The 142,512-nt window shown below is 45.8% G+C and overlaps 1 protein-coding gene across 1 annotated transcript; it reads left to right on the top strand.

The window, feature by feature from the left end:
* Positions 1-44,112: 44,112 nt before the first annotated feature.
* Positions 44,113-133,934, top strand: RCOR1 (REST corepressor 1). Its single transcript, XM_055715943.1, has 12 exons — positions 44,113-44,350; positions 44,443-44,502; positions 86,816-86,899; positions 108,725-108,777; positions 112,770-112,931; positions 115,544-115,662; positions 119,281-119,359; positions 124,070-124,264; positions 125,242-125,319; positions 126,043-126,100; positions 126,641-126,870; positions 129,517-133,934. The coding sequence occupies exons 1-12, from the start codon at positions 44,164-44,166 to the stop codon at positions 129,556-129,558; spliced, it is 1,347 nt and encodes a 448-aa protein (XP_055571918.1). The 5' UTR covers positions 44,113-44,163; the 3' UTR covers positions 129,559-133,934.
* Positions 133,935-142,512: the final 8,578 nt, after the last annotated feature.

Here is a 142,512-nt window from a genome sequence, read left to right as displayed (position 1 = left end):
CTTTTGGCTTGCTGGGTACTCAATCCATCCTGGTCACAGAGACCTGGTTTGTGCAAATTTGTGTCTGGACCTCTGCAGTGTTTGACTGTGGGTGGCCCGTAAATGAGTTTTCTTTGCTGTCTGAAGACTTGAATATCTGATTTACAGAAGTGCCAGGTGCCTGCAGCTTTGGCAGACATCAGTAGGATTGATGCTTTAAACATACAGAGTCAGTCGCTGGTGTCACACACCCCGATGACTTGGGTCTTGAGGCTTTCTGCTTGGGCCTCTGCAATTAATGGCTGTTTGCAGCCTCTCCTTTACATGCCCCAGTCCCTAAGGTGGGGATAGCAACAGCTCTCCACTCCTTGGGCTGCGGTTAAAGCACTGGGCTGCATTGGTGGGTGTGCTGCAGAAAAGCCTGTGAGAAAAAAATACAGGTCTCCATGCCTGAGTCCAGCCCTGAGAAAAAAATGATGCTGAGGTCAGGCTGAGCAAGTACAGCCAATGTGTTTTTATTTCTACCTTTGTCTGAAACTGTTGGCTAAGATGTGAATAAAAAGCATTGGGTTTTTTTTTTTCTTTTCTTTTCTTTTCTTTTCTTCAGCCTGGCTATTCAAACTGCCATGAAAAATATGCCTGTTCTTTTCTTTTATAACCTCTTAAAAGCTCTCAATTTTAGCCTCCACTCCCCAGAGCCCATAAAATAAATGGGTAGAAACACCATAAAAATGAACAAAATCCCCAAACATAGCCAGTTCATATTCTGAGTGTCTTATTAAATGTGTATTTTTTCAAAATCCCTTTCCTTACATAAATATGTGATCGTTTATAAATCTGTAACTAAGGTTATGCTATTGGAAACAACCTTATAGCAGAATTGCCTTCTAGAAATAGAGCTTTATGATGGGTTGCCAGATGACCACACTAAAGGACAGGAACACAACAGATGTGAAATAACCTGTGTTTTAATATATTCAGAAAAGTTTTGCCTAGAAAACTTATAGGTTTCTAAGAAAAAAAAAAAAGGGTAAAATTGTTCATTTATTTCATGGATTTGTCTTTAAATAATATATTCCCCATATTCCCCCTAGCTGTTCAGCACCCTGCTATACCCAGGAACCCTGAGCACTCAAACCAGGCATCAGCTGGCTACACCACCTTCCTCTCCAGCCTGCCAGCCTCCCACAGCAGGGACGCAGCCGGCTGCCTGCCAGCACCTCCACCCTCACACAGCAACAGCGGAGACCTGGGACGGGCTGCTGGAAAAGGACAGTATCCTCTGGTACTGCCCCGTCTGTTTGCAATCTCACAGCTGGAAAGCAAAGTCTTTCGTGCCAGCAGTTTCAAGGGGAATTCATGGCAGGGGGAACAGAGGAGTGGACATAAAAACAAATGGACAGGCACGTTGCATTTCTGTTCCTTGTGCTGAAGTGATGCACAGCGTGTGAAAACCCAGCCTGTGAGGCCAAGTCCTACCTGACCCTCTGGCCCTGCTGGATGTGGGAGGTGCGACGTGCTTCCCAGCCTCCTGGTTTGCATGCTGACAGGGTCTAGCTGTGAAGTTGAAACTGATCCAGCCGTTACCCAGCCCCAGCCAGGCCCTATTCCAAGGTAAGAAGAGCAAGGTTAAGTATTGGATGCTCCTTCATCGTTGCCACCAGGAAGGGAGCATCCTTCACTGGTGCCCTCCTGCTCCCAAGTGCACCTTTGCCATTGCTCCAGGCTTTCCCTCAGCCTGCCTGGGAAAGAGGGGAAAAGGGACCTTGTCTCCCAAGGGAAGGCGGAAGAAGCTGAGGTGGTGGTGAAAGGCAAATTCATCCCTGTCCTTGCTGTGCCCAGGCTCTGGCCCCCATTCCCCCTGCAAGTGCCTTGGATGGGGGGGGGGCGGATAAAATGTTGCTGCCCCTTTGGTGGAGCCTGAGCTGCCCCGGCGCGGGGTGGGCTCCCACTGCTGCTGGCCATGGGCGCTGAATAGTGAATGCTGTACCACTTATCTAAAGGATGACGCACCTATGTTTAGTTAAAGTCGGGAGATGTCCAAAGACCCTTATTGCAACATGACGGATGCACAGACTGCTAAGTCCTTGGGTCGGTTATCTTTAAAAGGGACATTTTGTCTTAGATTCCTGTTGTACATGCAACCTGGCGAAGATGGAGGCTTTAAACATGACCTCTAAGGAATAGAGTCTGCATAGAGACAACTCCTCAAGGACATTGTCCAGGCATAAGATATGTTAATGTTGTTAACTTGAAGATATACTAGGTCCTTGAATGGAATGTGCTAATTGTCCAGGTGTGAGATATGTTAATGAGTTCCCGGAAAGTTAATGAGTAGACATGAGTGACTTGTATAAAGAGGGAGCTGAAAGGTTCCCTCGGTGTGCATGACTTTGGTGGAGTGATCCCCCATGCACCCAGCGCTGCCGAATAAAGATAACCTCTGAATAAAGATAACCTCCGCTCACTCGAATATTGGTAACTGATTCTTCAAATCAGCGCACAGCGACAACCTACACGGTGACGTTCCCAGCAGCGCGTATAGCAAAGTGCTGCCAGACACCTCACACAGTCTCAGGGATGCTTTTAGATTAATCTATTAATAACCCCCTATGTTTTCCTCTCTGGGAACATAAATATGTATCCCCAAATGCTCCTGATTGTCACAGACCTCATGAGGCTGGGAGTCGGTACCCCCGGTGGCTGATTGCAATTCCGTCCAACGTAAAGCTTCGTGACTGATGGGGTGCGTGCGCTGGGACACTGGGACAGGCTGGGAACAAAGCTCAGGAGAAAAGCTGCGGGAGCTGGGCTAGTCCTGGAGCAGGCTGGCCAGCTTCAGCTGATTTGAATGGGAATGACACCCGTTTAGGCCAGGCCTGGAATTTGCCCCCTGGCATGGGCTGCCTCTCTGCAGCTTCACTGAAGTGGATCATTTGTGCCCCAAAATGCTGCTTATGGAAAAAGTGCTGAGCAAAAGCTGATGCCAGCCAGCCTGAGCTGTGGTTTTGCCTATGAAAAATGTGACTAATATAAGCAATTCTTTTTTTCTTGTGATCTTAGATTCTAACTTTTGTTAAAAATCAGAGTAGTTAAATGAGTGCGTACAAATGTGTGTGCATGGGATGCAAACACATAAACTCCCACCCATGAACATACTCTCTAAATACTGACTGATTCTAGTATAAGTGGTTTGTTTCTGGATTTAAACTTCCTCCAGATTTAGGACTTTCGGAGTTGGGATTTTGTCACGCTGTATGCAGGCCTGCCAAGATGCTCAGTGCAAATATTGGATTTGATCTGGTTGCTGCCAGTTTCTTGGGGGATTTGGGACCCGAGCTTTGTCACGCAGTCATCTCTCTCTCCCCAAAAGTCTCCTTGTGCTCTGGACTACCTGAGCTCTGGGTTTTGGAATACATGTGTGTGTTGCTAGGAGTCCCCCAGACTGGAAATTGGCATTTCCACATCTCCTAAGGGTCTTTTTATCTATTGGTGTTCAACCTAGTGGCAGCATAGGAGGGACATCAGTGACCCCACTGATGGGAACCTGTGTGCACATGTGCGTGTAAGACTGAATACAGTGTAATGTATCAAGAAGATATTTGCAGGTGAAAAATTAGATCTGCTGCAACAAAATCTGTCCCAGTCCCCCTGCAGCTGACAGGACCATGTCCCTGTGCCCAGCACTGCCTCCCCATCCTCCAGAAACACGAAAATCACCCAAGGTGAGCTGCTGCCTCTCCGCCGGCTCAGCATGGGTCTATCGGTTTGTAGTATCACCCTGAGCCATCGTCTGTTACAAATGCAGCTCTTCCTGAGATCAAAGAGAGCAACTGGCATTGAAAAACACCTATCAGAGCTTTGACTCTGTCCGCCCTGCTCGCGGCAGGACGGCCACCCCCAGGAGCGGCAGAGGACACAGCCGTGCCCTGTGGGGTCGTGTGTCACTCCAGCAGCACACGGCACTTCTGGGCACTCTCTGGCCACTTTTAAAAGTCTTAATAATTTTAAGTCCCACATTTGGGCTAAGGTAAAACAAATCGCAGTTTAGGGACGATTCTGTATTCTAGTCACCCACACGAGAATTATTGTAAGACAAAGACCAGTGGCATTTGCAGTCTAGTGCGACGCTCTTTGCAAGTATTAATTTGATCTTGTTGCTGGGGGAACATATCAGAACTTGTTTCTGGAGAAAGGAATGGTAAGAAGAGAAACAAAGTAAAGAAAGCAGAGAAGGAAACTGGAAAGAGAAGGTCTTGTCTCCCCTGGTGTGTTAGAACAAGTGTCCTGTCTGGAGATGATCTTCACCAACAGTGGTGAAATGTCCTTGTCTAGATCTCTGTGTCTGAGAACAGAGGGGGAGAGAAGAGCAGTTTTGGCCCCAAAAATGCAGAAAGAGGAGGGTGAAATTATGCTTTCCTGCTGCAAAATGCATCAGCCACCTGGCCTCACATGGAGTCACCCAACAGCCTACTGCAGTGAAAAGCAAAATGTGGCCGTAGCTAACCAACTGCTCATGGAGCTGGGGGGGAAGCTGGAGGCAACTAATTTGGTAACAGCACGTTTGTGTAATGTAATCCTGCATGAGTCTTTAAAATACTACCTCAGGAGTGAAATCTAAATTTTTCTCACTGCTAGATTTAGTTCAGCCTTTCCAAATGGTATAACACAACGTAGTGCTGCATTCATTGGAGTTATTACATTTCATCCCATTTGATTTCCTAGCTCATCTTGAACAGCCAAGGACTTTCCAATAAAAAGTTTTGTGCTCTGCAGGCTGCTCAGAGCAGGTCGTCTTAACTAACCATAGACAATGCTTCAGAGAGCATCTCAGAAGCGAGAGGGTGTACCTCAAACCCAGGCTGCAAGCTACTGAACATCAAGCTTCCTATTCTAGCACTGGTTTTCCCCAGCAGGACCAAGACTGTAGGAAACAAGCTATCGGTGAGATTACTGCATGGCTGGGCTCTGCTTCTAGGAGCCAAGAAACTTAATAAAAGAACAGTACCAGTTGCAGGGCAGAACGTACACTGTGCTGAACCGGGTGGCACTGGTTTGGAGGCTCCTGGTACATGGGGAGCAGTGGGAGATGGTGTTTCCTAATGTTTAGTCCCTCGGCAAAGGCTGTCACAGGATGCATGGCTTGTACTTAATGGGCCTTCAATGTTTTTGTTAATGTTGCTGTCCCAAATGGCCTGGGAAAGGCTTGTCTGGAGGGATCCCACGGTGGGCAGTCCATGCCCAGCACCCTGGGAGTGGAGGTGGAGGCAGGCAAGGGTGGAGGGGGGGCGGCTCCTGGGGGCCCCCTCCACCCTTGCCTGCCTCGGTCCCAGAGGCATCCTTTCCCCAGGGTGGGAGAAAGGCACGTGTGCATTGGGAGAGCGTTTTTGGGAATCCTTTGCCACTGGGGAGATCCCACTGGTTTCTGCCAGCTGGGTGTGGGATAGGCTTGATCAGAGGCTTTCCCAGCCTGTTCCTTGGGATGGGTCGGATGGAGGCATCCTGTGTGCAGTGTTGTGAAATCGGATCTGTTTTTTTTTCTGTGACACAGACCTCATTTTACCTGCCCATTGCCTACCCACCCACAGCTTAAGGAGCCACCTGTGCCTTACACTGAGCCCTTGCTTGAAGTCAGCAGTGTTCACACAGCTCTGTCACAAATCTGAGTGCACTGATGACTAACAGCTTCCAAGGACCCCTCCATGCCTGCTGCCTTCTCTGTCTCTTGTGAAACAGAGAGGTATGAACAGAGAAGGAAATCAAGTGACAGCCATGACAGAGTCTGCCACAAATGGAATGAATCAGCAGACACCCTACTTTCAGTTATTTACGTTTCAATAAACCAGATCTTCAGGGCTGAATTTTTTCTCTTTCAGTTCCCATCAGGTACTCAAATCACACGCAATACTTTGCAAATACAGATTTCCACCTCATGTGTAAAAACAATAAGAAGAATAGTTTTATCACAGCTGGTTCTTGTAATACTGTTCTGGTTTCAAATATTCGAGGATCCTTTTAGAGCCCCAGGTCCTCATTCCTGGTATTAGAATCAAACCTTAGCTTTTATTTTATTTTAAATTCTATTCCAGCTCTTAACTTCTAGCTTACAATTTTGCCCTAGAATGGCTTAGGAAAATGAAGACATTAAAAGATATTCTCAAATGGATTGTTTTTAAGATTACTGATTATTTTTACATTATTTTACATTAGATAGTTTGAGCCTGGTGTTATCTTTAAATGCTGGAATCAGCTGATAGTGTCAAAAATAGAGTATTCAAGATACGTCCCCTTTTAAACAAGTAGTACATAAGGACCTGATCAATATTAAAACCTCTTGAAAAAAAGCATGTGACACAAAGAAAAATAGGTGGTGTTAGCACAACCCCACATGGTTTCTGCAGGATGCTGGCTGGGCGCAGACCAGAGCAGGCCAAGCACAGCTTGCTTGCCTCTGGCACCTTGTACACCATCAATGCCCAAACACCCACAGAAACCACCTGGACTCTGCACCCCCCCACCAGCTGAGTGGTTCAAGCTTTCATTAAGACATAAAAAAACCCTCAACAAGCCACAGCTCCTACAGATTGGCCTTCAGGTGATTGGTATTAGCTGTTCATGCTGGATATAGAAAGCACCTAGAAGCTGGGGGAGCTGGTTTGGGAATCCCAGAGAGGAGGTGCTGCCTTGGAGTGTTGGGGTTTTTTTTGTATGTGGCGCTGCACGTTCAGTAGCGGTGTGGCAGTACTGAGGTGTGGGCTGGGGAGAAGCTTGTTTTGCTAAGCTTTCTGCTGGGGGCTGAGCAGTGCCTGCAGGGAACCTTCCTCTGCCTCAGGAGATGAAGGTGGGTTCCTGGCTCCCTGGAGGGTATAAAAGCTGGGTTGGGGCTAGTGAGGCTTTTGTGTGCTTTGGAGGATGGAGGAGCAGAGCCTGTGCAACGTTTGAGAGTTGGAGAGCTCTGTATGCCTTAATGATATGTTCTGTGGGGGCTGCTCCCTGATATGGGAAAACTTGCCCGTGTGAGTTATTCAGGGCAGGGACCAGGATCAGGAGAGTCCTGGGAACTCTGTGTGTGTGTGCAGTTTGCAGTGGGAGGCTGGAGGAAGGCACTTCTGCCGGCAGCTGGACTCGGGGGACATCTTCCAAAGGTCCCCCACGATAACTAGTCAGTGCTTTCAGAGTGTTGGTGATGTATGCGGGAGCAGTGGTCACTGTGTTGGCTCTGAGTCTGTCTGGCCAAAGTAATTATTTCTCTTGGAAGTATCATCTTGCCACTTCAGTTGTGTTGCTTTTAGGCTGCTTTGTGGCTGGGTCCAGCCCTTCCAACAGTGCCTGAACGTTAACAGCTGAAGGCTTAACAGTAATATGCTTAGTATAATAAGATCTATTATTTTAAATGCCTGATTAAGAGCCCTAGGGACCCGAATCCTCCCTCTTACAGGGGTGCCAGCAAGCGCCCTCGCACTGGTGGGTGAGGTTCCCCTCCTCCAGCAGCTACTGGTGTTGTACATCTCACCCCCACGTCCAGCTTGCTTTTAGCTGTAAAAAGGCATTTTGTTCTGTTCCTACCACTCCTTGCTCCTGGTGCTGGTTGCATCAGGGATTCCTCTAACGTGGCTTTCTGCCCTTTAGGGCTGGATGGCCACTGATGAATTGCTTTGTCCTGGCTGGGAAACGGGCTGTATGTCAGGGCACTTGTAATGGGGTGCTTGGGGGCACTGCTCTCAAAAGCAGATCTTTGCATCACGAGCAGCTGAGCTCGTGCTGGGGGTGGTGCTACAAGGCACCTGTGCATTGCAAAATTAGCCTTTCATGTAATGGTGCCGTGTGTGATACGCCCTGGATGGAGGGAATGGGCTCACAGCAGCGTGGGGAGGAAAACGTTTCTGCTTCTAGCAGCTCAGCCTTCAGGTTCCCAGATGAGATGTAAATATCACCTTGATGATGAAGTATATTCCACTAAATATCTTCAACTGTGTATTCAAACTGTAATAGAGAGTCAGACCAGAAATTTAAGAGAATTGAATCTGAATATTAAACGAGCAATTCCCTGGAGTGAAATTTTCTCAACTTCTCTGATTCTTCAAGGAGACAGTACTCCCAAAGAACTAATTTTGTAACTAGTGATCAGATAAAATAGATCTGATCTAAACATCTACTGATACTTTGGAAGACCTAACTTGGCACTAGTTGAATGAATATGGAATTTGTCATTAGTAATAATGAAAAAATTGCTTGAAACTTTTTTCATTGAATGTCTATTTTTTCAGTTGTAACTAAATCCACTTTTTCCTTTCAGTCTGAGGCAGGTGAAGGATGATTATGCCCTCTGTAACCTCCACCTTTCTATAGCATTTCCCTTTTACTTGAAGACCCTTTTACAGAAGCTGATGGAAGTTGTCACCACGTGAGCAAGAGACAGAAAAGTTGCCAAATGTCTTGGAAACACAGGCAGTACTTCTGGGAAAGCGGATGGCTGAGGGCTAACAGGAAGGCAACTGCTTGATTCCAAATTTAGCCTCAGTGTCCCAAATAGCATAAATCTGAATTCCTCTCTGTCTGTTCAGGCCTTTAAAAATCTTGTGCTTGGGATGCTGTGTCTCAGGACATTTGAAGCGAAATGCTGTCCCCATTTGGTGCTAGCAGAACCACTGAACAGATAAGGGATTCTTTATTTTTTGTTATTAGCATGTGTTGGAAATTATACTTATTTTTCAATGTGCTCTGCCCTGGGCAGAGGAGGAACACACAGAGCACAGCAACTTTGGGCCGGGGTGGGTGGAGGAGTTGGGGAGAGAGGGCTGAGGGAGGAGCAGGGGTGCTGCCAGGGGAGAAGTTGTTGCTGTTCCTCCCATGGATGGACTTCTCTGGGGGAGGAAAAGGGGCTCTGCCTCCTTCCATGCCTCCGCCATCACCCAGCAGGAGTAGATGTGCTGGTCCAGTAGTATGGACCACCAGATGCCTGTGATGGACCTGCCATGTGTGTGGCTGTCCCCAGAGGGGCATGGTGTCTGTTAAGGGACAACAGTAAATGAGGAACCAGAGGGTCAAATGCTGCTGCTTTTCCGTCAGCCCTTGACAATGAGGTGTGATGCCATTCTCAGAAAGAAAGAGGAGTCCTGGGCCAGCCAAAGGACTGACATTCAGTTCCCGACACAGCAAGAGAGCTGTCAGAAGTGGAGAGATGCTTGAAATGAGCCATTGACAGGTGGGTGTGTGTTTGGCTGATGACTGGGAGGACCTGGGTGGATATATGAGAAATACATAGAAGTAAAACTGGAAAAAGAGAGTGGGAAAGAAAAGGATCTGACCAATGGGCCTGTGTCTGAGGGGCATGTGAAACGTGCTGTAGAGTCCGACAATATATCCTTACCAAAGCTGGCTGATCAGCTGCATCCCATTGCCTAGCAGAAGGGAATTGTGCACTTCAGTCCAGTGTCCTACACAACACCTGCTCCCCTTTGAAATAAAGAGATGGCTTAGGTCAACAAGACATACTATAGATGGTTTATTTATAATATATCCCTGCTGAGCAAAGATTGCTTAGCCTTGTGAACCATGCAGGCGTGCACAGGTACTTGGGAGAAATTATGGGAACGTTGAATGTTGGCAAAGCAATGTGAGCAGAAATATTGGAGAAAACTGAGTGCTGTTTGCCTCCACAGTCCCCTCAGCCAGGACAGCCTGGCTGTTATCCGCTGATCCAGGCATGGAGGAAGAAGCACCTCTTGTGCACTGATCTCCTTTCCCATTCCGTTCCTGCGCAGACTTGGATGGTTTCAGTGCTGCTCTGGGCACGTCCTGCAAGAGCTGGGTGCACCTTTGGTGGCAGGACCTCACTAGGTCATGGTTGTAAGGAGTACAAAAAGAGACACTGCACCCAAAAAGAAGCTATGGACACCACATGCCCAGCCCTCATTGACAGTTGGTGGCATGGGGACACCTGAAACTCCTGCATAGAGGGATGTTGGCTGACTGGGAGGGTGTGAACCTTTCTGGCTGGGGTAGATCAAGGGAGGGAGAAGACTTCCACTGCCCTCTGCACTTGGGTCCCTGCCTCCATGTCCTGCTGGGGTGCAGTGATCTGCCCTGTATCCTGGCCAGGAGATGTGAGGATTCGCATGCTTCAACCCACAAACCTGCCCTGCCCAGTGGTTGGTGATGCCCGCAGTCACCTCAGGAAGAGCATGGGGGATGTCCTTATGGGGAGGTGACATGGTGAGTGCCCAAGGGGGACATCAGCACTGGGAGGCTCAGGTCAGCATCTGAGCTTCCCCTCAGCAAATGCTCATGCTGGATAATGCAGTCATGTGGTGGCAGCCGTCCAGCCAAGCAAACCACAAAGCAACAGAAACTTTAAACAGAAGTTGCTGAATGGCACCTAGGGGGAGGTCTGCAGAAGGCCCAAAGTGCTCTTGTTGGGACCACCTTTCCCAGGCTGAGTGGGACCATGCCCCAACCTAGTGTAGCCCTGAGCTCCTGGTGTGGCTGGTGGCATCCTGGGGTGGGTGAAACCTGCTAGAGGAACACAGGGTGAGGCTGGTCTGTGCTGACCTGGAAGGCAAAAATAGCCATGTTTTAACTTTTAACGGTGTTTAGGTGGAGTGGCATGAAAACCCAATTCTCCTGTTATATGTGCTGGTTTTCTGCCAGGCCTTGGCAAGAGTTTGGTTTGTGCTGGTGTGGTGGATGAGCTGTCTTGATGCTGGCCTGACCTGCAGTGCCGAAGCCCTCAGAGTTATTGCAATGAGCATACCAGGTTTTGCACTGATCCTGTCTCCCTTAATGGATTTGGAGTCAAGTTGCCAAAGAAAATCAACCCCTTGGGAAGGTGGGCAGCTTCTTCAGCAGTTGGTGGTATCTCTTGGTTTCTCGTGGCTCCCCTTGAAGCTTCTCCCGTGGCTCTACCCTGTGGGAGCTGGCAAATTCACCCTGAAACCACTGCTGGGAAAAGGGGCTGCTGCAGCCTTCCCTGAGCTTTGGTGGGGGGTATGTCTGCTGTGTCTCCAGACTGAACTGCAGCTTAAGGGCTTGGCCCCAGCCTTGGGGCATAGGGTGTCCTGTTTGTCACCAGCAAGGCCAGCAGCTGCCAGCTGTGCTGCCCTTCCTTCAGGAGTGACGGGCTGCTGTTAGGATGGTTCATGGGTCCTGCAAGATGCTTTGAAATCTTGTTGTAAATGGGGATATTTGATCTCGCTGTTCTCATCGGATGCCCATGCGGGAGCGATACAATGAGCCCGCTGGCAGGCTGGAGCAGCTCGCAGGGATTGCTTCGTTCCCAGCCTGCCACCCTGACCAAACAGTTTGAGTGTTTCCCTCTCAAAGGCACCTTCATTTTAGAGACTGGTAACTAAATGCTTGCTTAAATTCCTCCCTCCCAAGGGAGGGATGTTTCTTAAAGGCGTTGCTTGTTGGTATGAGACACAGCAGTCTGTGGATAACACAGGCTTCGGTCCTGGGTGCAAAGAGGAACCACATGACATGTAAAACACCCTGGCCTTGTTTTGTGGAATGGCTGCTCAGTGCTTTGCTTTTCGTGGGACCAAGCAGCCCAGAGGGGCAGGCACTTGGCTCTGGTATTAGGCAGCCAGAGGCTCCCTGTGTCTGGGGGGCTTTGGTACCAGCCACAGCTTGGCATTGGGTGCTCTGGGGTGCCTGTTAGATCCTGTCATCTTCAGAGAGCAGCTCCTCACGCATGGGAGGAGCTTGGCTGGGAACTGCCTGGGTTCGGATTTATTTTTTTTCTTTCCCCCCCCCCCTCCTTAATTTCCCCAGTCATTGTCACTGCTGGCTGATGGCTCTGTGTGGATTCAGCTCCGCTAGAGGGCAGTGTGGTATGGCGCGGGAAGGGAGCGAGCTGGCGAGGAGACGGGGCAAGGAGCAGGGGTGTGATGGTGGTGGGTGACCACGGGCACTGGCCTGGCACGGCAAAGGGCTTGGCTCGTCCCTGAGTCAGACCCCGGTGCTGGGGTGAAAGCACTTCCCGTGTTGCTGCTAACCCACCCGGTGTGAGGCTCGCTGGTCGGTGCAGAGATGGGAAAGGACTTGACAGTCAATGAGTGTAATGGAGAAGCGTGGAGGGGGAAGCCCGAAGTAACGCTGAGCACTTCTGAAATGGCAAAGTGAACGAGTGGGTGGGGGAATGACACATGGAAGTACATGTTCCTGCTGCGAGCAGAAGAGCCTGCTCTGGGCACACCTTCCTCTTTCCTGGAGATGTCAAGGATGGTTGCTGTGTGCCTTGAGCACTGTCCAGCATGGTGGGAGGTGACGGTGCCTGTCATGAGTTGTCTGTTCTCTTGCCCTCCCCTGGACTGGGGGCAGGTGGGTGTAGGGGGCACTGTTTTCATAGGGTCTGGGAGGTTGTAGTTTACTCAGTATATTGAATATAAAAGAAAGGGTCAGCTTTCTTCCCTGGTCTGGGTGGGTAAGGTTTGTTATAACATCACACCATTTGGTTTTTAGAATGTGTGTGATGCAGCGTGTCTTCTGCTGGGGGTCCAGAAAGCTATGAAAATTGGGTTTCATTGTGGGCTTTTTTTTTCTTGCTTTTTGAGGGTTTGGAGGTTAGTTGATGATCTTTGCTTTGTTACACACCATCAGGCACAACAAAACCTGCAGGAATGGGCCCAGGAGGGAGATGGAGGCAGGGGGATGCTCCAGATTGCTGACCAGCCCCACTATGGGGTGGAGGACTGAGGGAGCACAGGGCTGGCTGGGCAGAGGGCTGAGGGTGATTGGGTGCTTTCATTGAAGAAAAGCTCTGGGCTTTGCCAACCTCAAGAGCAGGCTTGGTAAGTGGCTGTGGCAGCTGGCCAGCAGCTGTGCGGTGTGGCTGTAAAGCCGTATTTGAAGATATATGCACTTGTTGGCTGCAAGCTGGTTGCTCCTGTGCCCCTTCCTCTGCAGAGGGTCCTCTTCTTCCAGGGCCCTGGAAGCTCTTCCAAACATGCTTCATGCCCGTGTCCCCAAACACTGTGGTGGCTGAGCAATACTTCCCTTGTCCATAGGGAAAACGTGAGGAGGAAGATGACCCAAGGGAATCTTGATCTGCTCTAAATGTGGTTTTGAGGTTCAAGGCCAACTCTCCATACAATTTTTTTGAGGGGTGTGTGTGCTTTGGCAGTAGACAGCGACTCCTGGCTTTGGCGTTCTTGCTGTTCTGCCAAAAGCCCCTGCTGCGGCTGTCCATGCTGGGCTGACTGCTGTTCCTAGGGAAGGCTGTGGTGCCATGTCAGTGGTGCTGTGGGGCCTGTGGGACCCTACCCCCCTCCACAGCTCTTGGTGGCCAAATACCTCTCTAGCCCAGGGTCACCCTGGCTCTGCCCAGGCTGGTGCCTGGGGTAGCCAGGGCCAAGGGTTCCCATGCAGGAGGTGACACCACAACAGCTGCCTGCCCCGCTGGAAATTGCACCCACTAAATTTAACGTGGAACCTGCTGCAAGGTGGCACACCAATAAAAAAATGTGAACTGCTGACTTTGATGTTCTCTTGCAGGAAAACTGACCTTGAGAGATGATAAAATGCAGCTGTACTGAGAAGTTAACTAATGAAATTTGACTTTAGTTATTCCAGGTTTTCAGATTTTGATAGATGGTCTTCATTGTATTAACACCATAGTAGCTCTCTCCTCCAGCCCAAAACCTTGGGCAGAGGTCTATGGCACTTGGTGGCTCCTTCCAGAAGGCTGGCAAGAAAGCAAAATTAATTCTGGTTCAGTATATTATGTCATTTTGGTTTTCTTCTGTGGTTTATTTTTCTTTAATTTCATCTGCTCCAAATTTGGATATGCAGAAATTTCTACTTCAACCCAACCTGTGAACTTTTAACAGGCAGGCTTATTTAAGACCTACAGCTGGAAGAAGTAATTAAGGTTCCACTGAAAATGCAGCCTCTCCAACTAAGGCAAAAGTACTAAGTTTCAGCTTAGTCTTACTTCATAATATTGGGTTCAGCTTCATAGGAACATAATGCTTCACTGCTGATGGTGGAAATAGGACTTGAATCCCCCTTTCCTTTCTGTGGTGGAAGCTCACAAAGGCATAAAAACCCCACTGAAAATGCATTTCCTTCCCTTCACAAACCAAAGCCTGTGACAGTGGCAGGGGAACGTTGGGGTTGTTGCTGTCTACTAATGTTAATATTGGAGATTCTGGGCAGGGCAGGATAGTAATCAGCCAAAAAGCGATAAACAAAGGGTAAGTGAAGGAACATGGGCAGCAGAAGGTGCGGTGAGTGCCTGCCATACCCACAGCCCTGCGGTCGTTGCACGCTCCAAGCCTGTGGGTGGCAGGGGAAGCCAGCCCCATGGGTGATGTTGCAGTGGGGGTTCAGTGTGTAGCATATTGATGGCAAGTGATGGGTGTGCAGGTGCTGAAGGGGATGAACGACGAACAAATTTTTGGCTTCCCTACTAGGAGCCGGCTCCAGGCTGGGTTTGCACCAGTCATGTGGAGCGCTGGAGGGGATGCAATGAAGCAAACCCACCATGGGAAGCCTGATCATTTCCCCAAGTGCATTTCCACCTCCAGCTTTGACTCCTTGCTCTCCTGTTGCTATCTCCGTGGGGCTGCCTGTGTAACTTGGGGAGCATTTGGGCATCTGTCCTCCTCAGCAGCCCCTTGGGACAGAGCTGTTCCCAGGGGCCACAGGGAACGTGTCGGGAAGCAGGAGGGGCTGGCAGCAATGGAACTGTGGGGACCATCTGGTTACAAATATGCCCAGCACCTTTGCAGAGCAGCGCCAGGAGGCAAGGAGATAGCCCCCAGGCTGACAGGTGCTTTATCGAAGCTGGCATGGGGTGCTCACCCTCTATCCAGGCATGGACATGGCTGGGAGTCAGCAGCAGTGACTCTTAACGCCACATCTGTCCTGTTCCTTGGTCCAGAGTCAGGGGTCAGGCAGCACTTGGCAAAGCACAGCAGGGAGAAAATTTTTCAAAACTTTTGGGCAATATATATATATTTTTTTCTTCTTAGGGTGTAACAAAGAAAGCAAGCACTTTTAGAAGTTTACCTTCATTGCAGGGCTCATGTTGTGGGAGCCAGGGGTTATCCTTGTTTCACCAGGACTGGGATGAGTTACCTTCCCTTACCCAGTTCTTGCACTACTGACCTCAGCTTTGGAGCTTCCAGCCCTGGGACCCTTCTGGGTGATACCAGCTATGGCCCTTGGAGACCTACATGTGCTATCAACCCCTTTCCTCCCATCCCCATGGCCAGCGTCAGGTGAAGTGGTGCCCTGCACCACCCCAAGAGCAATATCCATGCCAGAGGGGGGGGGAAGTTTAGGCCTGGTTCAGGGAGAAAGCGTGTAAAACTAATACTACAGCTGCCTGGAAATATGCTCAAATAGAAATATACAGAATTTTCTTAAAAAATCAGGAAAGCAAAAAAGTAGTATGGAATCCTTACAAATTCAAATGATAAAATTTATGTTACAGAGCAGCACTCCATGCTGATTTTTGCTTATTTACTTGCAGACATCCTTGAGCGGCCTTTTCCTGTAATCCCTCCTCCTTCCCCCTCAACGTTTCTAAAGATTTTCCCAGGAAGAGTGGCCAAGGGAGCAGCTAATGCTCGATGGAAAATTTAGAAACAATTCTTTTTGAATGAAGACATTTTTTTTATAATTGCTGGGAAAAACCTGTTTTCCAGAAAAAAAACTTCACTTAGTCAACCTTCTTTGATGAATCACTGCTGTTAAGAGGGAAGTACTGCTGGTCTTGTCCCTAGTATGCTTCCTCTTACACCGGTGCCTCATCTCCAGAGTATGTGCCGTTAATCCTGTCTGAAGCCAGCTGCGGCCTTAAAACTGTCCCTTTTTTGGCTGGCCGGGGCTGTTGCTACTGTTTATCAACAAGCCCAGTTAAAATGTGCTGCTACTCTTATCTTTGTGCCACGATGGAGATTTGTCCAACTTCAACATGAGGAGCTGGACAAGGGGAGATCTGTGAGCCTGGTTTGCTGGTGCAGTGAATACCTGCTCCTGGAGGCTGGGTGGCTGCTGTCCTAACCCCCTTGCTGCAGAGCCCTGTGGCACTAGCTCCTGCTGCGTGTCCGGACAGGCTTAAAACATTCTGACAAGTAAACTGTATCAGCTGGCTTGGTGCACGATCTGACAGCATGTGTCAGGGCTGCATGGTTCATTGGCAATTACCCGTCCTCCCGCAGCTGGCACGGCCCTGGCACGTAGCACCCAGCTGACCGCAGCGCTCGGGTTCAGTCAGTCTCCCTGTGCTTGTGCCGGACCAGCACCGATTTTGCACTGTGGGTGACCTGCTGGTGTTCACACCTGGCAAGGGTGAGGGTGTAGCCATGGCTGGAGATGGGCGTGCTCGTTCCACCCTGCAGCTGGTGGATACTGGTGAAGGAACAACCAGGGACACAGACCCCAGGGGACTGCCGGTGTGCTTGGGTAACCCAGCCCCGGTAAAGTTCTGCTGCAGTGCGGACCACTGGCCCTGATCTGGGGTGGTCCTTGGCCTCTGTGAACCCAGGGGCAGCAGAAGGGTTGCAGCCTGAGCCTAGAAGGTTTATGGCTGCTGCATACAGACCTGTGGTGTTTGTGGAAGAGGAGATGGACTGTGTTTGCTCAGTGGACCCAGGCGAAGCTGCCTGGGGTGGGATGGGGGAAGAGAGTGGGAGGTGAAGGGAAAAGCAGACAGCAATTTAAAAGGAGTCCTCTAGTATTCGTTTGCCTGCCTGGGCTGCGTGGTTAATGATGAGGCTGTTTGGGAGCCTACAGCATTGCTGCTGCATTGTGGTGTTTGCTAGCACAGCTTTTAAATCAAAGGGGGTGAGAGAGAGAAAAACAGACCGGAACTTTTTTCAAAATTTAAAATAAAATCCTTTAGTTGTGGTGATGCAAAAAACCATGGTTAACTTCACCCCTATCAAAATATTTTTTGAGACACTTTTGTGTGCAAACTGCTTCCTTTCCATCAATTTTGCAATGAAAAACACACCTGACTTCTCACTGGGGTTGGCTCTGGCAATGTCCCTGAGTGACGCATTTGCAGCGGGCGGGGGGGGGGGGGGGGGGGGGGAGGGAGAAGGTTCACATGGGGTCAAACACATCCCAAGCGGGTGTTCTTCCACGTGGGGAGAGCTGCAGCGCAGAGATGCATCTGTGGTGGCTTGCTGTCCTCAGAAAGGCCCTGCAGGGCTGGGGAGGGACAGTAGTGTCCCTGTGCCAGCTCTCATCTATGTTCAGCAGAGCCCTTCTCTGGTCCTTGGTTCCACGTGGGCTCCTCACGGTTTGAGGAAGGGCTGTGATGAGCTGGGGCAAAGTGTCTATGCAGCCTGGTGCTCGCAGCAGTGAGCCTCTGAAGGTGTGAGTCTGCCAGGGCTGTTCTCAGCAAAACCCTGCTTTGGGTGTCACTTTGGTGTACTGACCATGCGTTTGCATGTCTCGGCACCCAGTTTCTCAGTTACCTCCTGTAAGAGGTGTACCTACTGTCCCCTCATAGCCTTTATGGGCAGCCTGGAAAGAAGCAAATTCTGGGTGTTACAGGCAGTGCTGGCCAAAACCCAGCTTTGCTGCAAGTGCCTGCATTCACCTCCTGCATCATCGGGTGGATCCTGCATGGGAGCAACATGGCTGGAGAAGTCCTGCAACCGGTAGATAAGTCACGTTTTCAAAGTTTTAAAAAAAATCTACTTTTCTTGTTCCAAATGATTTTTAAAAGTGGGATAATTGTCTAGATGATTACCCTTGTGCCAGAGAATATATCTTCCTGTGTTTGGCACAGTCAGGGTCTAGCCCAGTAATGGGGCTTTGGCTGCTCTGGTGGTACAGACAAATAGTGATGATCAGGAGGAAAAATGACAGTGACATTGAAACAAAATATACTGAGCTGTACCAGTTTTCCTTGCAAGCGTTTTGTTTTCTGATGGTTGCAGAAATCTTTGCCTGGGGATCCCATGCTGGGACAGGACAAATACGCCTGGAACAAGCAGCTCGAAGGCATTTTTGGGAGAGGAAACTTCCTTCCAGGTCAGCTTTGGCAAATGCACTCACAAGGGTAGGAGTACAGAGCAGAAACCTGACCTCTTCCTCCATCTCCTCTCCCAGTAATGGGCTGGGTTCCTCAGGAGCCGCAAGCCCTCTCCTCCCTCCTTGACTAGAGCCATCCCAGCTACAGGGGCTGTGTCATCTGAATCATACACTTTGTTGGCAATCTGAGCTGTCTGGAGACTTGAGACCTTGCCACCAGGATGCAGAGCAAGACTGTTTATAAGTTACACTGCTGCTGTAACATACGTCCTTGAGAGCAAGCGGCATGAACAGCAGGTGTGACGCGACATACTCCTGTGTGTGGCTCCGTTCCCCTCTGCTGTGGAGAGCTGTGCCCTCCCGGCAGCCGGCATTTCGAGTGCGCTCTGGCTGCACGTGTCCGACCCTGCTCCTGATTTGGGACACTGCAGTGGAGGAGTTTGCACGCAGAGCTGGCGATGCTGGGGGAGGAAGGCAACTGGCATGGCGGTGCTTGCTGAGCTGGCGTTGGCAGGCTGACCTGCTGGTAATGATTTGACCTCTTTCTCTTAATTGGTGGGCCCCGGTTGGGGTGATCGTAATTATGGTGGCTCCTTGATGATGCTGAGCTGCACAGAATGGCAGATGTGCGTGTAGCGTGGGGATGGGTCAGCTTCCTGAGCAAGGGTGTTTTTGCATGAGTTGCCAGAGCCCACGCAGACCTCTGGAAGCTCTGGGTGGCCTCTTTATCCAAGGAGGGTATTAAATGCAAGCCTGGAAGGGAAAATGCCAGGACAGAGGGAGTTAGGAAGTCATCAAAAGGGAGCAAGTGGGAAGGGAGGCAGAGGAGATGTTTGCCAAGGGCCTAATTAGCATGAGTGAAAAAATGATGATAGGGTGAGGAGAGGCTGGGAAGGAAGGGAGAGCTGTGTGTATGGAGAGACCAGCTGGTGGAGACAAATCAGATGAAAGGGAAGAAACCAGAAGCAGGAAAGGAGCAGGGATGGGGAAATGGGAGGTGGGAAGGAGGGCAGGAGGATTAGTTGTTCTGAGGGACTTTTTCAGTGGAAGAAAATTAGGGTTAGAGGAAATGGAAATCCATGGAAAGCAGAGAGGAGAGATGAACGGAGCGAAGAAAATCTCTGCTTTAATATTTTCGCCTCCTGGCAGAGAAGAAATTGGTTTCAGAATAGCTGTGCACTTGGTATGGACAGTCAAAGCAAGAAAAAGAGGACCAAAGTCTATAAGGAGTGGAAAAAGAGGGAATGAACAGAAACAAACTGTAGAGCCATTTATGGCAGAGAGACTGCAGCTGGATTTTCTTTTCCCTACTAAGCAGGGTAAAAGTGGGTTCAGCTCCCCTTCTCTCTCTGGAACAACTCCAGGGCAACTGTTTTCCTGTTTCTCCGTTGGTTATGCTGCTGTTGGGTCACATCTGTGGTGCGCACATGTGAGCAGAGCTTGTCCAGGGAGCAATTTTTCATGCCCAGTCCTGCTCCGGGAGCTTCCCCTGCAGTGCTGGGTACGGGCACTGGCTGTGCCTGGGTCTGCAGCCCTGATGATGGGCACCGGGCTCCGAAAGCTGCGTGATGGTGGGGGTGCTCTCCCTCGTGAGCTGCACCCCAGGGAAGCTAAACCTCTGCAGCAGCCTCCCCTGCTCCATCTCCTAGCTGTGTGCAGGTGAGAGCTCAGTTTTAATTACTGAGCAATAAACCTTTTCACATCCCCTTTGGAGCCACCGCTGATGAGCTCTGCTGCCGTGCCATGCTCAGGATGCTGAGCCCCTGCAGACATCTGCAATGCTCGGATCACACAGCTGGGAAAGAAACTCAGACCAGGGAGAAGCCCAAACCATGGTGCCGATGGTGACTTTTGGAGGTGGCTGTGGTGGGACCATCTCTGCCATTGGACAGAGGTAAGACCAGGGTACGTGTCGGTCTCTCCTTTTCTTGGTTTCTTTCTGCGATATCCACCTTCTATAATTCTGATTACATGAGCGTAATCATGTATAGAGGTCTCAGTTACTGTTCTTCCCCAGCCCGTACAGCAATACCGGTGTGCTGCCTATAGGCTGTAGGCAGAGGGAACTCAGATCTGATTCAAGAGAAAGTTGTTATTGCCTGGATGGTGCAGACTCTGCCCATACCTGATGGCTGGGCACATGCAAAACAGCACTGGTAGCCTGGAAACTGGACTGTAAGAATCCTTTTTTGTGTGTGTATATGTGTGGGGTTGTTTTTTGCAACTTAATTTTACGTATGTGAATTGTTGACAGACCTGGTGAAAACGTTTACCAGCTTCCACATCACTTAAAACGTCCCCCTGACCTCTTTTCCCTTACCATAATGGGGCCTTTGGTGAAATAGGCTACATGGGCTGTTCTCATTCTATCAAAGGTGCTCATGGAAAGGGTCCTTCTGCGAAGTATAAATAGTTTTGCATTTAATGCACGTCTGGATAGCTTTTGGTTCAAGGTGAGGCTTGCACTCAGCAGAGAGGAAAAAAATGTCTGTTGAGCAGAAGTCCTTATCAAAACGATAACACTATAATACAGGCCCAAGTCCTGCTCCTTGTCACCACCCAAGCAGTTGTGCTAGATCAAATGCGACCAGGAGTAAAGTGCCATTCCTATAGAAATCTCTAAATTGGCTGTAGTGGTGGCATAAATCAGGAGCGGCTCCAAAAAAGCCGCCAGCGTCACCCTTCCGCACTTGCCCTTCAGTGGGTGTTTCTGAAAAGAGGGAAAGCACACCGTGAGCTGTGGAGTCAAGGACGTGAGTGCGGTGTGGTCCTCCAGAGGCCAGTGCCCTGGGCAGGACTCCGGCAGCGAAGGGGGAATCACTCCTGGGCAGTGTTTGTCCCTGGTGAGGAGCGGGGTGGGGGGTCCCCGTGCCTTCGCAGCTAGCCTCCTGCAAAGGATGCTGTTTTGCCTCCCTCAATGCAGAATGCATGCCACTGTGCAAACGTGGGTTTGCCTTTGATGGGGCAAGGAATAATCCAGGACTGGGCAAAACAGAAAGCAAGGTGATCCCGGATGAGTAAAGTGAATCCTGTCTGAGGACTTAAGTGATGGCGATGTCCATGGGTGTTACGAAAAAACCCTTCTTACATGGGCATCTCTGCTGTAATATAGCTGTGCTTCAGGCAAAAAGTACAGTCTGATTTGATAACAGATGAAGGCTAAGTAAGACTTTTCTTGTTTATTTTTCTTAGCTTTACTTTTCATAACTGGAGTGGTAGGGTTTCTTCCACAAAAATTGCCAAAATTCAATGACATTGGAACAGCTGAAAGCTAAAGAAAATTAAAGGTGAACAGCCTCCTGCTTTTCTAAAAATTCCAAACAATGCTTTGCTTCAAACTTTTCTTCTATTTTTATTCAGATTAAATTAATTTTAATGAAAAACCTTAACACTGTGGTTCAGTACCAAACCAGGTATTTAATTTCACATCAGATTGAAGTGCCAGCAGCAATAATAATCATATTAATAGCCATTTTCATAATACAGAGGAAAGGATGTGCTGAGGCTGGAGATCTTGTTTGGAATGGGAGACTCAATGGGCACTGGAGACAGCAGCAAGAACACAAGTGCATGCAGTGGTCCATCCCTTTCGTTGACAGAGCAAGATCATACAGTCAAGTCATACAACCACTCACCTTACAGACAGCTTGGCGCTTCTGGGATGGAATAAGGAAACTACGGTCCCTCTTTTTCTGCCTTTAACAGCCATTCAAGATTCTGGATCATGCTGGTCCCCTCCCTTCTCTCCTTCCAATTACTGGAGGCTGAAGTGACTTTGCTAGGTTTAAAAAAACAACCCCCAAACCCCAGAAAAAAATAGCAAACTCGGTCCCCCAGCCAAGCTAGGTGTTTCTTATGGGGCGACATTTTGAGGAAAGCAAACATCATCAGAGCGAGCGAGCACCGAGAGGGCTGTACGTGAGACATGACAAACTGAACCCATGCCGGGCTGGGTGGTTTAACTGTCCTAGCAGCCAGCAGGCGGATGCGGAGGGGTGGAAGGGTGTGGGGATGCACATGTAGCCCTGCTGCCCATAAGGGCTGAGCCAGTGGGTCCCTGACCTCTGCTACACGGGGCACGAGCAGGGAGCAGCGACCGGCGGTCTGGCCCTCGGCTCTGCCTGCTGGCCTCACTTCTAAAGTTTTTGTTTCCTGTGTTGCGGTGGTTGGGCTCGCAGGCAGCGCTTCCCGTCAGACACCAGGCGAGGACCACAAAGCAGGCAGGATCAATAGTTCTCTGCTGTGATGCCCTTTTGATTAGTGCCGTGTCCCAGTGGCCAGGTCCCGGTGTCCTGTCAGCTGCCCTTGGCTGGAGGTATCGGACTGAGTCGGGCTCAGCCTGCCTCAGAAGTGACAAGGTTTTCTATAACATCCTGTTATTGGCAACTTCTATTTTGTGTCAGACACAGACAATAGGCTTGTCGTTTTTTATCTGCCGGAGGAGAAGCGGCTATAGATATCTCCCCAATGCAAATGTGGGCAGCCAGGCAAGGAGCACAGCCACTTGGGGGTGTGTGGCTGTGTGTGAGGGTCCCCTCCTGTGTGCCCAAAGACCTCTCCAGCTTTCTGGTTATAAATCTTTGTAAACAAACCCACACTTGCTTCACTCTTCCACTCTATCTTCAGAGTGAAAAGAATGTGTAATGGCCTAAACACACTTCCAGGTCCTCTTCTGCACATCCTGGGTTTGAACTCCAAGGTTACACTTGGGTTGTTCTCTGGCTTTTCCTGGGAGCACGATATTTATGGAAAGCTTGGTTATCACATGTGCATTTGGGAGATGAGACCTGCAGAAAAAAATACCCAGCACTGCAAAATGTATGAAGAAGCTACAGGAATTACCTGCCTGGCCCTGTGCCTTGCTGGCACGGGAGCGGGGGCAGAGCCCACCGCAGGGGCGCCCACGCTGCCCTGGGCCCAGCCCCTCCTGTGCAGAGACAGTGCTTCCCCACCCATTTTATATCCGAAGGCTGAAGGGTTGTGTTCAGCCTTTGACCACCCAGCTCCTTTCCCTGCTCCTTCAGGCAGCATTGCTCCAGGCGGGAGGTGGCTGGGGTGGTTTCCTTGGTGGCCAGCAGCAGGCCCACCTCGCCCTTCTGGCCGGGCATGGTACCTCTCAAACACCAGGTGAATGCAAATGGATATATAGACTGTTCATGGCCTTATGAGGGGGAAAAAAGGATTTTCACTGCGCTGCTTATTTTTATTTTTGTTGTTACCTTTGCCAGCACACATGGCCACGGGCAGTATGACAGGCCACAGGCTGTGCCGTGTGGCATGGCTGCTAAACTGCTCAGAATAGTGAATCTTTCACCGTTCTGTTGAAAAGCGTTCTTCAAGCGAGGAAAACCTTAGCAATGCCTTGAAGCACAGAGCATTTTGCATTTGGGTTTGCCCCTGAGGCCCCCCACAGCAGGAGCGTGCCCGGGCTGCCCAGTGCTGGCAAAGCCGAGACCCCCGCAGGGCTGATGGCAGGAGCCACCAGCCCCACCGTCGCGCTGCCCCTGCCCACGACCAGAAGATGCTGGCGTGTCCTGGTAATCCTGCCTGTTAAAAATGCTTGCTGTAATTGAGGAAAAATGCTGTATTTATCTTTTGCTTGTCTTAACTCAATTTGAAGAAAAGGCTCTGCTCTCGTTGCTTGGGGAAGATGTTGTCCAGAAAGGTTAATGATAGAGGATGTTTATATGGGAGCAGAGTTTCCCAAGGAGGGAGCTGGGTGGAGGAGATGTCTCCTCCAGTTGTCATTTTAATTTCCTGTTTTTAAATCTCAGCCTTTTAGAGGGAATACAGGGGCAAGCTGTGTTGGATGTGTGCTTTGCCATCGTGGTGGTGTCGAGTGAATAGACTGATGCCTCTGGCCCCACTCATGGAGGCCCTCACGGCTCAGATGCCTGGCATCTGCCATGGGTTGGGTGGTCCTGTCTTTGGAAAAGAGCCACCTGCCAGAAGGCCCCTTCAGTTTAACAACAGGAGGCCTGTATCAGCAATGCAAGAGATTTCTTCCACCTTTAGTGCTGTCTAGTATGATACGTACCCCATAAGAGCTATAGGGCAGTCGATGTGGTTATTCCACAGGCCCCTGGACCTTATTCCCCACTCAAAGACATACAGCAGTTGCATCCAGCCTTGTAGCAGCACCAAAACCTCTTACGGGTCTCCAGTGGTGTCATGTCAACCTGCTAACCAGGAACTTGGATTGACAAAGACATGCTGGCCATCTTGCTGGTGGTAGGGGGTGGAATAATGCTGTTTTGCCTCCAGATGCCCAGCCAAATTTATGCATCAGCACAGCCTCCTTCCCCATCCTGAAAGCCTGAGAGAAATTGCTCCATGGGTCTTCTGCAGAAGGCACTGTGGAGAGGTGGGGACCTAAGCAGTATTTGGGGCACAATTCCCCGTGTGAAGACCCCAGCAATGGTTTGGAAGATAGGTGTGAGCCAGCAGACTGGAAGGGTCATTCCTGCTGCCCACAGTAGCAGACTAAGGTTGGACATATTGGTGGACCAGTGTTGTTGGTACCAGCAAGGGATGCGCTCTAAAGGGGCTAGCAGATGGATGCTTAACACAAAGGACTGAGTTCAGTGCTGACCTGCACTGTGTGCAGCCCTTCAGTGTGGGCCGGCGTGGGGTGCCCATCACCTCCCAGTTTATCCCCAGTGAAGCTGTTATTCTAGTTGGACTCTTATTACAAGGCATGGGGTTTGCTGCATTAGTGGGAATGGGATGAGAAACACCTATACAGGAGACACTGCACACAAACAAAAGTAATTTTTCAGTCTTTCACAATTTGACCAGTATTTCTAGGGAAAAAAAGGTTCCTGGTGGTGATCCATATCTAAACTTTTGCCTATCTAGGTGCATCCTGCCATGTCCTGCCCTGACCCTACATTGTTTTCATTTTTCGCCAGCCGTCCCTTACTTTTGCTTTGTGATCTATTCAAAGCAAAACAAGAACAAGCACAGCATGAAAGTGTGAATGGCCTGTGCTGCAGACCTCCCTCGGGCTCTCCCCAAAAACACAGGCCCGCAGCCAGTGGCTCTGGGGATATGCTCTCAGCAAGCTCCAGGAGAAGACAACTTGCTCCACATGCCAGCAAACAGCCTCTCACCAGCATGGTTGAGGGGCACCTAGCTCCTGGTGCTCACTAAAGCAGCCAGAATGGGGTTGGGGCACAGAAAGGCAAAGCCTGAAGGTCTCTTTGTGGTTTCCAAAAGGATGTGCTGGACTTGTTGGCAAGCAGCACTTCTGTTGCTCCCGCCCACTGAGCACCGTGCCTTCCTCTTCCCAGCGCAGCACAGGGCTGGGGAAGCTCCTCCTTAACTTTCTCATGTAATGCATCAGAAAGTCTGTTTTTTCTGCTCAGCCTGGACCTCAGACAAGCTACGCAAATTCTGGGTCTGGCTGGCTGCAAAAAGTGTTACCCAGCTTTTGTTTGCTTGGCTTTTTTTTCCCCTTTTTTTTTCCCCTCTTATTTTTTTTCCGTACTGGGTAGGAGGAACATTTGAATCCCCAGCAAATTAATGCAAGATAGATTTTTAGCAACACTGACCATATCTGCTGCTCTCCTGCAGTCAGAAGATGCCTGCAGAAGAACTGTGCTGAACTGCAGTGACTTGGGGTGCTTTTATCGTCTGTGTACACCGCGGTTGGAGTGGGCAGCCTGCAGGCAGCGAGAGCAGCCGCTTGTCCTCCCGCCTGCTGCAGCCGATGCATGCACCCTCTGCTTGTGGTCCCTCTGCCTTTTCCTCACTGACAGAGACCTGGGTTTCTGTCCACAGAGATATATATATACACACACATGCATACTTAACGCGTGGCAGAAGCAACATTAGGCTTACCGTTGGGTGTTTGTGGTTTTTTTGGCTTGGTGATCATTTGACCTCTCTCTTTGCTCTGCAACGGAGAGGAAGTTGACTGAATGTTTATTATATTTTGTAGATTACATATGCCCATCTACAGCATATGTTTACAACGTATTTATAACCCCTTATAAAGGGGCTTACAGGCATTATATTTAATTAATGTGGCAGAAATTATATCATTGTAATAACTGCCTGGCCTTTAGAGGTAAAACTCAGTGCCAAGGATTCCCAGATGAATCATCTCTGATAAGAACCAGAAATGACACAGGCCATATATTGTAAGGTGAATTTGTTTGGATTGGTACCTTTAGGGTATTCAGCCTTGCCAAGTCTCTGTGGTGCTGACACAGTTTATTACACATTTTCATTTATTAAGAGATTATTTGACTGCAGTTTGTTGTTTTATTGTACAGCAGGTGATAATTTTACACTAAATTAACTGTAACATCTCTGCTAGGAACGGGCCGAAGAGGCTTCTTGCTATGATGCTAAATACTAAGTGATGGCTTTTATCCACCAAGGGAGTAATTTACTCTCACGTGCAGGGCTTGAATAAGACTTTCCACCAACCTGTTATTAGTCTGTGCATGTATGTGGTTCAGGCTAGGGTTAATGGGTCTTGCTCCAATGCCCGCGGCCCCTTCAAAAGAGTTATCTGTGCTAGAATGCATGTGGGTCAGTACTTTGAGGCTACCAAATCTGCACAGAGGCAGACAAATGGCTACCGAAGTCTGGAGGTGGGTGATGCTCGTTGTGTCAGTCCAGGAGGTTGGCTTTTAGCATCAGAAGAGGCTACAGCTGGGCAGGCAAAAAAGTGAAAGCTAGCACAGTCTGACTCTTCAGTAAGATAAAAAGGTGCTGTTTCCATTCCTGGCTTAAATATTTGTTATTTCAATCAAAGAAATAATTCAACCAGAAAATAATTTTCAAACCTGTTATAAAAACAAAGGAAAAAATGAGCAACAACAACCATCCCCTTTTTCCTACAGAAATTAATAACTTTTGAAGGAAAAATATTTATTCAAAAGCCCTTTTTTTCCCATTAAAAATAGATTACAGATGAAAATAATTTGCCTATCCCTTAATGAAGTCCATTATACCAGACTAGTTTCATAGTCTGTCTCACACAGATACTGTTGAGTTAAGCTTTGTGTTGGGAGATGGGAACTCCACACCAAATTGAATTGGAGACTGAAGCAAGAACAATTATGGCTGCAAATTATTAAAGCTTTGCTATATTGGAAATTCACAGCATGCTTATAGTGGGAACTTACTATTAAGAAGAACCATACTACAAAGCTAAAAATAGAGGAAAAAATCAGAACCATATTGCTTTGATCACAATTCCATGTTTAAAGAAAGTAATCATTGGCGAAATAATCCCCTTCCCAACTGCACCATGGATTAGCTTTAGTTAATGCTAACATTGCCTCTATATGAAGCACATCGAGGGAAAAATTATCAATTAAAATCTAGGGCTGCATAAGTAGTTCATAGTAAATAATTTACTCGAGGGAACCCTCTGACACATACACGTTCTTTTTCACTTAGAACTTTTCTGCAAGCAAACTCTGACTTTCAGTACATGATACTGGTGAGCAATAACTTACCGAGCTGTGAGTTACACACATTTGTTCTGACTGGACAAGCAGATTAAGTGTTATATTTCTAGCTGCTGAAAGGATGATCAGAGCTCCTAAATTAGGTGCCCGGTGTGGGGTTTTTTTTATGATTAGTTGTTCCAAACTGTCTTCTGGGGAATATTTTCTGGGCCTGCTTTTAAAATTTGCTGCTCAAAGATCATTCTGCAGCACGCTTGTTAGCTGGAGCACTCATGGAAAGCTGCTAGGACAGCAGCGTGCGTCAGGCAGTGCGTGGCACCCCATGGGCACCCAAGGCGCACCTGCACAGAGGGCACACTTGAGAACGAATCCTTTGCCGGATAGCTTAAAAAAGCTGCTGCTCTGAAAGCCACCAACAAAAAACTGATGAGCAAATTCAGGAATAAACTGAGATTCAAACAAATCCTCTCTGTGTATTCAACATATCTTTTGTGCATAATTGAGAATTTAAATGCATTTGATCCTTTGAAAGGAAGTCACAGTTGGTTTGTTTTCAGACAGATGTGGTCTTGTGCCTGGATTGTAACCTGCAGGTCCCTTCTGCCCTTGCCTCTGTAGCAGCCCAGTGATGTACATCTCTGTGTTTTTTAGCTGGTACACAACATAACGTGAGCTTGCAAAGTCCCCAGAGGTCTCTAAATGAGGGCCGTTCTACAAGGGCCCACCAAAATTACCAAGTCCTGTTGTGTTCAGACAAGATTGTAAACAGTGAGGTGAGCTGGCATGAGTGAAATGAACATCAACAGGATCATATCTATTTTTAACACCCAGCAAAACTATTAAAACCACTACTGTGGTTTATCATCAGCAAGGATTAAAAAAAACCCTAAAAGGATAGGGCTACTGTGGACGTCCCATACAGAACGATGCTTGGAGGTTGCACCACAGTATTATGTTACATTTCTACCCATCTAGCATCCCTGTAGCCTGTTCAAAGAACTGTAAGTGAAACCTGAGCTGCTGGTAACCACTTTACAAATGAAAATCCTGATTTTATTTGATAGTGTAAGGGTTGAGAAGAAATTGGGAGGGAGGGGGGAGGAACACAGAGCAGAATAGATTTTATTAGTAGAGTAGATGTGGCAGAATAATTACAATTTCTGGAAAAGTGTTGGGAACAGTATAAGAAGGCTGGAAAAGAAACAGCAGCTTAAATTTTAATTGTCTCTTTGGGGTGATAGTAAAGTCAAGAGTGCCATTTCCAGCCTAAAATCCCTATATCCAATACTAAAGAGCATTAGAGCCTAAATAAGGATTTGAATACAAATGTCTTCAACTCCGGCTCACCACAAAATTAAAGGATCTTTTCCAGGAAATACAGTATCTGCATGAAGAGTCTCTGCTAGATCTATGCCTTTGAAGCTTAAGTTTTGATTTGGGATTAAAAAAAAAAAAAAAAAAAGTTGCACAAAGCACTGCAGAAGTCTGACACGGCATCCTGGAAGAGGTCCTGTGCTGCTGCTGGCTCGAGCAGAGCTGGGTTGGAGGTCTCAACACTTGCCCGCCCTAGAGAGGGAACGCTGCCCACAGTGATGCTGCTAATGCGAGGGTGATGCTGCTGATGCGAGAGTGATTCAGCTGCAACTGTGGAGAGAGGCGCTGAATCTGGGAGAGGAGCACTGGATCCAGGACAGGCAGGATGGCACACAGGCTGGCTGAGCCCTCAGTGATGCTGGTTTTAAAGCCAAATACACATGGTTTGCATCAAGGCTGGACTCCCTCTGTCCAAATGTGTTGCAGATTATAGATGATGTGGGCTTTGTGTGGGTAATTTTTTTCTTTTTTGTTTTGGTATAAGGCAGCTCAGGAGATGCTATCAAGTATGATGTGTACATTTTTCCTGTGCTCTGTGTTTCATTTAATCAAAAGAACTTTCTTAGCAGCCCATATACACTGGGTGACCACTTGGAAGCAGCAGGCACAGCTCACTCATTTAGGGACATCTGAACTGGGATAAAATAAGATAGTGGCTAGCTTCTACCATCATGCCTTTATTTCTTAGTGCTGACAGAGCTGGCAGTAGGGTCATCTTCAACAGGTGCCCGTGGGTGGCCCTATCAAATGAGATGCCTCAGCACTGGAAGTGCTGTGTCCCAGCAGCAGCGGTGTCAGGGTCCTGGGATGCAGGGGATGCTGTTAGCTTAGCTGCTTTGGAGCTGGGCCAGCTGCCTTCAGGGTTTGTGGCCTGTGTGGTGTTTTCCCTGGGTAGGTGTCACAGACCCGGCAGCACCAGGAGGCTCTGCCTTGGGGCGACAATGGGGGAGTCACTGACTGGTGCTCCGCCAGCTGCCCGGTGGCTCTGTAACTCTGTAAGCAGTTCTGAGGCTGGGTTTCATTTTTATTTATTCTATTACATAAAATACTCGAATTTGGAAGAAAAAACCTCCAAACAACAAAACCCCACAACACCCAAAGATAATTCCAGAGAACGATACTTTCCCTTTGCTCCTGCCAGGCAGGGTCCCTGGCCCTTGGGCCAGTGGTGCAGCAGTTTCCATTTTGAGCTCTGATGTTCTTGGGTGGGACCTGGGACAGGAGCCCGTGCAGAACAGGGGCCTCCTAAGCCCGGTTCACAGCCCACTTGGCCAGCTCCACTCGCAAGCTCCACTCCAAGGTGAGTGGGTGCAAGTTCACTGGCTGCATTCCCTGTCTTTCCAGAGCTCGTTGTGCAACTAAAGATTGGTTTCTGAGTGATCCCACTGTGCATCCCAAATCCTGCAGGGAGACGTGCCAACACGAGCCGTAGTAGTAAAAAGATGTGGTAAAAGGGTAGATGACTTCATTTTGGCCAGCGAGAATACGTGCACTGCAGCTCAGCTGCGGGCGCGGAGGGCAAGGAAACCTTTGGTGAGGGGCTGCTGCTTGGCAGACAAGGGTTATAATTTTTTCACCTGGAAGAGCCGCATCTTCATCAAGAGGGAAGATCCTCCAAATCCCTCCGGTGAGCTCTGGAAAATATTTTGAAAATTTTTCCCTTCTTCAAATAAAGAACTCATTAAGTTTTCTGTTCCTCTGAGTCCCTGTGCTTCCCATTCCCAGAGGCATAACATTGAGCCTAATCACCAACTAGAACAACTGAGGCCTTTATTTTGGTGTAAAGCTGCATGCATAAAGAAAGTCCCCTGTGTATACAGCTGTAACACTTGCATGATTGTAAGAAAAATGGAGGAACCCACAAATGATTTCCAAATCTGCATCTTCCTTTTTCCTATAATGAGTGTGAAGCATAATTTACGCAGATGAGAAAACATATGAAGCTGATTATTTTTTTATTTCTATTTGTTTTCATTCAGCTGCAAAAGGGCTGGAACTCCAGAAAGCTGAGATAAGAGCCCTACCCTTCCCGTGGTGCAGCGGGCACAGTCTGGAGGATGGAGAGGAACCCAAGGTACAGCCATGAGGACATAGCTGGGTCTTGTCAGCAGCTATCAAAAAACAGCCGGTCTCGTCTCTTTCCTGTTTTGAAAAGGAGGAGCATGAGAGCCACGGTGTGAAACGCTCAGCAGTGCTGGGGGCAATCGCAGCCTCAGTCACCCAGGTACTGCCCACACCCAGGACTACGGCAATAAACTGCTGACTGCAGCCAATGTTGTAAAAATTCCTCCCTGGATGTCACAGACATGTCAATGGTTCTGTGCATGTCAAAGACTCACTGGGTGATGACATATTTCCTTTTGGGGTTGACTCATGAGCTGCTCCTCCTGGTTGCTAAGATAGGTGGAAGCACTTTCATGCTGCCTGCTGCAAATACATTTCAGGAAAAGAGAGAAAAATCTCAATAATATTTCTGGATTCACTGATGTGACCCTTTTATTTTTGCAGTTGGTGAGCTTTGACAGTTTAACATTTATTAAATAACTTCTTAGTGGCAGAGGCACAATAAAATTGGTGTGTATAATTTAAAGCAAACTATCTCTGCTGTTAATCTGGCCTTCAAGGATTGTAGTAACAATCTGAAGTAAACAACTGCATTTCAAGTGAATGCTGCTAAGGAAAGAAAAGTCTGTCAGGTGCTACTCTTTTTTAAATGATGAGACAGAATGTTTAACAGTCTAAAAGCTCTAAGCCCTGAGTTGTTACGGGGAGATAACAGCTCCACTAATCAGATAATCAAATATTATTTTATTAGTAAATTCTTGCATTGCTCTGGCATTGTGGCTTGTGCTTGTTTAGGAGACATGTGACCCTCTTCTTTTCAGCTTTTGTAACATTCCAGTACGTTATTTAATATAATTGCCATAATTCTCTATTCCGTGTATTTGCATCAGTGTTGTGTGTTGATTATGACCTGGTTCATGGTATTTATCTGTGCTGATTTTCAGCAGCTCTCAGGAAAAAAAGTAAAGGTCTTTTCACATGTGCAAGTTTGCCACCATTTCAGACCTTGTTTTCTGTCACTCACTGAGGCTGGCAGATCTGTGTACTCGAGCTCCTTCTGAGTTAGCACCACGCCAGCACGTGGGCAGGGGCGAAAGTGAGAGGGGACAGGCTGCATAAAGCCATTAGGGTAGCTGGCAGGGAGACCAGGAGCTGACCTAGCCCCCCTGCCCCTCTGCAGGGACAGTTTATATAGGGGTGGGCAACACCTCCTGCCATGCCTGCTTAATACGGTTCATACGGTTCAATTGCCTGCTTTAAGCGCGCTGCTGATGGCCAGAGCTTACAGCCTGGTGTTTCAAGGGAAACTAAAATCATCGCTGATGCACCTTGAAACAGGGGGCTGCAGGCAGAGTGCTCAGGGGTGCAGCAAGAGCTGGCGTGGGGAGCTGGAGGGATGGAAGCAGAGCTCTGCCAGCAGAAGCCACCTTGCCCTCAAGTCAGCACCAGGCCGTCTTGCAGGGACTTGGGCTGCCCAGATTGAAATTGCTGGTGGATTTAAATCAGACCTAGCAATCTGCAATGCAATCTCTCCCTGAAGTTCCCTACACAGGGCCCATGTACATTTGTACGTTGTAAGCTCCTTCACAGCCTACAGTACTTATAACAAGTAATATGCATGTTTATCTCAAGACAGGATAGTCACCAATTAACACTGCTCATTAATGAGGGCACAATCAACTTGCATAACCCTGAACCGCAGAGTGCACACAGTGATGTATGAATGAGAGGTTAACTGCAGATGACAGCTCATTTCTTTTTGTTCTTCTGCCCAGAACATCCTGCCAATACACACATTATAAATAATGTGTTCTTGTGATGGTGAAGGGGCCGGGGGGGGGGGGGGGGGGTGCATTTCAGGAGTGTTGCTTCTTTGTTTTAGGAGTGATTACATGACATTTGGGCTTTCAGCCTTAATACCATTTATTGCCTTGGCTGCTGGGATCAGCTCTTTTCCCCCTGGATCTCCACTGCTGGTACCCTCGACTGTAACCCGGTTCTGCTTTCTGAATTAGAAAGTTGAATATGAAACAGATTAACTTAAAAACCTACAGAAAGGGTCAAGTGGCATTCTTGATGTGCCTGAGACACCCATGCCCATCTGACTCACAGTTCATGACTTGTGGAGCAGTGTCATTTGTAATTTGTGTAAATGCTCACTTGCTCACCCACCCACAACCGTATTATATACTGCTTTTCCATGCAAAACGCTCAGCTAGCAATAAAGCCCAGTTAGCGTCACACTCTCTCTGCTCTCGCACAGATTACGCCACATCAGTGTTCTTTCTGTGGGGAATATATTTACTTGCTGTAAGGAGCCACCTAGTGAGGGTTTACTGCACATAAAATCAAAGTAACTGTTTCTTTACTGTTTCCAGGTAATACCAAAAGAAAAAGTGCTATTCTTTTTCCTTTTCCTTCCTTCCCCGTGCTCCTGCTGCACTTGAGTCACAGCTAAAGCAAACAGCTTGAGCAGGTGAGGTTGTGCAGGACTCAATGCTCATCCCTCTTACCATGCCTTTACAAAAGACAGGGAGCACACGTGCTCGCCATCGCTCAGTTCCACTCTTCGGGTACACACACAGAGCAAGAGGAGTCCTGAAGGACCTGCGCTCTGCACTGGCAAGAGCGAAAGCAAAGCGAGTGGGTGGAGAATACAGGGAAGGGCCGCGCAAGGCAGAAGTGAAAGGCCTTAAAGCTGGCCCTGGTTTGGTGTATGGGGCTCAGCAGAACAGAGCCAGCCAGCAAAGTGCCCCTCGTCACGCAGGCAGTGGTGGCCGGGAGCTTAATTCGATTTACAGAAGCTAAGCCAGAGCCTCGGTCAGCAGGCAAATACAGAGAGCAGCGTTTGAATGGTGGGCACTTCTGTGCTAGTTTGCTGCTTGCCTTGGTTTGTTTTGTTCTTTAAAGAACAATGAACTTCAGCAGATGAAAATGTGAGTGTAGAGCTGAGAGTGTGTGTGCACCACTGAAATCTGAAGTTACTGTTCCTGGAGCATCAAAAGCACAGCTACACTGAAAATCTATATTGTTATGAATTTTACAGTCTGCAGCAGGTACTGAACACATCAAGTTAAATATTAAGCACTCATTCAGGGAAATGACAGCAGCTTTTCTACAGGTTAGAAGTAAGATTTTATGTTGTGCATTGGAACTATATCCAGTGAGCGTGGCTGGGTGGAGAGAGGGGGTGGGGGGGCCAGCATCATTCCGTTTGGGTGCACTGAAGCGGTCTCCAGGCTAAATTCGAGTGGTCACAAGCAGCCAGGGTCTCTGTCGGGGTGTGCCTGGGATGCTCCACAGCAGGCAACATGTCGGAGTTTCCACCGTGACATTCACTGTGCAGCCTCCTCCAGCCCCTTCAAGCCTCTTGGGGTGGGAGTTTGCAAGCAAGCAAGCAGCTGCGCATTACTTTGAGCAGCCTTATGCTGTGCTGGCACTGGATAATCCTCCCCATCATCTGCCTGCATCTTTCCAGTGCTGGTGCTCAGTAGGCAGCTTTTCTGTCCCTCGGTAGCACAGCTCTGTCCCTCCCACGTTGTCCTCCTCGCAGTTCCCCCAGGCACAACCAGCCATCCCTCGATGGGAGGGTGCTGAGCGCCAGCTCCTCTGTGCAGCTGAAAAAAATGGCTGGCACACTGGAGGAAAGAGGCTCTGAGACGTCTGACATTGTAATACACAATAAACAGGATGGTAATTTTTCATAGTTACAATGCATATCAGGGTAGGGAAAATAATCCAACTTTTATAAACAAGCCTTTATTGTACAAAACCCAGACACTTTCTCATGCACAAGAAAATACTCTGAACTATGAATGCCTGTCATTTTACAATAACTATTCCTTGCTTTTTGGTGGTGTTTTCTTTTTTTAAAAAAATGCAAAAAATAATTTATTTGTTTTTACTGTGAGAAAATCCTCATTTTTAGTTAGTGGAAAGTATTCGACTACCTCAATGATTAATAGGTTTAATGTAATAGCTGCAACTGAAATTTAAAAAGCAAACAAGCCAAACACAGCCAAATGGATTCATTACAATGATTTCATTAGGGATTTTCAAAAGTTTGCTTTATACTTGCAGTTTGTTGTCAGAAAGAATTGGCTGAATTCAGTCAAAATGGTTTGTTCTTTGTCTGTCTGTGGTCACCATAGCTACCATTTCAATCTGTTAACATATGTGGTATTATTTTGTTCCTTTCTCTTAAACTCTGTTCACAGATGCCGTCAAGACTTTCCTTTGTACATATCTATCGGTTGGTGCCAGGTTTGGCTTCATGCCTTCTCAAACGAGAGCCTCTGTGATGAAGACAAGGTAGTTAGGTACTCGGTGCAGCAATGGAGACAGAAGGAAAAGCTGGGGAAGGGATGGCTCCTACTCCACTACAGCATGGGACCTATGAGAAATACCTTGGGAAGACATTGTCAGAGGCGTGTCTTTTTTTCTGGAGGGGTAGGTATTCCCTGTATGTGCTGTGGCGACTCCTTAGCTGCCAGAAATCAGTATAAATGCATTCATTTTAGTGGAGCTGTCGTGCCTGCTGATGCTTAGGTCCTGTGATGTTGCTCATTACACAGGTTTTGGGTAAGGAGCCAAGAGGGCTTGAAGGGAGGCATGGCTAGAACATTTTAAATAAATAAGTAATAAGATTGTATAGCCTCTATTCTTTTGGTTTTTTTCCAGTCTTAGAAAAGGTTCAGGTTACCACCGAGTATGGAAGTGTATCCACTCTGTACAATGGAGGTGACCGGAATATTTAGTGGAGATCAGGTTATCCACATTGCACATTTTAATTGGCATTGAGTGGGGAAAAAAGTCAGTTTTCTCTACTGCTGAATGTGAAGAAGATTGAGATGGCTTCATTTTCTTTCCAGCTGTGAAGCAGGCAGGTAAATGTATTGATGTGAGTATGTATGCAGTACAGTTTATAGTGGGGAGACCATAAGAGAAATCAGAAAATGCACCATTTTCTTTCACAACAAAGCTCTCACAGTAAAAAGTGAAGTTCAGGTGAGTCTGTCTGGTTTTTTTTTTCTTCTTCTTTTTTTTAATAGTATAAAAGCCTTTGTTTAAAGCTCTGTGGGTCTGATTTTCAGAGCTGCTGAGCACCTGGCTCTGATTTCTTTTAACTGGAGATGTAGGTGTTCAGCATTTCTGGCAGCCGGGGCCCCTGTACTAATGCCTGCAGAGAGTAGCTGGGGAAAGTGTGAGAAACATTATTGTAATGAGGGGCTAATTCTGCCCCTCCTTTCTGCCTCTCAGTGCAGATGAAAGAGTGCCTGCAAGTCATGTTATGTGCACGGAGAAAGGGAATTCTGATTTACTGGCTCTGGCTCCCCAGGGGCAGGGATGCTCTCCTAGCACAACTCACAGTAAGTCACATCTGCATTTCCAGTATAAGGCCCATTTTTAAGGACTCCTAGTTCAGCTATAAAAATTCACTTAGCGTGCATGAATAGAAACCAAATTGACAAGATAGACCATAACTGCTCTAAAAGGGCTATTAGTTCCTGTCGTATGAAAAATCCACGTTTTAAAAAAGCGAGTATTGTTCACATTTGCACAACAGGCTGTAACTGTTCCTTCTAAGTCATTATAGCCCATACAGAAATAATAATTTTCAAAATCACTATTGATACCACAGGCACAGAAACTGCAGGAGGCAGATGCCCGTGCTTGATATTAATCCAGAGTCTTCCAGTGCCTCTGAGCAGGTCTGGCTCAGTATAAACTCTAGATTTCCACTGATGTAAGCGAGAAGAGGAAGACCACCACAGCATAAAGATTTGGTCTAATGACAGAGAGTTTGGTGCAGGGTTCCTGGTGTCCTCAGCTGAATCCCAATGGTGGGAATGAATCTGTATTTGGTACTTTTGGAGTTTAGTAAAGGGTAGATAGGGATGTAGCTTTTTTTAAGTTGTGATTTTAAGAGGTACTAGGTCACGACATTTTCTAAAATTGTTTCTTTTAGTTGGTGATTAGTCCTTCACTTGATGCCAAACTGAGGTTTCATTGATTTTTTTCTTTTTTCCCTGGGTTTTCATGTGTTGCAGTTTTTCTTTAGACAGATAGCAATGAGGAACTAACTTTGATCTCTCTCTCCACCCCCTGAGATTGCTAGCATCTGAGATTTCCAGATTATATTTGGAATGCCAATTAAAGGTTGGCACTAAAGTCCTGATGAGCTGTGCTACGGCTTAGAGGTGTGTTCATGGAAACACTGGGCCTGAGCCTTCTTGTACTGGTTTTGCAACAAAGGGAATTTCCAGGGATTTCAGCAGAGCGATCCCCATGTACGTCAGAAGGATGCGAGTGAGCTGATTTTCTCCACTCCCACATGTGTGTATGGACATACCAAGATATGCATTTTGACTCTGATATAAAAGTTTGCTTGGATCTACAACTACGTGTTTTGAGGGAAATTTCAGATGATTTTCTAACAGTTCCCTTTCCTGTGAGAATGCCAGTGGTCAGAGGCCCTGTAGGATACCTCTGGCTGAAGTTCCCTGAGATCATCCTGTGTCATGGGATGAGACTGGGCTGCATGGTGGAGTAAAGGGGGCTGTGTCAGCAGAAAATCAGATGGGGGAATTTTTGGTGGGATTTCAGGAGCAAGCAGCTGCCTCTCAGCTGGACGTCTCTGCCCCATTGCTGGGATTACCACAGTAGCATCAAGGCAAGTGAAGAGGACCCCCAGGGAGGCAGGAGACCACCTGGGTGAGGGACTTTGCTGCAGGGTTTCTGTTGGGGGCTGGGACACCAGCATGCCTCCATGGGAGGGTGCAGGCAGGGGGCTGTCTGCCACGTTGCAAAGGTGGGACACCTCCCTCTGGGCTGCCTTTTCTGCTCCCACCAGTGGACTGCAGCAACACGGGCCACTGGAAAGCTGCGGAGGGTCTCGAATGGAGGAGTTGTCCTGCTGGATCTAGCTGATGCTTCTCATAGTCTGTTAGTCTTGCTGCTAGCAGCATCCTTCAAAGGTAATGACACAGTGCTGCGTGAGTAGGGGAAAGCTTCTTCCCTCACTCAAAAAATAAGAGATTGATTTAAACGCTGAAGTGCGAGGGGTTGTATGCCTTGCAGAGCTCTTCAAACTAATATCTACTGTTAACCCCCTGCATCTCTTAATGTACAGCATCCAATCTTTGTCCCATTAGGTTTTGTGACAAACCCCAAAGGGATTGTATGTATTTCTTGTTCAAAAATCTCCTGTGAGAAAAATTAAGTTTTTGGACTCCCAGTTGCCCTGAAAACAATGGCAGGTGTCTGCTGCGTCTCCAGCTCTCCTCACAGACTTTAGCATTGTGTGCTGATGGTGGAGAGAAGTGAAACAAAACAAGTTTATAAAAAGAGAATCGTTATCTTCCCAGGTAAGTGCTGTGCTAGCTGCAATCATCCCTACAATGAAGTGGCTCCCCAAAATGGCAATCTTTTTAACCCATCTGTTTTTTTGAGGAGCGATGAATCTCTGCACTTTGTGTTTCTTTTCTGATATGGAGATTTTCTACTTAAACACAGAACTGAGTGGAGCAAACCCATCGGTTATCCGAGGCTTTCTACTCTGATTTTGCTGCGTGCCTCTTCCTCATCCCCAGGAAGGAAAAGGTGCCTGACCCACCTCATACTGCTCACAGTGGTGTGTGCAGATGGGTGACTCCTGTCCCCTTCAGCTTCACGAGCTGTGAAATAGCTCCTGGCATGGATGCTGAAATAAACCCACTGGGGTCTGCGTTTGCACTTTGCTGGGATAGACAGGGTGTTCTCTGCAGCTCTGCCTGCGCTAAGACATTGTCTATTTGTCCCGATGCTCTCCCTGGCATCGCCAGCCTCTGCCTGTGCAGGGTTTCACTCCCACCCTCTCCTTCCCCCCAGGGCCAGCTCTTAGTGCCTCTCTGGGCCAGCCAGGAGCCCTGCTCCAGGGCAAGGTTGGGTTTCCTCTGCTGCTGTGGCTCCCCTGGTCCTGCCAGGCTCACCCCAGAGCTGCCAGCAGCCCTTCTCCTGCCTCTAGCCGCTGGTCCAGCCCCAGCTGCTTCCCTGCACCCTCTCACTCCCACCACTGTCCTCCCCATATTTTTTCCGCTGGCCTCCCACTCACTACAGGATATGAGCCATTCTCTCCAGTGGGAAATAAAAGTTTGGACTAAAATTTGCCATATTATTCCTTCTCTAAAAGCAGCTTTCAGGTTGAAAGGCTCCAAGGACAAGTTTCCAAAGGAGAGCAGAAGAGTTAGGGACAGATTTTTAAAGTCTTTCAGTTACATTAAAATGAAATTAGATGCCCCTTAGGACTTTTTCAGCAGAAGGGGGTGTTTTTGAAATTTGCATATGATGTCTGTTTACGTCTTCTAGGTATCCAAATGCTTCCAGAGACTTGAGGTTTGAACACCTAAGTCCCCTTGAAACCAAAGACAGCCAGGCATCAACTCCTTCCAAACTCCTGCCAAAATTTTGTCAAACTTGGAGCACAAAGTTCTAATGGAAGAGATTATAAACCCGATTTCTGCTCTGCTTTAGCAGGCAGCTTAGCACCAGGGAAAAAAACCACACCCATAGTGTTGACTGTATAAACATTTTGTTCAAAGGGTAACATTTTCCTGATTAATAGCCTTTCAGTATTAAGAACAATCAGTCTAGAGCATTATTAATTGTCCCTTCTACTACTCGTAACCAAATATATGTGTGTGCATATACATACATACATATATATATATACACTCATGTAAACACACAGGCACATTCTCACTGGGGTAAGCATTTCCAGTGTGTCTGATTTCAAGTAAAATACAATACACAGGGGGTGAGAGCTGCTTTTTACAACTCTGGCATATGGAAGGGGTGTTAGCTCTTGTAACCCTTTGTTGCAAGAACTGGCAGCCCCAGGGATGTGTGGCAAGCATTACTGCCCTGGTGAAAGGCACAAAATGCTCACCTGGGCAGGAAGGAGACCAAGAAAGAGGCAGAAGATGCTTTGCTTTTTGTCCAGGGAATGAAGGCTGCTCAGTTGTTGGGCGTCCCAGCTGCATTTCTATTTCATCTGTATTTTACTTGTGGGACTAACAGGGTTAATGACAACAGAAAGTTTTCATGTAAAAGTTGTAAAAAAGTTGCTTTTCCCTTGACAAGGATCACAAAATTTCAAGAAATTATTTAAAAAGACAATCTTGCCCGGTCCAACCTGTTAGGCTACAGCGAACACACAACAGTGACACCACCTTCATAAGGAAAAGACTTCCCTCCCCCCGCTTTTGCTCTCATGTCTAAACAGCTGAACAGGTTAACTATTACATCTACAGTAATGTCCAGAGGTTGTCCAGAGGTTGCAGTCAAGCTCAGGGGCCCTACCCATCCTTGCTTTATGTGACTCAGTCAGCTACAGATTGTCTATGAAGCTCCTCCTGATGCTACACACGGCTTGATGGGCCTGGGCAGGACATACAGGTGTGCGCAGTCACGTGCAGGATCACAGCTTAATGTGTCTAAATGAAGTATTGATCCAGGTAAACAAGAGCCTGTACCCAGCAGAGTCTTAGTGTTCATGGGCTTTCCCCTTCATCTGTCCCACCTTAAAAACAATGAAATTTTAACATTGGGTTTCTCCAGGGTGAGTGGCATGAGCCGGAGGAGTAGAATTTGTTGCTCTCTTGGCATTTGCCGTAGTCAGAGGCTGCAAAAAGTGCATTCACTGTTGCTGCCGAAAAAGAAAACACAATTCTGTATTTTGTGTATGATCTCTGTGTACACACTCGCCTACACTCTGCCAAGAGTTTTCTTTACGGCCAGAAAAGAATTTTTCCAAGTTTCCTCCAAAATCTGTAGTGCTGTGTCGGGACACTTTCAAAACTTCAGGCTTTTAGCCTAAGTGGAAAGAAACCAAACGCCACTGTTAAGGAAGGAAAAACAAACACAAAACCTTTTCTCAGTGGTTAGAAACAAAAAGCTCCATCGGCGTCAAAGTGTTACACAGTCCAGCCTCATGAGTTTCTGCAGGGAAATCCTGAAAAGAAACAGCCGTGCTGGGGGTGAAAGGGGCGTTGTTAGCCTGGGACAACAGCTGTGACAGGTGCAAACTGGCTGTGACAGTGACAGCCCCGAGACTTCCTGCTCTGGGGACACGCATGCATGACCAGCGCACACGCATGCACCTCTCGGCACCCAGGGGAGAAGGGACCGATCTGCTCCTGTTCCTGAGCATCTCCCCATCTTCTGTCGGGGAAAAGGAGCAGCCAGGTGAGCGGACGGGAGCGGCCACACGTGGCTCACTGTCCCACGGGTGTTCTGTGGTGACGCTGCCAAGCAAAGGTGGGGTGGCAAGGGGATGCCATCCTCTTAGGTGCCTCCAGCCCCCTCCTCACCCCTGCTCCTGGGAGGGCAGGGCTGGGGCCACAGCTTTAGGAAAGGCCAACAGTTGTGAAGTGTCGGCAGTAAATGTCATTTTCAAGTTTAAAAGCGTGAAATCGTGTTATAAATATTTTAGATGATTGACTTAGGCCCCGGGATTAAAACCTGAGTGGGTAATGGCTATGAAGAGAGGAGGAGGGAGGAGTGGAAGTGAAAGAGGACCAGAATTAGGCCCCAGTTTGCAAAGCCGTACACGTGTCTCAGTGTAAGCACATCCGTGGTCTCAGGTTCAAGTTGGATACTCAGGTGTGCATCAGCCTTACCCTTGGGTGAGAGTTTCTCCCATGTCATCACCCCCTTGCCCCCACAGGTCTGGGACCTGCAAAGCAGACGGTAAAACCTTTTGAATTTCACTCAAGTTCATTTCTAAATGAAAAATTGGCTGTTTCCTTCCTGCCCTTGCATTTCTGGAGTAGAAATATTGGAGTATAGTGAAGTTTGGTAAAGAGCACCCTGCCACATTTGCATTCCTGTCTCTCATGAAAATGTGTTTGTTTTATGCTGAAGAACCAATACACTTCTTGCTGGGAAATACTTGTGGCTGTCAGTACAGTACCGGGGTTTAAAAGCATCGCTACTTATTCCCCTGATTTAGAACTAATATTTTTTTAGAACTAATATTTTTAAAGAGCACGGGATCAAAAGTCACTGTCATAACACGTATTTTGTGAGCTAGAAGAAGTTATTTTTATATAGTGTAAATAAACCTTTTTTTTTATTTATTTGGTACTTTAAATAAATAACTGTGGCAAGTAAATGTTCACAGGTACATGCAGGTGCACATGAAGAAAACTGCTTATGCATCTGTCAGTACATAAACACAACACATATACCCAGTACAGAGGAGAAAATAAAAATTGCAAAGAGGTCAGTATACTGAAAGAAATTTCAGAAAGGTATTTCTTCCCCTAATTTAACGGGGTAAATGGTGCACGAAAATTAAGGAGGAGCCTTTCCAAACTACCACCTAAAAGTGGAATAATCTTGATAATCTTAAAAGTACAATATAGAGAGGGAGCGGTGAGGCCAGCGCCAGAGCCCGCAGCGTCTCCCTCGGCAGCTCTTCCCCCTCGCCCTGTGCAAATTCTCCTGGATTAAAATGGCAGAGGGAGGAGGGGAGTGGCCGGGGACAGTTCGTCTGATATGAGATAACCGCTGCTAGTCAAATTGCACTTTTAATTGCACGGGCCAATAAAAAAGAAAAACTTGCTACAGAAGTTCATTTGAATGAAAATGGAAGACACACCCCACGAGCTGCTTGCCATGGCTGTGCATTGTTTGCCCTCACCCTGCCGTACAGCCCGAGTGGCGAATAAAAGCGAACAGTTCGTACACTTTTGTTGCCCGTTTCTGTCAGGCCGGCTCAGGACACCCCCCCGCCCCCGTTTTCGCCCCAAAGCACACAGGGGTTGCCGACCGGAGCCTCGTGTGACGACGAAAGGAAAAGTGGTCTCGCTTCCCCTTTTGTTTCCTTCCCTCGCCCCCCGCCCCGGCTCCGTCCCCGTTTCTGGGAGCGCTGCGGGGGGCGGCCCGGGGAAGGCACCGAGGCGCGGGGCGATGCCGCCCCCGCCGCCACAGCCCGGCCGTCGGACGGCGCCATGCGGGGAGGGGTCCCGTGCCCCGCCGGGCTGCGCAGGCTGAGGGGGCTCCCCGCGGCCCGAGCCCCCCGCCGCCGAGGTGGCAGGGCGGCCAGGCGCCCGGCTGGCGAGGCGTGAGCCGGGAAGCTCGGGGGCGCCGCGCACGCCGGGCCCCAGCAGCGGATCTCGGCTCGGCAGAAGAGCCCCGGGGAGCGGCGGGGCGCTCGGGAGTTACGGAGCGGACCCCTGGCGCCCACCGCCGCGGCCGGGGCAGCAGTGGCGCCCTGTGACGGTGACGAGACGCCCCGGCGGGCGGCTCCGCCGCTGGGGGAAAGCCGGCAGCACCCTGCTGATGGGCCTGATCCTGCTCCGGGGTGCGGGGGGGCTGCTCCCCGGCTGGCTGCCCTCGTCCCTTCAGGGCTCCGCTCCCCCAGAGGGGGAGTCCCCCGGCCCCGACACCGTCCCATACCCGCAGCGCCGCTTCCGGCCGGGCCGACCCCGCTCTACCTCAGGCCACCCCTGTTCGCTGCGTGTATCTGTGTCCGTGTCCCCGTCCCCCTCCACCCCCGGGAGAGACTCTTCCCCTCCGCGCCGCTGCTGCAGGCGGCCGTTCCGACTGAACCGGGCACAGACACCGAGCACCCCCGACCCGGCCCAGCTCAACGGCCCACGGGCAACGGGGGCTTTGTATGGAATCCCATTCAAACCACGCCGTAACCTTCCGCCTCGGGGGGAGAAGGAGGGGGGAAAAGTAGTCCCTCGCCACCCTCCTCCCGTTGCTGAGTTCACAGTGGGGCGGAGGACCCCACTGCCGCCCCCGCCGCGGGCCGGGCCGAGCCAGGGGGCGCCGCTCCGGCGGGGGTGAGCGAACCCGCCTCTCCCCCTCTCCGCCCCGGCGCAGCCCTCCGAGGAGAGGTATCGCTGGGCGGAGAGATCGCGGAGCCCTCACACGTACGGCCCGGCGATACGCCTCCACCTAACCCAGCAAACGGAAGCGCCGGGCCGCCACGATGGACAGGAAACGCCGTCCAATGGGCAGGCGGCCTGGCCTCCCAAAATGTAGGTTTAGCCAATGCGGAGGGGTAGGAGCTGGGGGAGGCGGGGCCTACCGCAGGCAGCAGCGCAGGTTGAACGGAGTCCCAGCGCAGGGCTGGGATGAGCCTCAAAGTTAGGGGCGATCGTGGTGGGGGATGTAGCAGCGCCGCTGCCGCCGCGCACCGGCCCGGCCCGCCCCGGCTCCCGCCCGCCCTCGGCGCCTCCCCCAGCCCCCCCCCCCCGCAGTTTTTAAACTCTGACCCCCCCCCCCCCCCCCCTCCTTTCCTTCTTCTCCACACCCCCCCTTCCTCCCCTAAATGCCAGCCATGATCGAGAAGGGCCCGGAGGTCTCGGGGAAACGGCGGGGCAGGAACCACAACGCCGCCGGCGCGAATAATAACAACAACGGCGGTAGCAAAAGTTTATCCGCCGCCCCCAACGGCAACAGCAGCGGCAACTCCTGGGAGGAGGGTAGCTCGGGGTCCTCCAGCGATGAGGAGCACGGTGAGGAGCGGGGGGGCGGCGTGTGTGGGAGCTGGGGGGGCAGGGGCCGGGCGGGCCCACGCGGGTAACGCTTCTCCCTCTGCCTCCCTCAGCTGGCGGCGGCATGAGGGTCGGGCCGCAGTACCAGGCGGTGGTCCCCGATTTCGACCCCGGTAAGTCTTTATTTATTTCTTTTTTAGGGGGCACGAATACATCTCCCCCCCCCCACCCCTTTGGACTTCCCACCGATGAGCGGAGCCGGGGGGGGTACTCTGCTCATGGGGGGTGGGTGTGGGTGTGTGCCCGAAAATAATCCCCCCTAATTCCGGCCCCAAACACCCGGAGCGGGAGCAAGGACCCCCTCTTCCCCCCACCCCCCGGCTGATAAAAGAAGTCTCGATGCTTTCCAGAGGGCGCTTTGCAGGCAGGGAGGAACAGGGAAGCTGGCAGGGCTAGAGGAGGCAGGAGATGGCAGTTGGGTGGTTTTTTTTTCTTTCTTTCTTTTTTTTACCCCCCTCCTGGACTTGTCTGTCTGTGGGCTTGGTGGCAGCGGTGGAACTAGAAGATATCAAGTTGTAAATATAATTTTTTCGAAGGTATTTAGAAGGGGCTTGGGTTTGTATTTTAATTTTCTCTCTTCCTAAGAAGCTACTCACTTCCCCCCTCAAAAAAAAAATAAATGTTTCACATTCCAGCTATTCTGCTGCGGTTCTTTGTAAGCTAATTTAAAGTGGTATGGAAGCAAATTTTGAGCAAACAAAGGAATTGGGGCTGTGCTGAAAGGCAGGTGCTGGAAGCACGTTAGTACTGATGTATCTCTGTGTATAGAAAGACAGGCTGTTGACCTCCTTAGTTTGAAATCTAAGCATTTCTATTTTTTTTTGTTTTGTTCCTTTGTAAGTGGAGGGTGAAGCTAGCAAAAACCCTCCTCTTGTCTGGAGAGCCTAGCGTTTGGAGTTGTCCCTTTGCCCAGCCCAAACTTAATTGAATCCTCCGCACCTCTTGCCTTAAAACAAAAAGAATGGTGTGGAAAGCCACAGTGTCTCCTTATTGAATCATCCTGAGAGTTACTATTGTGTGGATTTACGAAAAAGGCTTCTCATGGATCATCTTCAGGCTGTGCACTAATGTGTTGGATGCTTTTTTTTAATTATTAAATACATATGTTTGTTAACTGTTAAGGTGTCGAGCACGAGGGTGAAGAGGATATTTTTTTTTCCCTTAAGTTCATTATTACTTGTAGGTATTTACGGATTCATTTTCCTCCACTCCTCCCCCCCCCTTCATTTTGTGACAAAATAAGATACAAGGTCTTGGCACATAGGAACTCCATTTCTTGGTTGACCAGGAGGAAGGGAGGGGGGTGAGGGGAGGAGGTGGAGAAGAAGAAAAAGGCAAGGGGGAGAGCTGTTAGTTAGGCAGCAGTTGACACTATTTTTCAATCTGTAGGTCAAATGCAACATTTCTGTAACACAATGTGCATCACACTGGCTATTAGCCAGGTATCACAACAATACTTGGGCTTTTCGGTCACCCCTGTGAATTACCTCTTTTGTGCAATTCATTTCTCTAACATAATAGATGGAGGGGAAAAAATACTATATGCCCCTTCCTCACTATTATGTGCTTAGTTATACATTGTTCTGGTTTTAACTTATAGATGCACAGTGACCTATACAAAGGTTATTGCTTTTTGTACTGTGTGGAATGGAAGGGGTGGGGGGAAGTATGTGATGTAGGGAAGATTTTTTTTCTGAGTAACATATACCCTAACACGGCATCAGCAAGCACCCTTGAGTACACGGTGTAATACAGCTTTTGATAAATTCACTTGAAGTATATGATCAGTCTTCTGATGACCTGAATGGGCATTGGATCCTCATTTACTGATCTATTATTTTCTCCCCACCTCCCCCCCCCCCAAAAAAAAAAAAAAAACCCCAAACAAACAAAAACTTTATAGTTAACAAGTTTGAGGTGAACTTTGTCTGCTTGTGTATTGAAGAGTTGGTTTCCTAGCCTCTGGAATTACTCGGGAATGGTTTTGCAATGCAACGTTGTTTCCTGAATTTTGTGATCTTTTCTCAGTCCTAAAGGCTAAATAACCATGTTGTGTTTATTTGTTATGCTTCTTTTGTTCCCTTCTTTAAGAAAGAAAACCCTAAATAAGCCTAACACCCTGCACTAAGACCTTTTGACCGAAACTGTTATATTACCAGTGAGACAGGACAATTTCAAAGTTGAATTGATGAAATAGTGTTATCAGAGCGCACAGATGCTGTGTCTGTTTCTCACTAGAAATTTTAGGGATGGTTGACCAAAGGGTCCTAAAGCTTGAAGGTTGCTTGGTGTCGAGTTGCAGAGGCTTTCACCTTCAGATTAGCTGGCTGGTAAAATGTAAAGGGCTCACGCTGCTCTAGCTGTGTCTAAGGGGAAAATGGCACAGACTAGGCCTTGTATGTCTTACCTCTTTTTTTTTAGCTTAATGTTCAGTTATACCTTGAGTTTAGCGGAGATATCTGTAACTGCTGATTCTTACATCAGCGTTCTTGTGTGGGTGTTCTTCTGTCCCTATGCATAGGGCAGAGAAAACATTTCATTTTGTTTCACTTCTCAGCCACATGCAGTCTGTAGCAAAGAGCAATAAAATCAGGAAAGCTTTTCTGAAATCCTTTTCTGTGAGACTACGGGACAAAGGAGAGGTAGAGCAAGGCAGTGGTGTGATGCTATTCTAGGTTTCATGAATTAAATAGCCGGAGAAGAGCAAAAAAAGTACCATATGGTACGGCCTGAAAGTGAAGAGAGTGTCTTCTCAAGATCTCATAGGTTTGGGGAGGGAAGGGACCTCAGCGCCTTTCTGTTTGCATGGAAGGGGGATAGGGAGTGAGAGAGTGCTCGTGTCTCCCTTGTTTGAATAGAGCGTGAGGAAAATGGTTAAAGGTTGTGCTTTGGTTTTGCTTCATCCTTATAACCAGAAAATAACAAGTTCTCATTCTGGATTAAAATACCTTGGTGCAAGTTTTTGATACTCCTTGTGGCTAAAACTTGCTGTGATGGTGACCGAGGAAGGGCATGATGTGATTTGGACTGTAAAAATGCTTGTGGCTGGAAAGCTCTGTAGGAAGTAGTCCTTACTTGCAGTTCCTTTAGTGAATCTCTCTATGGTGGCAAGGCCTATTCCATGGGCTGGCAGAGCCTATAGGTTCTTTGCCAAAGTTAATGTTCCTGTCTTGCTTGCCTATCCCAGTCTCCCCTTACTTTGGGAAAGATTTTGCTGCATTGATCCCACTTATTTTATCCTCTCAAAAACTTATATTATTGGTATAGTACTTACACCTCTATTATTTGTATAATAAGAATATTTGTACAGTAAAGGCAAGGCTTTTGCAGAGGCAGTGTGTTTATTAAATAAGCCAAAACTTTTTTGGGCTGAAAATCCCATGCCAGAGCTCACTAGAATCAGTAAAACTTGCACTTCAGCTGTGTTTCACTGTTTGGCCTTTATTTCACAGATGTGATGTGAAAAATTGCTATTGTCTCTCCTATTTTTCTCTTATTAGAGCTCAGAGTCAAATATTTGCCAGCTGAAAATTCTGTGTGTTAAACTAAAGGCTGGTATTGGTAGGTCAGCATTTCTTGCGAGTTCTTGGTCTGAGATGTTGAGGGTTTTGAAGAGGGAAAACTATTATGGTTCTTTTAATCCATACAAATGAAACTCACATGTCCTGTTAATGAAAAAACTCAGTGGAAGGAAACATTGCATATCCTAAAGCTAAATAAAAATCTTTCATATGGCAAAGCGCTGATACTGTGCTTGACCATTTTACTTGTTTATTAATTTACGCTATTGGAACATTGAAAATAGGAGCAAGAAAACATTAGTGAGTACTTTAACACGGCCAGTGAATTTAAGTAAAGATGAAAGCTTCTGTAATTTTGAGAAGTGTTAAATAACTCCCTCCGGAGAACGGTGTCTCCTGGATTTTGACATGTAGTGAAGGCAGATGAGCTTTTTTTTCCTCTCTTGTAGCACTACAGCTTTAGATTCCCTCATTAGCTGCAATGGCAGTAAAAATACAAGCCGTATCTTGTACCTTTGAACATCAATTGTGTTGGTCATCTTTGGAAAGCATCTTCCGAAGCTATTTCCAGTGGAAACGAGCGAAAGCTGGTTTGACTCAATAGTGTCTTGTAGAGATCCAAATTTGGGATGTGTGTAAATTGGGAGGCTTCAATCCCTTGTTAGCAACGCTGCTCTCTTCCCAGTATTTTGTTGTTGAACTGTAACAATTGTAACTGTTGTGAAGTAGAAATGGTGGAAGGAAATACTTTGTAGTGCTTCTACTTCTAGGTGCAGGAAAGTCTACTGGAAGGTGCTTGCTGCTGGAGTGTAACTAATCCTTGAGGAGCTTGTTCGCTACTCCACAGTTAGCTGTACTCTTGTGTGCTCCTGCACAAACACTTGATATTCCCTGAACCACTTTAGTGGCCAAGACTGTGTTGTTTCACCGTTACAAAAAACAAAGGGGGAGGAGTATGGGAAGAAACCAACAACCCTTTTCAGTGTAGTCAGAAACTCTGTCAGTGTAGTTGTATCTAAGAAGGGGTAAAAATACACATATATAAAAAATATATGTATAGTCATGGCTGTCTCTGATCTGAAATGCCTAACGGCGAAGTGGTGGTGTGGCTGTGCCCTAGGGGAGGAAGCTGGTGAATCCATCCAACTCTGTAAAAAGTGCACCCATCCTCTGTCTATTTAAGATTAAAGGTGAAAGTATAATAATGGAATAGCCACTGAGTGGCTGATTCCCCTAGAACAGCTGTCTTTCTTTGGTGATTGTAAAGGCCAGATTTCATTAGGTTATATCTTCAACTATGAAGCGCCTATTGGTCTACATGATGGGGACTGTAACCCTTTAACAAAAGGTTGTTAAAAGCCCCCTTAGGACTTGCACTTGGTAAGTGCAGCTCCCAGCCAGCTTGTTCTGTTTCTTTGCTTGCAGATAGTCCTGCTCGTAACAGTCCTAGTAGTTTGTGAATAGTCTGAATACCCAAGGACTGTAAGAGAAAATGGTATTTAGATGAATGGACTTGTCAGAAAGGGGGTGGGGAGAAAACTGTGCTCTCCAGGTGAGACTTTGGGATCTCCATCTGAGCAAGTGGAAAAGTCAAAACCAAGCTCCTGAAAATGGAAATACTGGTATCCTGGAAAGCTATCTCATCTTCTCAAATGACTTTGCCTTAAACACTACAGGCAGGAAGGAACTTGGTGCAAGTGTCTCTTTGGAAAAGAAGGGAGAGTTACGAGAAGGTTTGATCTAATCAGAAATACCAAACCATAATATACTAATGCCCAGTGTGTTTGGGCTGACAGAGACTGCCTGGTATCTTGATAAACCAGGTGTCCTTTCACTGTTGTTTGAGGAGATGTGCATCGTCCCCTACATGAGTTTTTCCTCAGGTGGTGGAAAATCAAGGTACTGTGGGTTTTCTCTTAAACTTTTGGGTGGGAGAAGAGGAGTTTTCCCCTAGTTGATCTGCTTAGCCCTTTATTCCCTTGTGGGCTATATGTTTCTTGTCTTCCTTCTTCCAGAAGTCCAAGCCTCTCTGTATGTGGTATACTTAAGAGCAGATGAGGAAGTCCTCCACAGGCGCTCCACCAAAAGCTGTTGCCCAAACCTTGTTTTTTCAGCTGTCTCAACCCCATAGGCATTTAGGTACAGTTGAAGGGAGTTCTTAAGGCCAGGCCTGGTCCCCAGCAGCCCTGGAGAAGGGGGAGATGACTGCTGCCACCTCCTTACTGTGCTGGCAACTCTGCTGGTGTGTGGTGAATCTCAGTCTCGTCTTGTTCCTTGACTGGTACATGCTGCTGGTCTAGTCACTATGGCAGGAGAGTGTGCAGTCCCACTACTACATTACAAGAATGAAGCTGACTTCTGGATGCCGGCAGGTTAGCTTATTCTCTGTTTCTTAAATCCACCCTGGAGAAAATAGTAGTGCCCAAGTTGGAGACTTTGTTATCCGTATCTCTGGCACCTCAGCAAGAGAACAGCTGTTGCTTTGGTGCCATACCTTTCTTACCTCTGGGCTGTTTGCCCAAGGGAGACCATTTTTAATCCTGCGTGGCTCAGTAGTTAGCTTTCACCTGGTCTGTTCACTTGTCCTGTGAAGGGGTGCAGAGGCTGCTGTGGTGAGCAGAGCTTCTGGTCCATGTTATTCCAAGGCATGGCTTTGGAGCTTTCTCATTATTCAAATAGTACCAAGAACATCCTTCTCAAACCTTAATGCTGTAGTAAACAAACAAGTCTCGGTGCAGCCAAAGCCTGTGGCTTCCTTCCCTGCCTGGCACATGCAGTGTTTGTATGTGGAGGTAATAGCTGTCTCATGTACTGACAAATGTATTAATGGCTGGACTGGAATTAATACTAGGTAGAGTGACTACTTTGTTCTTCATAGCTGGTTCCTGCTGCTTAATGAGTTGCTCTTAAAAACTCTTGTTTGCAGCCCTAGTTAGGTCTGTGACTTGGCCAAGTGAAGGCTTAGAGCTCCCTGTGATTAGTCATTATAATTAGCTCGGAAATCTTTGCCTCTGTGATCAAGGCACACTGTATAAAGGCACACTGTATAATGCGGCTTATAGTGGGCTGCAGTCCTGTCACATACCTTCAGAGCAGTGTAAATGACAGCGCTTTGTTGGACATACGTATGTATTTTAACTGTGCTGTAACTTTAATATATTATTTTTTTTAATGTGCTGGGCAGGTAAATCTGAAGTAACTGGCTCCTCAGAAAATTGTGGTTTGTGCTAGTCCCCGCTTCCCTAGGATACAACAATTCGTGGTTGTGGCCAAGGCTTGCCTTACTCATTCCAAGTGTAAGGTAATATTTAGACATGGTGACTAGTGGCTGATTTGAGTCTAGAGACCAAATTAAAAAAAGAAAACTTTGGGGTAGTTAGAGCCTGCTGTCTTCCTAGGAAGTCTGTACCTCTTTATGTACTGGGTGACCTTGTCTTTTGAGGCTTTGACTTGACAGTATAAGAAGATGAGCAATCCCACGTTCTTAAGTGTTTAAACTTGAAACAACAGTTTGAAATTCAGCTCTTGAACACATGAAGTTGATTTGTAAATGAAACTTGGTCTTAAATGCTTAAGTAAGGTATGTTAGATTAGATGGCTTTTTAAACTTTACAAGCTTTTAATTTATAGTTTGATATGAAAGTTTTGATGACTTTGTGCTTTTCGAAAGTGCAAGAGGATGTGCTCAGCCTTTGTGAAGGCAGTGAAAGTTTCTCCAGCATATTCTAGAATTGGGCTGCTTTTGTGCTCCTGTTTCTGTTTTGAAATGCAACAGATTGTGATGGGACTGCCTTTAAGTATTGTAGGTCAAACTGAATAAATTTGTACAATATTGAGACAAAACAAGTGAGTTTAACTTATCTTTCCAAATATCTTCAAAAATTCAACTCCAAGCAGCAGTTTGCTCTTTGAACTTCATAAAGGAAGTATTGGTAAATGTTGCGTCTGGGGTGAGGAGGCTGCAGCCGTGTGATAAAATTGCAAAAATCCCCTCTCAGGAGGAAATTGTACTCTATGCTTCCCTCTTCAACCTGTCTTTCTATCTTGTATGTACCTATAGGGCACATCAGCAGAGTCTTACATGTATTCTGTATAACTACGTATATCTCCAGAAAAATGTTATTCCCCTGCCCTATTAATTATAGGCAGGAGGATAAGGTAGTGAGCTTTTGTCCTTAAAGTTATTTCATCTTCCTCACCACCTCCCTTATCTCTGTGCTCTTCATCTGGATGGATTTCACAGGTAATAATCTGAGAAAGTCAATGGCTTGTTTTTGTAGTGTAGTTGTCTAATTAGAGGAGTCTAACCACATGGCTGTCTATCGCAGCTTTTCATTTTTGCTGTCTGTAGGTATCTGTGATAACCTGTGATGATAGCATGTGCGTGTACTTTTAGATGGCTAGATGCCTTATCAGGTTGGGGTTTAGTTCGTACAGTCTTTGATTTGAAAGTTGGGTATTAAAAATAATTATTAGTGTATGTGACCTTGAACTGGTGTTCTTCTAGACTTTATAACCCTAGTATGAAAGCCTGGTGTAACAAATGTGTAATCATAGTTTTGGCTTCTGGGTTCAGAAATCCCTAAGGCATATGTATAAACAAGGCTTGTACGCAGGGGCATGATGCCTGCCCTCTGCTCTTAGCCGGTCCATGGAGGAGGCACAGAGAGATTCCACTTCCACAAGGGGGATTGGGGATGCTAAGAAAAACCTTTCCTGAGTAGGAAATGGACTCCCCTTTAAGAACTGAAGTGGCAGGACTGGGAAAGTCTCGTTTACAAAACAGCATTGCTTTTGAAGCAACTCTTTACTTGCAGTTTGCATTGAAATATGGAGTTTTTTTCTCTTCCCTGTGACTTCCCACCTTCCTTGGGGGTCTAAACTCATCCCTCTGTTCTCATCAGTAACATTGGTTTGAGTCTTGGCCACGTGTGGATGGGGATAGGGGGAGGATTTTTCACCTCCTGAGAGCTAGCTGCCCCATGTGGCAGGTGCTGTTGGCTGGAGTTGTTCAGTTTTGCGTTTGGGTTGCTAACGGCTGTGCGAGAAGCTAAAAGGGCCGTGTCTGTAATCCAAGGGCTTTTTTTTTTGTGTGCGTTGAACAGTGTAAATGACCTGTAGGTACCAGTGTGCCTCCTTAGGAGGGGGCTGCTCTGGGTGCTTTTGGGGGGAGTCAAGAACTGTAAAGCCAGGCAGGTGTACCAGGTGTAACATTTGTACTTCTGTGGTATTGTTTTCTGTCTGGGAATCTTAAAGATGTCCCTCCTGGGACCCTTGTGCAGCTGCCACTGCACTGTTCATGACAGTAGCCATGGGAACACAAGTAGGATGATACAAGTTTAAAACCCCAACTTGTTGCTAGGCAGACCCAGCGCAATGTGTAGATTAAGTAGGTTTAACAACAACAAAACACCAACCCTGTTCTCATGTTCTACCTCTTTCATGGGGGAAGACAACTTGGCTTGCCCCAAATTCTGGGTCTTTGTCTTTAGGCTGGCAGAATGGAACCAGCCCCCAAAGGGTCCCCTGATACCAGCCAACTTGGGGGGAAAACCCCTTTTGTACATCTGAGTGAGTACGTGGCGGCTGGGTGAGTGGGAGTTTCAGCAGGTAGGTTTTGACACAACCTTTTCTTGAAAACAAAGTGGTGTGAGGCGAAGCGATGTGCCATCCAATGCAAAACTGTTGTGCTGCTTGTATAGTCTAAAAGTTGTAGCCTGCGTTAAAATAGATACTGCTAAAAGTGACACTCTAAACAAAGGTCACAGGCTTAAAATATCACAAGATCGCTTTTAAACTCTGGCTGTAAAAACTTAAAATTATGACTAAGGCAAGCTAAACACCTTCAAAACTTACAGTGCTTTTGCACACAGCATAAATGACGGTATGTGCTAGATGAGCTGGCATAGACCTTTTAACAAGGGCAATCTTTTGTTGATAAGTTGCTTTGTCCCAAGATCATGTTTTGGTACTTCTTGTTCAAGAAATAAGAGCAGCCTGTTCCCTCTTGTTATTTTTGCCATCGATGCCTGACAAAAGATGTGTGGCAAATTGTAGGGGCATGAAGGGAACTGGAGACCCAGTCTCTAAGGGAATGATGGGCTCTGTACTTCTTGAGGGCTGAGCTCCAGCATGCCTTGGTCTCTGCAGCTTCTGGCTTCCTGTATCACAGCAGTAATTGGTTATGTTCTGGCCACTGGTTTAAATGGATCTTTTTTATTTTATAAACATTTGCTGTGCAGTAACTGTCATTCCTGTTGGAATAAGGCCATTTATAGAGATGCTCCCAATTACCACCTGCTCTTTTTCTTTCTTAGCAAAGTACACTCTTACCTAATTTAACCTCCCACAGCAACTGTTTTCTCTTTGCACCTTGGCTCACTGCTATCCCTTTCCCCTCTGACCACCCTAACTAACTACAGTTGTCCTTGCTTGTACTTCCAGAAATTACCCACTTCTTGGGGGGGGGGGGGGGGTGGGGGGGTGGGGAAGCTGCTTTGCTTGGTTTGCCCCAAATATTTTTGTAGTCAGCTCTTACAAGAAAAGATTGCTTTCCTTTTAATATGCCTCAGCCTTTTTTGTTGTTTCCTAAGTTGCTATTTGTGGTTCTCCCACTTTCATTATAATTTGTGTACAGCTTTTAGATCCTATCTGTCCACCCTCTTACTAACCCAGCCTTCCTTGGATTTCTGTGCTCCTCTATGCTCCTCAGCCCTCTTTCCCTGTACTTTGTTCCTCCAGGAGAGACCTCTTCTCTGTGCCTGAGCTGCTCTGTAGTTGTTTTCCCAAGTTCCCTTGCAGGCTGGAAGAAAGTGGTCATGATTTTTATTTTGTTATGATTTTGCTCTAAAAAAGGGGAAAATGTAGCTGAACTCTTCCCCTTAATCTAGTTTACAACTTGTATACCTCTCTGGATGTGGGGTCTGCTCTGCCTGTTTTTCAAGCATTTAAATAGCAGTGATGATTTTGCCTTTTCAACCTCCTTTCTCGAGGCTTTTATGCATTGTTGAAGAGTTTCTGCCTCAGCTTTTCCTGTGGAAGCCTCAAGGTGCCGCTTGCTCTTGCAGGAGCAAATGCTTCCCACCACTTTAGCCTGGCAGAGCACCTGTCTCTGGCCAGTAGCATCACTCTTTTCCTGAACTGTTACTGCTGTAGCAAACAGGTGTGAGAAGGATGAGACAGTTCATCCCTTCTGCAGCCTGGGCTGCCCTGGGGACAGGCTGAACGTTTGGCTGGAGCTTTCAGCTGGCCCCTGCCTGCTGGGCACTGAGGCTGAGTTGCTGTGAGTAGCTTTGAAGCCTGTCCTGTGAATTTGTTGAGGAGGGATGGGGGGTCTCCTCACCTGTTTTGTGAATAAAGCAAACCTTGGGGTTGCTGGCTGACTGAAATCTGCAAGCAGCAAGTTTTGATGCAGTGAGGATAAGCTTTTTCTCGCTTTGCTGTAGACTCAGCCTTGGGCTCATTGTTGGGTGTGCTGAGTGGGGTGATGCTGAGGGGAGCTGGGACAGTACAGCTGGATCTCATCTGAAGTTCTCATCACCTCTCTTCCTTTTAGGCTTTATGCAAGTATTGAATGACTTGGGGGAGAGGCTTGCTGGTGGGAACTTGGTGGCAGAGGGAAGATTTTTCAGAGCTGTCCTCTGGCTCTCAGCCCAAGATCTGAGTTGCTTGGCAAATTGTTTCCTCCTGTGCATACTGGCTCTGAGAAGCGGGTCTGCTCTCTGGGAAACTGCTTCATTGTGTTCTAGTTCTTTCTGTATTTTGGGTGGGTTTTTAGGCCTGTTGATTTGGTTCTTAAAATGGTTCCCCTCCCATTATTTGCTTGGGAGTGTGAGTGCCTGAGATGTGTGTGTGTTTTTTTGTGTGGGGTTTTTTTTTTTCTTAAGGCAATTTCAGGTGAAACAGCCAGCTGTCCTCCATGAGCAGGTCAGATGCTTTCCTTGTGGTGCAAACAGGGCAGGCATAAATCCAGGTATCCTGCCAACAGTCTGAAAATTGGCAAGGGTCTAGGGGCATATTTGTAGATCTGGGTGAAAAATGACTTTTTCTATTGGAGCAGAAGCAAAGATGATTGGAGTTGGGGGGTCTTGTGGTTTGCTTTGGTGCAGCTGGTGACAGAGCAACATCCCTGTGCTGGTCCAGAGCAAAAATGGGCAGCCTTTGTTTTGCCTGACAATCTGAGACTTGCTGCTGCTGGTTTGAAAGGACAAATGTGTATTGAGAGGTCCTTTATAAACGTTTAAGCTGTTTAGAGAGTTGTATGCGAGTGGTTACCTTAGGCATAGTGATGTCTTTTATTGTACCCATCTTGCTGAAGTTATTTTGAAGGATGGAGAAGACAGAACTTCTTAGATCCTCAATAAGAATATTTTTAGAGATTATAAAAACAAATAAATGAGGTGTTGAGGGGATTAGACTTGGAAGCAATTTTTACTGTTCTGAAACTTGCTGGGGAGGGGACTGTTTCATGCTCTCTTACCTGAGCCCTTCTGAAGAGGCTCTGGGAGCAGATGCTGGCCTCGTCTTGAAACCAACTGTCTCTATCTCAGTTCAGTGGAATGCTGCCCTGTCTGGTTATTGCTCACTCCTCTGCTGTTGTGTTGCCCAGAGCAATACCTCCTGAGCAGCAGTGTGTCCTTTTGTTTCAGCTCAAGGGAAGGAAACTACTGCTTGCAAAATGATTTCAGTGTCTGCTGGGGGAGTGGGGTAGGAGATGCAACTGGGGGCTCTGAAAAGAGGTGGGTAGGAGAAACCTTTCCAGTGACTATATAGTGCCTATATAAATAAAGGCAGCGGATTTAATTCATGCTGCCAGAGCTGGGACAAAGCTTGGAGCAGGTGTACATCCAGAGTTTTGCTTAAGTTGGATGGATGCCTGTTGAAATGTTTATCAAACGTGAGAATAAAAGGAAAAAGGTTGCCTTGAACCTTTTTTTGATGATGCATTTTAAAAATAACTTTTCTAAAGTGAGCAGCAGGTACAACTAGAGTTTGAAAAATTGACTTGGTGCTTGCAAGCCACAGTGGGAAACACCTGTACTGCAATATGCTCTGCAGCAGGAAGGGATAAAATGGTTGGGTGGTGCTTCCTTACTGTGGTGTGTTTGCTGTTGTGGGGTTCTCCTTGTGTGCTAGGGTTGCCTTTGCACTCTTATTGCTACTCTGTTCTTAATTTTTCATCAGTAGATGTAATTTGGCTTGGTAACTGTATTGTACTGCTGTTCGAGAGGTTCTGGAGTAGGAAAGTTAATCTTGGTAGTCTTAGCTCAGGTTTACCTCTAAAACTATGGCACGCAGTTGAAGCGCTGAAGCTGTCTTCAGACGAAGAAAGACACTACTGCACTAATGTGCTAATTTTATACTCTCACTTGGCAGGTTGCCTTTGTAATCAAAGGGCTGGAAATTTTTCAGTTTGAACAAAATGTTCTAAGTAGCTGTTCTCTAGGTGGAAACGGATTTGATACGGGATACTGCCTTCAGAAGAAATCCATCTTTCCATAACTTCCTGGGCATAATCATTCCCACTAAAATTCTCTTTCCTGACTAAGTGAAGCTATAGTAAAGACCTGAGAAGGCTTACCTGTGGAGATTCCTCAGCAGAGGCATCTCTCTTCAGTCTCTGTGTCTGATGGGAAGGGGTGGCGGGGGTAGGGGATGTGTTTTCAGAAAGTACCTGTAAGTTTTAGGAATGGCAGTTGTTAATGAATTTCAACAGGGCCATTCTATTATGTGCCATTTTCTCCCTGTTTGGTTAATAACTATTGTACGTGCTTGGTAGAGAGCATGGTCAAAATAGAAAAGCTTGTTTTAAGGAAGTTTGGAAGAGAATGTCCTGGTGAGTTGTACAGTACCTGACACGTGAGAATTATGCAGCAGGAGGTAAGTATCTGCTTCTCATCAACAGTGTAAAAGTAATTAGAAACATCTTTTGATGCCCTTAAGTTTTTGCCCACTGTTTAAGGGAATCGGTGAGCATTGACTAGAGAACATGGGTATCCAGACTTTACTTTTTCCAATGAATGTCCACAGGAGCAGAACAATCACAGGGCAATCATATATTTTTAAAGTGGTTTGATATGAAATGTTAACTCAAAGGCCATGTTATGTTACTAGAAAGCTTAAAACAAATGGCAGAATTGCTTCCAGGCTCTATGAAACTCATGTCTTCCTGTTTTCTCTGATTTATTCTTTTTGAAGTAGCTTCCAGTGTTCTTGAATCTATATACAATTTTAAATACAGTATTTTCTAATGAGCCTAAAATTTCAACCTCTGTAATACTATAATGAGAGCTGGCTGCTAAACTTTGTTGCTTTGAGTTTAAGATGAAACAAAACTCTGTGTGCCATATGTTAAAAGGACAAGCTGACTTGACAACAAGAATGTTTTATCTTCTGCATTTTGGCAAGTCTCTGTAGTCTTGGAGGGCAACTGTAAGGAGAGAGAAATCAGTGAAGGTGTAGGAATGATGTGAACAGGACTTGTGAGGTCAGCAGAACTGGAAGCTGTGTCTTACATGGGAGGGGGGAATAGGAAGAGAACCAGCCAAGAAGGGCTGAAAAGCGGCAGTGGGGAAAATCTTAACTGAAAAAAAGTCTCATGCTGTTAGTGTCCCCTCCTAAAGATATTTGGCTATTCTTTCTGTTGTTTTATCATTTGATAGATCAAACATAGAGTTGCCAGTTCAGATGAGTGCAAATCCACCCTTCCTACACTTTGCCAGAATATGGTCTTAAATTGAATTCCTGAGATCAGGAGTCAAACCAGGCTGGTGGGGTGGTGGTGGAAGGGAAGCTACATCCATGACAGTATCTTACTAGCTAAAGGCTGCTGTACCTGCAGGTCTGACACATCCATGTTGAGCTGAGCTACTGCTTCTGCCTACAGCAGCTGTTCTTATCTGTTAGGGCCTTACGTACATAACTGGGTACTGCCCTGGCAACCTGGGCAAGTGTGCAGCTTGCTTGGTGATGAGAGAGCCAGAGCAGGCCTGTCCTTCCTTTCTCTCTTCTGAGGGAAGGAGAGCTGTGGCTTTCTCTGCTCACATGCCCTCTGCGAGCCCTGCAGCTGCTCAGGCCACTCAGCTGAAACTCTTCTTTGCTCTGGGTTTTGTTCTATCTTACCTGAAAGCAGTTTGCTCAGAACTTAAGGACTTACATAGTGGGATGCAAGTTGTGTTCAGCATCTGCTGTTGTGCTCTGTCACCATCAGCAAAGTGTGATGTCTCCATGGCATACTGTTCAGTTGGTGCTGCTGTGTTGGGCTTGGTGAAGCTTGATCACCATGGGTCTAATGACTTGCTTGCCATAACCTGTGATAAAGGGGGAGGGGAGGATTGCAAGTGAGTGTTTCAGCCATCCTGTCAGTATATTTTACTGTCCTGTTGGTTGTCCTGCCTGTCCTTTGAAGCCAGGCAGCATCCCTTTGTACTGCCTTTGGGGCATGAGGATCTCGTATGTGATGACTTTCTGCTGGACTGTAGCAGGCTGCTGGAAGTTTGAGCGAGCCAAATGAGCTGCTGGCTCTGGGGATGTGCCCAAGCCAGATGCAGGGAGAGCCAACACTGTAAGTCACCATGCAGGCTGGCTCTTGGCACGGTATGCAGCCGAGTAAAAGTTGCAGGACATGCTTTGCAGGGTCTAGAGGCTGAACTCACCTCTGAGTGGATCTTCTAAAGTTTTGTTACTTCTGTTCAGGCTTGAGTTCTACAGTACGGGTCTTTTTCCTCCGTCTCTGTGTTTTACACTATATTAAAGTTCTTAAACACTTGTCTGGGTGAAGGGGCCCTTAAGGAGTCTGGAAAGAAGGGAGGTTGAAGGTGGAAGGACAGAAAGCCTTATTTCATCCGTGAGCTGCACAAAGCACCATATCTCTTTCAGAGGTGGAAGTACTGTTACTACATGCATTCATGCCTAGACCTCTCAGGGGCTGGGACAGGTCTTGCCTAAATCTGATCTCCCAGGTCATGCTAATTCTAGTTCTTCTTTCTTGTGTCATGCAATAGCTCAGCCTCCCCCCTCTGAAAAACAAGCAATATTGCAGTCATTCCTGTGCTGTTCATGTGCTGTGTGTTCAGAGCAGGACCCTCCTCTGCCACTGGGGTGTCCTTGCTGCAGCAGGTGGTGGTTACACTGTCACTGAATTTGGCCAGGCATGTCCAGGATCCTGATCAGTAAGAGCAGGCACTTTGTGCTGGTGCTGTTGTTAGACAGGCATGAAATCCCTGTCTTGGATCACAGTACAGTTTACACCCTGTTGTTTCACAGATGTCTGTGTCATACAGCTGTAGGGTGACAAAAATCATCTTGTCAAAGCAGATGTTTAAGTGGCTATTTAACTTGCTTTGTAGTGAACTATCCCCATGCAACTACAGCTGAGTGGAGAAGGAGTATGGGCTAGCATAGAGGGAAGTGGTGGGAATACTGCCTCCAAATAGCCGTAAATAAATAGTCCTTGATTGCAGCCAAGCACAGCTAGAGCATTAGTGAAGTGAGCAAGGGAATGAAGTAATGATCATGGACAGACCCTGGAATGAATTGGACAGGGGAAGCTGTCAGCACACCCAAAATGGCCCTTCTGTGTAGATGTCTGACTAATTGGCAGTGATGGGGGAAAGAGCACGTAGGATGCTGGGATTTGACACTAGCCTCTGAAGGGCTCTCTAGGGCATATGTGACCACTGGAGGTGGCTTGTGAAGCTGGCTGATAGGGTCCTTCCATAGGGTTTAGATGCATAGTAACGAGAAGGTTGTCACTGGCAGGGAAAGAAAAATAACTTGTTCCCCTCTTCAGTCACTTGCACTGTAAGATTACAAGCTTGTGCTGGGATTGGGCAAAATGAATGCTATCGCCTGCAGTGTTCATGGCTCTTGGTACTTGCTTGCCTCCACATAGAGGAGCTTGGGACATTTATGTGCTGCAGGGACAGTAGCCACTTTTCCTGTTCAGGGCAGGACTTTCAGTGCACAGTTAATCCAGGTACTAAGATAAGTAATTAGCACCTCTACTCTGCATGTGCGGTCTCCATAGCTAAGCCTCCATCAAGTTCTTAAGTTTCTTATTTTGTTAGCCCCCAGCTGGATCACTTCTCTTGGCACAATGGAGGCTGAACTTGAATGAATGAGAACCCAGCTGGGAGGTGAGCCAGCTTGCTGTGCAGATAATGTGGCGATATGTCTTCTCCTTCCTCCTGTTTTTGGCCCAGTGGCCTAAAACCTTTCTGAAAAAGCATCCTCCAGTTGATTTTTCAAATGGGGAAACAGGCAGGGCTTCTTGTAACAAGGGAGGGTAAACTTGGTTTAGGTTACTTTGCCCTGCAGCAGAGAACCCTGACACCTGAAGGTAAGAGGTGGTGGTGGGGAGAAGACTCCAAAAAGAGCTTGGTTTCATTAAGCAAAGTCACCTAAAATCTTGACATGTTAGAATCATTTCCACTTGGCATAGCCTGTGACAGGTGTTTCACCATGGGAAACTTACTGCTTGACTTCCAGTATGACCTTGGGCAGAAAGCTGAACCTTTTGGCTTTCTCCGTTTTATGTTAAAGCTGCCTGTGTTGTTCAGTATGGGGATGAGAGTGGAGTGGACAAGTGTGTGTGTATCTAGACACATTAGAGAAGAAACCAGCAGCCTAAGCAGAGCTAATGCTTTATGAGGCAGGGCTGGAGTCCCCCGTCTGATTTGGAGACAAGTTAAGACAGGGAGAGGAGGTGTCAGTGTTTGTAGTCTGTCTTATTAACAGAATTGATGTATCTGAAGACTGGTTTGACCACAGCAGATTAATTAATGTTCTGAAAGTAAAACAAGAAGAAAATTTCCTTTGTAATCTGTCTTCCAAAAGTCGAAAGTGTTTCTGGCTGCAGGATATCTAAGGTGCATTAACTGTTCCAATGTGAATTCCTTGTGGAGACTGTGCTTGCTCTAGCATTGCTGCGAAGTAAAGCAGGTGCAGCCAGCGCTTGGCTTGCCTGGCCATCTCGGAAGGAGTCTGCATTTGTGCACTGGTTTGGGGGGAGGCAGAGATCTCTCTAGCAGGGAAGGCAGAAGCTGAATTTACACGTTTCCCTTTCAGGCTGCTTGGAAGGAAGAGAAATATATAGTAAATAAATGTGTGTTGGGGTTAGACTGTTGTGCCAGACCTGTGATGTGTCTTGAAGTTTAATTCTTTCCCACTGCCTGTAATGGAGTGATGAGGGACCAGAAGGTTTCCTGGACTGTCCAGTGCTGCTCATGTCATGTAAGGGCATATTTCTCTGGGTTTCCTTAATTTCTAGTTCATAATAACTGACTCTCTTGTTCGCATGTGCAAGAAAAACTGCTCCCAGGCACCACTGGAGTTGGGGAGGCCTTTGCTCTGACTGCTTTAGTATTGTTCCTGTTTCTGGAATGTCAGTTCTATGGGTGAAACCTGGTGTGGTGGAGCAGCCACAGCCGCGGAGCAGGGGGATTTCACTGGCTCAGGAGAAATCCTCTTCCCCCTTAAAAAAAGGGTTTGGAGGGTGTTTCTCGGCAATTTCTCTGCTATGCTTTTTTCTCTGGCTATTTCACCAGAGGGTTTTTGAGAATCTGGAGGCCTGTCCCCTGAAAATCTGGGAGGGGAATACAAGATACTAGAGAAGGTAGGGAAACTCTTGAGGCAGTGTGTTCTGGCTTGCTGGATTCAAGCAAGTGCCTGAAGCCCAGAAGTTCCCCCACTCAAAGCCCCTGTTTACTGTGAGAGCTGGAGAAGTGAATGCCAGGTGATGCCAATAGAAGCATATTCAGTTCTCCTGGACTTCTCTCTAGCTGCCTGCCTAAATAAACACCCTCTGCATCAGTCACACTATTGTCTCATGCCTCTGAGCTAAGCTAATTTTCCCCTTGATGGTGTAAAACAGGAAATGCATTCCAAATCTTTATTGACAACTCTAGCTCTATCCCCTCTTAAACGATGAGAGGACAGCTGGTCTATGGAAACACCACAGCATTTATCACCTGGCCACATGCAAGGTAGCCAGAGGGTGCTGCGTGCCTGCCACATCCATTGGAAGTCCGCGGTAGTGGAGCTAGAGTTTGTCTCAGCCTGCTTTGTGCAGTGTGTTTCTGTACAACGTGTGAATGCCAGTTGTTTAGAAATGTTATGGAACTCATGTTCAGTCTACTCCTGGAAGGGAGAGATCAAAAGCAGGTCCAAATGTGTTGTCTGTGGTCTGTGAAAACCACAGTGTATTGGATGGTGAGTTACCTTCCTAGGTTCAGTTATAACGGAGCCCGAGGGGACCCTGAGGGGAATAGGCTCTTGTTACTGTGATGTGGAGACATAATTTAAGCAAGTCCCTCTCAGGGTTCAGGGCCTCCTAGTGACCTGCTTTACTGTGAAGAGATGCTATTGTGACATCGACAAGCAGAAGCCTGTCCGAGGCGATGACCAAGTACGCCCGGCTGTAGTTTGACATGTGTATTATGACAGATGGATACGCAGGTGAGCCAAGAAGAGGGTAAGAGGTCAGAGTAGCTAGAAGAGCTTCTCCTGGATCTAGCAGCCAAACAACCGTTGTCCTAATCAGCAACTTGTGGGAATGGCTTGTGGAGACAGGATGAAACAAACACTGGTCCAGCATTCTGTTTGCTAGTGTGCACCCAAGTGTCTTGACAATTTATTTCTTTAAGGTGTATTATCAGCTATGCAGAGCATTTAATGTCTCAGACAAATTGGTCTGTAGCTGTACCTTGAGACTTTTTGCAGGCAGTGTCTATCATGGCAATATAAATCATCCATCCATCTAGTGACAAAAATGCCGCTGCTTACCCCTGGAAACATGCTTTTGAACTGTCAGAGTGTGAACACTGTGGTGGGCTAAGCAGTAAGTCTCAAGTGCATTGTGCTGGCATGGTCCCTGCTTGGTGCAGTGCATGCAGGGGAGCCTGGATGGGGCCCCTGGGTTCAGGAGCAGTTCCTGGAAGCCTGGCTTCCTGCTGCTTGTGACTTCTCAGCTCTGTGAAGTTTTATGCTTTTAAGTGGATGATCTGTCTCAGTAATTGGTCCAGGGGCTTGGAAGACAGAGGTGTGCAGCACCGTGTTCTGCTGTAGAGCTGCTTGTAGGGAGTGGGGGGCGATGTTGCTGGTGTTTTGAGAACAGTCCTTGAGGCTCGTCATTAAGTACATTGTAACTGGCTCTGATCGAGGGCTTGCAGTGTGTCTGTTGCTAGTCTGCAAAGCTCTTTCCTTGTGGCTTTATCAATTTCAGCTTTAAGGACTTATTGGCTGTGTGCAGGCTTGGGATGGCACAATACGCTGTTAGTTCATCTTTGGAATAGAGGTGTGGGTCAGCTGCTGGCAGGCAGAAGTCCCTGATGTAGATGCTGTGTGGTCAGCACACCCCACCCTTCTACCAGCAGAACTTGCTGGGAGGTGGTTTGGTATTGCTGTACAAGCACAGCTCTGCCAATATAGCAGGACACATACTGGGAATGCTCTGAGGATGCTTTTGTGCTTAACTGCTATGGAGTGAATCCATGAACCAGAACCTAGCTAGGTCAGTGGAACCAAGTCCCTTTGGGTTGGAGGACTGTAGGCTGGGCCTTGTATTGCCATTCCTCCTCTTTCCCAACTTACAATGTGAAACAGTTGTGTGGGTGGTGTTTTTTCTTTTTTTCCTTCCTCTCCCTTTTATTTTTATTAAGCTAGTTTTAATCCACAGTATTGTCTTATCCTATCACCTGTGATTCTCCACAATTGTAAATTGGCAAGAGACTTGATTAAAGCTTAGCAATACATTAAAATCTTTTCTAGTACTCTAGGAGCTTTGACAATAAGAATGACAAGATTTCTAGAACCTAAATGTTTTGTCCTCATTTGTTCAGCTTTTTGCTTTAACAACTGTCTCCAGTGGTCTTTTTCAGGCAGTTCACCTGGTGCGGAGGCAAGATTTGCTGTTCTGAACTTTTCAGAATCACTTCTGCCTCCCCGCTTCCTAAAGGCTCTGCTCTTAGTACTCACAGAGTTGCAACACCAGGTTAGAATAAACTGATGTGGCACATGAGGAAGGATGGACTGGGGAAATACGGTAGAAGACTTGTGTCTGAAACTGCAAAGGCACAGATAGCCTCTTTTCTTGTGGTTAATAGCTTGCTTTTCTTTCTATTTCACTAATTTATTCCTTTATTTTCCTGTGCATTAGTCTTTGAAATACTGCTAGAAAAGGATAGGTAGGCATAGATGCAGTTTCCTCTGTTCTGAAGTGTAACAGAGATAGATCATTAGCTTCTCTGTAACCAACCTACCCTCCTTAACTACTGCTTTTTGTTCCTGGGTTTTCCAGAAGGTCTTGCTGACTTGCATCAAAACAGGAAGTCTGCAGTGCTGTAAATAACTGGGTGGTTCAGTTTGATTTTTTTTCCATCCAACATTTTACCAGCCAGAGTTAAAATTCCTTTTTATTGGCATCAGTCATCCTGAGCTAGAGCTAGACTTTCTTTTGGCACATAATAACCTATCAAGTGTCATTATGGAGAAATGTGGGATTTGAGGGAGAGTGGGGTTGGTCCTGCTTTGTCCCTCCGCTGTATTTTGGCAATATTCCCTACAAAGGTACTATATATGAAGACAGTGCAGAATGTCAGAACATCCTTGGACTGACCCTGAAGGTTGCTGTCTGTCTTAACCTGACTGTAGGAAAAGAAGGCTTAGTTCAGCAGCCTCTGAGGAGGAGCACAGCAGATGAAGACAGAGGATTTCGGTTTCCTGGTGAAGTTCTACTGCTGGATTGATGCGATCATACCAGTATAAATGTGGAGCAGCCTCCGTTCACAGCAAGAGTGGACATAGTGGGTGTGACTACTTTTCCATGGATGACTTCTCAGTTTAACTTGCTTTCATCTTCCACATCTGTACAGAGGTTTGAGTTATGTCATGACTGTCCCTGCTTGTGGTAGCAGCTCTCTAGTAGGTTAACTGTACTCTGCAGTGAGATACCTGGATATGAACTTCAGGAACTCCTTTTGATAGCCTGGGCATATGGATATGATTCTCCTGCTATGTTCTTTTAGTAGTTTAGGTAAAGCTTAAGCTGTGTAGCACATCTCTGGCTGCAGGTCTGCAGGGTTCTGACTTACACTTTGTCTACACTAAAAGGCTTTTTCTGTATAAGCTGAGCTAGGCTGTTAGTTTAATCTGCTGTAGTTAAGGCTGTATAACCCTTACAGAGGAACTCCAGTCAGTTGTGAATAACTTGCTTTCCCCTTCCTTTCTTCTCCTTCCCAATGGGGTTTCCTATTTAGAAAAGGGTTTTATGAAACCTCAAATGATATTTAGGAAGCTGTAGACTTTCCTAGGTAGGCAAAGTATCTCATAACTTACTAGACACCACTCTGAAGCTGTGAGCCCAAGGACACCTTCCTTTTGTCCTGCTGGAGTGAATGGTTTCTGCTCTTGCTTTGCTTCTTCAGGCAGGAACCATTTTGTGGAGATCTCTGATATCTAGGTCCCTGGAAAGGCCTGTGTCTGAAGCAGAAGGGATACAGCTACAGAAAAACCTGTCCAGGTAACTGGCCTGACACCGGTGTCTGCTCCTGTTAGCACTGGAACTGGATGTGCAGTTGGTGTCCGTGCTGGAAAAGTTATGAAATAACAGAGGGTGTGACTGCAGCGCACAGTAGCTCTCTTGCAGAATGCCATTTTTCTTTTTCCCTGCACCTGAGAAGGGGTATTTTTGTACTTCAGTCTGCTGTGGCAGTTGTTCTTCAGCAGGCGTGATGATCTGCCTGTGTTGGTAAGCTGTTAGTACTGGGAGATTAATTCTTTGGATGTGATGGATGGAAGCCTCCTATGGCCACTGTTACCTCCAGGAGGTAACTTGAATTGACTTTCTGTGGTCTGTTCACTTTGAAGTGCACTGTGGTAAAAATTCCCCCAAGGTCTGTCTTTGTCTGGCTCCCCTGTGTGCAGCAGTTCTTTCTGTTGTGGAGTGTGGAACGCTGTCCTGATAGTGGCCTTTAGACTTGCTAGCCCTCTGTGTGTATGTCTGCAAAATGCTGAGTATCACTACGAGTTGAAGGCAGGAGGAAATAGAGGCGTTGAGGTAAAATGACTTGTATTATCTGCTCCAGGGAACAAAACGTGGTTTTCTAATAGCATCCCTGTACCACGTTCTGTCACTTTCTGTGGTAGTCAGAAATAAATGTATTTTCGATCGGACAATCTAAGCTTTTGTTGTAACAGTGCTTTAGAGGAGAAAACATGGGGCTTCTGGCTGCAAGGCAACTTAGCAGGGTAAGGTCTTCATGAATCAGTAGTGAAATGTAGAGTCCCATTCCAAGATTCAGATCTTGTAGGTCTATGAGAAGAAAAAATTCCCTCAGGTTTTTTGTTTGTTTTAATAAATTAAGTGGTGGGCTTAAAGTGAGAAGGTCAGACTAACACAGATACTTGTAACCAGAAGTAAATGATACCTGGGACTGGTTCATGGATGGTAGCGCTGTGTTTCATGAAGGCCAGATAGTTCTCTAGGGCAAGATTCAGTACATGAAACAACACTTAATCTCTATGGAAAGGTCATGGATGCGATGTACTAGATGTGAGGACTCAATAGGGAAAGAGAGTAAGTCATTAGTGCTCAGAATCTGCTTTCCCTTCCCCAAGTCCAGCATGAAAAAATCCGAAGGGATATTCTTGAGATATACTTCGCATTAAAAGTGAAAAGCTTTAAATGGAGATGGCTGCTGCACTTAAGTGATTCAGAATGTTTTCTGTCACTAATGAATTCAAATGTTTGCTTCATTTAAAAAAAGAAAATCAGTATGTATGAATTTAATTAGTGATAACATGGGATCAGATTTACTTTTTGTCCTTGCTGTTGCCATGTCACAGTGAAGGACACTTATGTAGACTGGGATGTTGTACTTGTTTCTTTGTTTGCATTATGACGCCATTTCAGGGCCCCCAGGATATATAACCTTCTATTTGAGTTAACAATATTGATACTTTCTATTTCTGACATTTCCCTCCCTCCTTTGTCTCATTTTAGAGATACACCAACTGGCAACATATACACTTATTACTGTAGTGTGCTGTGATGTTCTAGTCTCACTTCTGAATGGTGATAAATGTGCCTTGCGTTAGAGCTTTAGTTGAAAGCATACCTGATGGAAATTTATGGGCTAACTCAATTAGGCATGATGTGTTTCTCATTCCTAGATGAGCAAATGAAGTTCCAAGTTCCTACAGCTGACTTCTTAGAAAACTTCTGGGAAAGGGCAGGTAGAAAGAAAATAGTTTTCACTCCTGGCGTTTCAAAACTTCAGGAAATGTTACACATCTGGGTGATGCATGAGGTGAACAAAACTGATTGTCTTTGTTAGGATGTAACGAGACAAGACAGTGTCTAACCTGTGAGAACACGAGGCATGTCACAGACCTTTCCCTCTGCCCTCTGCATGTGTCCCTTGTTCTGCCAGGATTTAGGTGGTTGGGGAAGTTCCCTTCTAACTCACAAGTGTTATTTTTAGTGGCAGTGCTGAGAATACTGGTGTAATGGCCTTGAAACCATCCAAACAAAGAGATGGGAGGAACAATGGAAACCCACCATGTCTTTTGAACAACAGCAGAAGTGGTAGGGTTACACAATGGTTTCAGGTGAGTTTTCTACAGAAGAGCCAAGGGAGGCTGGGAAGAGATTGTTAGTATAGCTAAATGGCAAACCCAGGTAATTGCTGCTTATGTTAAAAAAGAATAAAAATCTTCTCCCTTGTGGCAGGGTTTCTGGTGGCTGAAATTGATGGTTCTGTAGGAACAGTAGAGGAAGAGCTTCTGAAAGCAGAAAAATCTGCTTTCCTGGTGGTGTTGGTAGCATGTCCTTGGCCTATACATTTGAATTGAAACTTCTGTTCAGGAAGGTGCCAGCATCAGAGGGTAAAGTTGGACATGATCAATCTTAACCTTGATGAAGGAGCAACAACTGATGGCCTAGCATGTGTGCATACAGCTTGTGGGGGGGAACCCCCTATGCAGTATTCTGTCAGGAGGTGGCTGTAAGAGACAAATGTTTATATTTTGTTTCTACATACTATAGCCTGGTGTATTCCCTGTCCCTTTTGTCTTTCCCTTGTTCCTACAGGGGAAATTTTCTTGCAGGTGGTGCAGTAGAGCAAAGGCATGGTGCCCTTGCCTTAGACAGTGTTACTGCAGGACACTAGCTGAGCCTGCTTACATGTGACATTTGGTTTTTCAGAATCCAGAAGCAACCTAGAAGCTTGTGAAGGCTTTAGTTTTCCATCGCGTCACCCAGGCAAAGTGGGGCTTGGAAGAACAAGGTGTAGTTATTCTGTTCCTGTAGACCAATGGATGAGATCTTCAGAAGGGCTTTGCTCTTGGTTAGGATGTGAGGGAGGGAGGTTGCCATCACCAGCCAGGGTCAGATGGAAACAAGCTTTCCAGCCTTACCAACTGCACAAAAGAACTGTCCAAGGGCAGTAAGCCAGGGATGTGGGAACTGTGGTGCTCTGGTGTCACTTTTCCTAGAAATTGCTGTGGAGTTCTCGGCTGGAGGTAGCCCAGATATTTAAACAAACTGCTTTAGAGGAGGGAGTGCTGTTTTCTTGGTGTATTGCTATAGTCAAGGGAGCAAGGATCCTCAAACAGATAGAGCCCAAGCATCTTATTAGACATGGCTTAATTATCACTCCTTGTGCAGGAATAACTTAAAACCTGCTCTCCCAGCATCTGTGCTAGTCTCATGTATCTCTTCTACATACTGACTGGGCAGTTGCATAAGGAGGCGCTGAGGTTGTCAGGGGACATGTCAGGGCTCTGAGACTTGTTGAACTGCTCTTGGACTGATAATGTCTTCTGATGAACCTGTTCATACTTGTGGCTGAACTGCTGTGCTCTGAGAGAGGGGGAATATGGAGGCTTTTGGAGGGGGCTCTGCAAGTTTAGACGGAACCTGGCAGTAACAGGCATCTCTCCTGCATGTAAGTTGATGCCTCTGCTTCAGGATAGCACCAGATGCAATGGGATTGTCTTGTTCTGCAAGCCTGGAACAGCTGGCAATGAATCTGGAACACTGCTATGAGAAAGTGGTCTACTAAGGAGTTTTGTAAGCAGCTTCCTTCTTCCTTTCTCTGTGGGGGCACAGAAACAAGGCCATGCAGTCAGCAGCTTGGCAGTCTGAAGTACTGTGCAAAAGGTGGCTACAGGTCAAAGGCTGATGTAGTTAGGACTGTTGCTGGAGGCCATGTGAGTTGATCTAGCATGGGCTTACCAGCCTGGACACGGTGCTGGTACCTGTGATAATTATGACCTTGAGGAAAAGAACATCCCAAATTTCTTGGGGCTGGTCCGGGATGTTTCGGGCTCTCTCCCTTGTACCAAGGTCTTGTAAGTGTTGCTGGTGTTCAGGCCTTGTTAGAGCAGAAGAGCTGGTCTATGCTGGATATACCAGAAAAATACCTGAATGCAAAAATCTAGCATCTAGCTGTTGAGAAAGCCTGGGCCATGTTGCTGCTGAATGACAGGTTTTGAAGATGAGGCTTGTCTGGGGCTTTAGGGAGTCCCATTTCCCTGCTGCTTCTGTGTCTTACGGAGCGGCACAACGTGACTGTTCCTGCAGGAAGCTCCCGTAGCTGTTGCAGGATAGTGGAGAGCTGTCTGTGGAGCTGTGGGAGGGCGAGCATGTCACAGTGCTGCAGCTGGATGCCCTCACACAGAGCTCTGCAAGTGGAGATGTAGGAAGTGTTTCCAAGAGTGAACTTGGAATCTTGCTTGTATTTGGGCCCAGTACAGGCAGCCAGCACTTTCTGCAGGCATTGCTTGGGTGGGATCTTAGGAATGAGTAAAGTAAGATGTTCTTGTTGCTCTGCACAGTAAATGCGTGCCACAGAAATCTGCCGTAGGAAAAGAGCATTAGTAGTCTTGTTCAGTGAAGCTGGTTTATTCTTGAGTATTTTTTGGATCTTGGTATCTTTTACAGGCTGTGGACTCTTCCTCCTTTGTGCTTGTACATTCATGCTCTGTATTAGTGAACAGAATTATCACAAGAATCATTGTGAGCATTGTGAACATGTGACTAAAATAGTTTTACTGTTAGAAAGTTGGACCAATTGGAGCATGCTTTAAAGGGAGCTGAGGCTCTCAGCGGTGTCTCTGGCTGGACTAACAAATAACTGGTTTAATGTGTGCAAAGCACACTTAGTGTTTGGCAAGGGGCTGTGTGCGTGCAAGGGTGGGGAGGTAAGGCTGAGGGATTTTCCAGGGTAGGAAGAAGAGTAGAAGAGAGGTCTGTGGAGTCAATTTACCCTGAGCTATTTTGACACTCATTCTTTCCCTCGTAGCAATTTGTATTTGAGTGATGGCACAGAGCAGAAGACTCAAGACTTTCAGGTGCACAGGCTGAAATCAATGTTGCAGCAGTACCTACAGCTCCCAGTCAGAACTCAGTTGTGCTAAGAATGGTGGTTCTTGGCACCTATCTTGTAGTCTATCCTTTAAGGTAGCAAACGGTTATTGAAATAGTAGCCTATGAATATCCAGATGTGAGGGAAAATGGTAGTCTCTCAGTAAATTTAATGAATTGTTCTGGGAAAGTTATGGATAAAGTGCAGGCCAGGATAGAACTGAGGAGGACACACAGCTTTTCTGCTGAGGAAGATGCAGAACGCTTGGCAGAATCCCCTTGTTACTGGTGAATGGTGCGGATTCCCTGGCCTGCCTTGCCTTGTAGTTTTCTTTGACAGTCTGCTTTCCTATCTGGTGCCAGTGTGTCTCAGCTTTTCTCTGCTCCAGCCTACATATGTACCTGTAAGGCTGTTGTGTTTTCCAAGATGCTCTGCACAGACTTCGCCCCCTCCCCCCACTGAAGCCCCAGCAACCTTAGCATGGTTTAGCTTCTCGATCTCTTAACAACTCTATTCTTCTAAATACTGCCCCTCCCCTGAGGCTCTCTGTCCTCTTTACATCCCTGTGTGTTTTGTTTCCTTTGCTGCCTTGTTCTTGTTGCTGGTTGTTTTTTGTTTTTGTTTTTTTTTACTTGTGTATGGATGTGTATAAGCCCCATTAAGCACTTTTCTACCAGCTGGGGAGCTAAGGTTTGGATTTGAAGCAACCTCGTGGCAGAACAAGAGGCTGTAGAAGGACAGAGAGACTGCTTAATGCCTCTTTATGTGGCTGGAGCTCAGTATGGTGCCCTGTGGAGAGCTGCTGGTTGCTTTTATGGAGTTATCCAGTGGTCACTGGGTAAAGAAAATGAGCTTGGCAGCCACGTTTTTAATTTGTCTAGTGCAGTGCGGGGCAGCATAGCTGATGTGAGAGGAGGCACAGCTGTATTCCTATCAAACAGCTGCTGGGGGATGGCCACTGCATTTTTTTCTGTTATATAATTTGTGGGAAGGGAAAACCAGACCTCTGGGCTCTTAACACAGGCAGGGACACGCTGGCTGCTTTCACTATAGTGATGGGTTTTTGGAAGGAAGGGAGAAGAGAGGGTGTTCTGCCCTGAGCATGAATTATGTCTAAAAGGGATTTTTTTTTTCCCTTCCCTTCTTTTTAAGTTGAAGCAAACAGAAGAATTTTCAGCCTCAATAAAGAGGCATTTATATGCTGAATAGGATTTCGGTCCTCAGATTGGAAAGACTAATGGACCTGAACACAGTAAAATTAAGTTAATTTTGTAGCTGTGTATCTGTGTGTGTGAGGAGGACCGTGCTGCAGTGTGTGGTACGAGGGACGTGCCACAGGGCAGGTAAGTGCTGTGCAAGCTGCCTTCCTCTGCCTCGCCGGGAAGGTTTCCTCCTGCCCTCACTGGGGCACTGCCAAGCCAGGTTCCTCCCTCCGCTCTCTGCCACACCAGGCTTCTTCCAGCAGGGTCTTGGCTCCTCCGTTTATCTATACTGCCAGGCTGGCATTTGGCCGGCTTCTTATCTGCTTAGCCTCACCGTCCCCTTTGTGCTTGCTTCCTTGTGCTCGTGGCTGGAGAATAAGGCTTGGTCTCCCCTTCCCCCGTCTCCTGGCTGCTGAGGCTTTCCCAGCCCTCTCCCGTCTCCCTGCTTCTCAGCTCTTTGTGTGAGCTCTGCTCCTGTTGCTCGCCACGTGGTGGTTGCGTTTTAGAGAGCCTGTAAGGCCTTGCGCCTGCAAACTTCTGTCGCCTTTGTTAAACAGGGTGGGGAAGGGGATCATACTTAGATACGCATAGATTGCAACCAGTTTGCTTTTCCCTGAAGCTTCTAAGCAGAGCAGAAAGCGGTGTGCTTTTCTGCAGGGTGCCCCAAGCACTACGGGCTGCTTCTCCATGTTCACCTTCATGCTTGTGTCCTGATTGATTTCTTTGTAAATATGCTGTGGTATGCAAATGCCGGCAGTGCAGAAGGAGAGTTTGTAATCCCAAAGCAGAGGCAGCTCAGGAAAATCCAACATCTTGGCAGGGCTGTGCCTCTGTTCCTCCAGGTGTGCTTGCTGGTGCTTACTGCTCAGAGGCTGTCTCTCCGGCATTTGGTTCACTGTTACTTGGCTCCTTTTTAGGATCAGTTACGTTTGGCACAAAGTGGCAGTATGGGCAGAACAGCAGTGCAGAATGAGTGCGAGGCAATCTTGGTGTGGAGCAATGGTGACTTGTTTAGCCTCTCTCATAGTTATACTGTTTTCTTGCTCTGAAATTATTAATGTAGATGCAAGACAAACTAGTTCTCAGACTCTTTTGAAAGCAGGAGAAGGAGAGCAACCAGATAACTTCTTTTGAATAGTTTTACCTAAAAGTCGAATGTTGAAAATAAAATTTTAAGATTTGCCATGATTGTTGCTACATTTTAAATATAGCCTTTACTGTGCCTCCAAGTGTGCCAAAATGGGGGAAAAAACCAAACTGACTTGTGAAATCTGTTGGAAAAAATGTGATCCAGGAGCTGCCTTGCATTTCAAGGGCATGTTAAAAATCTGACTTTGTGTTTTTGTGTATGAATATTACCTTTACAGCACCCTGTTGAGCAAGGCCCTGTGCAGACAGAAGCAGAGGGACTGTCTGTATCAGACAGTGGGGAGCTTGTGAGCTAATGAGTACACCGGTCATCTCCAAGGAGAGCTGGAAGCAGACTGAGTTTTTAAGATCTGATTTGAAATATTATAAATGTGTTATTTATGGGATCCTCTCAGATTTCAGCATTTCTGAGAGTGGGATGATGAGGAAGGATGACCCACAGTTGGGGCTTTAACATGGGGCCTGGGAAACCTGGCTCAAATCCGGCGAGCCTGGCACTTGGTGTTTTGCGTGTGTGTGTTGATAAAAGCTCTCATCTGCTGGTAGGGGTGCTGTGAGGATAAGGACCTGGAAGACTGTCATGGATGGGGGTGAAAGGAGGATATGCAACAGTTGCAGACGTTTAAAAGTCGGATTTGTGTGGGTTAAACTGGGCATGCTCGCAGCCTGTTGATTGCAGTTGCACACCACATCGGTGCATGACTCAGTGCTGGGTGGGATTTGATATATAAGCTTCTCGTATGCTCATGTTGGCCTGAGGACAGGTGTCTGCTTCTGGGGATGGCTGCATCAGGAGAAGAAGCTGTGTCTCTTTTTTAGAGGTTCCTGTCTCTGCTGCTCTGCCAGCCAGGCCGCTCATGTAACCAATATAAAATGAGCTTTGAGTAGAAGTGGCTGGGTTAGTTTAGGTGACTTCAGCACAGAGGTGGGGCCTCTTCTGGGCACGCTGGCAGGGCCTGATTCTGCTGCTCTTGAAGAGCACTACTTTCAGCAAGGAGGTGTGTGGTGGTCCTGGAGGTCCAGCTTCTCCTCAGCACCCAGCTGTGCTTGGAAGATATGTGTCTGCCATTGTATGTTGTGGGCTTGTCTACTTAGGCCTTGAAAAACATTGGTGTTTACCATTATTCTTTAAAACCTGGGTCAATGTGAGACATCCTTACTGTATTTGAGAGCTGACTGTGCTTAGCTGTTGCTGATTGATTCATTTGACTGTGTGAAATGATTTGGTACTACGAGAGTATAATAACTTGAAATTTCTCATTTGACCTTTTGAGTGGACTCTTGTCTGGATGGTGACACCAGTGTGTCTGATCTGCATGCCCTTCACAGTACTGTTTTGCCAAGCGGTAACACGTTTGCCCAGCAGCCTTAGTACATAACCCATTGAGCATTGCTGGTTGTGATTTTTTTTTTCTTCTTTTTCGTGAACCCCTCAGATGTGGGCACTTCTCCTCACCCTACATCCCATATGCTTTGTAGACCAGGTTCTAGTTAGTCAGATCTGTTCCTGACTCGCTCGGCAAGGATTTTTGAAGTGTGGTGGAAAAAACCCCAACAGTTACTTTGTTAACCAAGAATCTACATTTTATATTACTGGTGCTTTCTAGGCATTTGTTACTTCCACTAACCATTGTAAGCTATCTCAAAAGGATGCTGTCAGGTGAACTCTGGATGGGTGGGAAGGGGTGTTGCTAAAAATACCAGAAAGTAATCTCACTGCTTTGTGAATGCTTGAGACTTTCCTTTTGTCCTCCATTGGGCAGTACAAACAGGTCAGCTGGTCCTTAAGCATGTGGGAAAGATGAGTAAAATGCTGCTTGTTTGGGTTGTCAGTGCTTGTGCAGGCCTGTGGAGGCCAAGTTTGAAGCTTTGCAGGGGAAATCAGGTCTGGTCTATGAGTAAGGAGGTTCAATGCTTTCTAAAGCTGGGGTGGTGGGAGTATCTCTTCTGAGTGGAGGCAAAAGCACTGGTCCCTATCCCCCATTTTCTGTTCCCCTCCTCATTCCCCAGAGGGTGCTGGGGAATGGGAAAGGGTGGCTATTGCTGGAAAGGTGGGACTACTTGGTGGTCTAAATAGCATTGCTGTTTAATGGGACAGGGAATGGGAGGGAGTTACGAGGTCTGAGAAAACCCTCTGTTGGCTTCTTGCTCCTTATTTCATGTCTCCTCTGGGAAGAAGCTGTAGGAAGCCGGAGGTGTCCTGGAGCCACGGGTTGGAGAGGAGGCACTGTGCACTTCTCACTCTCAGAATAAAGCAGTGCTTGTTTATTCTCCATTTCAAATTACATTGCTTGTTTTAGTAATAAAAATAAATAGCAAGAAACAAACAGCTGGATTGTCTTTTCCTCAGTGTCTAAAAGAGCATGTGAATGGGAGGAGGGGGCAGCAGGGGGAGTGTGGGTTATCTGCTGAATGGGGGGAATGGGCAACCTGTTCAGTCTTGTGACAGCTTGGCTGTAAAAATGACAGGTGACACTTGTTGTTACGTGTTCAGTAATATTTGGGGGTGGGGTGGAACAGCCCTTAATGTGTGTACCTAGTGGTCTCTAAATTAGCTGTTGTGTTTTCAGATAAAGATCTTGAGAGTAATAGTGTTTTTTTCATCAACTCAATGGTAATAGTGAAAAGACAAGTGTATTGTTAAAAGCTGTTATGAAAGCATCTGAGAACAAAACAGAACCTCATTATGGCATGTTTTATAAATCCTGTGGTGTACCCTTTTCTTGAACACTGCGTACAGTTCTGGTTGTGCCCCATTTCTATCCCTCCTCCACACATACATGCTTCTTGGAGCTGTAAGACAAGTAGATAAAGTACAGGATTTTTTCTTGTTTCCCATCTTTGTACGAGGGAGAAGCAGAAAAGCCCAGACTGTCTAGCTTGGAAAACAGCAAGAGGAGCATGTTAGAGGGTCTGTAAAACGGCAAGAGACACAGAGGAGGTGAACAGGGTGCAGTTATTCTCTGCTTCTCATAAGGCACGAAATGGGGCCACCAAATGAAATGACTGGGTAGCGGCTTCAGAGCCGAGAAGGGAGTGTGTGCATGGGCTTTCTTTGTTCTCTTTCAGACAACAAACATATAATTAAATTGAAGCACTCTGCCACAGGATGTTGTAGATGCCAAAATTACAAATGGGTTCAAAAAGGATTACATGATTTGATGGACTTCTACCCCCTCCCTCCCCCAAGAAAGGGCCATTAGATCCAGTGATGCAAATACAGTGTCAGGCTCAGGAAGTCTCTCTTCTGGTCCTGGTCTTGTTAATTCCTAAGTGCTGCCTGTGAATAATGGGCAGGACTGGGCCCAAACAGCTGTTCTTGCTGGGGGTAAGGGAACACAACAGACGACCCTGTTCAGTGGGCAGCAAGAGCTGAGGTCTGGCTTAATAAAGAAATGGGAGACCATATGAATGTGGAGCCCTGCATGTAGGAGTTGCTAATTGTCAAGGATCAGGAGGGGCCTGTGATGAAGAATAAAGACCAGTGATGGAAAGAGAGGAAGATGTGTCTGCGTTATCTTTGCTTTCGCATCGGTAGACTGTTTGGCATCAAATAGATTTGGCAGTGCCTAGATACTTGTCAGCAGCATGAGACCTGGCGTCTGAGGGAACTGTGCTATGTTATTGTTGTTCCTTTTCCATGTATTAAATTCTATACGTGGATCTTGCTCACATGCATGTAGGCGTGCGTGTGTGATTTCTCAGTCACCTAAATGAAAGTGTAAGGGAAATACGTCGAAGAGGAAGGAAGGAAATCTCTTCTTGTTGGGGCAATGTTCAGGGAGATTGAACAGACACCAGTAGTAGCTGGTGCATGGTAGCTTGACTCTCAAAAACTAATTGTGTGCATCTATTTACCTATTTTAAACAAACGTTAAAATGATTCACACCATGGTTGTGTGGAGGTCCTGCATTTAAATTTTTTTTTATAGCATTGTGAAGTATATAGGGGTTCCCAAGATCGGTGGCAGGAGGTGGGGCTCAGCATGGCAGCCATGGGTTGTGGGGTGGCAGCCACAGAGTGTGTGGGGGCCACAAGGCCCTACATGTTGTACTTGCTTTTGTTACTATTGACTGGTGGGGTAGCGTGGGTCCAGTTGTCTTGGAAGGAGCTTTGGAGCTGCTGCAGCTCTGAACTGGAGCCTGGGGAGGCAAGAGATGCTCTGTGATGTCGAGGGGGAGGAGTGTGCTTGGGAGGGCAGGTGAGCCTTGTAGGTCCAACCCAGTGCATGCAGTGCATGCTTTTGCTTTGTTCTGGTAGCCTGCTTTTTGGTTGGGCATGCAGTATAGCTGTAGTATAGTTACTAGCCTTCCTCCTTTTTTTTTTTTTAAAAAAAAACAACCACAAAAAATGTAAAAGGGAATGGTGCAAATGTTTACATTATTAAAAAGACTTGTAGGACATCTGTGGTAAAATCTTGATCAAATGTGCATTTTATTCTCTTAATGTTATGTTTAACTCTGTCTTTAAACAAACTCCAGCCCTTTCACATTTCAGAACAAAACCCTAGCCATGTCTAGACAAAAGCCCGTTGTGATTAGCAGAGGTGTGCTTCTCAATACTGAGTGTGTGCGGGGATATTCATGCTTCTGATATGTTAACGTATTTCCTGCTCCTGTGTGAGTTGCAGGGCTTGTGTATGCAGAACTTGCTGCAGAGCTCGGATTGGAATTGCATGTATGTAGAAAAAAATAATTTTACACACTCAAAGTGCATATTGAAAGGCTGTTTGCTTGTATAGTTATTCAGACCTCATCTATGGCTGTACATTGGTGCCACCTGCTTGCAGGAAAGAATGAGTGAACTCCTATTATTCGGGGGGGGGGGGGGGAAATCAAGGCGAGGCCTCAACATCTGTTCTGGCTTTATTGTTTGGTCTGGCCTGGGCTGTGGGCAAAATGTAGGCCACAGCTTTTGCTTGACTGCTAGCTCTTAAACTGGAAAGGCATCTTGGATCAGATAAATTCTTAAGAAGTTTAAAGTAAAATAAATTACAAAGATGTGAAGTTCAAACTTAGTATGGCTTGAACTTGGTAACTTTAAAGAAAAGGCAACTATTGCTATCCATGCTTTTTCTCATTTTCTCTTCCACTTCTTCTAATGGTAATAATTTTTATCACTGCAAAATGACCTTTGTAATCATTGCTGGATGATTAATCTTTAACTGGGTAATTTTTAAAGCAATATTTTTCACACTGTTGTAATGTGTGATGCGGTGGGTTTTTGTAGCACAACACGTACAGTTATTCTGAGGGAATAAGGCACTTCAGCCTGCATTTCTAGTGCTGCTGCTCTGTATAGAAACCCAAAGAGTCCCCTTTGTTTCCCTAGGCAGATAGAAAAATGCCCTCAGAACTTTATTTGCATATAGATTATAGTGCCAGCCGGGTGTAGTCATGTATAGGAAAAGCTAGCTGGTGCTTAATTTATAACTTTTTAATTAAAAAACTTCCCTCAACTTGCAGGATTCCAGTCTAAAATGCTGTGCCGCATTTAATGCTGCTGTAGTGTATACAAAGATGGTATTTCTGTGAGGCAACAGCTACTATATCTAGACAGTCCCAGAAAACACGAATGAAAGGGGATCACAAGCATTATCTGCTGACTCAGGGAGAAGTCACATGCAGAAGGAAGCAGAGATGGGTGGCAAAGTTCTTCAAATGTCTTGGAGTTGCTGCTTGGGGCACCAGTGCAAGCAGTGGGGAAGGAAGGTAGAAAAAGCTTTGCAAACAAAACTGAGTGTCAGAAGAATTCTCCTGTGCCACATAGGTATTCTGTTGCATCTCAGCTCTACATTTACAATTATACTGTGAGTCTGAGTAGTATCAATGAACCAGTGAGAGCGAATTTTTAAACTGTGGGAGCCAGTGCCTCCCTTGTCTTATTTTCTTTAACAGTTATCATGGGTACTGTAAGCAGGGGATTTTACCCTATGCAGTGAATATAAGGTCTGCATTGATAGAGAAAATGCAGGGCTGGGAATGGAAGCACTTGTTTAATCTCACTTCATTAGAAGTAAATACATTTAGACTTTGTCCAAAACTGCTTTAAGCAACATTCAACAGCTAAGTTGTTATATGTCAGCTCCGACTTTCCCCCAAACAATAAAACCATTTATTCACCTTTGGGTATTCTACAGTTCATGTTTTATATATAATGCTGAGGGTTACATATTAAAAGGGAGAGGTGTTTCTTAGTCTTTCTTTCTAAACCTGCAATATGTGATTTAAAAATGAGTTAGTACCAGTTACAGGGGATCAGTAAGTGCTGTTAGTAATGCACTAGCCTTTCTAGGTGGGAATCTTGCCATCCTTTACCTTGGGATTTCTGTTATTGTTGCGTAAACTTTAATAACTTCATGAAATACGTTGTTCAGATCTGGAAATCTTACTTGTTGCCTTGCAAAAGATCAGTACCTGAAGAATTCCCTGTACTGCTGTGGCAAGTGCTTTTTAAACTTTGATTTGCCCATGTTTGTTTTCCAGAGAGGTTACAGAAGTCTGTACCCGTGTCAAGCACAATGGAGACACTTTTCTGGGTTACTTTTTGCTGTTTTTAAATAACAGAGGAACTGACTAGCAGCAGGTTCCTACTCTTCATGGTGTGTGTTGCAGTGTGCTCATAGTCATGTGTTAGTGTGTTTTGCTTTGAAGTCAGAGGGCTGCAGTAGCTCTGAAATACCTTGTGCAAACAGCAACAGCAAAAACTCTTATCGGAGACTATTGAAGGGTTATGGAGAAGGAAGAATGCTGGAAGCCTCCTGGCAGAGCTTCACCCCGACTTGGGCAGGATGGAGCTGAGAGCAAAGTGTCCTGGCATCTGCAGGAGGCAAGGATTGTTTCTCCAAGTGGTCAGTATAGGTACCAAAAGCAAAGCATAAAGCACTCTTGAATGGCTTACCAGCTGGAGCTGGAATGTGCAGCATCCTGGGGGACAGCTCTGAGATGGAGCAACTCCCTCAGGTGCATGAGCTCAAGTGGAAGCTGGCACTGCTGCCTTGCACAGAAGCAAAATAATAGGCCACAGAGTGACTGGTGGCTCTTTGAGAGGCCTCTGCTCCCACAGAGTTTATTCTGGCGTGTTTCTTCTCTAACTCAGAGAAGAAAAATAAAATGGGATCCATCAGGCTGGAGCTGTGCAGCACTGGGGTCCTGATTGCTGGCAAGCTCTGTTGCCTTCATGTATGCTGTCATTCCCCCAACGGTTCTTAAGGCAGCCTAAACTGATGCTGTGATTCATGGAGATGTCCTGCCTATTCCTGCTTCCTTATTCCCCTTCCTGGTCTCTTAGGATATGGGGTAGAAACCTAGTAACTGATAAGTAACAGCTTTTTTTATTGGATTACTGTTTTGTGTTTGGGTTCTTTTTCATAAGCTCAGGTACATCCCCTGGTTTGGTTTGTCAAGTTAGGTGTTGGTGGAAGGGGAAACAGCCTCTCTCATCTTTGTAGTGGTGCTGCTGTGAACCATTGCATTGGGGTGAAGGCAGAGAGGCCCCTGTCTACATGAGCATGCCGCTCCCTGTGCACCCGCTTGGCTGTTTGTCTTATCTTACAGCCAGCTGGTTTGATTTAATAACTGGGAAAAATGTTGTTTGCTATCTATTTTGCCAGGTTACTTTTAACAAATGTGCTTGGCTTGGAGGGATAAATGCCAGAGTCAACACAGGATGGCGGGGAGAGGCAGTGAGCATGTGTCAGGAGAGCAGAGAAATGCTGGCTGAGCAGGACCTCCTCTCCCATCAGAAGTGGTGAGGTGTTGGACAGATTCAAGCTGTGAAGTGCAGGCTTCACCCTTTGACTTTTTGACACAGCTCTTCAGACGTTCTTAGCTCAGCTCACCAAAAGGAGATTCAGGTGGGATGGAGTGGTATTACTGCTGGGCACAGCTTTCCTTCTGTACAGATGCCAGCTGCTTCATGGCTAACTTGAAGTCGGGGAGGGGTCAGAAAGATGGGGAAGGTACTCAGATCTCTAGGGGGGGACTTCACCTGTGCAGTACAGTGGCCCGTTTTCCTTTCCTTGTCAGGTATCCTGACTTCACAGCACCCTGGTAGAGGTGGGGAGAGAAGCTCACTTGTTGCTTTTCAGCCCTGCTCTGTCATCCATTCGCAGCAGCTCCGCTGAGTGTGGTGGCTGAGGAGTCTGCAGGGCAGGCATGCATGTCTTGGCTCTCTTGCAATGTTCCGGAGAGAGCATGAACAAAGACCTGTGGTTTCATGTCAACACAAACGTATTCATGATGACAAATTGTGCAGCATGTTCAACACTGAGCTAATCCATACAGTCCTGATTCCAGCACCAGTACAACTTGGGTTTGCCTGAGAAAATGTAAAGTTACAGAGGAACCCCTCAGATGTGAGGAGATGCATGTGCATTTCGTGGTGTAGGGAGGGGGTCCAGACCCAGGGTTTAAGGTAATACACACATCAGAGGACTCATAAGGGTATTTAGGACTTGGCGTCCTTTAAGAAGTTATGTGCAAGGAACTTGGAAGTTCAGCTTTTCCCTTCTGTTTCTGCAGAGGGTCCTGGCAAGGCTGACCCTCTGCTCTCTGGCTTGAGCTAATTGCAGCAGAGGAGTGTGGCTCTGGGGGGAAGGGAGTGGATTTTAAGATTGTGGTTTGGTGAGATTTTTATTTAAGTTGAAAAGGAAAAAAAAAATACCCCACCAAAAAACCAACCCCTCTTTGTGCTCGCTTTACTCTTTGTTCTCCTTCTCCTGTGTGAGCTGGGATCATTCAGGTATGGGGTCTAAGGTGGATTTACCCCTGAGGCTTTAAACTTTGTGGGTGGTAGTGGGAGAGCAGGACTGACATCTTTCTGTATGCAAGTGGAAATTGATTGGCCAGACAGATGTTGGGGAGTGAAATTGTATCATGTAGTAACCTTCACAGCAGGGAAAAGACATGCTTTAAAGGCTCAGTCAAGATATCTTTTTTTTTTTTAAATGAGCTTAGTACCTCTTGGAGTCTGAACTGAGCGCTGCTGGTTGAAACACCTCTCTTGTTTTTTTTCTGTAGGGCAGTCTTGCAATGGCTTTCCAAAAGCTGGGGAAGAGCCATAGCTGCTGCCGTCAGGGTTTCATGTCTTGCAGCGTGCTGCTTTTGCATGTGCCCGGCCTGTGCCTTAGCATGGGCAGCCTGAGGATGGAGAGCTTCAGCCTACAGGTAGAAATGACAGGAACTTCAATGGCAGTGTTGTCTTTCTGTTGTGCAGGTCAATATATTCCTACGCACTGTGTGGTCAACTGCATGCTGGTCTTGAGATGTGTCCTCACGGTGCCGGGGGGGGTGGGTGGGGGTGGGGGGGTGGGCGGAGAGAAAGCCCCCCCCCCCCCCCAACTTCTTTTTAGAATAATATTGGTATACGAGTATTCTGCTCTGCCTCATCTCCTCCCTTGCAGTTGAACTGTTTGAGCTTTTGCAGAAAACCACATCTGTAAATGGACCAACTTAAAAAAACCTTTTTTTCACAAAGTGTGTTGTAACCTGGATCTGCTCCCTCCTGTGTTTCGGTGTGTAGTCCATGGGGTAGGGGTATGCACTGGTGATGAGAGAAGAGAAGAAGGATGGGAACTGCTGTGGAAAAAGCAACATGATACTGTGGTACACCTCTGCTTGGGTACAGACAAATGAGAGCTTGCATGCCCTGTAAATTCTGACAGTGGAACAAAAAAATGTAGAGGGTGCTGCTTGTAGTAGGTCTTCCTTTTGGGGATGGAGGGAGAATCCATGATTCCTCTCATACTTGGGACAAATGGGACAGTGATTACAAGAGTGTTTGCTCTCACAACAACTGTGATAGGGAGCTAATGGCTGTGGCAGAGACGTAAAAATACCTGTTGGGTAGGCTAGATGAAAGTGCAGTATTAACTGAAATGTCAGATCATCTTGTCTGCCAATACACAAGCTTCTCTGAAGACAGGTTGCACTGGTTTAACTGTAGTTGCTTAAACAAGCAAACCCCATTGATCCTGAATTGATCTGTTCCCCTAAAAAAGAGTAACCCTCACCCTCCATACGTGGCTATTTTAAGATGAAATACATAATGAGTTAAATTGAATTAGCTCTTTAGCTTTTTCACTGAAGTGTTGAGTGTTTGAATGCACCCAGGTATCCTTTGCCCAGAAGCAGGGGACAGGGAAAGGAATTCCCCTGTGTTGGTGAGCCTTGCAGCTGTGCTTGGAAAGATGCAGGAAGGAGGATGTAATAACTGTTCTGCTCAAAGCTCCTTCTCTTGTGGCTGCTGCTCTGAAATAATTTCAACATGCTTCCAAACTCTGAGCAAGCTCTTAAGCTTGTCCTTGCTACATTACATAGCGAGAATACTTGTTCTGCTTGTATTTATGATGGGGTCAACACTGGACTTGGGAGAATGCCTGTTGAGTCTGCCTTGTGTGTGTGACAGTAAACGTGGGGGCTGTGGGCTTGAGAAGGGGTGATGGGGAGGATGTGCTGCTGGAAGGTGAAAGGGCCGAGTGGCAAGCAAAGTCATCCCTGATGTTAGTGAGGGATGTTTGAGAACACCCCCCCTCCCCTTCTCTGTGTGTTGGTCTTTAGGTGCTTCTGTCCTTTGCAGAGAAGCATGAGTTTTAACTTCTCTGCTGTGTGCCTTGCACTGGCCTCTGCCTCTGTGGAGGAATGAGGGCTGAGGGTGGACAGGTGTGGGCTTGGGTGGAGAGCCAGAGTGGCAGAGATGTTGTGGGAATACCAGCGGTGCTGCTTCACATTGGTTTGCAAGTGCAGTGTGACTTGGCTGGTTGATGCTACCGAGAGGCTGGGAGGGGGAAGAAGCTGGGCTGTGGGAACTAGGCAGAAGGGGGGTCCCCGAGGACTGCATGAAGCCTAGCATCTGCAGGGGGTTCTTGTTCTGGGTGTGAGGCCCAGGGAGTGGCTGCTCTGGCTTATAGGGAGGGGATGTGGGGCTGGAAGGAGGGGGCTCCTAACCTGAGATGTTCAGGGGGAGCTGTGATGGAGGACGAAGAACACATTTCACTAACCCTGCTGGGGCACCATGTGGTCCCGCAGTACCTCCCTGCATTGGTTGTCACCTTCCAGGGCTCACTGCCGTTCACAGCCAGGAAGGCTGTGGCACTCCCTCTGCAATGCCCCAAAGCGTAACTTGGGGTTTTAACCGTGGGAGGTGAAACTCACCATCTTACTGTGGGTGAGTTGAGCTAGCAGTGCTCTCTGCTCCTGAAAGGGACAGCCAGGTTGAGATGTGTGCCTGGCTTGTCAGGGAGGAGGTTCAGCCTGCTAAACTAGGAGAAAACTTTTCCGGAGTTAGGTGGGTTTTGCCAGTTTAGCAAGTGAGACTGTGGTAAAGCCAGGCTGACAATTTGCCTAGTGTGTTAAGCCTCACTGGCAGAATGTAGGCATTAGGTTTCTGAGCTGCAGTGGGGTTACTAGGGGTGTGTTGGGGTTTGGGTGGAAAGTGTTTAATTTCTGGAGACTGGACTGATTATTTTTGTCTCTAAGTATTTTTATGGCATGGAAATGTGCTGTTCAGTGTAATGCAAAGTGAGGAGAGAGACTTCTTTCTGCGTTACAAACCCTGTGCTAGACTTCAGTAGGACAGGCCATCCTGGATAGGGAGAGTGAGGAGCAAAAATTGATAAAGGGGAGGCTTAAGATTGCCTCTTTCTTTGCATTCATGACCTGGACTTGAAATAAGGGAGAAAATAAAAATTAACTTTCAATTAATGTTCCAAGACTTTTTTTTTAAGTGAAGTTTTAATTTTAAATTCACGTACCCTTTGTGTTCTGTTGTAGGCCTGGTCTCCAACACTGTTTCTTGCCACCAGAGGCTGTCTCTTCTCACTCCTGTTTTTCTGTCTAGAGTAGAAAATAATGAACATGCAGAGTGCACAAAGTATCTTGTATTTGCAGTTGCTAACCTTATTTAAAAAAGCAACAAACTGAAAGATAATCACGCTGTTTGTAATAAAAAAACCTTGTTAGTTCAATGTAAATATGTTGCTGACAACTGGTTATTTTTAATACGTGCTATTTGTGCTTTAAATATAATCATAAAATATTTTTTGTCGTCTAAACCCTGACTGTTCTTAGCTGAGCAAATTTCAGGTTAAAAATGTAGTCAAAGCACGAGCATTCATAGCACTGTAATGTATTTTCGTGTTACTGGAACTTTCTGACCTGTTTGTTTAATGCATCACGAAGTGGTGGTTGTATGTCTAATTGCACAGTGCAGAGAAAATAGCATTGTGTTGAAATATTGCATAAAACTTCAGAGTTATGTGATGTTTTGTAGTGGAGGTTGTACTGTAGGCACTCGTTCATAACAAGACCTGCAAGTTTCTCTTGGCCAGGGCGGTTAGTTGAGCTGGCTGTGTGCTTGCTGACTCAACGGAGCAAGTTTCTTGCTCTTCTCATCCTCCTCCTCATCTTTTGACTGTTTGTGACCAAACAGCAGCAGATTCACAAGAACTTGCTGTTGAAACGTACCATAGCTTGAGGTTGCTCTTTCAGACTACGTGAAGCTGTGGTTCTTCACTTGAGACTTTCGGAGCTCTCATGCCAACCAGGTGTTAAGCTGGTTAAAAACGGACTTGCTGTCTCTGTGTGGGTGATCAGACAGTGTGAGTGTAAATGCACAAGAATTTCTCTGGAGCGATTGAGGCAGGGAACCTGATTCTGATCTGGGGGACCCAGTGTCATCTGGGTGGGCGTTCCTGTCTGTGTGTGGAGGTGGAGGCATAGAAGGGCTGTTGGCACAGTGGAGGAGGTGCTCAGAAGTGGAATTGTGAGGTTCATGTATGTGTCTACCAAAAGTGTTAATCTAGCTGCACAGTACAGCCTCATGATGTCAAGGGCTTGGAACCTGCTGCTTGGGCCTAGCTCCTCCCTTTTCATTTAATGATGGCTGGAAGAAAAATAATCAAGTAGGCTGGAAGAGAAACATTAATTAACTTTTAATTTAGACCTAACATATGCTTCTTACTGTACTGCATGAAAGTGAGTGTGCGGTATCTGTCATGTTACATAGGGGGTGATGCATTGAAGAAACAAGGAAGAGCCTCGGGTCTGAATGGGAAGATGGGGTTTTAACTCAGTGGATGGGTTTTGTATCTTGATTAAAAACTGCAGATGTGTGATAAGTCATTTTTGTATCTGTTTTACATCTGAAATTACTTTCTCTGTAACTTGGTTTGTCTGTTTTCTCTTAAGCTAAACTTGCCAGGCGAAGTCAGGAGAGAGAGAATCTCGGCATGCTCGTCTGGTCACCTAACCAGAATCTGTCTGAAGCAAAATGTAAGTCTCTTCAAACACTTTGATTCCCCCCTTCCCTTAAATACATCACTTTAAGAATACAAAGTTGCCACTTTCAGTAGCGAGGTTATGTCTGCAACCTTTCCATTATGATTTGAAATTAACTTGAGAAAAGAAAAGCCTACAAAGCAATCTCCCAGAAGAGCTTTGTTCCCCACTGGACAGCTGCTTAGAGCATCATATCCACAGAGGCAGGGAAAGCAGGAGAAATATGACACTTTCTTCCTTGGAATGAATTCTTTAAGATACTTATCCATGGGCCTACACAATCTGCTTTTTTGCTGCTGGTGCTGTAGAAGATGACAGAAATAGCTGGGGAGATCAAAATGAGAAGTTTGGGGGGGGGGGGGGGGAGGAATATGGTAATTAGTAGTAGCTTTTTTCCCACAAAGACACAAATAAAATCCACATTTGGAGCCCGTCGAGGTTTAAATGCCAGAACAATTGCATTGCCTTGGAATTCCACGTGAGGGCAATTACCAGTGTTCTGTTTGTGCCTGGAAACAAGTCTCAGTGCTGCTGCCAGATGGCAGAACTAGTGTTTGAAAGGTTTGTCTGGCTACAGTTCTCCTCATGAATAAGTAGGACTCCTTGATTAAAGGGCTGCTGTTTTAATGCTGTAACTAAACCTAAGTCCTTTTAGGGGAGGGAGCTGAAAGGAGCTATTTTTGATTTTGTGCTTGTACCTTTTTTCTCCTTTCTGGTTCTGGGACCAAGAATAAGAATCTTGCTTTCCTGTTTCTCTGAAGTTTTTTGTAGTGGCACTGTTAAGTTGATACCTGCTTATATCCTAGACCGAAGGGCTAAGATGGATCACAGGACACTTGTGAGGATGTAGTGGCATTTGCAAATTAATGCAGCAAAGATTGTGCACAAACTGGCTCTGTCATGAAAGGGCTGGACTCTGCCCTGGAGCATTTGTTCCACGGAGCAAGTTGCCCTTAAATTACAGAAGGATGATGATACTGTGATCTACAGCTAAAAAGGGCTTTGCAGGGATCGTGTCTGCCTTCTCTCCTACCGGTAGTGTCTTGTCTGCTCCCTGCTGACTGTTGGACGCTGAACTAAAGACTGATGAGGAGAGGGATATATTTGACAGTTCTCTACAGCTAAAAATCTCTAAAAAGGTATAAGAGCAAGGAACTGTTGTCTCCACTGAAAGGAATGACTGTTCATGGGTTGCCTGTGACAGAGGATTCCTGTAACTGCCTCTCAAGTCTGAGAGTCTTCTGAATCTCAGCTCAGCTTTGGAACATTTAACTCCTCCTGGATAGGAAAGAGTTTTCTTGGGGAGGGAATAGGATGGAGGAGGAAAAGTAGTAAAGATACGTGGAATTGAGTAAGATAATCTGTGACTGAATATCCTGTGGCAATTGGCACAAAATTATGCAAGGATATTTTAGAGCATAAAAAGGATATAATATTTGCTAAGAAGATGGCATGAACCTAAGAGGTAATTAAAAATGTACCATGACATTGATGAATAGAAACCAGGTGGCAGTTGACTGTTGCTGGTACACTAATGTTGGGGAAAACAATTTGAATATGAGATGAGGGCAAGAAGAAATTCCCCAAGGACTCAAAATTTTGATAAAAGTGTAGGCTCATCAGTGATTTCACCTTCCAAAAAACCAGGGAAAAATTAATAAATATTTTATATGGTGTTTGGAGGAGAGAAGTATGATGCTCTTGCACTGTGTGTGACACACAAAATACCTCCCAGATGCCTAATTGATGTAAGAGGGATGGAGTTGTGGAATTTAACATCTAGTAGTAGTAAAAAAACAAAGGAGCATTGAAAGATGTGACTGAGGGGGGACCTTGGGGTGGCAGGAAAACTCCAGGAGATGGGGAGAGGGAGGGCAGCTATGCAGGGAATGAGAGAACAGGGTAAATAAGAGTAGACTGGTTGGTCATTGCTTTGTGTCAATTTGAGCTGACACTACCAAAAGGTATCAGTTATTCCTGTCTCTACCTGGCATTACTTAAACTGTGAGAAACAAATCCTGCTGAAGGTACCTGCTTTTGTTCTTTTTGAGATTAGAAATGGATTGATCGGTAGAAATAACTTTATGGCTCTAATGTATCCAGCCAGCTGTTAGGCATTGATTACATGAATTTGATTCAATCCCCTTTCCTTTCAGAAGATGGGAACCTTCTCCAAAATACCAGTGCTCTACAGTGGTAGAGAGCACTTAAATGTATTACAAGCAGAGTTCCCTAATCTGTTTTATGGTTTATGATGAAAGAACATCAGGGGACAGGAGGTCTCTTCAGCTACTCTTTCATTCACTGACAAGTCTTGGCATTGTTGATAGTGAATCCTAATTAAATGGACTCTTTGGGGATGTCGGAGAGGACCAATGATGACAACATTTTCATCAGTGATACTGGGAATTCATAGGAATTGCTGTGGAGAGAAACTGAGGATGAGGCATAGACTGACAGGATGGTAAATAAAATGAATGCTGCTGATAGTCTTGTAGAGTGCTTCGGGTCTTTTCTGAACTTGGGCTGATGCCACTGCAGTGGGCTCTTAATCACCCAACTGCAGAGTTATGAATCTCAGTACTGAAAGCTCTGGCCTTTTGCATCAAGGCTGATGTTTGGAAAGAACTGGCCTGGAAAGTGATTTTGGGGGCACAGTGGGCAGGTAATTTGACAAAGCTTCCCAGTGTCGTCTTGACCCCAATGGATGATGTGGGTGTAAAGAGAGCGAAGTAGTCACTGGGACAGTTTTCTGCCTCTGCACCCAGCAGCATCCAGGAAAATGGATCTCAGAAGAGTGGTTTTAGTGTTGAAAAAGTGAGCAAAGGATGGAGATGGGAGCTACTGAAATGTTCTGGAAACTGAAGATGAAGCAAACTCCATCTGTTTAGCTTACTGAAAAGAGACTGAAAGGGGGCTATTGTAAATTATTTTCTCAAAGGGAAATTTTGACATAGTAAGAGATATGCATAATACAAATACAAATAGATGGCTGCAAAATAAGTCCACGTGGACTGAAATGAAATGTCTAGTGTGTGGGGGTTTCTTTTGTGATTGACTATTGGAAGTTATCCAGGGAAGTGATGGATTTTCTATTTCTTGGTGCCTTTTCAAACTATGGATTTTTGATGGTGTATGTTATCCTTGGTGGGGGGAATCATCAATGGTGTGAAGTTGCAAGTAGAAGGAGCTGTGGTCTCCAGGAGGCTGGTGTAACCCCTTGGGCTGTAAGTACTGTAAATCCTAGCTAGCACATACATGCTCAATATTGCTTTTCAGGTTGAAGTGTACCTGAACAAATCCTGCTCAGCACCACGTTGGTGTCTGTGTCTGTTTACTTTCATTTGTACTCCAAAGCCTTTAATCCATCCTGTGCCTGTTCTTGTGCTGAACTCTGTCACACTATTCTTCTCTATTCCTGCGGCTGGGGCTTTATGCGAAGGTGGAAGTTAGTGCAGCACATGCTAGCTCTCTGCTTAGACTGAACTGGTAGCTCTCATGACCATGACAGTTCTGTGCAATCAGGGAAGCTCTTGGAAGCCACCTCAGTTAAAGGTCATTCTGTGCTACAAAACACTGTGAGCAGATCTGTGATGATGCTCAGAGCAGTGCATGCTGATGGGTTCGGCAGAGGGCTGGCCAAACTGGTGGAGGTTGTAGGAGGGTCCTCTGTAAGTTGCTAAAACAAATCCTGGAAAGAGCAGTGTGTCAGCCAAGACTTGGTGGATATCTACATACCTTATGCTGCAGGTGCATACAATTACTTAAAGCTTGTTTGGGTCCCATGCGCCATATATGCTGGAGCAGTGTTCTGGTCACATTGGGCAAACCTTTTGTTCGGATGCTAAAAATGATGGATATGGTAGAGAAAATTATAACAAAAGTATATATTGGCACACTGATCGCTTTTTTTATCCTGTGCCTTGTTAACCATTAATCCTGGGTACAAACCACTGCTGTGCCCATATTAATTCCAAAGTTGAATGCTGCCAGCGTGTTCCATCTCTACTGCCAGACTTCTGCCTTTGAGGGGTTTACTTGCATAGCAATTGCCACTATTGGTGAGTAGTTCATAAAGTTAGCTCAACGCTGAAAGTTTGTCTGGTCTCTTTTGAAGAAGAAAAAAAGAAATGTCATTGTGCTGTTAGAGAACTACTGGACTTAAAATAACTGTGCTCCCCTTCCAGCTCTGCTCCAAATAACCCTGTGTGCTGTGGCTGGTGTCGCACCTCTTACAAAGAGTTTGCTCTCAAACTGAGACTCCAGAGAGGCTGTCTGAGGATTGGTGCCACAGAGGGCAGTTGTTCTGGCTGCTGGGACTCTGTCACAGAGGGTGGGGAAAGAGGCAGGGGGAGAGGAGGAAGAGTGATGTCTTGAGCAAGGTGACATTGAGGAGCAGGAACAGCTTGGTGGAAGACAGGCATCTGCTCTCTTTGAGTGGCACCTGGGGAAGGAGGGGGAATAGCGAAAAATGCATTGTAACGATGCTGTGGAAACCCTGCACAGGGAAGAGCTGGGCCAGCATGAAGCTATTAATAAAACAGCAGTGTCTCTCTCTGTGCCAAGTACGCCAATGGGTGGAACCATGAAAATGACATTGGGTTGGTTTAGAAATGAGCAAGTGCTGGCATGCTGCAGCTGCCCAGGAGTGAGAGATGGAAATCAGGCAAGGCAATAGGATGTGATGGTTGCTTCTATACATCTGCAGTTCAAAGGTGAACTACAAGAGGAGAAAGGTGTATTGTTTTGCTAGTGATAAACTCTGTTTTGAAAGTAATTTTTCTGACAAAACGTGTGCTGTTAGATGGGAGTTTTGGTTTCTCACTGATGCCTTGGTGGGTGTCTCCAGTGCATTTGCAGCTTATGGAGCGTCACTGAAAAGGCAGGCACTGTCCCTAATACCCGTGGGACAGTGGGTCATGGATGGCAGCTGTGTCCCCTGTTCCTGCAGTGCTGTTTCTGTTTGACCTGATGGTTGATTGGCATGTCAACTGTGGACATTCCCCTAGTCTGTCCCTCCATTACCCAGTGGCATCTCTTCCTGGGAGGCTGCAGCTGGCTCCCTGCTTTACATTATGCCTGCCTTGGTGCATGTAGAGAGAATTTAGACAGGCTCCTACCCCCTGCGGGGGGGAGGTAGAAGTGCCAAGGAGGGGAGATTGAAGTGCCCAGGGGATGTGGTGACAGGAATGCCAGAACTAGGTGAAGCAGTGAGTGCTCAAACATCCTCGTGAATGCGCTTGGGCAGACCCTGTGGCTGGGGGGAAAGGGAGGGTCCCTAAATGTGCTGCAAAACCTGATGCTGGGAAGGCAGCAATGTGCCAGCTGAGGCTCTGATGGAGGAAAAGTGCTGGTTGCTATGGTTACTAAGGATATTAACCCTGTGGTGTCTGGATGGGCAAGGTATAGTTAACTGTGCCACAGGCTGGATAACGGTTTGGGAGTGTGGAGCAGTGGTGCTCCACCCTAAGAAGCTATGAGTTGGTATTCAGGATCTCAAAAGCCTATGTGCCAACTAAGCCTGTAAGTGCGTTCTGGTCCTTTGTGTGTCAACAGCCGCCCTTGGGTGAGCGTGAGTTTTGGTAGTTGTCTTCTGCTGTGAAGGTGAGGTGAATGCTAGAATTTCTGAGGGCAGGTTGCAGGTTTAAGTGGCCAGTCTGTCAAGTTCAAGGGGTAATCTTTGTATAGAACATGCTGTGATGATTCTTTGGTTTCTCTTTTTAAGATGTTACACAAGCTTGGAAATCACCTTTGTCTGAATTTTCTAACTTAAAATGACTGCCAGGGTAGAGGACAGAGAAATGTCTGTCTTCTCAGGTTGCCGAGTGTCTGATCATGCTTGTGTGGCAAGTCCCTGTTTTCAGTGTGTAGCTGAGCCATAGCTGTTTTAAGAAAGGCTTCTGCTTGGACATGTCCTTTCCTGCTTGGCTCGCTTATTTTGTCCTGTGAATTCTGGGGACATAAAGCTCCATCGAGTATTGTCATCAGTTCTTAATTTCCTTGGGATGTCGGGTGCCCTAGCAATAAACAAACGCAAGTAGAAAACCACAAATGGGAGAGAGTAGACTGGGGAAAGTGTTGATCTTGAAATCTCCCTTTTATAAAATGAAGCCCCTATTTAACAGGGTGCATTTAGAAGTGGAAGGGATTAACGCTTCAGAGGTACCAGAGAGCCACCCCCTGCCCTGCACACAGGTACTCCTCCAGGCAGCAGCAGTGAGGGAAAGGATCAGCAAAGCTGCTTTGTGAGGCCCTCCTCTCCATCATGCTGTAAACAGGATCCTTGGAACAGTTGGAATTGTGATTTTATTTTTGGTCCCCTCTCTCCTCCAACCCCTGTTGTTTCTGTGACCTGGTTTATAATACAACCCCAAGAAAGATTATGTTGGTGCTCAGTGAGAGTGCAGCCACCTTGGTCAGGATGGGAGAGTGGGAGCTGCTTAGTCTGTGCCACCAGAGAGAAAAAAGTATTGTTGAACTCTTAGCAGAGCTTATACTGGCTTTTTGTTTGTGTGTTTTTTGTTTGGTTTTGTTTTTTTGGTTTGTGTTTTGGTTTTGGTTTTTTTTTTGTGGCTGGCTAAGTGCTGCAGGAGGTTTTGAAAGGAGAAGTGTATGTATTATGCTTTTGTTGTTGGGGTTTTTCTCCTTGTTTGTGCCTGACTTTTCTGTAGAGGTGTGTTTGGTTTGGGGTTTTTTTGGTAGTAGGAAAAGTGTTTGCCTTAAAAAATAGCTGCCAGGTGAAGCCAAGACTTCCAGGTCTCTGAGGGGTGGAGTTCAGGGGTTATAATTGTCACTTGAAGCTAGGTGCTTCTCTTTTGTCACTCAAGTGAAAATAGCAAAAAAAGCAAACCTATAATCTTGCTGTTTGTATTTCTAGGGAAGGAGCACATACAGTTTGTTGGCTGTCCCAGTGACAGCAAAAAGGATTAATGGAAAAGCAGAATTGCGTTTATGTTTATCCCTAATCCAAATTTCATATTATGCAGTGAACCTGGCAGCTGTGAAGCTTGGATGCAAATACAGTAGCTGAAGAATACAACTCCATGAATTCAGAAATGAGAGAACTGGTGTTTAAGATTCTGCTTGAGTTTAGCTGTAGGAATAATACAGTCGTGGCCACTTCTTCCAGCAGCTGCAGTTGCTGCATTTCAGAAAATGCTCAAAAGATGAAGGCAAAGGGATGCAGTTTTTCATTTTAGCTGAGGCAACTTTTGGTGCTTACAGTAGCAATGTTGCGAACAGCAAAAAGAAGATACCAGGCTTCAAAGGCTATGGGTGTATCCCAGAAATGGCTGAGTTGCCTCAAACTTAGCTGCAGTTTCCCCTTTGTTTGTCTTCTGGTATGCTAGTTGCTGTTGCAATGCTGTGTGGAAATCTCAGAGCAGCTCTTTCATCATTATTGCTGCAGGTTGATATTTCTGGATCCTGGATGCATATTTAAATTGAGATTTTTAACTCTTTCGTAGCAGTGGTTTGTATTGGAGCCAGGAAAGCAATTTAGTTAGAAGGGATTAGGGGGTGTGTTTGGATTGGATTTCACTCAAGGTACAGTGGATTATGTTTTGATTTTTTGGGTTTTTTTTCTGACATTAACACACCACCACCACCACCCCCCCCCAAAAAAAAAAACAACCAACAAACAAACCCAAAAAAACAAAACAACAAACCAAAACCCCAAAAACCCGCAACCAAAACAAACCCCTAAACCCCACAAACAAACATGAAGGAGAGAATATGTTGGAGAGCATTCAGGAAGATGTCTTATCTAAGGTAGCTGTTACCTTGGAAGTATTTTTGCTGCTGTGCTGGGAGGGGGGGCAGTCACCAGTTTCTTCATGTGCCTTGTTCTCTCCTGCCACCTGTTTGTTCCTCCTTTTTACTGCAATGTGAAACAGGCCTTCTCTGAACGTGTGGAGATGACCCAGTTTGAAAATGCTGGCTGCCACTACTGTTGCTGCTGTTGGGAGTGACCTAGTGCTGGCTCTAGGAAGAAGCTTTTTTTTCCTAACAGAAGTTTAGCGACAAGATGACGTGGATGTAATGAAGTGATGATAGCTGTGTTAAGAGTTACCCTGGCAGCGAGCCTTGATCTAAAATACATTTGGGAGCAGTCTTGGCCAGCCCGATAGGTGCTGCATGAGTTGTAGGACCAGTATAACGAGAACTAGCAAGCTGTAGCTACTTCACACTGCTTGGACCCAGTCCTGGGATGGGCTGGGTGCACTCCAGTCTTGCTGGTCTTGGTGGGAACAGCAGGCTTGGAGCATTTCAGAGGAATAGGTCGTTTTTTCCCCCTGGTCTCTTACTGTAGCCATGAGGGAAAAATAAGAAGGATCAGGGAACTGGAAGCTAACTTGTAAAAATTTATTTTTCCTTGGAGCAAAGTTAGTCAGCAAATGCACCGAGTGCATGTTTAGAGTGATGTGATGGGAGCTGTGCCCAGGCAGGGAGGAGCTCTTGTGTGATTATGTCCTCCAGTGGGGAATGCTTGAGGAGGTCATGGCCGTAACAGCTTGCTGTGATGAGTTCATATGCTGCTGAGTGTAACCTCTACAGAGGTGCTAGTGCAGGAGGCAGAACAGCAAGGCTTTCTCAAGGACATGTGACAGGGCTTCCCTTAGCATAATGGGTTTGCTGTAGCATTATTTGCTCTAACTAGGAACCACTCCCACTAGTTATTTTTCCTATGATCTTAATTTTGCACTCGGTGTTAAATTACCTTCCTGATCATGCTTCTTATGCAGGTTTGTATTATGGTAGGGTAGTAGTGAATCTTCTAGCACTGCAACGATTAGTAGTGATACATAATAACTTATTAAGGATGGGGCTTCTAAATCCTAGCTAAAAGCCATGACCACCTAGCACTGGTACTCCAAGATCTAGTTAGTGACACTGTTTTATCGTAGGCTTTTCTGCTCAGTCTTGGGCTCGGCCTTGAGGACTGAGGGCCTGTATGTAATCCATGTTTCAGCATGTGCTGTGTGAATCTGTAATTTGATTATTTTTTTCTAAGTTGACTTATTTTGTGGTTTTTTTGATACCTTAATATCTGTCAGCATAGCACTAAAGCATTGGTTTCGAGGCTGATATAAAGATTATGTCGTCCAATATCTGGCTGTGTAAGCTTGCTGTCTTTCTGCATGGATTTCTTGGAAGGGTCAAAAACATTTGTTTGTGCCTCTTTTACTTCCTGCAGGTCTGAAACCAAAACCAGGTGCAAGAACGGGTGTACTGAGTGTTAAGGGTTTCCCAAAGGCTGGCCTGCCTACAGCAGGGCAATCTGTGTGAGTTTGTGTGTTAGGTAGCTTTTGATCTCTGGTGGAGAAAGGGCTCTTCACCTAAACCTCTGTTCGTTGCCCAGCTGCTCATGTTGTGTGGGGTAAGGTACCAGGATTTTCATGAACCACTGCACCTTAACCTGTAGTAGGCACTTATTTATGTTGCCTTAGTTCATGGCCTGCCTTATTAAGTGATTAAGCAGCTGCTTATCAAGCAGAACTGTTCTTGCGGGAAGCAGGAATGGGAACTTCCAGGAGAGGGATGGGGCAGACAGCTGTGGGGCAGAGCCACAATGGCTCTCGAGAGAAGCTGTTCTCTTTAGGTTGTGCACTCTGTGCATTGGAAGTTAGTCTCTGTTGTTCTGCTTCCTGCTGACCTGCTCACATTCTGCTGATCTGAAAGTCAAGAAAACTGAGTCTGTCAAAGCAAGTTTGAGGCCTAATTTTTTCATTCTTAGCAGCCAGGTGCAGTAGTGCAATGAGTGGAGTTGTGGAAAGGCCCATACCTTCTCAGAAGGGGCCAGCCCCGAACAGCTGAAAACAGGTTTTTGACTGTAAATACAGAAGGGACAAAAGCATCTCGGCAATACTTGAGAAAATACAACTGAAGGAATAGCTTCCCTCTAACTTCAAGATGCTTTTGCTTAGTTCCTATCATTCTTCATCTAAATTTGTTGAAAGCAAATTTCATTCAACTTGTTCCTGAGTGCAGAGGCCACCTGAGACTATTTTACTTGTAGAGTTAGGTTTGGAAGTAAGGGGGCTGACTGCAAAAAAGTAACTGAAATAGTAAATGGTGGTTTTGTGACCTGGCCACTTGCAGAATCGCAGGGTTCTCCTGTTCCAGCTGCCGAGGAGTTGGATGTGGGCAGTTACAGCTGGAGGCTCTCTCCCCTCAGAGTGGCTCTCGGCTTTCGGCACATCTGCTGAGGGCAGCTCCTCTGTGTGACTCTGACTTGTCGTCTTCTCACTGCCTGCTGGCTTGCCCCATGCTTCCTTTCTGCCCAAGTGACATCCTTCAAGGAGGTAGCTAGGGGACAAATTGATCGTTTCTTTTGCTTTTGTATTTGTTATAAAGGGGGTCAGCATGGCTTCTACTCTCTTGTCATAAGCTTTGTTATTGGTAACAATAATAATGAGCTGTAATTTAACCTGATGGCTATTCTGCTCCAACACACCCCTCGTGTGTGCCCTCATGCTGCACAAAGACCCTGTGTCATGGGGAAGTGGAGTTCCCTGTGCTGTTCGGGAAGCCTGGCTCTGCTACAGTGCTTTTATTAGTTTGCAGTCCTACTAAACAGGGAATATCACAGTTCTGGTTTTAAACAGGAGCTTTTAAAATCTTTTGGAGGGTGGAAGATGGACCCTGTGGAAGGCTTCACCCTCTTCAGAGGGTTTTGAGTCTGGATATTCCTTGCTGGGTTTTGAAGCTGGCTGACAGCAGGTTGCTTGACCAGGCTTCATGGTAGTCTGCACCGACTGTTTTGCAGACCAAGAAGTTCAGCATATATAGTATGATGTGGATAAAAGCTGAGAATGTTCCTAGGTAGAATACTGCAGCCTTCTATCAGACTGCTAGTGGTCTGAAGTTGTGGTCTCCCATACTGACTCTGTCATCAGTGTGTGTCAGACTGTGTTTATTATTTATTTTTAATTAGTGAATTTGACTTCTGGAAAGGATGCATTGGATCAGGTGTTCCCAAGGAGTGCAAAAAATGACTTTTGTAAGAAAATCTGCACGGTGGAGGTTTCTTCTAATCCAAGATGCCATCTCCTGCACTGAACATTCTGATCAAATAGTTTTTAAAAACATTATAACCCTTTTCACCACTGTATTGATAATGTTGCTACTTGCATTCTTTGGGCATGTTGCTGTCTGTAGTTGAAGTATATAATCCAAGGCTATAACCTCGCAGTAGAGTTAACTCAAGCCATGGTTTGACAGCAGAATAAATCTGGCTTTAGGGCTTCTCGGACTGAATTGAGAGCACTGTGCTGAATAATATAAAGAGCTGTTCTGCTATAAACCCACTTTGTTGTTCAGGCGCGTGCTCTGTGCTTTTATCCTATCTATAACTTCCTGTCTCTGTCTTGGAAGGTCATATGTGGGAGTGAGTATTACCTCCCTGCCGGAAGATAATGTGTGCTGGTTTTATGTTCTTATGTGGGCTCCAAACCCAATATCAAGTGCTCTGGCTAATTACATTTAATACAGTCCAGTGCCTGTATCCGATTTAGGATCGGGTTTGCACTGCTGAATAATAGACATTCTCAGATCCTGGATGGTCACAGACATTATTACATCACTGGGTGATCTGATGTGGCTCTGCCTATATTGTGCTAGGTCCCAGAGGTAGTGTTTGCTCTTTGCTGCTGTCCTGCCAGATGTCCCTCATCCTTTTCTGTGGCACGTATGGAGACATCTGAGCTCTTGATACCCAGGGCTCTGTAGACACTGAAACCTGTGCCGTCCCTCCATTAAAGTGGCATTCAGTGCTATGGTGGAGTAAATTTTTAGCTGGAGGTTAAATGTGCTGGATGTATAAGAAGCAGTCTTTCTTCCCAGAGGGTCCTCCATGGATGTCCTTGCAAATGGCCGTCCACATGGCTTTTCTGAAGAGCAGCAGCAGAGAGCAAGAACGAATCAGCCAGCTGGCTTTCCTTATGGTAATCCTCATCAGTACACCGCCCCACACATATACATGGTGTATTGAACATTTTCTTGATGTGATAGTGTCAGCTGAGGGTGCAACTTCAGAAATGAACATATGCTAGTAAACGTTAGTAAAAGCTTTAGAAGTAACATGTGCCTACTAGCAAAAGGCCTTTCCTGATAAACAGTTTAAAATAGTTCTGGCAAGCTAGAAAAACTGCGCTAGATTTGTCAGTACACCTGTGTCTGCAGTACAGTCTTCTTGCTGGTATAGCGAAATCTAAAGGCAGATGACTCAGGTCTTTTAATAGTGGAGTTTCAACTTTGGACTTGCCCTTAGATGCAGGCCATGCAAAAAGCAATATTTAAACTAATAATGAAAGGTGGGGTGAAGAAATGTGGTGTTTCTTTGCTAGTTGCATAGTGTGCCCTACCTGGGTGGGATCTGGTTGCTGTGGTGGGAGAAAGGAAGGTGTATGGGGCTTCTGAAGGGATAAATCTCCCAGCAATAGGGTACTCCATTTTATTCTTTGTTCTGTGCTCTCTGAGGGTGCAGTCTCCAGGTGTTACTCTGTGAGTAACTCTTCCCTCACCAGTGCTGGTTTACGTGGCCGTGCCTGTTCCTGCCTGCCTGTTCATCCCTGCCACTGTGCTGTGCCAGGGCAAGGAACGAGTTGCACTTTTGGCTGAGCTAGTCTCATCCCTCGCTGGAACTAGGAGGGCTCGTCTCTTCTCAAGCTTGTGTAACCTCCCAGCAAAGTGATTTTTATATTGTATACAACATATAGAAAGTGTAAACGGTTATGTGAATAGCGTGCTGCTTTGGTGGTGGTCAGCTGTTCAGGGCCTTGAGCAGCTCCGGAGCTACTGCAAGAGAAGGGAGCAGCCAGTGGGGGCTGGCAATAGCAGGGACCACCGCTTGCTGCTTGGGTGAGAGGGCCCATGCATGCAGCAGGAGAGAGGGTTGGTTGTTTTTAGGCAGGGCAGTTTCCCAGTCTGGTTCCCTGGGTGTCCAGGCAGATATTTGTGTTCCCAGGTGGGAAGAGGTGGCTGGAGGCTGGGGGTGCTTAAGCTAGCCCTGCTGCCAGAGGAGACTTCTGATGCAATGGCAGCCTGTGGTCCTTGGTATGAGTACAAGAGATGATATACAAGTAAAATATGAGCTACAGGGAGGTGAGCGGATGGGAAGTTGAGAAACTGTGGAGTCCAGCGACTCAGGGAGGGTACCCTGCCCTACTGCAGGGTATTTTCTCTTGCTCCTATTCAAGTAAGCGTCTCCAGGTACGGTTGGTGTTCCTTGCAGTTGCATCTAGACTTTTACCTCACCTGCTGCAGGTGCGGTGGACTTGAGGCCTAAATCCTCTTATGTCCTCAGCTGCATGAAGTGATTTTTAAGTAGCCTTTGTGTCTGTATAACTCGTGCTCTCTGTTCCTAGAAGCAGTGTTAAAGGAGGCTTATGCCTGTCCAGGCGGGTGCAGCATAGGGCACAAACCACGGCAGTGCTCTGGCTCTCTGCTCCTCTCCTGCCTGTGGTACACATCGCATCTTGCCAATAATAGCTTTTCCAAGGCAGAATACCCTTTAAATAGGCAGGGTTTATTTCCTTTGGAGTGATTCTGCCCAGAAGAAGTGGTCAAGCCACCTCAATTTGATCTCTGCCTGCTCTCCCCCCTACTGTTGCAGCTGGTTTCAGCGAAGACTTGTCCAAACTCTTGTGCTGTGGGCAGTGTCCTCTCCTGTGCTGCGACCACGAGGTGGCAGGGTTGTTCCACGAGTGCTCTGAGGGTCGGGGGGACGGCAATGCAGCTGCTCGTTTTTATAGCCAAGGCAAAAACTGTGCTTAGTTGTTTGTCTACCGTCATAATTGTGTGTTTGAAATTTGGAAGAATTTCACATGTATGTGTCTAATCCGTGCTCCTTATTTTCTTTATATAATATTGATTTGTTCAGGGTCTTGACTGTTTTCCGTCCTCGAGAAGGATGGAGAGGAGGGGGAGATATGTACAGCAACATCCAGAATTCCTCACAGGTTCCAGCATTGATCAAACCCCATGAAGCACATTACTGAGGCTGTGAAGGCTGCTGCTTTTGTCCTCATTTCACCCTGTTCTGTCGGGGTATTGCATCACGTAATATGCAAAGTGTTCAGAGCTCCTGCAGTACCCCAGTAATAGGGGTGAACTGAGGTTGCAGCAACAGCTCTACCTCTGCATTCCTGTTGCTTTCTATAGGCTTTAGCACACTTGTTTCTGCTGCAAACCCTCCTTGGGGTCACTGAGTCCACTAAACAATGCGGTGCCTGTGGGGTCATTAAGGAGCAATTTGGGTAGTGGGTCATTAAGGAGAATTTTTTCCCCCTCGGACAGATCGTTTAATCTCATCAAATGGTGAGGAGGGGAGTAATTGTTTTCAGGCATTTCTCTTTTCAGTGTTCTCTTACTCCTCTGAAATTAATGCTCCTGTTTTACATCTCTGAATTCACTGTTCTAGGATGCGGGACTGAAAATCAGCAATGCAGTTGTTTGCTTATCTCTCCTTCCCTCTGTCAGCCAGGAGGGTCCCCTTTCTTTTGCCTTCATGAGGAATTCTTGCAGGAAGATAGTGAGCAGAATAAAGGGGTGTATGAGAGAGACTGCTGGAAACAAGACCGCATAATTCAGGGGGTTGATGGCACCATTTTGTTCAGAAATTCTCCTCTTTAGATGGCGGGGGAAAGCATCTTTCCCTACTTCCTTTTCTGCTCCCTTCCATTTCCCCTGTATCTTCAGTTGTGTTAGTGCTACACCCGGTGTCCTTTCATCATATCATTGTAGACCTCACTTCTTCCATTAGGGAGAGGTGTTTTTTGGCAGCTGAATGCTCTGTGCTCATCTTTGTTGGTTACAGTGTGTATGTGGGGCTCTGTCCCCTTTGCATCCCCATCTTTTGTGCTACTTCTGCCTTCCGGAGCGTGACTGGCTGTAGGAAGGGGCTCTTTGGGCCAGTGCTCATTCCATTTTGGCTGTGGGCTGGACAGGAGGGTCCTGCTCACCCCACACGGCTAAAATGTATGTAAGAGAAGTGTAGCCAAACAGGTAAAGAAATACAGATTTATGATTCTCTTTTTCTGTCCTTCCCCCCATCTGGTTTCTAGTAGCAACAAGAGCCTTCCTTCACAGGAGCAATGCATCTCCTGTGTCACACGACGGTCTCTATTCAAGTATCTTTGTCTTTTTGGCCTGGTCTGTGCCAAAATATCTTTCCAGCATAGAGAAATGAGTTGGATGGGAGGGAGGATGCTTTTTTGTCTGCCCTGTTTTAGGGAAAAGTTATGCTGGTAGGAGGAGTGTGAGGTGGCGTAGTTTATGCTGGGGGAAATGGGATGGGATTGCTTAGCTGCTCTTGCTTGTTCTTTTCTGGAAAGCAGCTAAGAGCTGTGCTGGCAAACTGTCTCTTTGGTGTAAGCCGGGGTCTGCCCCAGGCTCCTCTGGCTCTGAACTCTGATGTCTAAACAGATTGCTGGGTTACATGCTGACCGTGACTGAATGCCACTGAAGTGCAGTGGAGCAGAATTTCACGTGCCCGCTGCCCTGGGCTTGCTAGAGGTGCATGGGGATGGTAAAAGTGGAAGATGCTTATTTATCTGGTACAGTAAGTGAAACATTAAGCTTGTGGCAATTCTGGGCTGTGCTGGTATGGGAGACTAAAGGGATCCTGTGACTCAGCTGGTGCCGCTCTCTTTCTTGTTTACTTCATATGGAGCGGGGTGGTAAAGAGCAATCGGAAGAATTGCTCAAGGGATTGTCATGCCTCTCAGATGGTGCAAGCATCAGAGTGAGCGAGCCCACAATTAGCCAAGAAATGACAAGCAGAATGGGCTAGATTGTCAGTAACCAGGCAGGGAACAAGCCAAGAGTCGAGTATGATGTTTGTACTCCTTGTCCTTACTTCATCCACAAACACTCTTTTAGTGTACAGAAGGAGCACTGCTGTGTGCTCATGGTTGGTTTACTGCCTTATTGCCTTTTTCTTTCTTTTCTTTTCCTTCACTGTAACAATGAGGTGTAACACTGAGGTGTTGGGTTCCACTGTGGCAAGAAAAGCATTCTGCCTCTTTTCATGGTGTCTGATCACTCATAGCCTACCGTTTGGCTGTGTGGTGTATTGACTTGTTTCAAGAGAAATCCTGTTGATATTGATATGTGGGGACCTCGCTAATGTTCTTGCTCAGTTAGGAGAAAATGCTGTAATGATTTTTTTTTGAGGAGTGGGGACCAAGGGGGAGGAAGTATATTTTCATTGCTTGTAACATCTGGCGTAAGAAAGGCAATATGCTGGAAAGGAGAACGACCTCATCTCTTCTCTGTATATATTAAAGGATAAGATGCTGACCTGAAATTGGGAACTGTAGATCTTTCCACAGCAAAAGCGAGCTAGTTAATGCAGCAGTACTTAGCATTCAAGAGCTTAATTCAGCCTTGGACTTCAGAGACTTCAACTCCTTTCCCTCCCCCTTAGACAAAATATATAACACTGCATGTGCAATACCTGTCCTAAGGAAGCCAAGACCATCTAGCTCAGCTACAGGGAAATGCTGCACTTAAGATTTCCTGGCAGACTTTGATTGTGGTGTGGTTATAAACTCTGGAAGCACCTGAAGTCACTCTTCTTGCCCATGTCCTGTTGATGTTCCCTGCCTCTCCTGTTTGGCAAGTGGAGGGAAGGGATGCTGTGTGGGGAGGAGGCAGTTGCCTTCTCTGCTGTTGCGGCTTAACCCCAGCCAGTAACTTAAGCACCACGCAGCCACTCGCTCACTCCCCCCTTCACCCAGAGGGATGGGGAGGAGAATCAGAGAGGAATGTAAAACTCGAGGGTTGAGATAAGAACAATTTAATAATTGAAATAAAGTAAACCCCAAACCAATAATAACTATAATGAAAAGCAGGTAGAAGGGGAGCAGAATGAAATCCAAAGGAAAGGGAGAAAAGAAAACAAGTGATGCACAGAACAATTGCTCACCAGCTGCTGACTGATGCCCAGCCAGTCCTCAAGCAGGGATCAGCAGGCCTCGGCCAACCCCCACCAGTTTTTATCCCAAACATGACATCCTGTGGTATGGAACACCTCTTTGTCTAGTTCTGGTCAGCTGTCCTGGCTGTATCCCCTCCCAATTTCTTGTGCCCCTCCAGCCTTCTTGCTGGCAAGGCCTGAGAAACTGGAAAGTCCTTGACTTAGTATAAACACTACCTAGCAGCAACTAAAACCATCAGTGTGTTATCAGCATTGTTCTTGCACCAAATCCAAACCACAGCCTTGTAGCAGCTACTAAGAAGAAAATTAACTCTATCCCAACTGCAACCAGATCAGTATCCACCCCTTATTCCATACCATTTACATCATGCTATGTTTTCCGATACATCAAGCGCCACCTTTCCTGTCTTCTAACATAAATAAACAGATACCATTCCCTTAGTCTATGGACCATCCCTCTAATGTCTCTTATGGACTAAATGAACTGGGCATTGGGCTCCATCTGTTATAACAGTCTTTCAGGCCTGGGAAGATGGTGGTACAAGGTGTTGGACTGTTGCATTTTGAATCCAGTTCTGATTCTGTTAACCTGTGCTGATCTGTTTTCACCAGAGTCATTCTGTATTGGTGTGGTAATTGAAAAGGAGTCTGGTTCAGATCTTCAGCTCTGAAGCGGTAGAGATGAGAGCTGCAAGTGGTGTGTATATATATATAAAAGGCATATAGAAGTGACAATATAGAATATCATGTAACAATATCGCACAATTCAATTCATTGGCTGTTTTTGCCCAAAATCAGATCCCCTTGAGGCAGACTTTGAACTTAATCCATCCTTACGCATTATCCGCTAAGTACTTCCAGGTTCTTGAGCAAAAGCAGTTCTGTGAATGGGTTTGCTTTTGCCTGAGGCAGGAATGACCTAGACTGTTTTCCTAAGCATATTTTTAAGGTGCACTACAGGAACTTTATCGCCTTCTGCAGTATGTAAAAGCCTTGATTGGGCAGGGACAGCTTGGCTGGCAGATCCTCTGGTGTTGACTAAGCAAGTGGCCTTTGTGTATCCCAACACTTAAGTTCTGCCACCGATTGCTTTCAGTGTAGTCTTCTAACAGTCTGTTACATCATTCCATTTTCCCAGAGCCTGGTGCATGATAGGGGGTATAATATACCTACTCAATGCTCTTTGGCACAGGCGTCTATGAGGTTGTTTTGGAAATGAGTTCTGTTGTCTGATTCAATTCTTTCTTGGCATGCCATGTCACCACAAGACTTGTCTTTCAAGGCCCAGGATGGTGTTTTGGGCAGTGGCAAGGGGCATAGGATATGTTTCTAGCCATCCAGTAGTTGCTTCCACCATTGTAAGCACATAGTGCTTGCCTTGGTGAGTCTGTGGGAGTATAATATAGTTAATCTGCCAAACCTCCCCATATTTATATTTTAGTCATTGTCCTCCATACTAAAGAGACTATAACAGCTTGGCTTGCTTAATTGCAGTGCACGTTTCACATTGATGGATCACCTGTGCAATAGTGTCCATAGTTAAGTCTACCTGTTGATCCTGGGCCCATCTATATGTTGTATCTCTTCCTTGATGGCCCGAAGTGTCATGAACCCACTGAGCTATAAATAATTCACCTTTATGTTGCCAGTCCAAATCTACCTGAGCCACTTCAATCTTGGCTGCTTAATCCGTCTGCTGGTTGTTTAGGTGTTCTTCAGTGGCCCAACTCTTGGGGGTGTGAGCATCTACATGATGTACTTCTACAACCAAGTTCTGCGCTTGGGCAGTGGTATCTTGCCATAATGCGGCAGCCCAAATGGGTTTACCTCTGTATTGCCAATTGCTCTGCTTCTGCTGCTGCAGCCACCGCACGGGGCATTTGCCACCATCCATAAGTCAGTATAGAGGTAAAGTATCGGCCATGTTTCTCATTCAGCAACATCTAAAGTCAGCTGGATAGTTTTCACCTCTGCAAACTGACTCGATTCACCTTCTGCTTCAACAGTTTCTGTGCCTTGTTGTAGAAGACTCCATACAGCCACCTTCCACCTCTGATGCTTTCGTACAATAGGGCAGGAGCAATCACTAAACAAGGCATATTGCTTCTCATGTTCTGATAGTTCATCATACAATGGGGCTTCTTCAGCATGTCACCTCTTCGTCTGGTGATGTTCTGAAATCTTTACCTTCTTGCCAGTCCATAACCACTTCCAAGATTCCTGAATGAATGGGATTTCCTGTATGAGCTCGTTGTGTGATCAGTGCCACCCGCTTACTCTGTGAGCATCAGTTGCATGATGTGCGGAGGAAACCCCTCCTTTCAAATATCCAGCACTGGCAACTGGGACACCAGAAGGAGTTGTGCTTCAGTACCGGTCACTTCTGAAGCAGCTTGAACCCCTTCATAGGCTGCCGATATTTCTCTTTCAGTTGGATTACAGTGGGCCTCCAGTCTTCTATATCCCCAACTCCAAAAGCCCAGGGTCAACATTGAGTCTCCCCTGGTGCTTTCTGCCAGAGGGTCCGGGTAGGGCCATTCTCCCCAGCAGCGGTGTAGAGCAAGTTCTTTACATCTTGCCCCGTCCAAACTGGCCCAAGGCCTACTGCCTGAACTAGCTCCTGTTTGATTTGTTCAAAGGCTTGTTGTTGTTCAGGGCCACATTTAAAATCATTCTTCTTTTGGGTCATGTGATAGAGGGCTTATAATCATACTGTAGGTTGGAATGTGCATTCCCCAAAAAGCCCCAACGCTTTGATCGCATCCACTGGGATTTCAGAATGTCCGTCTTGCCATTATATTCCCAAAACCTGGATCTCCTGTGCAGTGATAGGACTTGACTTTGAAAGCTGGTTTTGCCATAAAGCAGAAGGATTTGGATTATTTTTCCCCTTTCTCAAATACTACTTGTGCTGTGTTGTCCCATGCGATGGTGTCATCAACATATTGCAGGTGTTCTGGAGCTTCACCCTTTCCCAGTGCAGCCTGGATCAGTCCATGGCAGATGGTAGGGCTACGTTCCCACCCCTGTGGCAGTTGATTTCAGGTGTATTGGATGCTCCTCCAAGTGAAAGCAAACTGTGACCTGTACTCTGCTGGTAAAGGGACTGAGAAAACCACATTTGCCATATCAGTGGTGGCATACCACTTGGCTGCCTGTGATTTTAGTTCACATTGAAGTCCTAGCGTATCTGGTACGGCAGCACTCAGCAGTGGGGTGATGTCATTCACACCACAATAGGTCACTGTTAGTCTCCATTCTGCGTTAGACTTGTGAACTGGCCATATAGAGCTATAAAAGGGTGAGTGGGTCCTGCTGATCACTGCTCGGCTCTCTAGTCAGTGAATCGGTTTCTGGATGGCAATCAGGGAGTGCGGTATTGCCACCGGCGTACCGCAGTGGTAGCAGTCGGCACCTGCTGTTCTTCTGCTTTCAGTAACCCCACCACAGAAAGGTCTTCTGAAAGGCTGAGCAAAGTAGACAGCAGCTTAATGTACTCTTGTTTCAAGGCAGCTATACCGAAAGCCCACTGATAACCCTTTTGGATCCTTGAAATACCCTCTCCTAAGATAGTCAGTGCCAAGGATACATGAAGCCTCTGGGCCAGTCAACTGGGATGTTTTTGCCACTTATTCCCAGTCAAGCTTATTTCACCCTCCAATACGGTTAGCTGTTGAGAGATCCTCCTGTCATTCCAGTAACAGTAATGGGTTCTGCCCCTTCGTAGCTTGAAGGTATTAGAGTACACTGTGTTCCTGTATCTGCTAGAGCTTTATACTCCTGTGGGTCTGACGTGCCGGGCCATCGGACCCACACAGACCAATAAACCTGGTTAGCCCTCTCCTCCACCTGGCTGGAGACAGGGCCCCTCTAATCCTGGTCATAGGATTCTCTACCAGGGCAGCAAGCAGTGCAGAGGAACGAGAATTCTGGCTGCGTGTACCCCAGTTCTAAGTCTTTCAGGGTACTAGCGCTTTGGTGATCCTACAGACAAACAATGTTTCCAGCATCTTCCACTCCATTAGGTGAAGCAGGAGTCTCACCTTTTTGCTTGGGTTTTTTTTTTCTTCTTCTTTTTTTTTTTTTTTTTTTAAGGTTGATATTATCATTATGGTGCATTTAATAATGACCAAACACAAGGGCACAGACTTAGAACACCACCGCTGGTACTGATTTTGATCCAGCCCTCTCAAATGGGTGCTGTTAGATACAATGTAAGCTCAGTCACTCAGGGTTTTAATCCCATCTGTACAAAATATAGCTCCTTAGGGCATCCTCACATTATAAAGGTTAAAAGCTTGTGGGGGTCTAATAATATATGGAGGTGGGGTTTGGTCCAAGATGAAAATTGCTGAGGCATAAGGGCTGAAAAATTTGCCAAGATCTCTGCAGTGGTTGTGCAAACACTAGGAGTCTGGCAGCATTGGAAGGTGTGGATTGTGTCTGGGGATTTTTGTTCTTAACAAAAAAACTGCTTTGGGGGATTTTTTTTTTTAAAAAAAAAACAAAGCACAAAAGCAAAAAAAACCCACAAAACCAACAAAAAGTAGCTGAGACAGTCATGTCTATAGTTTTGGTGAACAAGTCCTGAAATATTATATACTATGTTTCAGAAGTACTGGAACTGGATTGGCCATCATGCACCATTTAGGCTTGTTAAGGAAAATATGTAGTAGTTTGGTGACTGTTTTTCTTCTGTTTCCTTCCTTTCCCAAATTGTTGGAAACAGCAGTTATTAATGAGAGTTCTCTGTGGAGGATGCAATGACCATGATTGAAGTCAGAGCTGCAGGACTGGGTTTTAGACTGGAAAGGGGAAGGGAAGAAGAGATGAGATTACTGTATGAAATGCTCTTATGCCTTCTTTTTGTTTTTCAGTGGATGAATATATTGCCATTGCTAAAGAGAAGCATGGATACAATATGGAGCAGGTAACAACCCTTTGAATACTTCCTTTATTTTAAAACTTTTTTCAGCAGGTATTAAAACATGACTTAAAGTAGACTGCCTAGGGCTGCTTCTTCCCTTCAGCTGTGTTTTCTCCTCTCCTTCTTCTCCTCAAACTGACTGTTAAGAGTAGCCTGTGCTCTGGGGATATGGAGTTCAGCCCTAGTTTTACATTGAGTCAAAAGAAGAAAAATGAAACCATTGTAATTTCGAACAGAATTTGGCCATGAGCATTATGCTTCCTATGGTGACTGTCTCTTGAACATTTTCAGAACCCCTAAACAATGTCAAAAAGAGCGGTTTGTCTTTGGACAGCTGCCTGATTACATTGCAGTTTCCAGCTGACTGCTCCATCTCTGCTTCATGGATGTCTTGGCAGTTATTAATGAGCTATTGAACCATCATATGCTTTTCTGAGGCAAACGAATAACCATGGTTATTTACCTTCAAACTGAGCTGCAAATCATTTTGCATTTCATAGCTGAGCACCTCAAGATGTTGGTGCAGTAGCAGTGGATGACTTCACCAGCTGTCCTTGAAGCTAGACAGTGCCTTTAGCCTAGGGGTGGAAATCTTGGTCTGAGCAGACCTCTCCTTTCCTCTGCGTGGTCTAGGACTGTGAACTAATCTTCCATGTGTTAATTAACATCAATTTCAACACTCATCTAGGGAAATGAGTAGACCTGTGCCTAGGAAGCTTTTCTGAATTTTGCTGAATTATGCCCGGAAAGGGAGGGTGGGGAATCTCATGACTTACTGTATTGGCAAATTACGTACTGTCTCTACAAAGGGATTTTATGAAAACTTGAAAGTTCATGAAACTGTTCAGGCAAATGCCTGATTTGGATGGGTAAGGGTTTCTGTTTAAATGACTGCTGTCATCTTTGAGTCAGACTTTCAGTGGTTGACACTCGTGCTCAAAAAGACTTCTTGCAGAACAAGAACATTGAAAGTGAGATAGCCAGCAAAATTTCTAGCAAAACCAGGAATGATCAGACTTAATTAATTATAGTTTCTAAGACCAGAAAACAGCAATAAAAGGAACACAAAAGAACAAAAGGGCTGTGGACTTAAATGAAAATAAGGATGGTAGCTTACTTCAGGTGAGATGAGTATATCCTAGTATTGAATATTCTGGGTAATATTTGCCAAAAGAGGTGGTTTCAGGTTAATGAAAATGGGCTTCATTATTTTGGTGGAGAAGCGTTTGGAGAGTGTAGACTGATCCAAAAGACTGATCAAAGTGGAGCTTGTCATTTAAAAAAAACACGACTGAATTCTTGTGTTTCGATAAACTTAAATTTGACTCACAGAGACTTGCATTCATTTTAACATTGGAAATTCAGACCTTCCACTCATTCCTTGAAGTCTTTCTCCCAATTTTTCTCCTCTCCTCTTGTGTGGAGAAGTAGAAGTTATGGGACTTGCCACACCTGGATGTAAAGTGGCTGAGCACTTGCAAAAAAATGTCCCTCCTTCTAAAAACTTCCTTATTCTTTCCCTAGCACTCTTGTGTAATACTCTAGAGTTAAATAAGTTTCCCGGGTCCTTTGGGATTTCCTAGAGGGCTATGCTAGGCACTTCTAGGAAATAACTGGAGAGCCTCTATCTCGTATTGCTGTGGAAGGCATGTATTCATTTTATATTCTAGGGACCAAGTGTCAAGGCTTTCAAATGAGGATGATTTGTTGTGTCACCAAGGGACACTCTCTCTTCAGCAGGTATCATCAGAGTTGCTGTTGGCTGGATAATTGCGGACAAGCTGATATGGGCTCCCTGGAAGCCAGTCAGAGCTCGCTTTAGCATTTGGCCACAGTCTCTGGGCTTTGCTGGCCGTGGCAGCCCTTTCCCGTGTGTGCATCCCCCTGACAGCTGGTCTCTGGACGTCTGTGCAGGTGGCTTGACTGACAGTCATTGTACAGAGATTTCCTGTTCTTCTGTCTGTGCCCCTGCCCAAAACCTACCTTTGGAGACTACAACGTGCCCGCTTGCTGAAGGGCAAGCTGTCTGGCAGGGCAGCAGGGGTGTGTGCTGGCGCTCCTCTACCCAGTGGCTTTTCTGTCCAGCTGGCTGCATCTGTTCCACGCATGGCTCCCCATCTCTCTGTCCTTTCTCTCCCCTTGTCTGTGGCAGAGTGCCCCATTTGTTGGCTCTGCTGCTGTTGGATGATGGTTGGAGGCTTGGGCCTGTGCTGGTGGGAGTCCCTGCAGCCTTGCCAGCCTTAGGGTAGGCAAAGGGACGGCTGCAGCAGGTCAGTGAGCTCTGGCAGGGCAAGCCCACTTCAGCGGGTGTTGCAAATGGCTGTAGGTGGTTGTGCTGAGCTGTAGCAGTCATGGGCTTTTTGGAACAGTACAGCAAGTCTGGCTGTGAGCTGTGCTCTCCTGCCAGCCCGAGTCAGACACTCTGGGACGAAGGAGGCTGGAAAAGCTGTATACTCCCCTGTGGGTGAGTGGAGAGCTCCCTAGGACAGCACAGGGTGGAGGAAGAATACCACTCTCCTGTTAAACAAGTCTATAAGGAAAACCTTTTGTTTACTTTTTGCTTCATGTAAAGCCCTCAGCCCTCACCAGCACCTAAGTGGTATTTAACACTACCCTGCCCTCCCGGAATGTTTCCCTCTTTGTTTTTCCCTTGCTTTTTCACAAGGGTATTTGGTACAGCTCATATCTGAAGCTGAAAGGGATGGCAGGGGAGAGAAAACTCAGTCCTTTGTGACTGCAAAATAGTTTCTTTGGCCCCATGCTTGCCAGAGCGGATGGAGATAGGTGGCTGTGTGGCCCCTGTGACATCTTGAGTGACTGCTGCAACCAAGCCTACTACTTGTCCTGCATGGTGGCAAAAGGGAGGAGAGGGTGTCCTACTGAGAGGACCATAGGGTCAGGACAAGGTCTTGGATCATACTAATACGCATACTTTTTGCGGAATCTCAGGGGAGCAAGATCCCATAAAGGAACTGGTTTTTGCATAGCAAAGCATAATGGGGAACCCCCGAATCTGGAGAGATTTTGTAACTTTGAGTGGCCGGGGTGAAACTACTAGCTGAGGGGAACTGTGGCTGTAAAACCTGAGCTGAGTTTGCATATAACGAGCAGGTTACTCTGATGTTTTACTCAGCATGTTAGGGATTGTTTTCACTTTACAGCCATTGTGAAAGGCTGGTATCTAGCTCTGCAGAGTCAGGCCTTCCCAAAATGACTTGTGGTGCTCGCTGGCGTGCCAGATGTAGTGATGTGTCATAACGCACAGGGGCTGTGGACCCCTGGGAGAGAGAGGTGGCTAGGAGCGAGCATCCTGGAGATGGTGGGATGAGGTCAGTTTGCAGGTGGTGAAATGCAGCACATGCACGTTGTCTTTGGAACTGAGAATTAGAGACTGCAACAGTGAAACGAGGTGTCTTTCAAGGGAATAAACGAGTAGCCCCCAAAATGAGTGAGATTCGTTCTTCTTTGGGCCCAGCAAGTCAAGGTCGTGCATGCTCTCTGCCTTTCCTTCTTCCAGTTCTTATCTTCTCCCCGTTTTCCCCCTCCTCCTCAAAAAGAGCCCCTTAACAACCATCAAATCCCAGTCAACTAAACAGTCTTCTTGATTGCATGGGAAATGGAGTTGAGGCTGGACAGAAAGTAGGTTTTTGCCAGTGCTGGTTGTTAGGTAGTCTTCCAAAGTCTTTGCTTAGCTTTCCTGTGCATACCATGATCAGTGAAGTTAGAATAATTTCTTCAATTTTCTTCTTCCCTCTTACTGTTTCTACTCTTTTATTACATTACTACCTGTGTGGTCTGGATAAACTTTAAGTTGGTCTTCGCAACCTAGCAGGCACGGAGATCAGATTCCAGGTTTCTTGCACACAGAAATGTGTCTGACGTGGCTGAGAATTAAAATTATGTCTCTCTTTGCCTGAGAAAAATGCTGTAGCTCTTTCTTTGCATGCATATAATAATGTTTCTTGTGATTAGAATTGTCCCCTTGTTATTTCTAGGCCCTTGGGATGCTGTTCTGGCACAAGCACAACATCGAGAAGTCTTTGGCAGATCTGCCAAACTTTACTCCATTCCCAGATGAGTGGACAGTGGAAGACAAGGTCTTGTTTGAACAGGCCTTCAGTTTCCATGGGAAAACCTTTCACAGGATCCAGCAGATGGTAAGTGGTGTCACAGGGATGGAAAAGCATAACAGGCAGTTGGACCATCATCTTCAGTGCTGATTGTGCTGAACTCCTGTGTAATGCTTTTGAGAGAGAATAGGCCAAAGGGGATGTTAGAAGAAAGGTACTGCCATGAATAGAAAGAAACATTATTTCCAGAGTCTCCTAAGAAGTGTTTTTCTGAAGTACTTTACTGGTTCAGGATAAACATTGAGTGTGCAGTTTTTTTGGTTGGAAATTACAGTTTTCAGTCCCCTGTGTGCTATGGTACTGTTTGTCTCAGCTGGAGTTCAGGCATGGTCTGTACACACGTGCCCACCCACACACAGCGTAAAGATCATCTCTGTGCAAAGCTGATTTCCTTTCTTACAGCCTGCTTTTTAGGAATTCCTTTTATTTGACTGTGCTTAATGTGATTTGGGACTGTCAGTGGATGCTGTGATGGAGGTTGCAAGCATTCAGTCCTTTGCTTTGGGTTGGTAGTGATTTTTTTCTAAACTGTGACTGATAACTTCAAGCGTAGGTTTTTGCCTGAAAGGGAACTGCTGGGGTGTGGGCAATTTTCTTTTGAAAGAGGAAGAGTATGGGATGTAAAAATCTTTTATTTAATTATATCTTCAGAGTTTCTTCAAGTGGTTCATCACCTGAGTGGGAACCAGACTTTGTTCTTTGCTCTCCTTCAGTAAAGTGTCTCTTGAATGTTCCAGCAGGACCCTGTTATGTTGATTGTGACCCTTTGAAGTGAACCTAGGCTGTTGCAGTCTGTTCAGCCTCTTTAAAGCCCCTATGAAGGCCTGTGTTGCTGATCCTGCTGAAAACCAAAAGGTGACTTGCCTCCCAAGTGTGAGGGAAAACTGCCAAGTCCCTTTTCAAAAGGGCGGCAGGAAAAGGTTCATTCTTCTCATGTCCTCCTTGAATGTGCCTTCACTGGTGTGTGTTTCCAGATGTTCTTGGAGTCCTAGGGTCTCCCACTCCCTTGGGTCAGATGGCAGGGTTTGTGCATATTGTGGACAGCTGGTATAGATAGTCTGGAGAGTTGTGGACTCCTGAAGGGTGAAGCTGTTTTCTTCTTTATTCCTCTGTTCTTGCGTAGGGGGGAAAAAATGGGGAGGGGATTGTCCTGGAGGAAGAAAAAGAGAACGTAAAGCCTGTCCCGTTGCTTGGTTAAATGCCAAAGCAAGAAATTTGCCATTTGGTTTTTGTGCAGAAGCATGAATCTGTCCCGGAGTGAAGTGCATTCCAATACAGGAATGGCAAGCTCATGTGCTGTTCTCTAGGTAATGATACTTTTTTTATGGTTGCTCCCAGAAAAATCATCCTGCATGAAAGGAATTAAATGGCATGAAGCTATGTGTTTAGCAGGGGACAAGAATCAATGGCTCGGGAGCACGTTAGTTGTTAGCTTATATATGCTGCCTCATTAGCACCAGTGCAGCTTGGAACTGAGGGGAAAAATTATCGAAGCCAGTGAATGAGAAGTGAGTTACGTTATTTACTGGAGCTGGTGCTGATATTTTGGCACTCCTAGCATATGATTGTAGCCAAGTGGATGTTTGTCACGAACAGCCTTGTCCCTGAGTTTGTTCTGTGGAACCCATTTAATTCCAGTGTACCAGCCTGCTGCATGGTTGTTGGCAACACAACGTTGACATAGCACCTGTGCTTTGCCAGTGCAGATGGATTTATGCCTGTGTGCAGCTCTGTGCCAGGGTAGCAGCTCTAGTGTGATCCATTATTAGGACCTAAAGTCAACCTGCAATCTGAGAACCAGGCTTGTCTCAAGTGAAGACTTAAACTGCAGTATCTGAATAAGAGAGATCTGGCTCTTGCTTACAGTTTTGTTTTCCTCTCCACCTGTCCTGCCCTCTAAGCTGAATCAGACACTTAACTGAAACATGTTTTATTCAGCAAGAAAGGTTGGACTTTTACCTTGTAGAACTCTTGTATAAGAACATCCATGCAGAGTACCTCAGAAGTAGGGAATTAGTTGTACGTTTTACACTTTTTGGAGGCAGACTTTTCATTCATAACTACGGGGCAATGACATTAGTGTAAGAGGACAAAGCAAAATCAATTGAGACTTGTTTTCCTATATCCTCAGTCTACCATACAGTAATGTTCCACCTTTTGAAAATGTCTTTTGTTGAGACCTTTGAATAGACTTAATCATGTGAATGGTGTGAATAAGACTTTTTTTAACCAAACATCAAAGATACGCTTGGGATGTAGCCTGCAATTCAGCAGTTCCTGTGGTTGCTTACACATGCCTGTGTTAGCTTTTAAAACTGTTATCTTAGCTTCAGGGCCCCATTTGGGATTTGCTTTTGCTATGGTCCTCTATTCTGAAGGGAACCAGCTACCTGGCTGGTAAGTGGAGGCTTGCTGAGATGCTCTTTAGAGATTTTGATGTCCTAAACAGTGGGCACTAACCTGAAACACTCCCCCATAGATCATTTTCGGAAAGGCTGCAGAACTGCCTTGCTTGAGCCTTTGAGACAATCCAATGTAGAGAGATCAGATGTTCCTTGACAAGAACAGACCGATTGTATGTGAACTCCTGGGGGTACTTTACATATAAACATATAAAAGGATACATGTTTAATTTACAGCTTCCTGACAAATCAATAGCCAGCCTGGTGAAATTTTACTACTCCTGGAAGAAGACAAGGACTAAAACTAGCGTGATGGACCGTCATGCTCGTAAACAAAAAAGGGAACGTGAGGAAAGGTAGGTTTGCAAGCAGAAAGGCTGTGTATTGACGCACACTGATTTCTTCAGACTACCTCAGAGATTCCTGTTAGCTTGTAAGAAACTAGATGTAGGATTTTCCCCAAAATGTTTCCTGGTGCCACACCTTCTTTCCCCACCCCTTTTCCCTGCTGTGCATGTTTTGCTTTGCTTAAAGCCAAAAGGAATCTGTTGGCAATTAAGTGTGCTCTCTTTTTCAACACTGTGCAATTCCAGATTGCCCTCTAGTGCAGTGGTTGCTGTCCCATTGCTCTAGAAGCTTTTTCTCTGATACTGCTTGAGGGTGGAGAAAATGAAGTTAAAACTGTTTACAAGCTGATTGGCACTGTTGTCAGCAGAGCCAGAGAAGCTGATAAGCAGGAGAGTGAAAGGAAGTCATGAAAGAGCTAGAAATCTGCCTTTATTTCCTCCATGTGATGCTGAGTAGAGCAAGAATGTGCACCTGATGGGGAGCAGGGTCTGGCGCAGCACCCCTCAGCCTGTGCGTATGCACACAGAGACCCTTCCCCTGCCTTTTACTTCAAAAACTATTACCAGCATAAGACCATGCTCTATTCCCTGAGAAAAATGAAGTTTAGGATGTGTTTGATTGACTGAGAAGAGGGTAGCACAGGGGAACTTAGGATGAATTCTGTGGCAGAGGCCATGGTATGCTGCGTGCATTAGGATTTGGGGGGGTGAGGGTGCCGGTATTTGGGAGATCACTAGCCACTGAGCTTCAACAGAAGAGTTTGACTCCTGCTTTTGTGCAGTTTTGTCTGCAAGTTCACCCTCCTGTTGTGTGTATTACTAGAAGTATCTGTACAGTTAGAACTGTCACTTGGTGACTGCCTAGTTCTCGGCCTGACAGAGCCTCAGAAATGTGGTGGCCTCAGGGTGTGTGTGCGTGGACGACACCCCCATTGCCCCTGAACAGCAGCAACTCCATCTGCTCGATGCAGGTGCCTTCTCAACCTGCTCTAAAATGTAGTTAATGTCTTTGCAGATAAAACTTGAGGTGTGCCTGGCTTTGGAAGACTCCTGTAGAATTTTGCCTAATTACATTAGAAGTTTTTTCTCCTCAAACGAGTTGCTGCTTCAGCACTTCCCAGGGAGCTGTTTGCTAGCTCCCGGACATAGGAGCAAGCCCTGTTTGGGAAGGGGGAAGAAATGTGTTTCTAGGGTTGAGGTGTACTACGCCAATGACTCCACCTCTCCCGTTTCTCCATTAGTTCAACAATACTTGCTTAACAGGCAGGGCCAGGGAAAATGTTACCAGCCAACTTGTCCAATATTTGGTTGGCTTTCTCTGACTTGAGTCTTTCTCCATTCTGTTTTTTTCCCTTCTCTGCAAAGGCTGTCTTGATTTTTCTTCTTCCCATTCTGCTTTTTTTTTCCCCCTCTTTTTTTTTTTTTTTTTTTTTTAAATTTTCCTACTAATTAGGGGGTGGGATGGGTGGGTGGGGGTTGGGTTGCCTCTAGTAAGGAGTATGTGTTTGTCTCATTATATGGTTTAGTGTCTTTTACCTCTCTATTTTTATTCTGGCTCATAAATGAAATTACTGCAATTTGGAAATACAACTCCGGTACCTGTGCCTGTTTGCTGGGAAAAGCAGCACCTCACACCATCTGGTGATTGGGAAAGAACTCTATGGGCTGCTATGTGCTGTAATTTTGTAACCTTTGAGGAAGGCAGCTGGATTGGAAATGTGTAATTTGGTTTACATCTGCAGCAAGCTAAGCGCCAGGCCATCAACTTGATGTTTGATTTCCCTTCTTCCCCTCTGTTGAGTAAAATAGTCAAACCCCTGCACACCTGGAGGATTTATCAGTGCAGCCATGTGGGGTGTGAAAACAAATCTGGGTGAGTTTGGGGTGTTTGGATTTTGAGGTTGTGCTGTGCCATTAGTTGTTGGGAAAACTTGAAAAACTTTCTTCAGTTAATAGTGATCGCTGTCTAAAACTGCAGAAGTGAGTGGGTGGGTTTTGATCTAGCTCATATCTAGGAACTCGCTAGAATAGAAGAGTAAACTATGAGCACAGCGGAGCCCACGGGGGTTTGGCCTTCGCAGAAAGGCTGAAATCTGAACCTAGGTGAGAACACGTGGGAGCTCTTTTGGAGATGGGGTTAAGAAAGAGGCAAGGCAGTCTGAGGTATCTCACTCGAGTACTGCTAGATCTTTTCTGTGGCTAGGCAGGGAAATTCCCTGATCCCTCAGATTGTCACCAAAATAGCTCCCCCTGCATTTGGGACCAGGTTTTCAGTAGCTGTTCTTAGTGTGAGGGGCTTTGTGTATGCAGCTCTGGGAGGGGGTGCTTGTGAGTTTATTCCCTGGAATCGTGATTACACAAACTAAATATCTTGTGAACCAGGCAGCTTGGGAGAGCAGGAATGCCTTGTACAAGTGACTGCTCTCACGGAGATGGATGCCAGCTTAAGCCACCCGGCAGTATGTTCCTCCTTAAGCTACGTTTGCACGGGGTGTCACTGCAGCGGGGAGACAGCCGTGAGCGAGTGCTGCTACCGCAGCCATGTGCACTGGCACCCGCGGTGCCTGCTGTCCCCCACGCCTGTGTGAATGCCCCCTGACTGGCACTAGCACCCCAGTGGTGTAGCACAGCTTCTGCTGGGGTTTCTCTGCACAGCCCTGCCTTGCACTGGTGCTGTGACATACCTGCATCAGGCAAAGTTTCTCATCCCAGGCTATAAAGTTTGACATGACAAAATAGGTTTATTTTTTTGATTAAAAAAAAAAAAATGAAAAGCCTTGATTAGGTCAGCTTATTTCTTCTGTTTCTGGGCATCATCCCAAATGGTGCAATTAACTTTAGTTGTGTACAGTACAAAAATTCTAAATGGTGAAAATATATTCGATTTAATGTCTGATTAAAATTCCAATGAAGCCAAACTGGCCAGGTGTGCCAAGGTCACTTTCAATATGGCCTCAATTTCATGCCTATTATTATTCTGTAACTGATAACCTCTTTTTCTTTTCCAGGGGAGAATGAAATGTGATGCTGTACTGAAAAAAAAAAAAAAAAGCCCAAACAAAAACCCAAACATTTTTTATGCTTGCTCTTGAGGGAGTTCATCCTGTGCATGTCTATTTCACTAAATGTTAAGGAGTTGTATGAAATCTGTGGTTTAGCTACTTGCTGTAATTCTAAGTGTTTGTTTCTGTCTTGGTTTGCCTAAAGTTAAAATGCGCAGTGCCTTGTTCTTTAAAAGGTAACTTGTGTAATCAATTATGTGTATCTTGCCTTCATCTGAGCAGACTTGTTTTGCCTAAGTATGCTACTGAGAAGCCTTCCTTTACAAGACATGGGCCCTACTAGCTATACACTTAAGAATTTCTTGAATTAAACAAAAAAACCAAACCCAAAACAACAACCAAACAAAACAAAAAAAAAACCCCACCAAACAAACAAACCAAAAAAACAAAAAAAAACCCAACACAAACAACAAACCCACTGCAAACCCCTGAAAAAATGTTCTGGAAATATAACTAAGGAAAGCTTGTTGGACTTGCTGTTGTATCCAGGCATTTCTTTTAGCATGCTATCTATAGAAAAAGAGCCTCACAAACTAATATAGTACTGTTTGCTTTTGTCTTGCAGTGAGGATGAAATGGAGGAAGCAAATGGAAATAACCCTATTGATATTGAAGTTGAACAAAACAAGGAGAGCAAAAAGGAGGTATAATTATTTTCTTACTCTTATAGAAATGACAGTGCTTACTTACTAGCTACTTCATGTAGAAGCTGACAGTATCTAAATTTTCTTTTTGTGCTTTGTATAGTTGTCATACAAGAAAAGAATTGTCTTCAAAATTATTCTTAGTTGAAGACAATTGTAGACAAATAAATTATGGATGGTGCTGGGAAAATGTTAAGATTTTACCATCCCATGGTAATGTACTATGTGAGTGTTTCTAGTCTCTTTGACTCTCTCTTTGGCTGTGTTAGCTTGAACCACCTTCAGTGATAGTTTAAATCAACCAAACTGTCTAGAGGTGGAGTCGAAGCATTTAGACCACTGAGATGGTTTGGTGGAGGGGAAATATGCCCCATAATCTGTTCTAGGTAGACTAGCAAGAGCATGTTTATCTACACCTTAGACTCTAAGGTAAATTCCTGATGTGCTGAAATCCTCAGCAACAGTCTGAGGATTTTGGTGGTACCAGGATTGTAACTACAGTGGTTGAACAGTAAAGGAGAAAGCTTTTGTGTGGCCGGTTTATTCTGTCTGGCAGAGGAGCCTTAATCCGTTATTATGCACGGAATATTTTGTCTACTTCAAATGTAGTAATTGCACCTCTCTTCAAATACTTCATTTTGAGTGGGCATAGAGTTCTGGATGAAAATAGCCACACAAATATAACAGACAGTTTTGAAAATCTGGTCTGTGATGCTTAACAGGAAACTGTACTTTTTTTCATATGTATAACCTGCTGGTTATCTGCTAATAAAAAATGCCTTGCCATTCAGCAGCAGTGTGGGTTGTACGTGCACGCTACAGGAAGATATTTACCCTAAGGCCTTCTCTCCTTGAAGTAGATCCGTAGCCTGATTTCTTGTAGCCTGATTTCTTGTAGCCTGATTTCTTGTAGCCTGATTTCTTGTAGCCTGATTTCTTGTAGCCTGATTTCTTGTAGCCTGATTTCTTGTAGCCTGATTTCTTGTAGCCTGATTTCTTGTAGCCTGATTTCTTGTAGCCTGATTTCTTGTAGCCTGATTTCTTGTAGCCTGATTTCTTGTAGCCTGATTTCTTGTAGCCTGATTTCTTGTAGCCTGATTTCTTGTAGCCTGATTTCTTGTAGCCTGATTTCTTGTAGCCTGATTTCTTGTAGCCTGATTTCTTGTAGCCTGATTTCTTGTAGCCTGATTTCTTGTAGCCTGATTTCTTGTAGCCTGATTTCTTGTAGCCTGATTTCTTGTAGCCTGATTTCTTGTAGCCTGATTTCTTGTAGCCTGATTTCTTGTAGCCTGATTTCTTGTAGCCTGATTTCTTGTAGCCTGATTTCTTGTAGCCTGATTTCTTGTAGCCTGATTTCTTGTAGCCTGATTTCTCTGCCACGCTGTCTCTCTCACTCAATTTTTTAATTTTTTCTTTAAAGGGTATATGTAGGAAGACAATACTAGAAATATTTAAAGACATGATTGCACACAGGCAGAAACTAAGTCTTAGAGCAGCTGTTTTGTCAGTCACTGTCAGTGAGATTAATTCCTCTGATAAATTACTTTGAAGGGAAATAACTGAAAGATAACAGCATTCTAGTTTGTTCTTTACCCATGCCAGGGTGCTTCCTAGACTTTCCAGAAAAGCCTGGCTGTTGCTTGCACCAAAGGAGCTGGCATCCCTGATGACTTCCTAGGAGCCAAGTGGATGTGAAGCCACTCATAGTCACCCTTACAAGAAGCTGAGTTTTCAAGCATTAGCAACACCCGAACTAGAAGGGTTCTCACTTGGCTAAGTTGCAGCTGCATACTGCAGCTCTCCAGTGTGTCTGATGGATAACTGCTACTGTCATCTCATTTCCCATTGTTTTAATAAATTTTCAAGTTTAGATTCCTCTATAAGCTCTTTGAAAGCTTGAGTCTATAAGAGAGTTCCCTTCAATCCCTTTTATTTCTTCCTTCCCTACCAGTGCTGGCTTGCTCTGCTGCAGAAGAGGGGAAGGTAGTTCTTCACCAACTTAGCTGCCTCTGTTGTAAGGCCAAACCAGGCCAGATGGCTGATAGCTATCACCAAGACATTTTTTTGTAGGAAGTCTTGTATGGGAGGGGGCTGTCTGCCCTCCTTGTCACACTAATATAGGCCATGGCACTATAATCTGAAAGACATCACCAGAACTCATGGTGCATGTGCAGTCTGGCTGTGTGTGCAACGGCGGGCAGCCTTGTGGGGGCTCTTCTGGGCTGGGATTGTACTGGTGGGTAAAACAAAGCTGACAACCTGCATAGCCTGTTCAGAGTTAATTTGGTTTGATTTTGCAGTGAACCACAGGGGCTGATTGAAAATGCTCGGGGAGAGAGCAGATATTCAGGAGGGGATTATGTTTTCTCCTGATTGTTCTATTTCTTTTAATGACATGGTCAGATGTGCAGGGGTGGTGATGCACCCAGGACTTTTACCGTAAAGAACCTCCCTGTCCCAGCCGCACAGAGATGGTTTTTCCAGCTCTGAGACGTGTCGGTTACTGTATGACTTGCCGAGTAATACTGGGATTTCTCAGAGTATCTGAAATATCTCATCTGTTTCCTCTTTTGGGGATCATTGGAGGGGGAATCTTCCCTTTTTTTTTTTTTTTTTTTTTACTACTTTCAGTGTTAGTGCAACTGGTCGGGTTTCCTCAGATAGTAACTCCATAATACTGAGATTGTGAAAAGAGCCGCTTTCTCTGCATCTTCCTTGTTCCTGGAAATGCCTTCCATTTCATCCTCTGCTTTTACATGGCTTGAGATAGCTTGGTTTTTTCTTCTTACACAGTGAAATCTGAGGAGGGAAACTTGTTTGTATTAAGGGCTTTGTAAGACTGAAGTGCGCTGGATAGCAGTAGCAATTTCTAAATAAACAGAGGAGCACTGCTAAATACCTGCATTTCAATTCTTTCTGCTTTTCATGAATTTATTTAATTCTTCAGAGAAATGTGTGTGGCCAGGAAAGCAAGAGTTTCCAAGACGGGGTGTTCAAATTTGTGCAAGCCTGCACGATGTCACCAGGGCATAGAGGTGTTTGGAGCTTGGAAAAAACGTTCTGCTGGAGCTCTGGCTTCTTGTCCACAACATGAAAGAGCTTCACATTCTTTGAACTGTGTAAAACAATCATTTGAAACTGCTTTCGTTTTTCCTTAACGTTGAGGCTTCTGGGATTGCAGGCATTGTGTGTTGGTCAGCCTACACCCTGAACCTGTCGTGAGGCATTATTGCATGATCCTGTGAAATTCTGCACGGAGATGAAATACGAATAAATCTGAAATATGTATCCATGTTGAATAATTTATGCAGCTCAGTTATCAATGTGCTCACTTCTGAAGCAGAGTGCAGAGCTTACCTCATTTGTTCATAGCTAAACCAGTCTGGTTTCACTACTCCCTTCTGCTAAAAGAAATAGGGTATCCATCCTGCAACAGCAATAGTTAATCTCTTGCTCCTGGGCCTTTCCTTAGGTGTCATCCCTCATGGAGTCCTTTGCACTAAAGAAGGAAAAAAAAAGGTTGAACAGGCAGTTGTCCACATTACCACTCCTGTGGCTCTGGCCAGAGCCCATACGCTGGGGTTCTCCAGCCTTCAGGAAACAGAGCCTCATGCTTACGTGGGGCTTTGTGCTCAGCCTTGTGTGGTTTAAATGCGAGCGTTCTAATGCTCACTAATTAGTAAATGCTGCAAACTCTGTAGAAGCTACATGTAACTGCAAATTAGGAGGGAAACAATAGCACCAAGCAAAGCCAATGTGTTTAAAGCTGGAAGTGATCAAGTAGAGGATTTCATATGTGTGGCCTCCCCTTGCTTTTTCTCTCTCTGCCACCCTTCTTCTATTCTGTGCTCTTGGCCAGGCTCCAGCCACTGGGTAATAAATCTTGGGTATGAGCTGCTTGTTGAAAATACCTGCTGGAAGAAATGGTTTTGGTATTAGAGAATCAGATGTGCTCTTGAAGGGTCTGTAGTATAGCGTCCTAGGTAATCTCCCTGTTAGAGGTGTGCACCTAATTCTTTGCTGTAGACAGAAGGCATAAAAATAATCGGTGCTGTGTGAAATACTCCCTTTCCCAAAAGAGCCTTAAATTTTAGTTGTGGGCAAAACTGCATCAGTTTAGTGGAACAGTTGATGTATCAGTGCTATGCAAGAAAAATCGGCTTCCAAGAAACTGCGTAATGATCTAAGAATTACTTCATAGTCACCTTGCTCCTTTATTCTTAGACTTTAAATAGATTTGGTTTATTCTTTCTTCTGTCTGACACATAGGAAAACAAGTCCCTCTGAACTCTTCTAGTTGCATTCTTCCCCTGTCTCCAAACTACTTTGTTTCTTTCTGGTGTTCAGTTAAAGCTGTGTTCAGGCCTGGTGAAGAAAGCAAGAAGAGATGTTTTGGTGTGTTTGAAAATAACCAGAATGTTTACCTACTGTAAAATTGGGTCTTTGTCTTGCAAAATGAAAATGGGCAGAGAAGACAACCAGTATCTCTGTAAACGTTGAAAGCTGCCTAGAAGAAAGGAGAGCTTTTTATAAGACAGCATTTGTATGATATGCAACTTTGAGCAAAAAAAATGTCTCCCTGTCTTTAAGCTATCTTTTTGATTCTCCAAGTTTTGATGATGGCTAAAAGTCATAGAATCACAGAATAGCTTGAGTTGGAAGGAACCTTTAGAGATCATCTGGTTTTGTAAAATGACTGCTGTTTGCCAGGTGCCGCCCACTGAAACCCTTCCTCAGGTGAAGAAGGAGAAGCACAGTACACAGGCCAAGAACAGAGCCAAGAGGAAACCTCCCAAAGGGATGTTCCTTTCCCAAGAAGACGTGGAGGCAGTTTCTGCCAACGCAACAGCTGCTACCACTGTACTCAGACAACTGGACATGGAATTAGTCTCAATCAAACGACAGGTATGAATGGATTAGTTCAAGAATAACTGCTATTTTTGGTGGTAGTGCTTGTCACGGTCTGCAAAGTTTGCAGGAATTAGTAGCTTGACAGTGATGATGCATGTCATTATGTGGCTTAATTGGCAAGCTGTTAGCCTTGTGCTGTAAACTAGTGCAGCCCTGTGTTTTATGTCTCTTAATTCTGTGGGCAAGCCTACCTTAGATATAAAGTGAAATAGGGAAAAGTCCATAGCGCTGGCCTAAAGGATCATTTGTTGGTACTTTTTCCTGCAGTTCCTTATGTTTTAACTGTGAACTTCCCTCGGACCCTGGTTTCAGCAGTATCTGATTTCCATCTGCAGCAGTTTCCTTTGCCTTTTCATATGGTACTTTTGGAACAGGCAGATTTATCTCTTTTATTCTTAGACATGCATCATCCAGACTTTCCTATGTACCTGTTGCTTCCCTGATGGATCTGCCTTTTAAGCAAATGTTTTTTAACTATCTGTTAGTAAAGACAGGTTTACTATGTGAGTCTGTTTCCTAGATCTGAACATTTTCACTGTTTTTAAAGCAGAGATCTGGCTCAAGCTTTTTATTAAACTTAATAGAATTGGTATTTTGGCCTGAAGCCTTTTTCTTGGCACTCTGGGAGAAGCAGAGCTCTCTAGCAGTCTTTGATTCATTACTTGCTATGAACGGGGCCTTTCTTCTTATGCTGGGCTTTATACAGTCCTGGAAGTTGAGGCAGTTCTTGCTCAAAAAAACTTGACACAGGATGGAATAAATTAAATGGGATCTCCTGATATGCCAGCTGCTCCTGCATTCCTTCATTCCAATATAACAAACTTTCTTTTTGGAAAAGGGAGGTTGTGAGAAAAACTGGAATGCTGAGCTTGTGAGGTTCCTGCTGGGGCTGCTGGAAAGAATACTTGTCCAAAGATGATTTTTTAAAATTTTTTTTAATCCTTGTTAAAGGAACGAAACTTTCTTTTCAGATTCAGAATATCAAACAGACAAACAGCGCACTCAAAGAAAAACTTGAAGGTGGTATAGAACAATACAGACTTCCAGAGGTAGGATCATTTTCTGACCTTTGTTTATTGTGGAGATAAATGCTAATCAGTGTTTACATACCAGGGCTATTTGTGTTGCCAGTATACTAGGACCAATGTCCTGTTAGTTGTCAGTGTGAATCAAGAGTGTTACCATTTTCACTGTTGTTGTGTAAGGGAAATGGGAGATGAGAAGAAAGTAAGGGTAGTGTTTAACGTGTGAAAGTGGTTTTTAAGAGAAGTACGGGTATCTCGGATATACTGTGTTTTGTCAGTGTTGTATCCATATGGCCTTGTGAGAGCGGGAGCTGCTTTGCTCTGAATGCCGAGAAATGTAGGAGAGGATGTTTATGGTCCATCTTTCTCTTGGCACTTGGTGCTTCTGCTGTTTTCTTTCCAGCTCTGGTACCTCATGCTGGAAATAATTTGACCAAGATTACAAAGGGTGTCCCTAATAAAAATAAATCGGTGCTGTGGAAGAGCGTGGCTCTTGGCTATCTGCTCAGCCTGTTCCCTATCTTTGTGTGTTACCCTGGCTTAAAGGCACAGTGTATGTCACAGGCGACTGAATGGATGCCATATGCAATTCTTTATTGAAAACATTGTTGCTACCAAAAGGAATGATATAGTTTGACAGTTAATTCCTTGTTATGTTTTTTGAGGCTTTTATGCGCTCAGATACAAGTGAAAATTGTTGCTTATGTAAAGGAAGTTACCTGATTTTTTTTTTTTTTGGATGTCTAGGTCGTTCAGAAATTTAATGCACGTTGGACCACAGATGAGCAGCTTCTTGCTGTGCAAGGTATGGCACTACAAGTTCATTTGTGCTTCAGTTGGTGATAGTGAAAACTGCTGCATTTCAGTGGTGTGTTTACTTTCACTGGCTGATGAGGGATTTTGACGTTGCTGTGTACTGAGGCCCAAAGAACGGAATTGAACAAGGAAACAATATCCCCCCTTCCCCTCCCTGGACAGTATAAATTGCACCATATGAATGTTTTCAAGTAATCTGCGTGTCCAGGCTTTCAGAAAGTGAAACTCTACTGGTGTTAGTGCTGTGCTCTCTGTCTGTGTAACTTCTCAAGTTCTACAGGCAGATTTACACAGGTCTTGTAGGTTTGGCTCTGCCCATCTTTACTACACCTCTGTCATCTTCTCGTCTCCTGGGCTAGTCTTAACTGTGTCTCTTGCCCAGCTTAGACTCTTTTCCTGGATTAAAGTGAGAAAGGCTTGCAACCTTGACAGAAGTTCAGCTTCACATCCTAATGCTGTGACTTGAGCCTGATTTGCGGTCTCTGTGGAAATAACACATTGCTTTTGTTTTTCTTTTTGTTGCTTTTAGCAATCAGGAAATACGGCCGAGACTTTCAGGCAATCTCTGACGTGATTGGAAACAAATCTGTGGTGCAAGTGAAAAACTTTTTTGTAAATTATAGACGTCGTTTCAACATAGATGAAGTTCTACAGGAGTGGGAGGCAGAGCACGGCAAAGAGGAGACAAATGGAACCAATAGCCAGAAGCCTGTAAAATCCCCTGATAATTCCACTAAAATGTCTGAAGAGGAAGATGAGGTAAATCCAATTTAAAAGTCACATAAAATTCCCAATCTGAGCTCAGTTCAGATAGATGTGTGTATGTGTCTATATATATATATACTCTGCAAAAGCCATTTTTGACAATCTTCAATCTGAGCGTATTTCACTTCCTCTGGATATACAGATTCCAGTACTGATTTTGGGAATTGGCAATTCCAGACATATATTAAAGTGGAAAGAGAACAGTTAATTTGCAGCCTTCTGACAGTATCTGTATCTCATCAGCACATGGACATTTTAATGCCTCTTGCTGCCGAAACTGTATACATCTTTATCTCACTTGGACGTTTTCCCTGCACTCAATTCTCCAAGCTGTTCTAGGTTTGGCTTTGTGGGACCCGTACAGTCTTCTGAGGCAAAGCTTGCTTTTTCATTTTTGATGATGGAGTGGTTTCACTTGGGGGAAGGGAAGAAAGCTGTAAACAAGGCGAGTGTGTGAAACTGTTCACTCTGGAATTACCTAGAGGCAAAGTTTCCTTGATTTTACAGCAGTTTCTGTGAAGACAGAAATTCTAGAAACAGCTTCTCCTTGATGGAGCTTCACGGAGTTAACACTTCTCCAAAGACAATGTGTGTTTAAAGTTAACTAAGAGACTGCAGAGTGTTTAAATATGAAAATTAGTTACAAAAATGTAATATTAACAGTCTTGCAAAAGAAAACCCCGCTAGAGGCTTGCGTGTTAAAAATGCCTGATCTAGGACTCCCTTTGGCCTAATTCTATAAGACAGCTTGGCACAAAAGCTGTATCTTCTAAATGCAAGCAGTCGACAGCGTAAGGCGAAGCTTGGTTTCACATGGACTCAAGACCTCTCAGCGTACTGTATACTTTTGTTGCCATGATTATGGTTGGCTCACTTGTACATTGCCATTCAGACGTTCAGAGAGCAGAACTTTGTTGCTTCATAAATCCTAATAATGTATTATTCAGAGATGTTTATATTTGGGGAGTAGGTCCAAAGGCATGTCAGATGAACAAAACCAAACTCAAAAACTTGTCTTCTCAGAAGGGTGTGAGTGAAATTGTCTCATTCTTCCAGAATTGAGAGGTGGAGCAAAGCAGCAATGCTACTAGTATGTAACCACCCATTTGAAAGACAGGTAGCTTGTATCGCTGCCTTTTCATGTGACCAGTAGATTTGTAGCTGTTGGCAGTGCAGAGTTTTTCTTCTCTGAGCCCTCTGAGATTCTTCCTGGCTTCAAACACACCCTTGCTCCTGAAAGTTGCAGTCAAAAAAGGGGAGTCTTACTTGAGAGAGAAAATGGTTGCAGCAGGAACTGGGGGTGTGCTGATGTTGCCAGGTGTGTGGATACTGGAGCAATGAGGGTCCCAGGCAAGTTAACAGAGGAGGGAGAGTGAAGGCATGACAGCAAAGTCTGGTAAAATGACTGGTGGAGCAGCAGGTGTGATCCCCAAACTAGTGATTGAAAATGCCCAGGCTGGCATCAAGCAAGTGCTGAATGGTGGAAAGGAGACCAAAACAATAAGCTGGTGGCAATAGTTGCAAAGCCTAGAGTAAAGGCAGCTATTGCGGGTGTCAGGCGATTTACTGTGCCCTGCAATACAGTAAGGGATTAAGGCAGAGCCCTCCTGCAGTAGGCTGACACAGGCAGGAGCCAGACAGGGTGGCAGCGAGCTGCCAGCTGTGTCATATCATGTCAGCTTTACACTAGTACCGTGTGGCTTGTGGTTCTTGATGAAGCCTGTTCTGGACAGTTGGAACTGAGTCATGGCTGGGAGGAGGAAGGTGCTGGCAGCATGGAGGCAATTTTAACTACCAAGCCTGCAGCTTTTTGTAAAAATGCACAAGGAAGGGACACAAGGGTGTCACACAGTGGACTTCTGATGGCTAACATGCTCTCTGAGCACATCAGACATTGCCTCTTAGGCTGGCTAGATATATGTGGTGCTCCTGCCTTCAGAAGTAATGTAAGCCAGTGCTGACTGGGTGCCTGTATGAGCAGTTCTGGGGCCAAAGTGAAATGTCGTTGGGATTATCGCATAAGTGATCTAGGTGGGCTAGGAGGTCCCTCCTGGTCCCTGCTGAGCTGCATAGTACTGGACAGCTGGTGCCTGCTCTTGAGAGCACTTGCACGGGTAGCCAGTCGAGTCAGGTGGACTCAGTCAGCAGAAGTCAGGAGAAAACTGCTGGCCTAACACTGAATTCCCTCAGGTGCTTTCTCCCCTGGCGTGCCTTGTCTGCCTGGCCGCCAGCCTAGTAAAAGCTTCATCAGCCCTCTGGCTGCGCTGGGCTTTCCCCTTCAGTGTGTTTTCGTAGCAAGTGGCCACAATTCCCTTTTTGTTGTTATTGTTTTTGGGGGGTTTTTTGGTTTGTTTTGGTGTGTGTGTTTGGTTTTTTTTTTAAGGAGCGAGGTGATACTGCTGATTATAAAGCAGCCTCAGCTCCGATCTTAATTCTTGTGTGTTTACACTCCTGACAAATCCCAGTGTGGCTCAGAATCGGGGGAGCTGCTGCGATTCCTCCCGTGTGCCAGAGTTGTCTGTTTTGTCACTTTCAGTACCATGGATCTAGGGTGAAGTTTGGAGATGCAAGAAAGCCTCTATGTATATTTATTTTCAAACTAAACGTCTCCTTTTTCTCCCCCTTCCCCCTTCCCTCCAGGCTACTTCTGTTCTTGATGTCAGATATGCATCTGCTTCGTGAGAAGGTGCTGTAGCCTAGAACAATTTGTGTTGACTACTGTGTTATCCAGGATATCAGGTATTAGCAAACCTCAGACAGCCATCTGCATCATATCTGTGGACAAGCAGCTATTACCAAATAAAAAGGCAAACGCTTCCAGTCCTGTGCTACATCTGCCTTAATCTCCCCTCATTCCTCCATACTGCCTCCACTTTCTTTCAAAAGCACCCAGGTAGCTCAGCTCTCCATTTCATCAACGTCCTGCTTAAGCACGGGGATTTCTAGAACCAGTAACATCTGTCTGTAAATTTTGACCAACCTGCAAAAGAAGGAGCTCCTTAGCAGCCCCACAGTAACTCTACACGTTAGGAGTTCTTATAATACTTGGTCCGTAGGGTATAAGTACGTATTGCTGCATGGCCTTGTGGTCTCCGCTTCCTGTGTGTTCTTACGATGACACTATTATTAGTGAGCTTTCTATAAAGGAGAGGTCTGTGCACATGCCAGTGGTGTCGGGTTTGTTCTGAAATGACAGGACATGTTAACAAGCAATCTTGAGTAATGCAAAGCGATAGGAAATGTCATTTCTAAGGTTTGGTCAGTCCAAGGTTGTAGACGTAACTCACTTCTGGTTTGTGCAATTCTTTCCACTATACTTGTGTGTTCTTGCTTCATAGAAAGCTCCCTAATTGAGCGTTTTATTCCTGTATATTTTAATGGCTTTTATTTAGTGCAAAAGGGAATAAGTAACCTGAAACTGTTTGATACGCTATTTAACCCCTGGCATTCAGCATTTGCATTGTAACTTGTTAAACGAGCGCTACACAACTTTCTTTTTCCTGATCCTCTGCGGGATTAAGTCAAAACAACTTTCTCTGGTGCCTCTCCTTTCGGAATATGTGCCTTTTTACATTTGGCTACCATAGGTCACTTTCTGTCCCAGTGTCTCATTCCTCTTCAGAGCGCTGTTTGCCAAAGATATCAAACTACTTGTCCCACTGGAAGTCTGGACGAGGGTTGGACACAAAATTCAACCTTCAGGTAGTTTTTGGTCTCTCAGAAGTTTAGTGAAGAACTGGGTTAATTTCATTGGCCATTTTAACCCTTCTGAAGCACACATCGCTTTCATGTTCTGAACCAAAATATGCAATTTAAAATCTAAGAGGTGCTTTTCCAAATACTTGGTGCATGCAGCTTTCAAATCCCCAGCCCTCTGCTCGGATGACCTGTGCTGTGGCCTATCTAGCTGGCTTGAACCGGAGCTGTTCTTGAAAGTCCTGTATGAGGACTTTTTGCACCTTGAACAAGGTAGCTGCTGACTGCCGAGCAGACAGTGTTCAGAGAAGCTAGAAGCAGCAGTATTACTTCTTGTCCGGTGGAAAGCTGCAAAATAACACTAGTCACAAAGCATTTAAACATGGTTAATTTAATGATGTTGGAAGAACCACCAGGTGTCTTTGCAGGTGGAGAAAAAGGACCTTCTTTCCCTCTCTTCCTCTACAGAGGGTTCAAGCCAAGATGGCACACAGCGATGTAAGGCACCAGCCTCTCTTAACACAACCTGAAATGAGCTAGTCCGTGTCCCGGCCTGCAGCTGAGGTGCTGCAGCTCGAGTCTAGCCCTGAACTTGGTGCTGGTGTTTGGGCTGCTGGGTTGTGCCATGCTGTGTGCTGTGATGGCTCTGTTCTCTGTACCTAGGTGGGGTAGGCTAATGCCAGCTGGCTAACGGAGACAGCTGTGACACAGCTCAAGGAAAGGCAGGGGAGGCAGTAGCATCACGGACTGCCAAGGTGGTCTCCTCCTTGGGCCTTGTGTGAGGAAAGTAAATCATCACTGTAAATTGAGCAACAGCACACAGGTGAAGGAGCAGATGGGAATTTCTTAGGGCAAACCGGATGGGGTGTGGAGCCCCAAAAGGGGCTGTTCCAGCCACTTTGCAGCTGTTCCTGAGCAGCTGCATTTTGGTAGCTCCAGAGAGATCCTGTGAGGTGATGGAAGAGAGCTCTTCCCTATCTCTCTGTGTTGGAAACTTGTCGTCCCACGTTTGTGGCAGCATCTCTACAGCTGTTTATCTGCACTGGCAGCTCTGGTGGTGGCCCTTCAGATGTTCCTTCAGTCCTGTGCCAGTTGGAGTTAGTCTCTTGTGGGAAAGGACACTAGCTGTTAGCCAGTGTGAATTAGGATTAAAGACCGGGCAAATAGCACTGTGAATTCAGCTTACAGTTCTGGTGTAAAGCAATGCCGCGCATTAGGAATATTCCAGTATTAAACCTCCTGCTGGTACCAATGCATGGGGACAGGTCCTCGCCAGTGTGGGAGGGGGGTGTGAGCTTGCATCCCACTTGGTGAAACTCATCAGGAGAGGCTTCTGCTGGTGAGTTAAGTTACCTGTGAGGACTTTTCATTGGTTTTTGCCCTCAAATCTGTCCATTTTATGATCAGAAAAGTTGTGTTTTGGCTTCATCCCCAAGGGGTAGGGGAAACATGTATGATTCATGATATTAGGAAGAAAAAAGTTGTTTAATTACTTTTCAGTTGACTGCTATCTTATTGTAGTTGATACGTACAATATAATAGCACTGTATTTTAAATGTTTAGTTTTCTACATTCTTTTTAACTATGGTTTTAAATGCGATAAAATCATTTTAGCTTTTGAAAGTTTAAATGGTTTGGTCTTGATTAGGTGAAGACCCTCTCTTTTTCAAATGGGTCAAGCATTAGGTACATCAACTGGTTGCATTCTGATTGGAAGGGTCCACAAAGATAACTGCGTAAGATAGAATATTCACTTAAATTTTGTTTCTTAAACTATCAATGTGAATGTCATAATTATATATATTTTGTGGAAAATGGGAAATTATTTCTCCTAAGTATAAGTTATTGTGCAAAATATGGTATCATTAAAGAAAATGATAGTTTAAGTTTTAGTTTTAGAAATCTTAAAGATATAAAAGTGTATTGCATATGCATAAACAAATTTCATTTCTTCTATTTAATTTTTATGTAGTTGTGTAAAGTGCTAGATAACTTTTTTTCGCTTATCCATTAAAACAACCTTGTTACTTGAATATTTGTGTTTAACTGGTTTGAAACAGTGATCAATTTTTGTAATATAATCTTAACCAAGGGAAAAAAATACATGCCTCAGTTGTGCTTAACAGTATAGCAACAATGTACAATCAGATGCTTAAGACCATAGTAGCCATAACTGGTAGTGCAACCACAATGGTTGTGTCTTGATATATTTAATACCAATGGGGATAATGAATTCTTAATATATTTTTACAAGTTTGCAACCAGGAAGACCCCATTAAGTATCCACAAGAACACTTTTTTAATAGTTAATGTAAGAGTGAAACTCTTATTCTCTTCAAGCAATGTCCTGACAAACATTTTTTTCCTGTACAAATACATCCGAAACATTGTCTAATAAAATATGCTCATTGTCACTTTAAATTTCGGGTTTTATTCTCTAAATCACTAATATGCTGTTGGTATTCTTGCACACCAAATATGAGCCAAACTGTGCATTACACTAACTTGATCACTGGATTTGTGAACATAAATCTCCAAGTCAATGAAGCGAAAAACATCATAGGTTTTTCTGATATTGCGTTTTTTTTCAAATCTGTATAAAATTATACATAATCCATTCAGCGATGAGTGGTCTGATATCTACTCTTTACAACAAAAAAATAAATAAAAAAATTATTAGCTCCAGCTTGTCTTCAGCAAGTCAAAATCTAGTGATCTTGTGCAATGCCCCTGAAGCAAATACTTTCTGCCACTCCCTGGATTAATGCAGCTTTTCCTGTTGATAGTAAAGCACAATTGCAGTGAAAGTTACAGTTCAGAAGATGGAAGGTCAGTATAGTCTATGCATGTTGTATAATAATGAGTGTTTACATTCATATTCTCCTAAAATAAAATTTATACTGGAGTGTATAGTATTCCATTATGTAGATTTTATCAATTTTGTTAACTGCTTATAGATTGCTTAAAAGAAGTTTTTTCAAGATTTTAAAAGATGTATAAGGTTAAGTTTGCAAATATAATGGAAATGCTGTATAGCTTTTGAAGTGATAAAATACTCATTGGGATTTTAAAGAAAGTATGTTATAATAATGCTGTTGTAAGTAATATTTTAAATGTCTTTTTTGCCTGTTTTCTATTATTCAGCACACTTACTGTGATGAATGTTCATAGCATTATAAAATTGCTTAGCCACTGAAAAGTAACATTTGGTTTTGAATTATTTTACTGTATGAGGAACTGTAGTGGGGTAAATTCCTTTGTGAAATTCTACATAATTCATTTTTCTATGATTTCCAATGTTTGCTGACATCAAATAAATTTTTTTCAAGCCATTGATGTAATAAAATACGTAGTAAAATGTGGTTCTGATATGCAATTGATCCCATGCCTTTCAGGTTTTGGTCAGGGGAACCAGCAGGGGTTGCCTGGTGCAGTTGATGCTGGTGGCCCTGGAGAAGACTGCAGCTCCTTTTTTTGGTGGTGCAGCATATTATTCCCTGCCCTGGCCATGCAGCTGCACCCTTTGCAGTTCTGCTGGCAGCTTTCCTGTTTGGGGAAGCGGTGGGACTGGGGTGCTGGCTGGTCTGGAGGGGGTAGAGCCAGACTGCAGCTGGTAGGGTGTGGATGGCGACTAGCTGACAGTGTCATTGCTGTTGCAATGAGGACTTTAAGAATAAATTGCTCTCTGCTGCATGCAAAGAGCTAGCACTTGGCCGTACAAGTTAACAAGGTCATGATCTTTGTCCTGAAACGGAAGAATTGCATTTAAAATATGTAGGAAAAGGCAACTCTTACACTTGAAGCTTAGCAGTGTGTAGATGTTTCTTTCGTAGGCGCTCAAACTGGCAGAAAATTTTGCTGGGGTTGAACCTTGGGATTTTCAGGAAGGTAATGTTTTCTGTCTTCACGTGCTGGGTGCAGCTAAGCACTAGATGCGGAAGCACAGGCAAAACGTTATAGGGTAGAAGAGGGGAAACTGCTTTGTGTTACCTTGTTACACTCAGCAGGCAGGGCACCAGCAGTGCTTTGTGACTCTGTGTTTAGCATGGGACAAATGACAAGGAGTTTTCTGCTTCGCTTGCTTGTGTTCAATGCAGCAGAAGTAATACAGCAAGGCACTGTGGTGCTTTCCAGTGCCGTAGTGTATGGAGGGCAGGAATTCCTCATGCCTTTCTGCACTGTGAAGCAAGGTGGGTCGGAGGGAGATGGCCTTAGAGTTTTGGAAGCATGGACAACATTTTTAAGCGTTGAAGGTGTTTCCTTACTGGAAAGCATCTTTGTAATTTTCCTAGTGGTAGAGAATACAGTACCAGTATTGTAAGGTAGTGATCCACTTTTAGTGGAGTAGTTCGACTTGAAGATTTTTTAGCCCTTAAGCTTCAATACAAAGCAGCCCTTCCAGCCCATGTGCCTCCCCAACCCCAAAGCAGAACAAAGAGAAACAAAAGAAAAAGAAGGAACTTCCCTCCTTTCAATCGGAGAGACTAAGCAGGTGAGGAAACTGGGACTTCCTCTGCCTGAACACCTGTGGGAATCGTCTGAGGAATCCAGAAGCAAAGGTATAGTAGTGGTAATGCTACTGTTTTTTTAAAAACACAGGTGCTACGTTTCTACTTGGCAATGGTATGTATTTGTAAATGGGAATGCAGTGTAGAATTAATGCTGAATGGAGTTAAAATGGAGTTAAAATATTTAGTATTCGTGATAGCCTGTTTCCTACATAAATTGGTATCTGATAACTTCTAGTGTTGAATTCTTAAGGCGTCAGCACTCCAGCGACTACTGTGGTGTAGACTTTAAGCTCTGGACCTTAACTAAGGGTGGGATTATGTGTATATGGGAAAACCTTCGTTTCCAGATCACATGCATTTGTCTTCCAGGCCTTTCCCATCTCTGCAAGCTGTGGAATGTGAACAATATGGCAGCACTGAGCACTTCTCCCTTGGGATAGGAGCTGCTTTGCAGGATACGATATGAGCTGGAGTTCAGGCTGAAAGCCAGTGTTGGTGCTGTTTGTGTGCAGAGATTTTAATCTAATCTCCAAATATCAGCTTTAGGAAATAACCATGTAAGTGTGGATTTTATTTCATAAGCCAACTTCCAGCCTGGAAGATACAGTGTGAAGTTTTGAGAGAGAACTGAGTATCAAACCTATTATCTCATTCCCCTCTAAAGTCTGTTCTGGCTTATCCAATCAAATCGCCTTTGAACTAATAAAAGCAAATTTAAATTCTGGTCTTGTTTTTAGTACAAAATAAAATGTGCATGTATGTACGTAAAAATAAACAAAAAAACCCCGAAGAAACAAACCAAAGAATGCCGTCCACAGCTCGGCAGAGGGCCTGCAGAAAGATTGTTTGCTTTTGCTGCAGAAGGGCTAGGGGGAGAATTACTGTAAAATATTAAGGGAACTGGTTTCTGAAGTCATCAAGCAGGGAAATCTCAAGGACAGTAGCATACGGGAGGTCTGAACTTTTATTGAAGATGGAAAAATCACCTGGAAGTTTCCCCTACTGAAAGGGGAGACGTTTGTGTGGAAGAAGGCTGCAGGCATAGCCTGCTAAGGGCAGGGACTTCTAAGATGGGGAAAAACATTGATCGGCCAAGGAGTTTACACTGGGGAGATCTGGAATGCAGAGTAAGAGAAGAACTGACACGTGTTGACTTCTGTGTGTTTCCAGCCAGAGAGAATGGTGAGGCAGAGGTTGGGATGTTTGATGTTTGTTCTGATTCTGGATGGACACTTAGTTTTCACTAAGATAGTATGGAATAAGAGACAGTGTGTGGGGGTGATGGAAATAAAACGTGCACGTGTGAACTGGGAGGAGCTTTTTCCCATCTGCACACTTTGGGGAAGCAGATGTAATTTGTCTGACACCTAGCATATGGAACTGTATGGCTTAGCAAGACCTGAAAAAGCTTTTAAAATGGAAGACAATGCTATGACTGACAACACTGAACTGATTTCTAAAAGAAAAAGATGAATAGGAGCTCTAGGCAGTTGCAGACTTGTTGATACTGCCTTGTGTATTCAAGGTGTAGAGTAAGTTGTGAAGGAAAGGGGAATTAGGTGAATTAATAAAATAGAAGAATGTGTGCAGGGTTTGCTAGAGAAAGACTTGTGCCTGACTAGTCAGTCACAAGGTACAGGATTCATCAGTGCATACGCATATCGCTGCCTGAGCTCGCTGTCCAGAACCCCTTAGAGAGAAATACGCTTTTCTAGGTTATAATTAATTCAATCCTAAATTAGATGTTGAAAACTGATCTAATGTATTACACCCTGAAAGTGCTTATTTCTCTCCTTATTGTAGATTATAGGCAGAGCCTAGGGCTCTGTCTCAGACGTGGAAGCTGGGTGTTAAGTGTGCTTGTGCCGGGGCTTCACCCCAGGAGGGGGCAAGGACTTAGACCCCTGGCTGCAGTGCTGGGCGTCGTACTTCCAGCTAGACGAGGGAATGTTGATGCCACCCTGCTAATGCTTTGAAACGCTTCTCTGGGATGTGGTGTAGAATCCTGGTTTGTCCTCTGGAAGATGGGTCTGCCCAAGCAGATGGAAGTGGAAGTGGAAGGCACCCAGGGAGCTTGGCTTGCTCGGAAGGAGGACTGGGGATTGTGCCTGTTCTCTGCAAGTGGCACCCAGGGTCACAGGTTAAGATAAAGGCAGTGCTGATGGGAGAAAAACAAAGGCTGGATTTTAGTCTGTCTGGAGCCTTAGGGAGGTGACTCTTCCAGGTTGGGGGACAAATTTCTCTGTTAATCCTAAGCTCTGAAAGTATGCGAAGGAGGTGCCGTGGTTACTGAACTGGACTCTGTATGGCAGAAGATTCTTCCCAGCTCCCCCCTTCTTGGTACAGAAGGGTATTGGGCAAGCTCTGGGTTGCCAGTTGGGTCTACCCTTAGTGCCAGCTGGATGTCTTCCTCCAGGAGAATACTGATGTTGAATCGTAGTGATTTGTCCTGTTGGCAGGGCTGCACCTTCTGGTGGAAGGGTCTTCCAGGAGACATACCTACCTCCAACTGTATCTGTACGGTTCCCCTGCTCTGCGTGCCACCTGCAGCTGGCCAGCGCGCTGCCGAGGCCGGGCAGCTTTCTGGTGTGGAGGATGAAGAGAGGTGCTCTGAGTGTGCTTGGCTGTGGATTTCGAGTATGAGCTTGCACCAGGATGAATGAAGCTGCTGGCCAACGGCTGTGTGGGTGGGAGCTGGGAAAGGAGGGCTCCCTGGAGCTGTCAGGTCTGTGCCGTGACTGTGCTCTGTGTGCTGCCTGCGCTGTGGGATGAATGGCTTTAGGATAGCAGGAGACTGAGAGATGCCCTTGGCCAAATGAAAGTTGTGTTGTGGCGCTCTGGTCTGGATTCTGCGTGTGCTCTTCTGGGTATGGAAGCTGATTCAAAGAAGACTTTACTGGCTCCAGTCACCTCGCCTACCTTGGACTGCAGCCTGCAACAGCTGGGCCACTTGCCACTGGGATGCGGTAACTGCTCCTTCTCCCAGTGCCAGCGCCAGGACCTCGCTGCTGGTGCAGGGGGCTTGGGAAGCGCTTCCATGGGAGCATTAGCAGATTCCCAGAGATTCCTCTTGTGTTTGTTCGCTTGTGTTGGCTTATCTTTTCTTCTTCCTCATGTAAGATGAATTAGGTTCCTTATAGGAAAGATTGAAGGATTCTGTTTTAATCTCAGTAGCTACTGGATGTTGAGTTTCCCCAAAGTGCAGCGTGGCATGTCCTGTAGCCTTCTCTCCATTGTTGATAACTGAATTGCTTGTCCTGCTTTCCTGTAGGAAGGGTCCCTACTCCTGCCCTGTGCTCCTTCCTTGTGAAGGAGGATCAAATCTGCTTCCTGCACAAGGTATAGTGGGAAATCTGGGACAGAGCTGGAAACTTCTGGAGCTTCTAAACGAGTATGTCCTCCTGAAGGTCCCAAATTTTCATTGCTTGTTGAAATATGCCTCTAACAGAACTAGCTCCCCTGTGGCCTGGCACCTTTTAAGTACTCTAGAAATGTAGCTGTATTGTGGGGCAGACACATGCACCTCTCGTTGGACCCCATTTCCATTCCTTTGGGCCCTGTGTCCCACCTGTTTTGAAGAGGCAGCTCAGATAAGAAGCATCATCTTTCACGAATGCTGAAAATGTTATTCCTGTGTATTTTCTATCATTTTTAGCCTTTCCAGAATAACTTTAGGGACAGCTTTTCCGATGCCAAAAGTAGCTTTGCATCTCAGATCAGTATGTTGTGCTGTTAATGTTCTCCCTTAAAAAAAATAAATTAAAACTAACCGTTAAAAAGCCCAAAACCAACCCCAAAAGCAGTTAATTGGATGTTCTCCTTTAAGCTAATTCCCTTTTGCTGCATGGCTGGTTTTTTTCCTTGCACAATCAAGTCTCACTGGTACTAATATTCTGAGAAGATAACTTTTAAGCTTAATCAAATTCCCCTTTAAAAGTATTTGCATAAAGGTTCCAGTTTCTGCAATTAATTGCAGGAGGCCCTGGGTTCAGCACCACACCGTACTCGGGAAGAAAACAATACCCTGTGTCCGTGCTCCATCACGAGCAGCCTCTCACTTTGACTTTCAATGAGTGACCCAGAACCACGGTGGGATTTAGCAGCAGAAAAATAATTTAAGAGAATTGTGCTATGTTCACAAGGAAGATAAACTGGCCAGGCAATTTGTTACGACCAATGCCTTTAGCCCAAGGCATGGATGGATGACTTCTCTTCCTCCTGGTTTTATTTTCGTGCATTGTTAGCAGTGAGTACTGGGATCTGCCCAGGGCTCCAGATTTGCAGTTCAGAATCCAGTGTCAAGAAAGAAGTTCCATAATAAATAACTATGAACTGACTTGCACCCTCACTGCCCTCAAATGTGCGCTGCCTCCGGCCTCCATAATGTGAGGTACACCAAATCCTCTTCTGCCAGCCTGCCTCTCAAGGTGCAGAGAAAACTTACAGTAAAAGGAGGAAACTTTATTTATATATATATATATATATATAAAAAAAAAAGTAAAGTTACTCATGACTCCCTAGTTTCTGCTGGGTTTCCCAAGGTATTTTTGTATTAATGCTTTACACTGCAAGTCCCCCCCACAAGGATGCCCCTGCTATAGCATTAAATAAATAGCAGGGAGCCTAATCCAAGCCTTGTGAGGTACTTTTACATAGTCTGCAGTAACAGTTAGACCAGGTGGAGAGTAAATAGCTTTATAACGTTAAAACAAATGCTGTTTTAAATGATTACCTGTCAGCCTCTCATTAGTGTCTGGGGCCAAGCAGAAACTTGACAAGGAAGGATGCGCCTTGCTAATGAAGGAGCGCGTTGGTATGCTGTGAGAAGCAGCAAGATTTCAGCAATGCTGTATCGACCTGAGAGGGCATCTAGCACCTCTGAATTGCTTCCTTGCTGGCTAGTGAACCTGTTTTGAGGACTTGGAAAAGGGAATTATGTTTCATTCAGGAAGCTTTGCTTTTTACTCTGTCCACTGGAGATGGTAATTTCCTGGATCAAACCAGTTAATCTCAAGGATTTCACCTGGAGTATGTGTTAATAAGAGGGCAGGATCTTCAAACCTGGATGTGGTCCCATTTTCTGTCTTTCTGCAACATTTTGCCTTTGCTCTGATAAGAAAAGAAAAAGTAGTCTGTAAAATGAAGCGAAGAGGGTTTGTATAATTTTTGTTACTGCTCTTGCATTTGGAGGTTGCCAAAAGGCAGTGGAGTCATCTCCGTTTTTCTTGTAAAGGTGCATTTTTTCATTTAGTAACTCAGTCTTGTTTCTGTGGCCTCTGGGATGGAGAGGTCGCACTGCTGTCTAAAGGAAAGCTGAGTAATTGAGATGGTTTTCAATGTTTTTACATTTTACTAAAAAGTGTAATGTTTGCTTAATGCCCTGTAAACACTCAGGATAATACATCTTTGTTTAAAAATTCAGAACCTACTAAAGGCTCTAAACAACTGGTGGTCACTTGAGGGGACTCTCAGCGCTGCTGCAAGTCATTAATGTGCTCATGGAGGAGGAGCAGAACTGTAATTTCTGCTAATTTCTGTCCAAACTAAGTCAGTGTTTACTTACCTGTGAGCTCAGGTAGAGAGCGCCTATATCAGTGTGAAAGCAGCAATACCTGCGGACGGGAGCTGTGGGGATGTGTCCTTCCTGTGGATAAGTTGGTCCTAGAACAATGCCTGGTTAGGGCTCGGTTTGCCAGCCTGTGGGTTTTGGGAGGTAAAACCCTTAGTTGATGTTGCACAGTTAGAGGAGCAATTATGTACTTAAGGAACAAGGCATTTCCTAATCCTTGTGATCCATGATCACCAAAGGACCCTGGAATGTCATTTTAGGCAGCGCACTCAAATAAGATGCTGTGCGTGAGCGCTGTGGTAGATGTTGTCTAGTAGCAAAGGGTTGATTTCAACTTGGATAAAACAAGCCCAGTGAAAAGTCGATGCTGGTGGGAAGGGAGGTGACTTGAGGAGCTGCATGTGGTTGTGAAGGTAGCTCTGTTGGAGGAACGTGGCAGAGGCTGAGGTCACATGTTTGAGTAGCAGACTAGGGGGATGGGTCCTTGGTTGGATGCAAGAAGCTTCTGGAGAGAGATGTCAGCGTGGACTTGCTTTCTGAAGGCCAAAGCTGTCTGATGCTACAATGGTATTGACCTTGGTGTTGGCTTGCTCCTTGGTATTTATAGCAGGTTTTTCTGGAAACTTCTAACCAGGGATCATCAAAGCACAGAAGAAAGTTGGAAGCACAAGGAGAATGTCTTGATGTTATACACATCAACAAGATAGCTGGGCTGTGCTCTAGGTACAGATAAGCGTGGGTGGCTAGAAATCAACAAAAGGTACCTTGAACCTGCGCTGAGAGTAGTGGAAGCACTGTCACAGTCTGTGGAGGTGTTGGGCCTTGGGACCTCTGCCATGGTCCACCTCTAAGACCATTCCTCGGTCATGGATGAACAGTTTGGGGTCTCTTTTCCATGGTGAGTCTGGCTGCATGTCACAAGACCCATTTTTCACAACAGTCTTTTATAGCACGTTGTTCTCCTAGAATAGCTGGAGCTTTGGAGAACACTGTCTAAATTTCTTCAGCATGTGACTATTTTTATTTTAAATGAGTTGTTTTGTAGGCAGACCTGAAGGGCCACTTGCCCGGGTGGCTCTAGCTCGGCTTGGTTTATTTTTCATATACTGATTTTTCCCATGAGATTCAGTTTGTGATTTCTGTTCAGCTGTTTAGGTGTCTTAGCTGTGAAGACAAAGTAACGTGTCATTTAAGTAAATTAGTATGTGAAAACTGTGTGTCCTGAAGTGTCTAATGCTTGCAGAAGCCTTTGGAGGCCATGTGTTTGTGGCTGGAAGCTGGGTGGTGCGTGCACGCTGCTGTCTTAGCAGCCGCTGGGGAAGAAACTGCAGACCCTGTGGGGAGGAAGGGGCAGGGAAGTGTCCTCACATTTCCTCTCTGCTCCTTCCTACCCCCTTCAGAAGAAGGTCTTTGGTGTGGGAAGGTTGGCGTGAGTCTGGATTACTGTGGCCATTCAGAGATATGGAAATCTGCTGTTAAAAATTCCCGCTGGCGAAGCTGAGGCTGCAGGAGGGTGACGGCAGAGCAGCCGGGGCGGGAGGGAAGCGGTGCAAGTCCCTGGGGGCTGGAAAGGTGGCACCAAGTGTATGTGTGCCCCAGGTGCAGGAGGAAGCTTGGAGCTCTGAGCCGACAGGATTGATTTCTGTAGGAGACGGCTTCTGGCCAGGGAGGGTGGAGAGGTGGGTTCTTCAGCCCGGGCTGTGTGGTGGGGCTAGAAATGAGCTCTTGACAAAGTCCTGGAAATGAGGCAGCAAAAAGGATATTTAATCATTAGCAGAGCTGAGTGATAGATGTGCCATGATCTTTATTGCTGTGAAACTTTGAGTTTGGTTGTCTTCCTATGCAAAGTGTTTCTCGAGC

The sequence above is a fragment of the Falco cherrug genome, chromosome 7, assembly GCF_023634085.1.
Source record: "Falco cherrug isolate bFalChe1 chromosome 7, bFalChe1.pri, whole genome shotgun sequence".
Taxonomy (NCBI): domain Eukaryota; kingdom Metazoa; phylum Chordata; class Aves; order Falconiformes; family Falconidae; genus Falco; species Falco cherrug.
This window is presented reverse-complemented; position numbering and strand designations above follow the sequence as displayed.

Excerpts from the sequence above, each read along its gene's own strand:
- RCOR1 (XM_055715943.1), top strand. The coding sequence starts at position 44,164 with ATGCCAGCCATGATCGAGAAGGGCCCGGAGGTCTCGGGGAAACGGCGG. Across the intron at positions 108,778-112,769 it reads ATGGATACAATATGGAGCAG|GCCCTTGGGATGCTGTTCTG; the intron begins GTAACAACCCTT and ends TGTTATTTCTAG. Across the intron at positions 126,871-129,516 it reads TGTCTGAAGAGGAAGATGAG|GCTACTTCTGTTCTTGATGT; the intron begins GTAAATCCAATT and ends CCTTCCCTCCAG.